At 47.1% G+C, this 116165-nt stretch overlaps 4 protein-coding genes, 1 long non-coding RNA gene and 1 pseudogene across 8 annotated transcripts in view; 4 read left to right on the forward strand and 2 right to left on the reverse strand.

The window, feature by feature from the left end:
* The window catches only part of SRSF6 (serine and arginine rich splicing factor 6), a 3900-nt gene extending 2677 nt beyond the window's left edge, over positions 1 to 1223 (forward strand). The window contains exons 5-6 of the mRNA XM_065922028.1: positions 1 to 73; positions 178 to 1223. The exon at positions 1 to 73 is cut by the window's left edge and continues 11 nt beyond it. Coding sequence (XP_065778100.1) covers positions 1 to 73; positions 178 to 541 — 437 coding nt within the window. The 3' untranslated portion in view covers positions 542 to 1223. The remainder of the gene's footprint in view (positions 74 to 177) is intronic.
* A 15348-nt stretch (positions 1224 to 16571) lies between these two features.
* L3MBTL1 (L3MBTL histone methyl-lysine binding protein 1) lies at positions 16572 to 40546 on the forward strand. Its single transcript, XM_065922029.1, has 19 exons — positions 16572 to 16692; positions 17026 to 17167; positions 17465 to 17615; positions 17777 to 17909; positions 18500 to 18584; positions 22347 to 22435; positions 22915 to 23019; positions 23860 to 23995; positions 24338 to 24429; positions 25869 to 26020; positions 26635 to 26711; positions 27570 to 27655; positions 27841 to 27951; positions 28673 to 28787; positions 29564 to 29663; positions 29836 to 30173; positions 33755 to 33912; positions 34340 to 34402; positions 37911 to 40546. The coding sequence occupies exons 2-19, from the start codon at positions 17056 to 17058 to the stop codon at positions 38007 to 38009; spliced, it is 2202 nt and encodes a 733-aa protein (XP_065778101.1). The 5' UTR covers positions 16572 to 16692; positions 17026 to 17055; the 3' UTR covers positions 38010 to 40546.
* Positions 40547 to 49617: 9071 nt separating this feature from the next.
* SGK2 (serum/glucocorticoid regulated kinase 2) lies at positions 49618 to 74801 on the forward strand. Of its 4 annotated transcripts, none has more exons than XM_065922032.1 (14): positions 49618 to 53202; positions 54765 to 55008; positions 56330 to 56389; positions 56936 to 56985; positions 57446 to 57503; positions 57712 to 57795; positions 58883 to 59014; positions 60071 to 60165; positions 60341 to 60377; positions 61354 to 61440; positions 68601 to 68696; positions 69434 to 69589; positions 72377 to 72466; positions 74637 to 74801. In XM_065922032.1, exons 3-14 carry the CDS (start codon positions 56354 to 56356, stop codon positions 74799 to 74801), a joined length of 1086 nt encoding a protein of 361 aa, XP_065778104.1. In that variant the 5' UTR covers positions 49618 to 53202; positions 54765 to 55008; positions 56330 to 56353. The 4 variants fall into 4 exon arrangements, with proteins under 4 accessions (XP_065778104.1, XP_065778103.1, XP_065778102.1 ...); XM_065922031.1 differs by having other exon boundaries at positions 58886 to 59014; positions 60053 to 60165; XM_065922030.1 differs by having other exon boundaries at positions 49620 to 53202; positions 60053 to 60165.
* LOC136157998 (craniofacial development protein 2-like) lies at positions 65485 to 66366 on the reverse strand (annotated as a pseudogene).
* On the reverse strand, positions 73388 to 79696 carry LOC136159612 (uncharacterized). The gene is made up of 2 exons (XR_010661485.1): positions 78759 to 79696; positions 73388 to 74841 (listed from the first exon to the last, which is right to left on the reverse strand). It is a non-coding gene; the product is annotated as an uncharacterized lncRNA (long non-coding RNA).
* Positions 79697 to 79794: 98 nt separating this feature from the next.
* On the forward strand, positions 79795 to 108331 carry IFT52 (intraflagellar transport 52). Its single transcript, XM_065922034.1, is given in 15 exon segments — positions 79795 to 79945; positions 82074 to 82201; positions 82817 to 82904; positions 83851 to 83980; positions 84274 to 84349; positions 85417 to 85488; positions 89255 to 89381; positions 92661 to 92747; positions 93900 to 93968; positions 97250 to 97404; positions 102069 to 102156; positions 103288 to 103396; positions 106182 to 106327; positions 108077 to 108089; positions 108092 to 108331. Coding segments are annotated over 14 exon segments (1305 nt in total). The 5' UTR covers positions 79795 to 79945; positions 82074 to 82082; the 3' UTR covers positions 108118 to 108331.
* The last annotated feature ends 7834 nt before the right edge of the window (positions 108332 to 116165 follow it).

The following is a 116165-nucleotide window of genomic DNA, read 5'->3' on the forward strand; positions in this document are numbered from 1 at the left end:
GAAGACGGTCACGATCTAGAAGTCGTAGGAGCAGCCGCAGTAGATCTCGAAGTATCTCAAAAAGTCGTTCCCGGTAAGTGTGTTCTTGAGTGTTTTTTTGAATAACTTACTTTGTTTATAGAGTGCTTGTGTGTTCTGGCAAGGTACTGAAAGAAAAATCTGACTTTTCTTGTCTAGATCCAGGTCTCGGAGCAAAGGTCGGTCACGGTCTCGTTCCAAAGGCAGGAAATCTAGATCAAAAAGCAAATCTAAACCCAAGTCCGATCGGGGCTCCCGTTCGCGCTCTCGGAGCAGATCGAAGGATGAGTATGAGAAATCTCGAAGCAGGTCTCGTTCTCGATCTCGTTCCCCCAAAGAAAATGGAAAAGGTGATATAAAGTCCAAATCTAGATCAAGGAGCCAATCCCGTTCCAATTCACCCCTACCTGCTCCACCCTCAAAGGCCCGTTCTGTGTCCCCTGCACCAAAAAGAGCTTCAAGATCCCATTCTAGATCTCGTTCAAAGTCAAGGTCACGATCCAGATCAAGTTCCAGAGATTAACCCAGAACTCTCCATTCTTTGCACACTATTACAGAACACTTTCCTACTTGCTTAGTCAGTTACTCTTTCATGTTTCTACTTGGCCTCTTCTGCAAGAAGAAACCTCCCAAATGGGCACACAGAAATTGGATTTGTAGCCAAATTTGATGAAAAAGATGAGGTTCTAAAGAAATGGCATGAAGTCAAAGATCCTCTCCCTTCTTTGTAGAATTAAGATAACTTTGATTTTATAGCTTTTGAGCTAAAATAACTTTTGTAAAGATTAAGCTCATTTAGATTTTTTTTTTTAAGTATTTCAGCAGGATCTGCTGGAGGGGTTTTGTTACTGTTATATTTGTTTGCTTAATTTTAAATTAACTGTTTCAGGCTTTGAATACTTAAGGCTTTAGAGGGAGAACCCAATTTTCAATTATGTTGGCTTTTTATAAAGCTTGAGTTATGTAAGATTTCAATAAAAGTTTGCTACCAAGATGATTGCCTTACTTGAATAGGTCACTCTTATAAATTCCTTGAGATACTGATAATCTGTGGAAACAATGTAAACTCTACTTAAGTGTAAAACAAGGCAAGTCTCAGATGCAATAAGTTTGGATACGTTATTTTGTGCTGTTAATCAAATTTGCCAAAGTCATTTTGGCCCCTTAAACAGGTTTAAGTTAAAAATAAAAGATTTTGTAGTGGACCTGTTAGACAGTTTTGCCTAAGTTAATAGCTTTTTAAAATGTTCTTTAAACTTAAATTGGTTGAACTCAAAAAGATAGTTCTAATACTTGGGATCTCATCTAGCCTGGTAATCCCACTTTCTGAAAGTGATCATTGTAATTAGTGTTTTGTAAGAGTAAGGTTCCGTGATCTTTACTGTTTGTTATGTAAAAATAGAAGTAACCTTTCTTTGATCAGAAATTTAGTATGTTATCCACAATGGAAAAGAAAATACTGTGTTTTCTACTGGAAAATCCTTAATATTAACAGGCACTTAACAGATCATTTGGTAAATCAATTACCATTTAAAGCAGAATTCTGCCTAACAGTCATCCTTTTGTAGTTAGTGGGATTCTGTGATAATGGTTAGATCATCCTTATGAACTTTATGTGGTTGGCTTGGAAAAAACTTAAATGGGTTAAACCCTAGTACTTCATCATAAAGTGTAATAAATACTGTAGAAACCAAATTATAATCTGCAAATTGATAGGAGTTACTGGGGTATAATTAGTTCTTATGTCCGTAAGCCTAGTTAGTCTAAATTGCAGTTTGAGAAATGAATTGCCTTATAGCTCTCTGTTCAGGTTCGTTAAGGTAATTTCATTTTAAAAACCATTCATTAATCTTAGTCTGAAATTGGGCTGTAGGTTGTTTGGCTCAGCTTTAACATCTTTCTAGGAGCTGTCAGTGTATAAGATGTCATGGGCTGGGTAGTGTTAGGGTACAGTGTGATGGATACCGTCATTTTGAAAAATTTCTGGGCTTCCTGTTTTGAAATCTTAAAGAGTCTAATCTTAGGAACATAGTGCCCCAAAAGGTTGATGCTTCTTTGACGACCTTATTTTCTTAAGTGCTTTTGATATTTTTTTAGATATTCATAAGAAATATGGTTTGTTTTTGTTTCCCCATATAGACCTTGGATTTTGAGAGAAAAAACTGGTATCTGTAATTATAGTTTATTGTTCTGCCTGTTTCAAAGAAAAAGAGTTGCGACTGTTGCATAAAGAGGCAAGTCTCCACTGCCTTTCAAAATGTGTTTAAGGACAAGTTACTTTTAAGAATTGGCCTTGACCAAAGTTCTCTTGTTTTCAGGGAAAGAACAAAAGCTTTTAAAACCACAGCCTTTTAAAGTGAAGGAGGGGGGAATACTACAATATACAATATGACTTTCTAAAAGTATGCAGCATCCTTCAACTGGGCTTTCTTATGACATCACGTGGTAATAGGCAGGTTTTCTATCCTCCTTAGCTGCCACCCCTGCAGGTGGGTAATTGTATAGGTTAATGCCTGCACCCATAAGAATTTAATAGCAAAGACCAGTTTATTAAAACTCTAGTTCCTATTCCACGCCTGTGGACCCCCATCATTGGACATGCTAAACCACTGTTTATATATAAACACTGGCCCACTTAGAGTTGACCAATAAAATGTTTAGTTCCTTGCTAACTTAAGTAGAATCTGAGTCTCTGCAGCTTGCCACGTTTTTACCTGTGGCTAGATGGGAGTGTTAAACTGGTAGAGAGCAGAATAGAAGTGTGATAACCTGGATCCCCCGTTCTTTTACCTGATAGTGTGTTAACATGCCATAGTGCCTTTATGGCCAGTTCGAGTCTTTCCTGCCCTGTGACTTAACGTTCCACTCCTGTGTTGTTACCGTCTTTTCTCTTGGTATCTTCTTTCTCCCACTTTGTTAACCTATTTTGTGCTTTATTGCCTCAATAAAATGTTCACTGAGGGAAAGACTTGATTTGAGTTTCTTGTGTATTCCCACTTAGCATCAGATATTTGGCAAATATTTGATATTTGGCGTTCTTTGAATCGGAGTTGCCATTATCAAGTTTGTTTCTTTCCTGACTTGAATATAAGAAAAGGACTTTTCAGCTCCTCAGAAACATATGAGGTTAGGACCAACATGGTATTAATAGATGGTTTATCATGGGCTTCCCTTGTGACTCAGCTGGTAAAGAGAATCCGCCTGCAATGCAGGAGACCTGGGTTCAACAATACCTGGGTTGGGAAGATCCCCTGGAGACGGGAAAGGCTACCCACTCCAGTATTCTGGCCTGGAAAAGTCCATGAGGTCGCAGTCGGACACGACTAAGTGACTTTGATCATCCGTCACCATATCTGGGGCAAGCCATTAACCTTCGTGCTTCAGTGTCACCCACAGTGGTAGGGATAACCCCTCATGGGTTATGAGGAGAAAAGTTTAATACATGAAAAGTACTTAGATTAGCACCATAATAATTGCTGTTATGAAGGGCTAAACATGCTAATTTTTTGTATTCAACTAAGTCTTTAGATTTCACATAAAATTTATCTCCTTTTATCTTGTAGCAGTTTGAACATTTTCTGTGATAATTACCCAGATAAACTAGGAAACTCAGTCATCTTTCCCCAAGTCCTCAACCTAATTTCACTCTTGCTTACCTTGCTTTCAGAAAATGTTTTCTGACTTCAGTTTTTGTGGTTGTGTGCAATTTTAGTCTTGTGAAAATGGAATGTCTTGTATCTCTCTTCTAGCATCCACTTACTAAGGTAGCCTCCCAAGTGGCGCAAGTGGTAAAGAGCCTGCCTGTCAATGCAGGAGACATGAGAGACAAGGGTTTGATCCCCTGGGTCAGGAAGATCCGCTGGAGTAGGGCATGGTTATCCACTCCAGTATTTTTGCTTGGAGAATCCCTTGAACAGAGGAGCCTGGCAGGCTACAGACTGTAGGGTCACAAAGAGTCAGACACAACTGAAGCAACTTAGCATGCATGCACTAAGGTAGCTGCTTCTAACACTGTGTTTACCCAGGCTAATCCATCTGTAATGCCTGTGTTCTTCAATAAGCAGTTCATACCATGAGTGTCTGCAGCTCACTTTTACTTAGAGTAGTACAGAGATCTGCCACTCTAAATGGTGCACTACCATGAAATATAAGAATTTTTTCAGTGCCAACTTTTTTAAGGAAGTAATTTTTTGGTTTATATAACCAATAGTCCTTCATAAAATATGTATTTTAGAGCTCTTAAAACATTTTAGCACTTGGTAATTACCAGTTTATACTTAAGTTTTTCTTTTTTTGTAAAGCTGTGCAGCTTGAGGATCTCAGTTCCCCAGCCAGGGATAAAACCCAAACCCTTGGCACTAAAAGTATGAAATCCTAACCACTGAGCTGCCTGGGGATTCTCAAAATTTTGAGCTTTTTGAAGCAGCAACCATATCTTAAACTTCGTGTGCCTAAAACCATGTATGCTTCCATTAATTGAAAGGATGAGTAGGTGCAGTTGTGTTTTGTAGTTGGTAGATCCTAAGTAGCTTGCTTAGATTTGCCTGTTTTACAGCAACTTCACAGATGGGCCCCAGGGTAGTGATTAGTAGAGTGATTAACTTAAAGTGAATAGAAAGAAATGATTCAGAAATCAGAAAGTGATACAAACGGGTAATAAACAGTAAGTTCCATCCTTGACCCCTTGAAGGAAGTCAGGATTTTTTGAGATCATTACTAGTTTTTTGAAATCATTACTGTGGAAATTATGATATTTGTATGGGAATTTGTTAACAGGCAGGATTTAAATCCTGGTTCAGTTCCTAACAGCCTTAAAGAGAGTTTTTTGCTCGGGCCTGGTGCACTGGGAGGACACAGAGGAGTCGGGTGGAGAGGGAGGTGGGAGGGGGGATCGGGATGGGGAATACGTGTAACTCAATGGCTGATTCGTGTCAATGTATGACAAAACCCACTGAAATGTTGTGAAGTAATTGGCCTCCAACTAATAAAATAAAATTAAAAAAAAAAAAAAAAAACAAAAAAAAAAATAAAAAATAAAAAAAAAAAATAAAAAAAAAACATGCCTATTTCAGATACTCAGTTCCTCTTCGTGAAAAGCACGGAAGAAACCTGAATGAGCAGGCTTCTTTTACAGTTGTTTAGACAGTTTCAAAATTAGGGAAAATTTGCACTGTAGTACAAAAAGTTATATCCCCTTTGCCATTTACCAATAATATTTCATTTTACTTACACTGTTCCTGAGCCATCTGAAAGGTAAGTTAAACACATCTGTTTTATTCTTAAAACTTTGTGTATTAACTATAGTTAATACTATAGTGTTTACTTAACAAAACCAGGAAATTAGCTTTGATATAATCTTGTCTTTTCCACTGTTTTGTCAGTTGTCCAATAACATCCTTTATATATATTTCCACTGACCCTAGGATCACTTACTCCTTTTTGTTGTCATGACTTTAGTTTCCTTTAAACTGGAACGGGTCCTCAACCTTTCTTGACCTCAACCATTTTTGAAGAGTAAAGGACGATTTCGTAGAAGTTTTCTCAATTTGGGTTTGTCTGATGTCTCCTCATGATTGCATTTTTGGCAGGAATACCACCCAAGAATGAGATTGTCTTCAGTATATCATATCTAGTGGCATCTTCTAATAATAACCTGAGTCACTTATATAAAGTCACTTTTTCCCTTTATAATCAGTAATTTGTGGGAGGTAACTAGAGCCTATTAAACATCCAGTTCCTTTCAAACTGTCACCCACTGTTAACATTTGTTGATTTTCTAAGTTCTGTTCATTGGCATTTCACTAAGGTGGTGCTTTCTGTGTGGGGTAGCCTTAAATAAAGGTCAGGAGAAAAGAAGGGGTGTTTGGTTTTTAAGAGGAAATGGAATCATTTTGGAGCCTGAGAAGGTTACTGAAGAGAGCTTCAACTACATCAGTTTGTATTTAATAGCTGTGAAAGTAGGACAGTGGTTCTTCTGGCCAAGGGCCAAAAGGAGCCGGAGGTAACTCACATAGATGAGAGGAATGTGCAATAGAAAGCAAGCTGTGTCCTTAGCTATAAAACTGTCTTCTAATACTGTAGACAAGTAAATGCTCTTTTCAGAGCATTTGGCACAATCACTTGTGAAATAGTAGCTGCTTTTATCATAAAACATTCCAGGGACTTTGCTGGGGGTCCAGTGATTGAAAATCCATCCATCTTCCAATGCAAGGGACGTGGGTTTTATCCTTGGTCAGGGAACTAGGATCCCACAGGCCGTTGGACCCACAAGTCACAATTAGAGGCCCAGCTCAACCAACAGTGGTTAGGACACTGCTTTCACTGCCAAGTGATGAAAAATCATACAACTAGGAATGCCCAGTGAGGGATCATTTAAATGTGAAGGAGAGGGACTTCTGGTTGTCCAGTGGTAAGAATCTGCCTGCCAACGCAAGGGACACGGGTTTGATCTCTGGTCCAGGAAGGTTCCACGTGCTGTAAGGCAGCAAAGCCAGCACACCTCGACAAGAGGAGCCACTGCAGTAAGAAAGGTGTGCACCACGATGGAGAGCAGCCCCTCAGCACAGCTAGAGAAGTCCCACAGGCAGCAGTGCCAACCTAGCACGACCCAAATGACAGCCAAGAAGTAAATTTGAAGGAAAAATAAAAGAGTTCAGCATCACCGTTTTGGATTTCTGACTTCCAGAACTAAAAGATAATAAATTTGTATTTTAAGCCACTTTGTGGTATTTGTTCTGCAGCAGTTAAAAACTAATAAGCTTAATTTAGAAGTTATTTTCCCCCTTTGGGTTTTCGGCAGCCGCATGAGACATGAATTCTATCAAATGTGTTGAGAACAAAAGTCAGATATTTAGCAGGGTTGGAGTAACTGAAATAGCTGAGGCTCTGACCCACACAGACAAATTTTCCTAGTGCTTGGAAATAGAAGCTTCAGTTACAAAGCTAAAATATAAATTTTGTCAGTCTCGAGTCTGGAAAGCATACACCCATACGCGTATGTCCAGGGGAAAGCAGGACCTGAAGCTAATTATATTTGGAAACTTGGGCCTCCCCTGCCTTTTCCACTGTGGGGCCCCCAACTATATAGTCTGGCGGTCAGGGCTGTCCAGTCTTTATACAAGGGATTCAGTTTCAACTCCCAGTACTGCACGGACCCAAGATCCCATCTCCCATCAATAGTGTGTGATGAAGCCCAAATCCGTGTCCAGTAACCACCTCCAGGATGAGAGGTGTCAGGCCACCCCCTGGTTCCTCTGTTTCCATCTTTGTTTCTGGCTCCTGCTGATTTCTCTTGCAAATTCAGCCATAAATTTACTCTTTTTTTCCTTCTTGGCTTTTCTGCGACCTTCTTGTAATATTTTATCCAGGATTTGGGCGTGTTTATGCTAGAAAGTGCTCTGTATTAGCAAAATGTGCCATACCGCTGGAACCAGAAGTGTTTTCCTATTATAAAAAGGGTGCATTTTCCTAAAATACATGCACTATCCCACTGGTGAATTAAAATTTATAGGAACAGAAAGGTGTGGGCTGCTCACTAGCAGTAGTTTCCTCTCTGCTTCTGTTCACCAGTATTTCAAAAAATTCGAGGTCCGTCCACTCTTGACTACAGACTTTCAACCCTAAATATTCACTGGAAGGACTGATCCTGAAGCTCCATTACTTTGGCCATCTGATGCGAAGGGCCAACATTGAAAAAGACACTAATGCTGGGAAAGATTGAGGGTAAGAGGGAGAAGAGGGCAACAGAGGATGAGATGATTGGATGGCATCACCAACTCAACAGACATCAGTTTGAGCAAACTCCAGAAGGTAGTGAAGGACAGGGCAACCTGGCATGCTGCAGTCCATGGGGTTGTAAAGAGTCATAGATGACTTGGCAACTGAACAACAGTCCACTCTTGAGTAGGGAGTTAACTTGAAAAAACTGAAGGCTATTAAAACTTGTAGAAAATGGGGTTGTCACTTGAGGGAAGAATAGGACTTCATCACTTTTGAGGGCAGACTGGACCAGCAGAGCAAGCTGTGGTTACATTAGAGGTAGGACCTTCCCCAAACACATCTACTTGGAGGAACTCTCCATCCCTGAATGTGTTCAAGGAAGCAAGACCACCAAAATACTGCTAAGGAGCAGAAAATATATCGTCAACTCGGACCTGCATTCTTTGTTTATTCCTGCATCCCACTGGCCCTGATTCCGTTAGTCTAAAAGATACATTCCTTATTGAGAAGCTAAGTGTGTGGCCCAGTCACTTTCTTTCAAACTTCTGAATACCTAAAATAAACCTTTTGGAATCTAGAACAAGCACAGTCTGGGTAAAGATGAAAGAAAAGAGTGGATGGGGGTGTATGTTGGTGTATATAAAGAGACTTCTATTGTTATGGCAACCAGCATCCTCAACTGATGCAATCCTGTTCCCAATAATACGAGTTTTAATTAAAATTTGACACTGCAGTGAGGAAGAACACATGTAATTCGTTGGTGTAGCAACCGGAATAAAGTCTGCATAAATTTAAACCTGAGGATCACAACAGTTTGTGGGATTTGCCTACAATTAATTAGGAACCCTTTTCTCCTCTGCACTGGAGGTTGAACCTGGTGGCCTGACCTTTGACCGTGACCTTAGGCCAGATGGACCTCAATATCCTGTTCTGTAAAGTAAGAGATTAAGTCACTATGAGGGAGTGGACACAATTCCAGACTCTACCAGGATCCTTGTTTTCCTCTGCATGCAGTCCATCAGTCAACAGACAGTTATTGAGCACCCACCGAGTGTCCAGCTCTGTACTAGGTACTAGGGATACACCTAGATTATCGTGTTTCCTTCCCTTTTAGAGCTTGCAGTCTCTCAACCTCTCAATTACACAAATGTATGTGAAGTCATAGCTGCCGTATGTTTTAAGAGGTGTTTTGTACTACAAGAACCAATAATGGAGATTTTATTAGTTAGATGAGCTAAGTAAACTGAAGCACTGAGAAGCAACAATTTGCGCAAGACAACTCCATCACAGTAACCCATTCAAAAAACAACAAAAACCCTTTGCGGTGAAGTAGGTGATAGTCTACAAACAGAAGAATGGAGGACCAGGAGGATTAAGTGAGGCACACCACCAGCCAACAGCAATGGGGTCAGGTCATCCAAAGTCAGGCGCCGCTGATGCTTTCCTTTAGGCTATGAGGGTCAGGAAGGGAACCGCATCTCACAGGGGGGCTCCTTTCTTCTGGTGGCACGGCCCTCCTTTCACCCTCCCTGAGATGGTTTTCCGATGTTCCCTGGCTCGCCTACCTCAGGTGAGGAGCAGGAGCCGAGGAAAGGCGTTGGACAGCGAAGCGACCCAGCTGGGGTGCGCGCGGGGAGCGCAATCTCGCTTTTTGTCACTGACCACTCCGTTCAGGGCCCACCAGGCTCTCCCGGCTCCGTGGTCCCCATTGCGTGCTGTAAGGTAAGGAGTTGGGGACGGGAAGAATCTCGACCCGCCTCGCCCGCGCAGCAATCCAACCCCGGGGCTAAAGGACACTAGGCCCACGCAGCCGTGGCCAGGTCAGAGGGCCCCCGGCCCGCGCTCCCCAAACCTGCTCTGCGCGCGGTTTGCGCCCCGCGTCCTGCGGGAAGGCGGGCCCGCCCCCCTGTGCGCGCAGGCGCGCGCCGCGCGGGGCTCGGACCGCAGCTCGGCGCTGGGCGGCCGCACGCGGGCCTTGCAGGTAGGGACCCGGGGGTACGAGGCTCCGCGGCGCCCGGCCCCGCCCCGCACGGCAGTGCTGGGGCTTGGGGGCCCCGGGCATTGCTCCTCCCGAGGGTGAGGCGGGGTGCACGGGTCCAGAAGGAGGCTCGGGGAGCTGGCGTGCAAGGGGACCTGGGCGGTCGCGGGGCTCGAGGGCGAGGCGAGCGCGTCCACTGTGCTGCCGCTGGAGGCGATCCAGAGGGTGGAGAGGGAGGCGGCTTGGTTTTTAGAGAAATGCAATCAATTAAGAGTTGTTCATTAATAAAGAGAGGGCGTGGAGGGCGGGGGTTTGGTTTTCTTAGGAAATGGGTCATTTGGCAAACTTTCTCTTTCCTACCATTAATTTCCAATTTTTATAACGGAAAATTGAATTATTATTATTATTTTGCCATAAAGGGAAAGAATAAAAAAGAATTCCGCCATTTTGGCGTTTTAAAAAGTAACCGTTCTGCGGGGCTGGCGGATCGGTGACCGCCCCGCCCGCCGCCGTCTACACCAGTCCCGGGAGGACTCGGAAGGCGGGCGGCTGTCCCAACCCTGGAGCCCGCATCCATCCCTCCCGCGTTCCAGCCGCAGCTGCAGCGGGGAGGCAGGGGGGGCGGGGCCGAGGCCCCAAGTTTGAGGCGCTCAGTGTTGCTGGGGCTCTGAGTGTGTGTCAGGGGTGATCTGTCTGGGGCGATAGCGCCCCACCTTCCACACCTAGAGGGAGAGTATTTATTGAGCGTCTGTTGTATACGAGGCCTTGATGGGCAAGAGGTAGGGGAAATCTTGGCAGACAGACCAAGAGAAAATAAACACGGACACATTCACTCAATAAATATTTATTGAACACCTGCTATGTGTCAGACACCAATTTGGGTTGGGGGTCCAACAACTGTTTCAGGCCGGGTTCTCTGGAAACAAGACTCTGAGGTTTGAGTGTAGATGTATTAGGGTGCCCTTGGTGTTATCCACCTGCAGGAGAGTTGGGTGGACGACGTTCAACTGCTGATGTAGTCTTAACAGAGACCTCCGCCAGTCCCAAAGGAAGTTCTGGAGGGGAGATGGCTCTGCTGAAATGCCCCAGATGGAGGCAAGGGGGCGAGGCCTTTATACCTCGGGTCCAGGAGAGGGCACTTGGGCGAGGCAGCTCCCCTGGCTGAGGGCAATTCAGAAAGGAGATGATAGCTGAAGGCTGCCAGTGACAACGTTCACTGTATCCCCTCCTCTTCTAGCCTCTTAGAGACACAGAGGAGGAAATAGTACTCTAGCCCCTAGGGCAAGAATGTCTAAGCCATTTATGGGTTTCAGAAATTTGTGTTTCTTATGTTATTGACCACTCTTTACTCCAACCTCTTTTTCTTTCTTTTTAAAAATATTTATTTTTTCGGTTGCACCGGGTTTTAGTTACGGCAGGCAGGCTCTTTAGCTGGGGCATGTGAACTCTTTAGCTGCAGCTGTGTGGGATCTAGTTCCCTGACCAGGGCTCAAACCCCGGCCTCCTGCATTGGGAGCATGGAGTCTTAGCCACTGGGCCATCAGGGAAGTCCCCCCATCTCTCATTCATTCATTCACTGACTATTTGTGAGTGCAGTCTCTGGATCAGGCTCTTCAATGCTTTGTTCTGTCTCGTGGAAGAGAGACATGTCAATGCATAGATGGACTGTGATGAAGTAGAGCAGAGCAGAGAGAGCTGTGTGTTAACTTTGGGGGGGACATGGATTCTGGGCCTTTCAGAAAAGAGGTATCACTCAAGCTGGGTCTTGAAGGATCATCAAGAATTTTCCAGACATAGGGATGTGAAAATGGACCAAGCAGAAGAATCAGCATGTGCAGAGGCCACAAAAGTGGTGCTCTGAAGGTGTGACCAGACTGCAGCGGGAGAGTGGATGGATTCCTGGTATCTGGCTCAGGCCTGGGAGCCATGTCAGATTGGTGGTGCTGCTTTGTGGACCTAGTGGGACAAAGCTTATGAAAATGCTGTGTGAACTGCAAATTTGGGGGTTGGCAGTGGTAGAGGATGGAGAAGGCAATGGCACCCCACTCCAGTACTCCTGCCTGGAAAATCCCGTGGACGGAGGAGCCTGGTAGGCTGCAGTCCATCGGGTCACTACGAGTCGGACATGACTGAGCGACTTCACTTTCACTTTTCACTTTCACACATTGGAGAAGGAAATGGCAACCCACTCCAGTGTTCTTGCCTGGAGAATCCCAGGGACGGGGGAGCCTGGTGGGCTGCCGTCTATGGTGTCGCACAGAGTCGGACACAACTGAAGTGACTTAGCAGCAGCAGTGGTAGAGAAGAAGTGCATTCAAATCACAGAGAAAGTAGTTCCCAGGTCTCAGGAAAAGCTAACGGTCTAGCTGGGGAAAAGCACAGTTGGTGCTGCTAGCCAGGAACCCAGAGCCACATGCAGTGGGTCTCAAACATCACAGGTGCCCTGGAGCCTCTCCCCTCCTGTGTTGTCAAGGACTTATCTTCTAGAATTATTCTTTTTCCCCTGCTCTGTCAGTTTCTCCCTCTATAGACTTATTTCCATCAGTTACAAACAGGCTGCATAGCATCTTCTATTTAAAAAAAGCAAAATGGGGGACTTCCCAGGTAGTCCAGTGGGTAAGACTCCGAGCTCCCAATGCAGGGGACCTGGGTTCGATTCCTGGTCAGGGAACTAGATCCCACATGCTGCAACTAAGACTGAAGATCCCATATGCCACAACTTAGACCTGGCACAGTCAAATAAATTAATTAAAATTTTTAAAAATAGTCTTAAAAAAGCAAGATGGAGACTTCCCTGGTGATCCCAATGCTGGGGACCTGGGTTCCATCTCTGGTCAGGGAACTAGATCCCACATGCTGCAACTAAGATTGAAGATCCTGCATGCCACAACTTAGACCTGGTACAGTCAAATAAATAAATTAATTAAAATTTTAAAAAATAGTCTTAAAAAGGAAAAATGGAGACTTCCCTGGTCCCAATGCAGGGGACCTGGGTTCCATCTCTGGTCAGGGAACTAGATCCCACATGCTGCAACTAAATAAATAAATATTAAAAAGCAAAACAGGGCTTCCCTGGTGGCTCAGTGGTAAAGAATCTGCCTGCCAATGCAGAAGACAAGGGTTTGATCCCTGGTCTGGAAAGATCCCACATGCTGCAGGGCAACTAAACCTGTGTACCATAAATACTGAGCCTGTGCTCTGGAGCCCCAAAGCCACAACTACTGAAGCTCCCAGAACTAGAGTCTGCGCTCTGCAGTGAGAGAAGAGAAGGGAAGTGGCAGCGCAGACCCCCAACACTGCAATGAGAAGCCCGGACACCGTGCCTAGAGTAGCTCCCACTCGTCATAACTAGAGAAAAGTCCGAAGCAACAAAGCCCAAGCCCAGCAATAAATAAGTAAATAAAACTTTAAAATAAATACATAAATAAAAAGCAAAACCAACATCCCTTCCTTGAGAACTCATCACTCTCTAAATATTATCCCCCACATCAATGTTCTTTGTATCACAACTCCTGGAAAGAGCTGTTAGTCTCCACTTCCTTTTCTCCCATCCCCCGACAAGGACCAGTTCTTACTGTCAGTTTCCCCACTAGCATGCAGACTCTATAACAGAGGCCTTTGTGTCTTCTGTTCACTACAAATTGCATAGAAAAGTACTTGATACATATTAGATGCTCAATAAATACTGAACTAATTGATGATTTCTCTCTGGAACCCACTCTGATCGGGTTTTTATGTCCACAGCTCCTCTGAAATGGTGCTTGTCAAGATTTCTCATGATCGCCTTATTGCTAAAATGGTCAGCTCTCTGCCCTCATCTGACTTGATCTGCTAGTGGTATTAACACCATTGAGCAGCCCCACTTTCTAGAAACTTTCCTCCAGAAGCTCAGATGCTTCTGGATATTCTTTCATCTCATTGCAGGCTCTTTCTCAGTCTCTGGCTAGATCTTCCTCTTCCCAACCTATTTTGATGAGCTCCAAGGCCCCCACCATTTTCTTTATACTCAGTTTTATGATTTTTCCCTGCCATCTGGACAGGATGGTTTTTAAATTTACATCTCCAGCCTCCACTTTATCCCTTACTTCTAGAATATAGGCTCCATAAGAGGACTTTCTCTTGTTTGAGACTATTCCCACAGCACAAAAGGAGGATGCTGACTCCCAGTTGGTCCACCAGTGTCTGCTGGGAAAAGGACAGAAACCTGAACAGAAGGGAAGTTCTCTCAACCACCTTCCCTTAAAGACCTTGAGACAGAATGGAATTCTTTCAGGAGTAACCACATTCACTCCTAATGACTGCCAATGTTTTGAATAAAAAGATTGTTTAAAAGAACTTAAAATGGTACAACTATGTCAGCTGTGCAAAGCAAAATAATTTTAATTTAGAGAATGCTATTTTATAATTTTTTAAAGGGGAAGTAGTAGGGAGAACAAACCATGTGTGTGTGTGTGCGCGCGCGCATGCATGCATGCAGACACACTCAATGGTGTCCAACTCTTTGGGACCCCACAGACTGCAGCCCACCAGGCTCCTCTGTCCATGGGATTTCCCAGGCAAAAATACTGGAGTGGGTTGCCATTTCCTCCTCCAGGGGATCCTCCTGACCCAGGAATTGAACCCATGTCTTCTGCCTATTTCTCCTGCATTGGCAAGCAGGTGCTTTACCACTTGAGCCACTTGAGAAGGGGGGAACAAACCTTGGGTTTTTGTTTGTTTGTGCCACGCTGAGCAGCTTGTGGATCTTAACTCCCTGACCAGAGATTGAACCTGGGCCCATGGCAGTGAAAGCACTGAGTTCTAACTGCTGGACCACCAGGGAAGTCCCCAAACTTTGGTTTGAATGTTGCTTTAATTAATCAGGTTATATCTCTAAGCCTTTGCCTACTTGAATATTCACTCTATATATACTATATGGGGTGTCTTGCGTATTTTATTTTAGGGAGGAAAAGCTGAAAGATATATCAGTGACAAGAATGAATGGAGGGAGGAGTGGAGGGTGGAAAAGACAGCAACCATTACAAGCTGATTTTCCCATTTTTACTGGAGCTGCCAAGCTCTTCAAAATTTCTGTTCAGAGGGAATGAGTTGGTTTTTGTTGAAGGCCTGCTAGTATCAAGACTTTACATATTTTTTCCACTTAATCTTCATCAGAGCCCTTTAAGGTAAATACCATTATCCCCTTCATTTTACACATGAGGAAACTGAGGCTCAATGACAGAAAGCTACTTACTCAGAATCACAGGCATTTAAGGGGGGATCTGAGATTCAAACTGACTTAAGTCTAACTTAAGCCTGTACCTATGTTCTTTCCTTTAACATATATGCCAGAAGCCATTGTCAAGCCCTACTGACATCTTAAAGCAACCAAATATCACTTACTCATACACTGCTTTTTTTTTTTTTTTGACTATGCCTCGCAGCGTGCAGAATCTTAGTTCCACAACCAGGGATCGAACACGGGTCCCCAGCAGTGGAAGCATAGGGAATTCCCTATACTGTTTTTTATTAACAAGTTCAAATTAGTGAAATCCAACACAGCACCTGCTGCATGCCAGCATATTTAAGGAGTTAAGTAAATGATAGATATTAAGTATATTTGTTATGTCACTAGGTCTTTTTTCCCATATATGTATGTGTTTGACCCTTTATTAAAGGGTCTGCCTTTGCTTTATTAAAGCAAAATCCTGCACTGCCTGCATTCTCATATATTACCTCTTTGCTCTTCAGATGATGGGGTTTTTATGTTTTTTGTTTTGTTTTTGTATGTGTGTGTTTGGCTGGGTTTTTTTTTTTTTTTGCATGTGGGATCTTAGTTCCCCCAACCAAGGATCAAACCTGTGCCCCCTGCAGTGGAAACTTGGAGTCCTAACCACTGGGCCACCAGAGAAGTCCCCTCAACAGATGTTTGAGTGCCCACTCTTTGCTTGGGGTTGGAGGGAGTGGTGGGCAGGAGGCATAAAAGAACACCACCAGGAAAGATCATCTCCCAGGAAAATGACCTGTATGATTGAAGGAGAATCTGGTACTTGAGGGTTCTGAATCCCCAGAGGGAGGAGGGAGTGATTCTACTGGGGATGGAGGTGGAGGTTGAGAAAGAGGGGAGTTTGGACTTGGCCTGGGCTGTGCCATGAGATAGCTGACCAGGTAGAACCTCGGCCGGAGACACTCCCCGAGACTCCCTAGAGAGTGCACAGCAGTTTACAAAGCATCTTCACACATGCCCATCTTACAGGGACTGGGGGGAGGAGCAGGGTCTGGCCAGAGCTCTCACCTGGGTGACCTGGATAGAGCCAGGAGCCAAACTTTATGCTGGGTTCCTAAAACACCTTACTCCCCTCATGGCTGAGGCTTTTCTCTGAGGGTGGGCAGCTCCTCCTCATGGAGGCCCCCTACCTCCCTGATCCCCTTGGGGGCTGTGTTCCATTTGTAGGCCTACCAGGATGGAGGGGCATGCTGAAATGGAGATGCTGAGGACACTGAAGGGACCTTCCACAGGGGAGGTCAGCGTGCACCTGGTGGCCAGAGATAACCCAGGCTCCGGCTCTCACCTGCCCACTGCTGCCTTTATCATTCCAGGTGGGCCAAGCCAGGGGTCTGGGGGAACAGGAGCATCCACATCCGTGCCCAAGCAGATGTGGGTCCTGGGGAGGAGATGATACTTTTCACCTGCCTCCACACTTGCATGGCAGGGTCGGGGCAGGGTCGTCAGGCTCACCTGTGTCACGTCTGTCGTGTATCTGTTCGCAGCCAGCTCGGCCGCCCTGGGCCTGCCCAGCAGTGCCCTGGATGTGTCCTGCTTTCCGCGGGAGCCGATCCACGTGGGCACCCCGGAGCGAGCGGCCGGCAGCGTACCTGTCACAGCCACGGTTCTCCCGCAGTTGAGCACGGGGCCAGCGGCCAGCCCCAGCGCCAGCACAGTGCGGCTCCTGGAGTGGACCGAAGCCGCGGCCCCGCCTTCGGGGGGTGGCCTGCGGGTCAGTAGCTGTGGGGATTGGCGGGGTCCCGCGAGCCGCCGCTGTGGGGCGGGGCCTGCGGGCCCGGAGGCGGGGCCAGAGGCGGAAGGTGGGGAAGCAGGCCGAGAGGGAGGATTCTGGGGGCGGGGCTTAAGGTGAGGGACTCTGGGGGCGGAGCTTGAAGTGCTGCGCTCCCAAGACGAGACAGCTGGGAGGTTCTAGAGCCTGTCTTACGGTGAATGAGCCTTGGAGGCGTGGCTTGCAGTGTGGGGGCGGGAGAGGGGACCATGCTGACTGGGGTTGGGTCAAGGGCCAGTCCAGGAGTTGTACCCCTCTGACCCTCCCGCGCTACAGTTCCGGATAAGCGAGTACGCGCCGCCGAACATGGTGGGAGCAGAGCAACCCCCAAGCCCAGAGCTGCGGCGGGAAGGCGTGGCCGAGTACGAAGATGGCGAGGCGCCGGCGAGGGGTGGCGGCGCGGACCCGCAACAGCCGGGTAGGAGCCTCAGGCCCGCAGCTGGCCCCTTGCGGAGGCTGGGAGAGTCCCGAACTCGCAGGGGAGCCGAAGCCAGAGGCGTGGCCCGAAGGGGCGTGGCCCGGGTCCCAGCGGGTGTGCCCGGGCCGGCGTGTTGGTCTTGGGGCGGAGAAGGCTCTGGCGAGGGAGGCAGGGTTGTCCAGGGGGGAAAGTGGGGAACAGGACCGAGGTGGAGGCCCAGAGTGGGCTCCGAGATGGGCGGAGCCTGAGTGTGGATGTGTTGGGTGGGCGTTCTGAGGTGCCTTTGGTCTCCCGCAGCGGGCCTCCCCCAGGACCCTCCAGAAGGTCCGCCTCAAGACCCACCAGAGGATGATGGCACCTGCCCGTGCCAGGCTTGTGGGCCTCAGCAAGGCGCTGGTCCAGATCCTAGTTCCTGCAATGATGGCTGCCCTCAGCGCTTCCAGGAGCGGTAAGCCGGAAGGAATTAAGCCCCACTTCTCTGCCTTCTCCCGCCCCAAAGCCCCTTTGGGGCTTCTCTGGCCCCAAGGCCCCTGCTCCTGTTCTGAGCTTTGAAGGGAGGTGGATGGTGCAGGGTGGGTGGTTCCTTCCCTCAGGCTGCCCGTCCCTCAGGTCAGTCATAGTGGAGAACTCCTCAGGCCAGAACAACTGCACCAGCGCTTCTGAGCTCCTCAAACCCGTGAAGAAGAGGAAGCGCAGGGAATATCAGAGCCCATCCGAGGAGGAGTCTGAGCCAGAGGCCATGGTAGGAGGCGGACAGCTGGGAGGGCAGGGGAGGCTGGAGGCTATACCTCAATTCTCACCAGCCCCTCCATTAATCCAGATGGTGGGGCTGGGCCACAGAAGACATAGTAATTCACTCATCATACTTTGGGGTCCTATCTGGAGTCAGATCCTGGACTTGGTTCCAGGGAAATAAATAAACCCCTTTCCTGTTTTTCTAGAGCCCCCACCTCAGTCTAGTGGCGGGGCTGTCACGTTGACATGAACCAGCACCCAAGCAGGTGTGCAGGCAAATGGACAGATTCCTCAGTGGGGCCCCAGCTCTGGGCTAGAGGCCATGGAGCACAGGGCAGGTATTCATGTCCTCAGTTTCCCCACCTGGGAATGAGGAGAACTGTAATCAGGCTGTGTAAACTAGGGGGTATGAGACTGTGCCCATGTGGTAAAGGGTTGTCTACCAGAGCTGTGTTCCTGCTGGTAGCCTGGAAGAATATCCACCTGTTGGGAGCAGAACACCATGTGACCAGAGAGCTAGGCCTGGATCAGGAATAGAGATAGGGGATTCACGCCAACTCACAAAGACAGGAAACTGGGATCTGTTGCCTTCTACAGGAGAAGCAAGAAGAAGGAAAGGATCCAGAGGGACAAGCTACTACTAACACCCCAGAAAGTGAGGAATGGAACAGCAGCCAGCCTGGTATGATAGCCTGTGTATATATATTCATGAGCCGTGTGTGTAAGCCTTTGGAGGTGTGAGTCTGGGAGTGCAGGTTACCATTGAGATGGTGTATTGTACATATATAGATGACCATAAGTTAGTATGTATGTGTGCGTGTGTGACAGAGCATGTGTGTTTTTGGTTTGTGCCATGGTATATGTATCTTCTTGAGGCTTATATCATGTGTTTGTTTATCCTCTATTATCCAGTGACTTAGCAGCAACAGCAGCAGCATCCAGTTGTGAGTAGTCCTCATAATATCCAAAGACTTGAGCAGACTTTAATGGCACCACATGGTATTGCTTCCCTGTGATGGTGTGGGCAAGTCCATACTGGTCATTGGTCTGACCTTGCTATTTGGGCCTCCATTCTAATCCTTTGGTTCCAAGAAAAATGGAACAAAGATCATTAATAGCCAGCTGTGGCCCTCAGACCTTCTGCATTACCATCTCCACTTTCCGTGACAGCAGCCAATTGGAGCCAAGTAGAGTTTATCAAACTCACCCAGAGACTGAAGCAATGTCTCGCTGCCTCCCTCAAAACTGAATCTCTTCTACTAGTCATTTTATCCCTGGTCCTTAGCCCAGAGGCTTGTGTGGAGTACACTCTCAATAAATGTTTGTTCAGTGGATGAATAAATGAGTTGTATGTCAGTGCTTCCTCTTGGACCATGGGTTAGTTGCATGAGTTACTGTCTTTCCTGTTCCTTAGAGAGCCAGAGAGTGAGGTCAGTTTTAGGACATCTTTCTCCCTTATGAACCCATTGGCAGTCAGAGGAGCCTGTGTCCAGAGCTTCATACTCTGTAGTACCTATTCTATATTCTGCCTGTCTTAGCCAAATCATATTTTCATGGCTGTCTTTCTCACCCAAGGCTGTCACATCAGAAGTCAAAGTCTTAGCGTTCATTAGTTTTTGTCCTCTTTTAATTAATTAATTAATTATTTGGCTGTACCAGGTCTTTGTTGTGGCACGAAGGATCTTTGATCTTCATTGTGGCATGTGGGCTCTTTAGTTGAGGCATGCAAATTCTTAGTTAAGGCATGTGGGGTCTAGTTCCCTCCCCAGGGATCAAACCCAGGCCCCCTGCTTTGGGAGAATGGAGTCTTAGTCACTGGACCACCAGGAAAGTTCTGGTTTATGTCCTCTTAAGTCTTAAATGGAGGCTGCTCCTGTTGCTGCGTCACTTCAGTTGTGTCCAACTCTGTGCGACCCCATAGATGGCAGCCCATCGGGCTCCCCCGTCCCTGGGATTCTCCAGGCAAGTACACTGGGGTGGGTTGCCATTTTCTTCTCCAATGCATGAAAGTGAAAAGTGAAAGTGAGGTCGCTCAGTCGTGTCTGACTCTTAGCAACCGCATGGACTGCAGCTTACCAGGCTCCTCCATCCATGGGATTTTCCAGGCAAGAGTACTGGAGTGGGGTGCCATTGCCTTCTCCGTAAATAGAGGCAGGAGTTAATATATCTAACTGTATTGTGTATATCTAACTATAGATATATAGATATATTGGCTCCACTGCTCTGTCTTTCTTAAGAAAGTACATTCTTAAACAAAGCATTTTTTCTGCTGGGTCCTGTTGACCAGGTTGAAGTTATCTTTTGATTTGTACATTTCACCATCTCAACTGTGAAGATTAATTAATGTGTGGCATTAGTTTCTGGATATTTTCTCCTTTCTGCCTTTTTTCAAGGGAAGAAACTTTGTCAGTAGACAGAAGTTTGCTCTTATGGCTAAATCTTTTCCCACTCATTTTGGGGATCTTTTGACAGAAGAATCTGGGAGTAGGAATGGGCATGGCAGGGCTGCTCATGTGTCCTATGTGTGCAGAAAATCTGTGTCTAACATATCCATTTTTTTCTACAGTTAATGCTTTATACATGTTTTTGTAAGAAATAGCTTTCTAATAGTTTTATTGAGTTATAATTCACAAAACATGCAATCTACTCATTTGAGGTATACAATTCAGTGGTTTTTGGTCTATTCATGGAATTGTATGAACATCACCACAATCAATTTTAGAACATTTTCATCACTCTAAAAAGAAACCCTATACCCATTAATTGAAATTCCCCCCAAACCACGAATTCCCCTCCAGCCTTAGTCAACCACCAATCTACTTTCTGTATATATGGATTTGCCTATTTAGACATTTCATATAAATGAGATCATATAGCATGTGGTCCTTTGTGACTGGCTTCTTGCACTTAGCACAGTGTTTTCATAGTTTATCCATGTTGTACCATGTATCAGTATTTCATCCATTTTTATTGCTGAATAATATTCCATCATAGGAAATATCACACTTTATCAATTAATGGGTATGTGTGTTCTTTCCACTTTGAGGCTGTTATGAATAACACTGATATGATATCTGTGCACAAATTTTGTCTGGCCATAAGTGTTCATTTCTCTTGGGTATGTACATAGGAGTGGAGTTGCTGGTTGCTGTGGTAACCATATGCTTAGCCTCTTAAGGAACTGCTAGAATGTTTTCCAAAGTGGCCACACCACCGTATATTCCCACCAATAGCGTATGAAAGTTCCAATTTATCCACATTCTCACCAAGGCTTGTTATAATTTGTCTTTTTTATTTTTAAAAAGGATTTATTTAGCTGTCCTGACTTTTAATTGCAGCATATGGGATCTAGTTCCCTGTCCAGGGATCGAACCCAGGTGCCCTGCATTGGGGGCACAGAGTCTTAGACACTAGACCACCAGAGAAGGCCCTCTGTCTTTTATATTATAACCATCCTAGTGGGTATGAAGTCATAGCTCTTTGAGGGGGGTTTTTGACTGTCCTGGGTCTGTTGGCTTTCTTTGGTTGCTGCGAGCAGGGGCTACTCTTCTTTGCAGTGCCTGGGCTTCTCATTGCGGTGGTTTCTTGTTTCACAGCACAGGCTCTGGGCACTAAGACTTCAGTAATTGCAGCCTTCTAGCTCTAGAGGGTATAGGCTTCAGTAGTTGTGGCCCGCAGGCTTAGTTGTTCTGGGATGTGTAGAATCTCCCCAGACCAGGAATCTAACCTGTGTCCCCTGCATTAGCGGGTGGGCTCTTAACCACTACCCCACCAGGGAAACCCTCTGTGTGGTCTCTTCTGTTCTTCCTCCTTGCATATTTCCCTCTCTTTTTTTTCTCTTTTTCCTCTTCTTTCCCAGTGAGCTTAGGTGGTGCTGTGATTCAGTCCTCTGGCTCAGGACTTATCACACAGCTTTGGCCTTCTGTGGTTGAGACTTTGTAACCTCTGTTAGTGGGCCCATAATCCAGAGTGCCTTTGCTGACAATGGTCTAGGAGTGGGGGCTGGGCAGGGTGGGCAGAATTCGGTGCAGCCTTACCTGAGACTGAGTCTCACCTGGGCCCTGCGTGTCCGGCACCCTTGTGGCTAAGTGGGATCAGAAGACAGCATGTGATCACAGACAGATGTTTGTTTTGGAGGTTAAGGTAGAGTTGGGTTGGGGGAACTGAGGAAGGTCGTATTTAAAAAGCAACCTAGGACTTTCCTGGTGGCTCTGTTGGTAAAGAATCTTCCTGCAATGCAGGAGACGTGGTTCGATCCCCAGATCGGGAAGATCCCCAGGAGGAGGAAATGGCAACCCACTCCAGTATTCTTGCCTGGAGAATTCCAGGGACAAAGGAGCCTGGTGGGCTGCAGCCCATGGGGTTGCAAGAGTCAGCATAGGACTTAGCGAGTAAACCACCAACCACCACCTGAGGGATCAGCCTGTCTGCCTCCTCCCTACAGCCTCAGAGGAGAAGAAACCAGGCTGGTCGTGGGAATCCTACCTTGAGGAGCAGAAGGCCGTCGCTGCCCCCATCAGCCTCTTCCAGGACGTGAGTTGTGTACTTCTGCGTTAGAAAGGGCTTATCTCCCAGTCCAGGGACTCACCTTCAGACTCAGGCCTTCTGCCGCTTTCTCTGTCTGACATGCCTCAAAGGACTGGCAGGATGGAAGGGGGACAGACTGATTAGGGACCCAGAGTAGAAAAGGGCTCACTATAAGGGGCTTCCTGGGTGGGAAGAAACAGGTGGGACTGGCTTACCCATCACTGGGCCTGCAGACTTTTGAATTCTGTTGCCTTTTACTTAATTCTACACACTGACTTGGGTAAGATGAAGCCCTAAAGTCCACTTTTCAAGGGACCTGGAGGCTAGCCTGTCCTTTGGATCCCTGTAGTAAAGTTCCCCAAATAAGTTACCTCTATGGTAGTGCTGAGCAGGTGGGCCCCAAAGGTAGTTCCTTTGCCTCCAGCCCACTAGGCTAGGATAATGCCAGAGGGGAGCTGGATCCTCTCCTATCTGTGCGTTAACAGTACCAGACGGTCACTCATAACAAGAACGGCTTCAGACCGGGCATGAAGTTGGAAGGCATCGACCCTCAGCACCCGAGCATGTACTTCATCCTCACCGTGGCCGAGGTGAGCTGAGGCTGGCACCCCCATCCTGATGACTCCCCTCAGGATGGACTGAAGGAGTCAGCCAAGGACACGGAAGGCCTGGATTCAGACAGCATCCAACCTAATAGGGGGTTGAGGCAGAATGTGCAGAACACTGAAATACAAACAAAAAGCAGGAAAAGGGTTGAGATGGTGAGGTTACTGAGGAGCAGCACTCCCAGGGGCAGGGATGGTGGCATGAGTCCAACAAGGTCCTTATCCTCTTAGGAGCTCACAGTTGTGTGGGCATCAGCCACATAAAGAGTGATACCCCCCAGGGGTGATGACTGTTGTGTGCAGGGGGCCACTGAAGGGGCAAGAACAGCTTCAGGGGGAAGAGCCCCCTTTGCTGAGTCTCGAGAGGTGAGTAGTGTGTCCCAGGCACAAGAGGCAAAGTGAGAAAAAGGCACTGGGCCACGGAACAACACGTTCAAGGGCACCATGTTCAAGGAACCGCCTCTGGCAGGCTGAGGTCTGAGCAGTGAGAGAAGGTAGCGGAAGGAAGGGTCCTTGGGGCCCTGAGCTTTGGTCATTGCCTTTGGAATCTGTCCAGGGCTCAAAGGGGCCAGAGGGTGTCTGAGAATATCCTGTCTCGTGCCCAGAGCTCAGGCTCATTAGCACATGAGCTGTGCTCCTTGTAGGATGGGAGGGTGTATGGCAAAGTTCAGGATGCCGGGAAATCTGGGAGGCAGGAGGGGTGAAGGCGGGAACCTTGTAGCAACAGACCCCTGAGACTACCGGGCTGGCCAAGGAGCGGTGCGGGAAGGGGAACAGGGTGTCTGCTGGCATTGGAGTCCCCGTGCTTCCCCCTTACGGGGTCAGGTGTGTGGCTCCCGCCTGCGTCTGCACTTTGATGGGTATTCCGAGTGCCATGACTTCTGGGTCAATGCCAATTCCCCTGACATTCATCCGGCTGGCTGGTTCGAGAAGACGGGGCACAAGCTGCAGCCCCCCAAAGGTAAGGCCTGGCTGGGTTGGTCCCTGTGAGGCAGTGAGCCCCCAGACCTTCCCTCACCCCTTCCCTGTGGTCCCCCCTTCCCTGTTCCCATTGCACAGCCAGCCTTTCTGCGTCTCATCCTGCTATGACTGCTAAGCCTTAGGGCTTCTGCTTTGCCCTTGCCCTTTGAGAGAAACCCACCCAAGGCTGCGTCCTGCATTGGCAGGGGGGTCCCTGGGCAGGTTCCTGAGGGTTGTGGGGTCCTCAGGCCTGCCTGATTCTGCTGCTTCCGTGTGGGGTGCCCTCGCCACAGCCCAGCCTCTGTCTGCACGGCGCTCTGTTCATCCCCCCCGAGGGGCCTAGGTTACAAGGAGGAGGAGTTCAGCTGGAGCCAGTACCTGCGCAGCACCAGAGCCCAGGCTGCCCCCAAGCACCTGTTTGTGAGCCAGAGCCACGTGAGTGCCCCCAGGACAGTCACTGCAGCCGGCCAGGGCACCTGAGTCGGCAGATGAGCGCTCACCTATGGGTGCTCTCAGCTCAGCTCTGGTCCTCACCGGACGGGAGGGGCCCCTGGGCAGCTCCAGGGCCAGAGAGGAAAGCAGTTCCGGGTTTCCTCCAGTCCTCCCCCACCCCCAACTGCTGAAATCCTCTCCTCCACACATCCCCTCTGAGCCTGGACACAGAGGTGTCCTTTCTTGCTTGGGTTTCCCTGCAATTCTTGTTGTCAGGTCCAAATCTTTATTCTGGGAGCGGCTTTTTCCATCCATTTGAGCAACATTGAGGCTCTCCCATGTGGTCCCAGCGCCCTTCTCTTGTCCTTCTCTCTGTTTGAGGCAACTGGCAACTTTATCCCACAGTTAAAGCATCTCCTAATCCCAAACCAGAGGCCTGAGAGATCTAGGGAACTCCCAGTAAACATGTTACTGTTGTCGCTAAATCGTGTCATGACTGACTCTGCGACTGCATAGACTGTAGCCCACCAGGCTCCTCTGTTCATGGGATGTCCCAGGCAAGAATACTGGAGTGGGTTGCCATTTCTTTCTCCAGAGGACCGTCCTGACCCAGGGCTCGAACCCGAGTCTCCTGTGTCTCCTGCATTAGCAGGTGGATTCTTTCACCACTGAACCACCAGGGAAGCCCAGTAAACATGTGACCATCTGGAAAGTCCCGGGTCCCCGTGGGCCAGGGCCTGCCCCATATTGTTCAGGCATGGACAGGTACCACCCACCCCGGTCCTGCCCCAGAGACCATACTTACAGGTGACTGGGGGGCTTCTACCAGCTCTTGTGACAGGGAATGCAGATTTTAAGTCAAACTGTTCAAGTCCCGGCCCCACCATTGACCAGCTTTGTGGTCCTGGGCAAGTCACTTAACTTATAAAAATGGAGACGATGATACCCATCTCCCTAGGGTTGTTGTAAAGACTGAGCGAGGTGATGGCTTTTGGAGTTTCTGTCCACCACATGGCAGGTGCCTCCTTGCTGCCTCTCCCCACCCCCTGCCTCACATGTCAGCTCGTCTTTCCCCGCCACCCCGTGGTGGACCCAGCCCCCTCAGCTCAAGCTGGGCCAGGGTTGTCTGGGGAGGGGAGGCTTGTGCTCAGCCTGGCAGGCTCTTTGGGTGAGTGAGTGGCCTCCTGTCAGTGACGCTTCCACGGTGAGGCTTCCTCTGAGCATCCCTCGGAGGCCAAAAGTGCCTGAGGGCTCAGGTCTGGGGGTTCTGATTCTGCCCTGGAGAGACCCTCTTCCTCAGCCTCTTTCTCCCACCCTCTCCCCGTGCCCACCCAGCAGAAACACAACCCCAGGGAAACTATTCCTCTTCCTTTGCCAGTGGGTCCTGGGCCAGCGCAAGCCAGCCTGGGCCTGGCCGTGGCAGCACCTCTTCTTGCCCCCAGAGTCCCCCACCCCTGGGCTTCCAGGTGGGCATGAAGCTGGAGGCTGTGGACCGCATGAACCCGTCCCTCGTGTGCGTGGCCAGTGTGACCGACGTGGTGGACGGCCGCTTCCTGGTTCACTTTGACAACTGGGATGACACTTACGACTACTGGTAGTGGGAGGGCCCAGACCTGGCCCCAGGGGGTGGGGGAAGGGGAAGGGGAGGGATGGTGGGCATGGGATGGGCCAGGTAGCTGGCTCAGCCCTGATATTCATATTGCTCAGGGGACAATTGAGTGCCCTGTGGATCTGATCTACAGGGTCCCAGCCTTTTTGGCACCAGGGACCAGTTTCGTGGAAAACAATATTTTCAAGGACTGGAGGTGGGGGGTGGTTTTGGGATCATTCAAGCACATTACATTTATTGTGCACTTTATTTCTGTTATATTACATCAGCTCCACATCAGATCAGCAGGCATTAGATCCCGGAGGTTGGGGACTCCAATCTGCATCAGTTAGTAATTATGATGACAATTAAATGTTTCATCTCAAAGTACCAAGGTTAAGATAAACAGATCCCTGTGACCCATGATTTTCTCTGAGATATTAAGGCGGTGTTAGAATTTTTAGTTACCGTTGGAATTTTCTGACTCCCTCACCAGTCACCAGTCTGACTCTCCCTCAGAAGCGACATGAGGGTGGGCCCTGTCGCCATGATGTCACAGGACAGCGGGCTCCAGGCCTCGAAGTCTCACCTTGAGACAGTGAAGAATTCTTGGGTTTCAGGTGTGATTCCAGCAGCCCCTACATCCACCCGGTGGGCTGGTGCCAGAAGCAAGGAAAGCCCCTCACCCCTCCGCAAGGTGACCCTGCAGCCTGAGCCACCCCACCTCCCTGGCCCCTTACCAGTGCCTCATTAGCCGGGTCTCTAAGGGCAGGCCGAGGGCGCACGTGTAGCCTGGAGCCTTCACTTCTTTGCCTGGGAGCTGAGAACCCTTTGATCTTAGGAGAGTCCTGTTCAACCCTGACTCTGTTGAGGCTGAAGGGAAATTCCTGGTCCAGGGGTTAGGACTCTGCCCTTTCACTGCCAAGGACATGGGTTCAGTCCCTGGTCAGGGAACTAAGATCTCACAGGCAAAAAAAAAAAAAAAACAACGAAAGTTAGATAAGCCCTCTCGGTAAGGAAACAGGAACCCAGAGTGAAGAAAGCGTATCCTTCCCTGTCAGGGTATTACACTGGCGCTAGGGGTAAAGACCCTGCCTGCCAATGCAGGAGACGTCAGAGAGGCAAGTTTGATCCCTGGGTCAGGAAGATACCCTGGAGGAAGGCATGGCAAACCCCTCCAGTATTCTTGCCTGGAGAATTCCATGGGCAGAGAAGCCTGATGGGCTTCAGTCCATAGGATCGCAAAGAGCCAGACACAACTAAAGCGATTTAGCACTCAGAACATACATTAGGGGTTCAGATGGGACTGGGGCTGGAGTGAGGCAATAGAGCCAAGGAGAGGACTAGAAGCCAGGGTTCCCAGATAACCAAATAAACTGCTTGCTTCTGTCCGGCACCCCTCCCCTTCAGGAGCCCCCTGCAAGGAGCAGGCTGTGACACAGGGGGATTTCTGTCCACGAGCTCCTGTCCTTTCCACGCCCCCGGTCCTGCTTGGAGGGGAGGAGCTCCCCGCTACACCCAGGTGCCTAGACATTGCTCTCATCCTCTCCTCCAGACTACCCAGACCCTGACAGCTTCTGTTGGGAGAAATATCTGGAAGAAACCGGGGCCTCTCCTGTGCCCACCTGGGCCTTCAAGGTGGTGAGTTGGCTTTCTCTGCCCCCAGAGCTGAGTTCAGGAAAGCACAGAGACCTTGGTCAGGCAGGATGGAGCCCTGGCCTCCCCCTTTGGCCACAGTTTCCCCAAGCACAGCACCTGGGCATCCCTCTTGGGGCCTCAGCTCTGCTGAGCAGGGCCTTGGCCTGAAGACCCCTCTCCCCCTGAAGCGACCCCCACACAGCTTCCTGGTCAACATGAAGCTGGAAGCCGTGGACCGCAGGAACCCAGCCCTAATTCGTGTGGCCAGCGTGGAGGATGTGGAGGATCATCGGATAAAGGTGGCTCTGGGCCCCTCGGGTTGTGGGAGTGGACAGGCCAACGGGGCAGGACTTCCGTAGACAGTGCTGAGGTCAAGCAAGGGTATGGCATGAACCAGACTGCAGGGAAGCTGCATGTTGCAGGGAAGGGAGCTCTAAACTTGAGGCCGAAGATCTTGGGTCTCAGTCAGGTCTCATCTGCCACTTAACCTTTGTGAGTCAGGACAAGTCCTGTCCCTTCTTTGAGCCTATCAGATGGGCCCACGAATCCTTGTCCTACCCAAGGACTGATGGGAGATACCAGTTAACTTCAGGGCTTCCCTGGTGGCTCAGCAGTAAAGAATCCGCCTGCAGTACAGGAGCCACAGGAGACACGGATTGTATCCCTGGGTCGGGAAGATCCCCTGGAGGAGGGATGGCAGCCCACTCCAGTATTCTTGCCTGGAGAATTCCCGTAGACAGAGAAGCCTGGTTGGTAGACTACAGTTCATGGGGTCCCAAAGAGTTGGACACGACTGAAGAAACTTGGCATTCATGCATGCCAGTAGCTTCATAGGTGGAACCCTTGGGAAGTGTGGTGTCGAGATGGATTATTGTGAGGTTGGCCCGTTGGTCCTTCCAATTCAGGATCTTGCTTCTGACAGGCCCCAGGGATGGGGAGAGCCTCCTGGAGCCTGGAGGACCTCCTGGCTGAACTGGGCTCCACAAGGAACACCTGACCTCTTGGGCCTTTCCTCCCCAGCTCCACTTTGATGGCTGGAGTCACGCCTATGACTTCTGGATTGATGCTGACCACCCTGACATCCACCCGGCGGGCTGGTGCTCCAAGACGGGGCATCCCCTGCAGCCCCCTCTCCGTGTGTACCCCTGGGGTGCTCTGACCCTTTCGTCCTGATGTCCGGCCCTGCCCCTGAGCCCTGGCACACCCCTTTCTACAGCATGCCCACAGTAAACTCTGGGGTGACTCATCCTCCCCACCCTGGGGACGGTCTCTGCCACACTGAGCAGTGCTTCTGGCCTCCCCAGTTGCTAGGTGGGGGACCTGGAGGTGTGAAGGGCCAAGTTCACTTGGGAGCAAATGCTTAGGAGGTAGCTGTGCCCTGAGGAGTCCTCTCAGCATCCAGCAGAGCCATGCGCGGTGCTTGCTAAGGCAGTGCGGCTCCCTGCATCAGATCCTGCTCCCCACTGCCGGCAGGGCTTGGAGGTCACCCACATCTGTTTCACATGGGGCGTGGATCCTTCTCAACTGTTCTCCAAGCATAGGCAGAGACTAAAAAATATAATCCCCAAAGTCTTGGGGTTGAAACTGAAAAACAAGAATAACATGAATCTGCCTGTTATAGCTTTTGGGTGCAGCTGTGTCCACACCAGCCCCAAGCTGATCGAGGGCACTCCTCTTTCCAGAGGCAGAGGATATGGCCTGCAGGTTTCCACAGTGTATATGAGAGCCAAGCCCCCGTTCCTCCAGGATGGGCTGATGTCCATTAGCAGGAAGTGGTGTCCCAGCCTGGCTCAGGACCCCTGTACCTGGGAACTGGTTCCTAGCGCTGACCTTCCCTACCTCCATACCTTCCCCCAGGCCCACCTCCACCCCCAAGACCCCGCGCTGACCCTTTTCCGCCTGCCCCTCCAGAACCCAGAGAGCCCAGCACTGCCTCCCCCACGGGCTGTCCGCCTCTCAGCTATCGGAGCCCGCCACACAGCAGGAGCTCCAAGTACAGCTTTCACCACCGGTGAGTGAAGGGCTCCTGCGCAGGGAGCCTCAGGCGCTACTCAGAGGGGTCTGTCTCGTACCCACCATGGGTGGCCAATCAGGGTCCACCCGACCGCTCTCCCAGTGGGGCCGGGGTTGGGAAGAGCCAAGTGGGACCAAGCAGCTTCATCTCAAACCTTCTTCTGCTCCAGGAAGTGCCCCACTCCTGGTTGTGATGGCTCTGGCCACGTCACCGGCAAGTTCACAGCTCACCACTGCCTCTCGGGCTGCCCCCTGGCCGAGAGGAACCAGAGCCGGCTGAAGGCAGAGCTGTCGGACACGGAGGCCTCAGCCCGCAAGAGGAGCCTCTCAGGCTTCTCCCTAAGGAAGAAGCCTCGCCATCACGGCCGGTGCGGAGGGCAAGGGTGTGGGGCCTCAAGTCCTCCGAGGCCAGAGCAGGCACTGAGTCCCTGCCACGGGCCCAGCTCCTCTCTCTCCAGGATCGGGCGCCCTCCAAAGTACCGGAAGATCCCACAGGAAGATTTTCCGAGTGAGTCCTGGGTCATTTGTTCCCTGTGTCCTCCCCCGTGTTCACCGTGGCAGCTTGGTGTTTGGTGGGAGGACTCACCAGCATCTCACAGGGTGGGAGAGGCTGGGAGGCAGTTGTCGCAATACTTGGGGGTACAGAGCAGTGTTGAGACATGGCGTGGGGCCTCGAACAACCTCACATGCTATCCCCTTTGTACCTCAGGCATTGCTGTGAGTCTGCCGGCAAGATGCAGAGCCTCTGTGGGCTCCTGGTCACTCGCTTTGAGGCGGGATGATGCCCCCAGCTCTGCTTTTCTCAGTCTTGGCTTCCTGGGAGGGAAGTCACGGCCGTTACTTTCTAGCTGTGTGACCTTGAGCAAGTCACATCTCTGAGCTTCAGTGTTCTTATTTGAAAACATGAATAATACCTGCTTTTCAGGTGTCAGTTACCTGAAATAATAGTGGCTGCTACACTATCAAACACCTGCTATAGGCCAAGCACCATTTCAGGTGCTTTATCTATACCATCTCGCTGACTCTCACAAGTGGTCTGCAACATGGATGTGGTACACCTGGTCAGCTTCCATTGTAAGGCTGTGTTCTGACTGCCAGAGGGCGCTTGCCTGCTGTCTTCATTCCAGAATTATCCTGAGAACTTTCGAAGTCTTTCCATGGACGAGGCTGTGTGCCAGATTGGACTGGGAAGGACTCACCCGAGTCCTGAGACACTTCAGGGACAGGGCGGGGGACAGCGCCCAGGCCTTTGACCTCTGAGCAGGGCTCCCCTGTTCCATCAGCTGGCTCTTGCATAGGGGACACTGGTCCCTCTGGGTTTTGTTCCGGAGACTTCTCACGTATCCGTAGGTAGGCCTGCTCAGCGTGGGTCTGCTGGAAAACAGCTCCCTGGGAAAGCTGCCTGCCTGGAGAGCTCAGGACTTGGCTGTGCTCACGGTGCTCATGGGGCCCTCCAGGGCCCGTGAGTGTCAGCTCTTAGAAAGAACGAGGAAACCACCATGATTTCCTTACACAACCGCTTTATCTTTTTATTTCTTCTTAAAATTTATTTGGCTGCACCGGGTCTTAGTGGCAGCATGTGAACTCTTAGTTGTGGCATGTGGGATCTAGTTCCCTGACCAGGAATCGAACTTGGGCCCCCTGCATTGAGAGCTCATAGTCTTAAATCCTGGACCACCAGAGAAGTCCCCTCAACCAGTTCATTTTCAAATGGGGAAACTGAGGCCCATGTTACATGAGGTGCCTGGCATTAAAAAAACAAGTTAGACCAAAAAAAATTAAAAAAAAAAAAACAAGTTAGTAAGGAACTGATTCCAAGTCCAATTTGTGTTTTCTATTATACTGCATTCCCCCTCTTCCCTGCCCTCACCTTCCCACAGTGCCTATTCAGCACATAGTTGCTAACTTCCAATAATAATACTCTGGACTGAACATTTGTAACCCCCTAAACGCATCTGTTGAAACTTAGTCCTCAATGTCAGGGTATTTGGAGTGGGGCCTTTGGGAGGTGATTAGGTCATGAGGATGGACCCCTCATGAATGGAATTAGTGCCCTCCTAAGAGACCCCTTGCCCCTTCTGCCATGTGAGGTCACAGTGAGGAGATGGCAGCCTGGGAGTCAGGAAGTGGGCGTTCAATATATACCCAGTCTGCTGGTGCCTTGATCTGAGACTTCCAGCTTCTAGTACTATGAGAAACATATTTCTATTGTTTTTAAGCAAAAGAGAAAAAAAAGAAGAGGAGCTATAATAGATATTTAGCAGTTAGATAAGATCCCACCCTAGAGGTCTGGCGGGCTGCAGTCCATAGGGTCTCAGAAAGTCAGATAAGACTGAGCAACTAACACACACACACACACACGCACACACACACACACACACACACACACACTCACACACTATAGATGTTTTGCAGTTAGATAAGATACTACGGGCTGCCTACAAATGCTTCTGTCCTGTGCTCTGGAGAAGATAAGGAGCTCAGCCCCCAGACTCCTTGCCAGGATACACGGAGCACCAGATAGCGGACTTCAAAGAGGGACATGGCGGGGACAGGAGGCCAAGTGCTGGTGGCGGCAGCTGTCATGGGAGATCCAGGCTGTACCCTAAGCAGGTCCTGCAAGATCTGACTGGGCTGTGCAGCGGTTACAAGCTCCGGGGTTGTCCTGAAGGCTGGGGCTCTTCAGGGTGTGGATGGGAGCCTGGGTTTGGACCAATGAGCAGACAGACAGGGGGTGGGCAGTTAGAGAAGAACAATCAATGAGGCTGGAACCAGGATCCCAGAGGCTCTGAGGATGATTGTGAGGTCCAAGGAGTCAGGGCAAAAGGCTGAAGTGAAGGGGAGGGATGGAAGGACACGGTAATAAGCAAGGTGGGCCTTGGAGAAGAGGGCAGCAGGGGGCCACGTGCATGAGAGTCTGGAATTAGCACCAAGTGCATAGGACAGAGCCAGCTCTCTTGGACTCTGGACAGGGGCAGGGCAAGCCCCCTGGGACAGTGGCCACATGGCCCAAGGCCAGCCAAGGCAGGTAAGGTAGGCAGAGGCCAGGTTTGCCAGAGTCCCCAGAAGTAGATGAAGTCCAAGCACACAGCTGCCAAGCCCAGCCGAGGAGGAAGCCAGGTAGAGCATGGTCACTCACCAGATGGTAGAGCCGCTTGGAGGCTGGAGGTTGGGAGCCAGGGGTTCCAGGAGCAGATGAAGCAAAGGGACAGGCAGTGTGGGTGGGTGAGTGGGTCAGGGATCACCCTGAAGGTGCCAGAGTAGGCGGGGGGCTGGCACGCAGGGGATGAACCAGACCCTGCTGGGGACATAATGGGAGGAGAGGCGCTTAAGGCAGTGGCATTGGCCGGGGGCTTCCCTTCAGACAGGGCAGGCTGGTTCTCCCCCCACCCCCACCACCCTTCCATGGCATGCAAGGATCTTAGTTCCCTGACCAGGGATCAAACTTGTGCCTCCTGTCGTGGAAGCGTGGCATCTCAGCCACTGGACTGCCAGGGAAGTCTCCTGGGAAAACTGACTCTGCTTCTCAAACAGAATCCCCCTGAGGCTGCAACAGTCAGGGCCTAAAAGAACTTAGCAAATGGAGGGCAAACAGAATGGGCTTTTGATGTCCAGGCTGAGGGTACAGCAACCCACTCCAGTATCCTTCCCTGGAGAATCCCATGGACAGAGGAGCCTGGCAGGTTCCGGTCCATAGGGTCGCAGAGTCGGACACGACTGAAGTGACCAAGCACACGGCACACTGAGGTGGCTTGGATATCGGGGGCCATGTGGATGCAGGGTCTCCAGAGAGTGGTGTTTCCAATGCTGCCACAGCTCCAGGAGAAAAGAGCATCCTTGGGGGCCCAGGTGCTATAGCCTGGGGGAGGGTGGGGTCTTCCTACATGGTCTGTAACATGAGGGACAAGTGCTGGGTGATGAGTTGCGGGATCGGCCCACCCCATTGGCTCTGCAGGACTGTCTGAAAGGGGCCACGGTCTGGCGCCCTCTGCCAGCCAGTCTCCCAGGTGGCCTGAGGATGAGCAGGCTTTGGAGGGAGACAGGTTGGTCCTCGGCCCTGGCCAGCCAGCCTCTGCCTCTGTCTTGCAGCGCTGACCACCGACATCACGCACCAGTCCCTCTTCATGTCGGCCCTGTCGGCCCACCCCGACCGGTCACTGTCTGTGTGCTGGGAGCAGCACTGCAAGCTCCTGCCCGGCGTGGCGGGCATCTCGGCCTCGACAGTCGCCAAGTGGACCATTGATGAGGTGAGGGGAGGGGACCCTCCCTCTTCCTCTGCCTCCTCTTTGCTCTCACCATGCCCCGGCGGGAGGGCTAGGAAGGGGCCCCGTCAGGCGGAAGCCCCATACCGCTCCTGACTCATCATCCCTCCGTCCACAGCCTCTCCCAGCTGCCCAGTGGGGGCTGCCTGAGCACCATTTGATAGGCCTGTCCTGGGGGGTGGGGAGGGGGACATGCCGCCCATCCAGCAGGAGAGACCGGCTCAGCCCAGGGCCTTGGGAGCAAGTGGCCTCACCTTGGGCCCCCAGCGACACAGAGAATCAGGATCCTCTGGGGCTGCTAAGAAAAATTACACTCTCAGAGCCCAGGAGGCACCAACGCCATGCAGGGGCACCTTCTCCCTCCTCTCCCGAGCTCCATCCCCTTGGCAACACGTCTCCTTTGGTTTCCAAGGTCTTCGGCTTCGTTCAGACCCTGACAGGGTGTGAGGACCAAGCACGGCTCTTCAGGGATGAGGTGGGTGCTCGGTGCAGGGTGGGAACCGAGCAGGATCACGGTTGTTGAGATGGCAGGGCGTGGGCACCCTCCCCAGCACTGCCCCCAGCTAGGGAGGACCTCTGTTGTCCCACCTGAGGTCGGGGGGACCAGTCACAGTGACCCACGTCTTTGGGAAAAACCCAGTACAGATGACCACGGCCCAGCTTGGGAACCCAACCCTCTGTGTTCATACTGTCAGCAGGAAGGGAAACCGTCCCGGAAACACAATTCCGTTCACTCCTTTGCTCACTGTCCAAACTTAGCGTCCCTAATGGCAGCCAATTAAAATGTATTTTGACTGACACGACTATGGCTGTTTACTGCAAGGATGCTAACACACACATAAAATTAAGACCCAAAAGCTTACCGAAGATGAGAAGCAGTGAGTTGTAGGTGAAAAACCACTAGCCTCGTGGGCAGGTGGGTGTGAATTCTGGTTCTGCCTGTTAGGTGTCTTTTGAGTCTGCATCTCCTCATCTGTAAAATAGAGATAGATGAGTATAGTGATGACTACCTTGCAGCGCCACATGAGCACTGGAGTTGATGAGTGGGTCCTGGTACCAGAATGTCTAATGTAACTATGTCACTGGTGTCTCTATATAGCCACAGGCCCGATACAGGGAGGGCTTAACCAATAGTGGTTCTGGCTTTCACTGTGTAGTTGTCCTTAAATAAAGAGCTTTATCATGACTTCCCTAATTTGTAGAGTTTGAAATCAGATGAGACCTTTTGAGTTTATTTAGGAATTCCTTCCAAAGACTACACGTACCCTCTTCACCTAAAAGAGTGTATTCTCAGCTCCCCAAAGATGCCACCTACAGGTGCCCAAGAGAAAGAACTCTACTCTTTCCCAGGAAGCATCTCTTTATCCAGGCTCAACATGGCCAGTTTCTTCATCGACCCTTGGGTGGTGGCCCTCCCAAGCTCCTTTCCTTCTTGGTTCGTGATCTTCTTGTCGGACTGTCTGCAGAGCCCTGTGTTTCAGATGCCCTCTGACCAACACAGAACACACTGGGCTGCTGATCCTCTGGGTGTTCGTTCCTTTTGTTTTTAAAAAGACTTTATATGTTTTTAGAGCAGTTTTAGGTTCACAGCAAAATTGAGAGGAAGGTGCAGAGAGTTTCCATGTATCCCCTGCCCCATTATCAGCATCCCCCATGAGAGTGGTCCCCAAGAGAGTGGCTACACCTGATGAACTGACACCTAGGTTTTTTAAATGGAGGTAAAATATGTATGGAGTGAAATGTACACACACATATATAACTATACTTCTCAAAAGTATAATTCTACAGGTTTTGTGAAATGTGTACACCCTGAACCCAATATGTCAATCAGGTATGAAACATCCATCATACCAGAAAGTTCTTTTTTGACCCCTATTGTGAGCTCCCATAGACAACCGCTGTTCTGATTTCTAGCTCCATAGATTAGTTTATCTGTTCTTGAACTTCATGTCAGTGGAATCACACAGCACACAGTCTTCTGCATTTGTCTCTTCAGTGTAGTGTTTGGAGGTTCATCCGCGTTACGTGTAACTGGTATTCAGCTCCTTTTTATCGTGAGCAGTGCTCTGTGTTATGAATATACCACAGTTCTCCTGTTAACGGGCCTTTGGGTAGTTTTCTCCTTCTCCAGATTTGAGCCCTGTATTTTTGTTGGCAGAAGTTCACATGAGCTTTATTATAGCCACGTCACACCAGCTTGGAGTTCATGAAAGTCCCCAAGTTGCCCCTTCTATCAATTGTCTACTATAGTCTCACTAAATCTTCCAGTGTGTTATTAGTACCACTGGAGGTTTTTTGGTATTAGCCTTAATGTAAAACTTTACATGTATCCCTTTTAAATGATCTCTTGCTGGTTTCATGGTCTCATTGTTTTAAAGCTTGATTCTGTCATGTCTAATATTAATAAGGCTTCCCATCCTTATACAACTTGTCCTAAGCCTTCTGTCTTGCACCAAGTCTTCTCTGCACGTGTTTAATGAGACAGAGCAAAAGATGTAGCATCCATTAGAGATCTTCCTTTGGGTGGTGACAGGTTGTAAATCAATGCTCTTTGAGTTCAGGGGCTTAGCCAGCCACGGAATCACCCCGGAGTTTGGTCCTTGGGCTTTCTCCCCTTTTTAGGAGAAGAGCAGTCTCTCTCTTGAGCATCTGCTGTGTATTTCAGTCCAGCATGATCTGAAATACAAGAAAGCATTTTCTTGTGATACAAGAAAGCAATGCCAAAGGGGGACAGTGTGCTGGTGGCCCACCGACATCTAGTAGAGTCTACCCAGGGTAGAGGGGGACCTTTACAAGGTCTGAGGTTTGCCTTCTCCAGGGTCTGGTCTACATCATCTGTCATCCCCAGGGAGGATGCTACTCCAAGGAATGGGCTTTCTCTGGCTGAAGTGATGCTTTGTGGGACATGAGTCAGGATTCGTTCCAGCTGGGACAGACCAGTCATTAGAGGAATGCTTCAAGAGTGAGAAATTGGATCTGCTCCAATTTGGGATCAGTGTTCTGATGGGTAGCCTGTCCAGTCTGGTGATGAGCACACATCTCTTAAAAACTAAAGTCTTTCTCTGCATAACCACCACCTTGTTATCCCACCGAACAAATGGGCAATAGCTGCTTTATATCACCTGTGTTCTGCTGTATTCAGATTTCCCTGCTTGTGCCTGGGATATCTTTTGCAGTTGGTATTTTTGAGCCAGGACCCAAGCAAGGTTCACACAGTTGATCTGGGTCATCACATCTCTCAGGTATCTTCTGTTCTAGAATAGTTGCCCTCTGTTTGTTTCTTGTTTCACAACACTGAAAACAGTCTTGGTGAATGTGAACTTGTAGACTTGTCTCATTGCTTCCTCGAAGTGTCATTTAACTAATTCACTCTCCCCTGTGTTTCTTATAAATTGGACATCGGGTGCAGAGGCTTGGTTAGATTCAGGTTAAGTCTCTCTCTCTTTTCCTTTCTTCCTTCCCCACCCTGCTTTTTCTTCTCAAAAGGAGCTCACGGGTAACATCGTAGAGCTTAGCCCACATCCCGTGGGATTGCCCGCGGTGTCTGCTGGTTTACTATTCACGGCACTGACGTAGACTCGTGGGTTTATATGAGGACAGCAACAGCAGGTTCTTAGAAAACCCCTGTCAGTGAGGAGGCAGAGTGTTTTGCAAACACGCTCTGAAATCCACACCAGCCAGCCGGAAGAGAGAGAGAGACTGTGTGTGTGTGGACACGGGGAGACCAGTGGATGTCTTTCTTTCCTTCTCTGTCCCCATCGCTGTCTTCCTTTTTTCCTCCCTCCCTTCCTTGTCCTTTCTCCTTTTTCCTTCCTCTCCCCACCTTCCGCCGCCCCTCCCCACACCTGTCCTTCACGCCCATCTTCTTTCTCCCTCCCCACCCCCCACGCATATCCCTACCCTCCTCCTTCCCCTCTCCACTTTCCACCTCCCTCCCGACCCCTCAGATGATTGACGGCGAGGCCTTCCTTTTGCTGACACAGGCGGACATTGTGAAGATCATGAGCGTCAAGCTGGGCCCAGCCTTGAAGATCTATAACGCCATTCTCATGTTCAAAAACGCCGACGACACCTTAAAGTGACTGCCTCAGGGCTGGGCCCTCCCTCCGCAGCTGAAGCTTCTTCCCCACTTGAGTTCCTCCCATCCCACCTGAGCCCCGCCCCCGCTCCCCCCACCCTCTGGCCCTTAACCAGGGTGGTCCTTCTCTCCGGGGCCACTTCCTGCAAGGTACAGGGGAGCACAGGAGCCCTGGGGAGGATGGAGTCCTAGCCCCCCGAGTCCTGGAGCTCATCCACCACCAGGCACACCAGTGAGGGTGCGAGCGGGCCTCAGGAGCGTTACTGATGGCGAAAGTTGAAGGTGCCCCACCCACAAAGGGTCTTTCTCTCAGCAGTTGAAAAAGAATCTGGTAGAATGGGAGTCCTTCAACCTGAAGCCCTTCTGTCTTTGGCATCTCTCTGTGCTTTTCCCCCATCTCCTTTCCTCCTTCCAGGAAGCCACCCTGCCGCAAACACATTTATTCAAAAAAGCACCTCCCCTGTTTCTGTCTGCCGGTTTTGTCGCCCTCATTCTGCTGTCTGATTTTCCCAGACATTCCCAGAGGTATGTCTTCATAGCATCCATTGAGGGCTGTGGATGCCTTTCTGTCTCTTGCCCGGAAGTGGGGAATTCTGAGCCAGGATCCCTTCTTCAGCGTGCCCAGCTCTGGACCGCTCGGTATTTAGTGTCGCCCATGCCCAGTCTTGTTCTCAGCAGAGGGGTGGTTAGAACCTGTTTGGCTTCTGCAGCAGAGGCTAAGTTTCCCCAGATGTTCCCACACACCCCTCCTGTGTCAACTGTGGAGAGGAGGCAGGCTGGCCGGCTAGGTAGCCAAGGCCAACCCCCTGGGTACATCAGATAATTCCGGGCCATGGGCCTGCAGGGTGGTCGGCAGACATGACGGCTGTCAAAGCAGAGCAGAGCATCCTTCCCTGCTGCCATGGGTCTCAGCCAGCGTGTTTCCCAGGAGGTAAGGGCCCATGCCTGGCAGGCCTTTTGCCATGGGAATGCCTGCCTGGGATGCACTCTGCCTGGCATGCACCTCCCCCCCATGGCGTCACATTCAACCTGTCTCTTAGATGTCTTGGTTTTGGGAAGTCTTACAAAGACTCTTAAAAGGTGGGGGTTGGGAAGAAGGTGAATTCCTCTAGGTTTGAATTCTCCATGTCCCTTAAGCTTCTTACCACCCTCCATCTGTCTTGCATTGCCAGCCAGGTACCTGCCGTGGCTCTGGGATTTTGACCTTTCTGTCCAAGTGTGGCCTCCACTGAGCCACTGCCAAACCTGCCTCCCAGCTGACAGGGGCAGGGGGCAGAGGCCCTGGTAGGACCCGGCCGCACCCATGGAGGTGAGGTGCCACCGCCAAGCTCCTGTGGAGCCAGGGGCCTCCCCCGGGCCCCTTGTCTCTGCCACGTGATACATACATGCAGATGTGTGTCGGGTACTCTGAGGTGTGCTTGTCAGGGTGCAGAGGTGAGGTTCGGTGTGGGAAAATGTCAAGGGCTATTGTGAAAATATGAAGCTTTATCTTTGGGAAACCCAAAGCTCTGTTCAGTTCCTGCCCTGGCCCAGGAGAGGACCCCCTCTCATGGAGGCCCAGGTAGCTGGGGCAGCCGTTCAGCCCCCTGCTGCACTGCCGCAGGGCTGCGGACAGACCTCAAGAGACACCACCTTCCCGGGAAGGCTTGGCCCGGCCCTGCCCTGGGCAGGGGTCTGGGTTTACCGAGGTTGCATGGGCATCCCCTTGCCCAGGAGGAAGGAGGAGCCCGTCTGAGCCTCTGTCCTGGTTGCTCGGGTGGCACTGAAACCCACCAGCTCCATGGCCTCATCTGCTCCCCGATGAGACCGAGAGATCTCGCTGGTTCTGGCGTGAGAAAACAGCAGGCACACACAGCCGTGCTATGGGGCCTCTCCATGTCTAAGGAGCACAGCTGGGACGGCTGAGCCACGTGGGTCTGCCTTCCGCTGTCCTAACCCTTGTCTACAGGAAGGACAAGATGGACCAAGCGCCCCCGAACTGGGAGCCTCAGCACTGTCTTGCACCAATGTCAAACTCTGAAAAGAAACCAAATCATAAAAATAAAGGGGGGGATGAGAAATCTGCCTTCTGTCCACCCCACTGGCCCTTCACTCCCTCCCTTCCCCAGATGAGATCGTTACACCATGAGCTGGGCACACAGTGAGGGATGAAGGGAGGGAGTTGGCATCCTTGCCCTGTGCCCTCTGACCTGCTCTCCAGCAGCAAGAACCGCCTATACTTTGGCCCTGGCAGCCTCTCCCAGCCCTTGCCCTGGGTTAGGACAGCAAGACGCTTTCTGTTTAATTTCTGAAGCAGAGAGAATGAGCCTAGAGTTGGAAAATGAAGCCTGTTTGCACTTTCATTCACACGCACTTTGATGGAGTTATGTTTTTTCGTACTTGCCTTGTGAGAGTGTGCCTGTGTGTGTATGTGTGTGTGTGTTCATGCATGCACGCACACGTGCGTGTTCTTTATGAGAATCTTCTGGTTAAAGATAAAGTCACTCTTGAGAGAGAAAAATTTACAAACAAAATGTGGTGTATTTTGTCAGTGTATTGAAACTACATAAATAAACTTGAAGAACAGGATGGTTTGCTGTCAGAGTCTGTTTCTATTTTCATGGTCAGAGATCCAGAAAGCACAAAATGAATTACCGTTCCATTAATGGAGAGAATAAAGCATTCTTTATTGTAACATAATAAAGCTGTTAGAGATCCTAAAGCATCTGATTTTTATTCTAAAGATAAGAAATAAAGGATAAAGATAGATGGCTACATAATAGTCATATTAGTCAACATAATGTAAACAATGGGAACCCTCTGAGAATAGTGTGAAAATGACCTGATCCTTGACAGTTCATAAATGGTCAAGAGTGGAAAAATTCCATGAAGCCTCTAGGTTTTCTGGGTTGTTGTGTTTTTTTTTTCGTTTTTGTTTTGTTTTTGTTTTGCTGCACTGGGTCTTCGTTGCTGTGCTTGGGTTTTCTCCAGTTGCAGCAAGCAGGGGCTACTCTCTAGTTGTGGTGCATGGGGTTCCCATTGCAGTGGTTCCTCCTGTTGCAGACCACGAGCCCTGGAGCGCACGAGCTTCTGTAGCTGTGGCTCGCGGATTTAGTCGCTCCGCGGCTTGTGGGATCCTTCCAGACCAGTGACGGGGTGCGTGTACCCTGCAGTGGCAGGCAGATTCTCATCCACTGTACCACCAGGGAAGTCCCTCCAGGTTTTTTAAATGACCTCAAATTGAGGGATGGGGAAATGTCAAGATGAACAGTTGGAATTTGTTAAGGTTCCCAGAGATGGTGTGAACAGATGCGGAAGTGGCAGAAATAGTCCATCACATCAACACCAGCAACACCCTTAATTCCTGGGCTCTGCTGCTCTTCCAGACTGCTGGGCTAGAAGAATGCCAGCCATGGAGCTGCCTAAAAGCCCATCTTTCCCACACTGTAACCAGGAATTTATCTTACTGAGCAGGTTGGAACCATGGTGGACTGATGTTCTTTGGCTTCAACCCTTACGGCTGCCCAGGAAGCAGCTGGAATTTGGGGTGGGGGGGGATTAACTCTGACTTCCCTTTACCTTGCTCCTCAAACCAACTACCCCGTTACCTTTCACTCTGTCTCAGTAAATGTCCTCACCATCTATGTCACAGAGAAAATGGAGGTCATCAGAGGGAATACCCCACCTTCCTGCCACCTTATCCTGCATCCATCCTTCCTTCTTTCCTACCTATCACAGTGGAAGAACTGATTCTTCCCTTTGTCCGAAGTTAACCATCTATCAGCCATGACTGCTATAAAAGGAAAAGAAATGGTATTGAGAGACAAATAAGGACTTTTGGAAATTTCAAATGTGATTGCAGAGATAATTCAGCACAAGGGTTGAAAGATTAAGTTGATATTGTCCCCAAAGTAGAATTAAAAAAGAGATGAAAATTAGGAGGAGAAGAGGATGACAGAGGGTGAGATGGTTGAATGGCATCACTGACTCAATGGACATGAATTTGAGTAAGCCCGGGAGTTGGTGATAGACAGGGTAGCCTGGCATGCTGCAGTCCATGGGGTCTCAAAGAGTAGGACACGACTGAAAGACTGAACTGAACTGAACTGAACTGAAGAAAATTAGAGAACTAACTAGAAATCCAATATACAACTAATAGAAATGCCATTGAGAGAACAAATAAATTATTATAATAAAAAGGAACTAAAAATAAAAAAGGAAATTTCACAGAGAGACAGATGGAAAGATCCCACTGCATGCCCAGGCCAGTGGATGTAAAAGGAATGATACCAAGCTATATTATTGTGAGATGTCAGAATAATGAGAACAAAGAGGAGATCTAAAAACTCCCAGAGGGAATAAAACAGGTCACATCCAAAGGAACATGAAGTACAATAGCATTGACCTTCTCTACAGCTATGCTGGAAGCAAGAGAAAAGAGCAATGTCTTCACAGTTTCAAAGAAAAATTCTGTACCCAGTCAAGCTGTCAATCAAATATGAATGCAGAACATTTTCAAATCAAGGTTTCAAACTTTTACCTCCCATGCACCTTTCCTCAGAAAGTCACTGGACAGTGTGTTCCATCAAAATGAAAAGAGTATATCAAAAAAGAGAAAAATCCCAGGAATTCGAAGATACGTCTTTTCAACATAATAAAATCAATCTATATAATATTCCACTTTACTGGAATGAATGGGAAAGCGTATCATCATCTCGATTGATATATTAACAGAAAGGGCATTTGACAAAAATCCAACACCTTTTCACAATAAAAACTGTCAGAAAACTAGAAATAGAAAGAAAATTCCTCAACATGACAAATAAACGGCAAGACAATATTCATGGGTAGGAAGACAACATTGTTAAACCATCAATACTTGCACGCAATGATCTATAGAGTCAGTGTAAACTCTAACAAAATTCCAGTGCACTTTTTTGCAATATATAAGCTGATTCTCATATTTGTATGAAATTGCAAGTGGCAAAATCTTGAAAAAGAACAAAGTTGGAGGGGAGGACTCAGACTTCCTAGTTTCAAAACTTACTACAAAGGTAATGTAATCAAAATGGATGATACTGGCATAAGGGCAGACATAAAGAAGAACTGAATAGAACTGAGAGTCCAGAAATAAATCCATACATTCATGGCCAATTGATTTTTTTAAATCTTTCAGCAGTACTGCTCGGCATATGGGATCCTATTTCCCCTATACCAGCAATTGGTGGAACTGGTACCCGCTGTATTGGAAGTATGGCATCTTAATAACTGAACCTCCAGGGACATCCCAGCGGCCAAATGATTTTCTTAAATTTTTTTTAAAGCCAACTGATTTTTGATAAGAACGTCAAGTCCATTCAATGGGGAAGGAACAGAACACCGAGATTTCCACTTGTGAAAAAGTGAGGTTGGATACCTATCTTACACTCTATAAAAAATGAACTCCAAATGGATCAATGACCCAAATAGCAGTTAAAACCATAAAACCCTTATAAGAAAACATAGAGGTAAATCTTTATGACCTTGGAATTGACAGTGGATTCTAGATGTGACACCAAAAGTGCAAGCAACAAAAGAAAAATCAGACAACTTGTACTTCATCAAGATTAAAACCTTCTGTACATTGAATGAAAAGGTTGAAACAACAGCCTACAGAATGGGAAAGAATATGTGCAAATTATGTATCCGACCAGAGTTTAATATCTAAAATATATAAATAATTCCTAAAACTAAACAACAAAAAGACAATAAAAAAAAAGAAAATCCCAGAAGACTTGACTGAACATTTCTCCAAAGATACACAAATGGCTAGAACACACAGAGATGTTCAACATCATTAGTATCAGAAAAATGCAAATCAAAACCACAATGAGCTACCATGTCACACCTACCAGGATCGCTATAATAAAATAAAGGAAAATAATAATTGTTGGAAAGGATGTGAAGAATCTGCTGGTTGGAATGTAAAATGGTGCAGCCACTGTGAAAAGTCTGGCACAGTTTGGCTCCTCAAAAAGCTAAATATTTAATTACCATACTACCCAGTGAACTTTCCAGGTGGCGCTAGTGGTAAAGAACCCACCTGCCAATGCACAAGACATAAGAGACAGGGGTTTGATCCCTGGGTCGGGAAGATCCCCTGGAGGAGGGCATGGCAACCCACTCCAGTATTCTTGCCTGGAGAATCCCATGGACAGAGGAGCCTGGCCAGCCACAGTTCATGGAGTCTCAAAGAGTCGGACATGACTGAAGCTACTTAGTACACACACAGCACATATTACCCAGCAATTTTACTCCTAAGTATATATCTAAAATGGAGAAGGAAATGGCAACCCACTCCAGTACTCTTGCCTGGAAAATTCCATGGATGGAGGAGCCCAGTAAGCTACAGTCCATGGGGTCGCAAAGAGTCGGACATGACTGAGCAACTTCACTTTCACTTTTCATATATCTAAAAGATTTGAAGACAGATTATTTATATGCCAGTGTTCACTGAAGTATTATTCACCATGGTCAAAAGGTCAAAAGCCCATTAATAGATGAATAGGTAGACAAAATATAGATGAATAGATAGACGTGTGTGCGTGCTAAGTCATTTTAGTCATGTCTGACTCTTTGCGACCCTATGGACTCTAGCTCACCAGGCTCCTCTGTCCATGGGGATTCTCCAGGCAAGAATACTGGAATGGGTTGCCATGCCCTCTTCCAGGGGATCTTCCCTGCCCAGGGATTGAACCCACATCTCTTATGTCTCCTGCATTGACTGGCACCACCTGGGAATCCTCGAATAGATAGAGAAAGTGTGGTATATCTATCCATACAGTGGAATATTATTCAACCACAAAATGGACTAAGCAACATGAATGAATCTTGAAAATATTACACTAAGTGAAATAAGCCAGGCACAAAAAGACAAATATTGTATGATTCTACTTACGTGAAATATCTAGAATAGGCACATTTATAGAGGCAGAAAGTAGACTGGAGGTTACCAGGTGCTGGGTGAAGAGGGAATTGGGAGTTATTGCTTAATGGCCACACAGTTGTTCTTAGGGGTGATGAAAAAGTTTTGGAAAGAGCTAATGATGATGCTTGCACAACACTGTGAATACTTAATGACACTGAATTGCCCACTTCTTAATGGTTAAAATGGCAAATTTTATTTGCATAGATTTAACCACAGTTTTAACAGTTAAGTAAAAAAGAGGACACCCATAGGATCCAGGAAATAGTACATCCAACAAGGAGAGGGACAAAGAAAGGGCTTCTCTGGTTCAGTGGTTAAGATTCCACGTTTCCCCTGCAGGGGGCATGGTTTCATCTAAATCATGCTATTTAGACACGTGGAAGTATTAATAAGACTCTGCATGCCACATGGCACACTCAAAAAAATTTTTTTAATTGTTTTAAAAAAGAGAAAGACAAAGGGAATTTCCAGAGTGATGGAAAAAGAAGGGCCAGGCTGACAACTGAGCAGTTGTCCAGGTGAAAAGAGAAGGATGAAAATCTCCAGGAAGGATGAGAAAAAAAAAACAACCAAACAAACTCAGATTAATTCATTGGGTTGGCCAAAAAGTTCATTCAGGTTTTTCCCTAAGATATTACAGAAAAACTTGATTGAATTTTTTAGGCTAACCCAATATTATTGTATTAGGAGGCTATTTTCAGCTCTATCAGAGCATTTGAGAATTATTTGCATGTGTGTTTGTACAGGTATGCAATATATGCAGAGGTATACATTGAATATTTCAAACAATCAAATGAGACAATGACCAATTAATTTTAGGAAACGCAGAGGTGAATGTTTGGATGGGCGAGATGGAATTATTGTAAGGAAACCACTTGAGAATTTCTAAAAAGTGACAGATGGAGGGAATCTCAGTATAATCATGCTATTTAGACATGTGGAAGTATTAATAAATACCAAAGAAGCTCTGTGACAACCTAGAGGGGTGGGATGGTGTGGGAGGTGGGAGGGAGGCTCCAGAGGGAGGGGACATATGTATACCTGTGGCTGATTCATGTTGATGTGTGGCAGAAACCAACACAGTATTGTAAAGCAACTATCCTTCAATTAAAACGAAATACATTTTTAAAAAAATACCAAAGGAAGCAGCTAAAGCGCATTCCTTGTCCGTAAGGAAGGAGACGGGGAACAGACCTTTCTCATTATCTGCCTCATAGTCCAGCTCCATTTTTAAAATGCTGTACATTTATCACTTTCTGAAAATCTTTTTCTTCTAAAAGAAAAGTAAGTGGGGGGTGGGGGGCTCATCTCCAACCTGTGTGTGAACTCTGTTGACCCAAAGGTCTTACACTCAATCCACATGGATAACAGGCTTCTCAGTCCTGACCCCTGATCTCCCTCTGCCTATGGATGAATCTGCAGGTGTGAGAGGGTATGTGTAGGTGGGGGTATTGGCAGGAGTAGGGATGGGGCGGGACAGATAAAGCAGGGGAAAGTGGGCCGAGGGATGCCAAAGTGGAGGGAGTATTCACAGTGGTGGACTCCCACTGGTTCAGTATTGTTCCCCCTTCTTATCCCTGAGAACAAATCTTTGACCATCACATCCAAGCTACAGAAGCCAGCCAGCTGAAAGAGAGGATACAGGGAGATTGAGAGGGAAAAGAAAAAGGAAAATTAAGGGGGGAAGGGTGAATGCCTTACTGCCGTGGCCTCAGGGAAGGAGTGGCCTTGGCCATTTTCTTCAGCATCTTTGAGAGGAAAGGGCAAGTTTAAGCACCACCAGTGATAGCATGTCAGTTGGTACAACTTCTTAGAGTAACTTGGTAGGTAGGTCAAATGAACCCAGAACTCCCATTTGCAGGAGTTTACCAGAGAGAAACACTTGCCAAGGTCGCACGATATTAACACAGAGATATTCTCTGCAGCCTCATTAGAATTACTGCGATTTTGGTTAACAGTCTGAGTGTCTATCAGCAAAGGAACGGAGGATGGAAAATAGTAGTGGGGAAATTAATCTCACATTAGGAATGTGATACAGCGAGGCATGCGGGACCTTTAGTTCCCTGACAAACCCATGCTCCCTGCAGAAGTGTGGAGTCCCTGATACAGATGTCTTTAAAATGCTGTATGTGTTGACACAGGCTTCCCAGGTGGCGCTAGTGGTAAAGAACCCACCTGCCAATGCAGGTAGACTTAGGAGAGTTCCATTCCTGGGTGGGTGAAGATCTCCTAGAGAAGGGCATGGCAACCCACTCCAGTATTCTTTCCTGGGGAATCCCACGGACAGAGGAGCCTGGCAGGCTGCAATCTGTGGGGTCACACAGAATTGGACGTGACTGAAGTGACTTAGCATGCAGCATGTACACGTATGTTGACATGGAGAGTTGTGTCTGAGGGGAGAAAGCGAGCTGCTGAACAATATGTACAGTATGGTCCATTTTTCAGTGGGATGGGGGGGATGGATGAGATATGCAGATGAAGGTGTAGGCAAAAGTCTGGAAGAAAAGTCACCTTTGAGTTAATAGCAGTTATCTCTGGAAATGAGGTTGAAGATAGGCTGGAGGAGAATTTTCACTTTTTTTTTTTTTTTTTTTTTTAATATTATTTTATTAGTTGGAGGCCAATCACTTTACAACATTTCAGTGGGTTTTGTCATACATTGACATGAATCAGCCATATAGTTACATGTATTCCCCATCCCGATCCCCCCTCCCACCTCCCTCCCCAAAATTTTCACTTTTTATTTCAAGGTCTTCAGTGTGTTGGAATGCTTCCATACTGTTTATGCAATACCATCTTGTGGGGTTTTTTTCAAACTGGCTGGAAGAGAGGAGGAGGTTGGCAGAGGAGCAGCTCAGACCAGGAAAGAGGGAGGACCCTGGGCTCTGCCCTGATTTGCTCGGTGCCCTGGAGTCAGCCGCTGCCCCTCTCTGGGCCAAAGCCAGGCAACTGCTGCTGTGTGTGCTGGCGGAAGAGTGAGGCAGGCAGAGCTGTCCAGAGCACATCACCAGTTTCTAAGGCCCTGGAATGACTGGGAAGTTGTTGACATTTTTAAAATTTTATTTTTGGGTGCACTGGGTCTTTGTAGCTGCGCGTGGGTTTCTCTTGTGGAGCACAGGCTCTAGGCATTTGGGCTTAGTAGTTATGGCAAAGGACTTAGTTGCCCCAAAGCATGTGGGATCTTCCCAGACCAGGAATCAAACCAATGTCCCCTGCATTGGCAGAGAAGGGGGACACGGGGCAAAGCTTTGCTCACCTGTCTAGCAATCCAGGCTCCACCCCTGCCCTGAGTTAGAATGCTCAGTCTGGGCAGCTTCAGATCAAACAGGACAAAGCCTGGGGCGAGCTGAGCCCTGATTCCTGAGTCTCAGTTCTCCAGAAGGCAAAGTGGGGCATGGGTCTCCATTCAGACAGGGTGCTCCTCCCAGGTCGGTGCCCAGGCAGTGCTGGGGCAGGTGAGCTCTGGGCCCAGAATTTGGCTCAACACAAGAGAGTTCCAGGGGTATCAGGTGGCCGGGCTGGCACAGCGGGCAAATGAGCTGCTCTCCCCCAGATGGATCCACGTTTGGGCTAATCAAAGAGGCTGGGGGTCCCCATTAGGGAGAACCGAGCAAAACAAGTGCCTTCTTTGGTCAATTTCTCAGGCTCTAAGTGGAAGGGATAGTGACTCTGCTAATGGAATCAGGGAAGGCTACGTAGAAAGAGTCAGCATTTGAGCAGGGCTTGGAGGTGGGGTTGGAGGGGGCAAGATTTCAGAGAATGAAATGTGACAATGTTAAAGGGACTTCAGAGCCCCTCCCTGCTGGGCAGCATCACAGATTCACACGAGGTTCTGGGAGCTGGAGTCACTTGCCCAAGGTCACACAACGTAAGTTGTGCTGTATCTTTTAAAAGACGGTCCCCAGGGCAGGGCCCGGTGGAGGAGCCAGTGGACACGGCCAGCATTGTGATTCAGGTCCAGCGGTTAATTAGTAACCGGAAAGCCCGGGAGCCAGCGCCCGGCCAGCAGGGCTGAAGGTTGAACTTCAGCTGGTTTGGGAGCCTGAGCGAGTGGGTGACAGGTCGCTCCTGCCTGGGAAGGTTGTTCGGCCAGTCAGGATCGGGTTGTGGGTCAGAGGGACCATGCAGAGAACCTGGAAGGCAGAGCTGGGTACAGGGCCGGAGCCCAGAACCTGAGCGGGACCTAGTTTTTTTCAGGTGAGTGACTCCACCGTGAGCAGGACACCTGCCTGCCAAGGTGTCTGTCTGCCAACACGGGAAACTGGTTACCTAGCTAATTTCCTTCCTAACTCCCGTATTGACTTCCCTTCCTTTTTGACACCCTCCTCCCTAACTCCTTTCCTTCATTTTTTGCTTCCTATCACTTCCCTCCCTTTCTTCTTCCCTTCTTTCCTTCCTTCCCTCTCAGCTAATTCTCTACCTGTGCTGCCTAATTTTCTTCCTTCCTAACGAATCCATTTCATCCTTGCTTCCTTCCCACTAACTTCATTCCTTCCTTTTTTGAATTTAAAAAAAAATGGTAAATGTTTGTTTAATTTCTTGGCAGTGCCACGCAACATGTGGGAACTTAGTTCCCCAACCAGAGCTTGAACCTACACCCCTTGCCTAGGAAGCGCAGAGTCTTAACCACTAGATCACCAGGGAAGTCCCCCTTCCTTCCTTTTCTAAATTCCTAACTTCTCCCTGAAATTCCAGGCCATGGGCTTTGGCGTCAGATTGGCTGGTTTCAAATCCCAGTTATATCGTTTACTACCTAGATGTCTGAGTCACATAACTTCACCTCTCTGTGCCTGTTTCCTCCTTTTCAAAACAAGAATGATGATAGTTCTTAACCCATGGCACTGCGGAAACAAAATAAGACCGAAGCGGTACGTAATGTCACTGGCATGTCATTGCTAGGCACTGGGCAAGCAGGCTTGTAAATGGATAAACAGCAATAGAGTGAAGACGTAGCGACAGCAGTGGGCACAAGGAAGGAAGGGTTCGTGGGATTGGGGGTGGTCTGGTGAAGCTTATGGGAAAGGCTGGTGAGGACAGATGCAAAGGGTTAGCGGAGCAGACCTGATTGGTTGAGAGGGTGTTCCAAAAAGAGGGAACTGAGTGACCACCCCCGCCCCCCGCATTCCCACTGCATCCAACAGGTCCAGAAGACGCGGGCAGGAACATGGAGTGATGGGGCAGAAGGGTGCACGTCTAGGCTGGGGCAAGTTAGAGGAAGGAACAGGCCTGAGGGCTCTCAGAGGAACTTGGACCACCTCCCGAGAGTTTGCAGGGGTCTCTGTAGGTCTAAAGAACTGGGAGAAAATGCTGATGCTCATTCAACCTCTAGCCAGAAAATCAGAAGGCAGTAGTGCAGGAGAGAAAGATGCTGAGAACTACTCAGGTGTGGGCGTCACAGTCAAGGTGATGGGAGAGTGTGGTGGTGGGCAATGAGCCTGTCAGAGTTCCCACCAGGACTTAGTACCCAAGTAGTAAATGAACAGCAACACCTTGAGAATTTTTACATAATGGTACAAAGATAAAAAGATAACTAAGGTAACCCAACTCCACTGTCACCTTGGGTCGTGTCCCTCCAGCCATTTTTTGGTGGTTATGTGCATTACATCTTTATTTTCCTAACAAAGTCACCTACCATTGCTCACCTACCATTTGGAAACCTGCTTTTTTTGCCTTGACATTGTATTACATATATGTTCCCATTTCTGTTTACATAGGCCAATATGTCATTTTTTAACTGGGTGATTTTCCAAATTATAGATATACTCTAATTTATCTTATCAATTCATTCCTCGATTTATTAGTCACATATGTACTGTGCTCCAACCCGATCCCAGGCTCTGATCTGGATGATAGAGATTCAGAGTGAATAAGAGAAGTCTTTGCCCTTGCAGAGCCAATGTTCAAGTTCAAGACAAAAAATAAACAATCAAAGCATTGTAAGATAAGGTGTCAGAGAGTGATGTAGAGTAAAGTTGTAAAGTATTGTTGTTGTAAAGTAAAATATAAAGCAAAAAAATGTGCATGGGGAACAGGTGGGACTGGTATTGCAGAGTGTTCAACCATCCTGGTTTGCCCAGGATTGCACTGGTTGAAACACTGAAAGTCTCACATCCCAGGAAACCCCTAACCAGGACAATTTAGTCGTGGAAAGGGCCTCTCTGGGAGGTGACGTTTGAGCAGAGACCTCTGTGATGTGAGTTGAAGGCAATCACGCAGATGTCTGGAGGAAGAGTATTCTAAGCACAGGGAAATGTAAGGGCAAGAGGCAGGAGGTCAGAGGGTGCTCCGTGTGTTTGAGGGACAGCAAAGAAGCCAGGCTGGAGCGTAGTGAAAGGGAGAGCCTGGAGACCAAGGAGGAAAGGGAGACAGGAGCCAGGTCACGTGGAATCTCGTAGACTGTTGGTAAAGACTGGATTTTAATCCTAAATTTGGTGGCAAGTACACTGGAGGTTTTGAGCAACAAAGTCACATGATCTGATGTCCAGTTATAAAGAGTCACTCTGGTTTTTGGTGAAGAAAGATTGTAGAGGGTCAAGTAAGAAATAGGAACACAGTGGAGAAGTGAGTGCAATAATCCATGCAAGTGATGATGGTGGCTCAGGGCCGGGTGGTTGCAGCAGTGGAGTCTGGATAGATTTAGTTTAATTAATTTATTTATTTAGCATATAACTGCTTTATAGTGTTGTGTTAGTTTCTGCTGTATGATGAAGTGAGTCAGCCGTATGCGTACATATATCCCTTCCCTCTTGGACTCCCTCCTACCTACCCCCATCCCACCCACCTGAGTCATCACAGAGCAGCAAGCTGAGCTTCCTGTGTTTTTTTATAGCACGTTCCCACTAGTTTTCTGTTTTACACATGGTAGTGTATATATGTCAATCCCAATCTTCCAATTCATCTCACCATCCCCTCCCCCCACTGTGTCCACATGTCCATTTTCTACATCTGTGTCTCTATTCCTGCCCTGCAAATAGGCTCATCTGTACCATTTTTCTAGATCCCACATATATGTGGGATTTTGAAGGTAAAGTCTAAGGTGATTTTATGGTGTAGTGGTGGAAGCAGGGTGAAGGTGCACAGTTTCTAGGATGAATTTCTAGTTGCTGGTTAGAACTTTTGAGTAGGTGGTAGTACCATTACAGAGATAGTAATGGTCAGTAGAGGAGCAGGCTGGGGAGAGTGGAAAGAATGAAAATTAGGACTTTAGTTTTGGACATGTTAAGAGTGATGTGCCTCTAGACATTTAACTGGTGAAGTGTCAGATAATCCAGAGTCAGGAGTGTATCAGAGTTAGAGAGATGAGTTTGGGAATTGTGGGGTTTAGTCAACACTTAAAACCATTAAACTGGTTGCTATCAACTGGGGAACAAGTGTAGAGAAAGGCCGGGCCAGTGTTTCTGGGGGAAAAGAGGGAATCCATTAGAAAAGATGGAGAAAAAGCAGTTGGCAAAGTAGGAGGAAAACCAGCAGATCCTAACGCCAAGTGGGAAAAGGGGGTCATATCCTCAGAGACACAGAATGACATGAGAACAAAGAATTCTTCACTGGCTCTGGCACATGGAGGTTACTGGTCTATTCTTCCGGGGGCATGTTGGGATAACAGCCTCTTTGGAATAGCTCTAAGAGAGAGGAAAGGAAGAAGGAGTAGGAACTGAGTCCAGACAACTATTTCAAGGAGTTTAACTGAAAAGGGAACATAGAAAATGGGACAGTCTCTCAAGATGTAAGTCCCAGAGAGGAAACTATTACGGTCAGTGAGTATTCTGATGGGCCCTACACTTGGACCTTGAGGTTACTATTATTTTCATTATTGATTTCCTGTTCTAAGCAGTGCTCCTAAATGAAGGCTGCATCAGGGTCTTGTCATTGAAAAGAATGACCTTGTTCTGGGTGTTATGTTTTGTCAACATAATATCCTACCCATCTGTATGTTGGCTCAACATTTCCATTTTCTTAAAAAACGAAAGGCTCTGATACTGTTCACTCGGGTTTTCCTTGGATGACTCCCCCCACCTACATCAAAGCCCACAGAGGACCTCCCCCAAGGCCACTGGGCTCAGGTGCCTTTCTGATGAGCGCCCTTGGCCCCAGCTCCACAATTGCCCACACTGTGGTGAATTACAGAGGTCTGAGTGTGGCATGTGGTAGCCACACAGAAAGTTCCAGAAGAGCAGGGGCCGTGTCAGGCCCTGTCAACTCCTTCATTCCCCAGAACACCCCATATAACCTCCTGGAAAGAGGAAGATACGCTGTGAGTACCTGATTATTGCACTAAGCCATCATGCACTAGGTTGCCGCGGGGACCCTGCTTCCTGGTGATACCAACCAGGGTTCTTGACCTTCATAATGAATAGAAATTGACCAGAGACCAGGCAAGAAATTCAGGCAGGATTTTCTGGGGTCCCTGTTGCAGCAGGGTGAGTGAGAACAAATAAAAGATCCTTTTGCTTGCTCATTCCCTAAGCGGGGGACAAGCTTGTTCCTTATATGGGTGAGAGTAGGGGTGTGTCCAGGGCTTTCATGGTAGCTAAGCTGGTAAAGAATACTCCTGCAATGCAGGAGACCCCGATTCGATTCCTGGGTTGGCCAGATCCCCTGAAGAAGGGACAGACTACCCACTGCAGTATTCTTGGGCTTCCCTGGTGGCTCGGACGGTAAAGAATCTGCCTGCAATGCAGGAGACCTGGATTTGATCCCTTGGTTGGGAAGATCCCCTGGAGGAGGGCATGGCAACCCACTCCAGTATTCTTGCCTGGAGAGTCCCCATGGACAGAGGAGCCTGGTGGGCTACAGTCCATGGAGTCACAAAGAATCAGATGTGACGGGGCAAGTAAACACAGCACAGGGGTGTGTCCAGGGGTGGGGGGGCGGGGGAGGGTAACTTTAGGTATCTTGCCCCCACCCTTAAGTGGTAGTGAGTGAAGGAGGCATGCACAGTACCCTGCATTTGCTTCAGGCTCCTCAAAAGTGGATTTTTTGGTCTCTTTGTATCCTTTGGGTTCAGAAATTTGCCCCATCTGCCCACACATGCAGTTATTTTTAGCCCCACACAGTTTCTTTGTATTTTGTTGCTAGAGGAGAGGTGTGTCCAGGTGCAGGCATTTCAGCGCTGCAGCAGAGTGCTAGGTCCCAGTCCTGCTCTGGAGACAATGGTCAGAACCTGGAGGGCCATTGGGAAGGACCCCAAAGTCCAAGTGTTCAGCAAAGACCAAGGCCAGGCTGATTGAACCAGACACCCAGGCCCTGAAACACCTGCAGGTTCTTGGGAGCCAAAGTGCTCCCAGGGCTCTGAGCTTCATCTTTAGCCCCAGATGGTCTGCAGCGGGCCTGGGTAGGCCCCGGGGAACATGTCTCCTCCCAGACAGGCCCCCTACACACACACACAGACACACACACAGACACAAACACACAGATTTATGGATAAACACCGATATGAACACAGACCCACAAAGACCACTGTCACACATGTGTATTCATAGACACACACACATGCACACAACACGTTAACACGTATAGAGGTACACACTGCCGTGTCCACACACTCTACTACACGGAGACTCACTGAAGCACATCGACACACAGGCCAGTCACTGATGTACGGCAAAATCACACAAACATGGTCACACTGATGCACAAATACCCTGACACACGGGGACACACTGATACACCAGATAGACAGACAGACACACATCTCTGCACGAAACACCTGCACACACACCCCCACCCCCACACTCACGTGCATTCCAACAAGCCCCAGCATCGCCCCAGCTCTCCCGCAGCTGTCGCTCACGCCCTTCTACCCACACCCCCCAGGGGGAGGCGATGTCCCCGAGGGAACAGAGGACTTCGGTCCCTTCTTAAGCTCTGCTGGCTCCCGCGTGACATCAACAGCTCCCTCGCCGCGGCCGGGAGTTCCGAGCTGGGTGCCGGGGCCGGGCCGGCGCCAGGCACAGACACTTCGGCCCTTGTTGGGAGAACAGAGAGGGCTTCTTGTCCACTGTCCACCCTCCAGCTCCCACCGCGGCTTCTCCCAGCGGCCTCTCCGCAGGCTGTGCAGGTACGTGGGGCAGGGGAGGCAAGGGTCTGGCAGAGGGGCTGCCAGGGCCGGGCCAGGAGGGATGTGGGCTGCGGGAGTGTGGGCTCGGGGCACTGGCTGAAGCCAGGGTGCACTCCGTATTTGGGCAGCTCTGCGGCTCACCTTCTCAGGGCTGGGCTGGGCCTCCCGGAGTAGCCTGGACAAGGGAAATTCCCTCGCTTCCCCTGTGGCCACTTTCTCAGCTCCCGAGAAGACCAGGGCCCCCTTGTAAAAATGGGTGCTCTCTACGGCAGCCCAGGCCCCAGCACAGGCCAAAGCTGTGGTCTCAGGAGGCGCAGTACCCTGCAGTCCCTGAGAGCAATCTGAGTTCCTGGACTTGATCTTCCAGTCTAGGGTGGAGCTGTGGGGTCCTGGGCTTGCAGAGCCAGGGCCTGGACATATAAGCATCCTCCACCATGCAGGCTCGGGGGCAGGGAAGACATATGCTCCTGGCTGCATAGACCGCAGTTCACACTCTGCACTGTTTCATCTCAAACAGACAGCCAGGGGCTTCCCAGCCGGCGTTAATGGTAAAGAACCCGCCTGCCAGTGCAGGAGATGTGAGAGGTGCGAGTTCGATCCCCGGGTCAGGAAGATCCCCTGGAGGAGGGTATGGCAACCCACTCAGTATTCTTGCCTGGAGATTTCCATGGACAGAGGAGCCTGGAGGGCTACAGTCCATAGGGTCACAAAGAGCCGGACACAACTGAAGTGTCAGCTCGCTTGCTCGTGGGTCTGTTTGTGATTCTGGCCCAAGATCCCCAGGGCAGCTGCCCCTCCAGGGACATTAGGCGGAAGTCCTTGTGGCTGAGACATAAAAGTCAACACAGCACCCAGCCCAGGGCTATCTCTAGGGGTGCAGGGTGGCAACATGTCTGTATGGGATCCAGGGGAGCCCAGCCTACCCCTCACAAGCTGTGGGACCCTAGGCAAGTCCTTTCGAGGCCTCAGGCTCCCCACCTCTAAAATGGGAGGAAGAGTCCAGACTTTATGCCCTGCAAGAGTCCTTCCAGCCTTGGCCTTCCCAGACATCAGAGCTGCCCTGGCCATCCCCAGTGCTTGAAAACACTCAGCCTGGGAAGGGCCACCCCTGACCATTCTCCCTCCTTCCCTCCTGAGATGTCTGACTGGAGAAGCTGGGCCCAGAGGACATCATTTCTTGTCCCAGACTGGGGTTGTTGGCCTAGGGCAGGTGCAGGGCATCAGGCAGGGGCGGACAGAGCAGCGGTGCCTAACACCCTAGACAGGCAACACTAATTCCCCAGCGGCACCTCCCTCATCCTGCTCCTCCTTGCATCCCCAGAGCGTACCTGATCATTGCTACAGCATGGACTCGAGCCCAGCTGGCACCCCCAGTCCGCAGGTAGGTGGGTCTTGGTTCCCCCACCCACCACCAGGGGGGGTCCCTTCCTCCCAAGGTCAAGGAAACCCAGGGAGGTCCTCATCAGCCAGGTGGACGGTTCTAGGATTGGGGCGCCCACCAGGATCACTGTGAGCTCATGGAATCGGGCCATTTGCAGGGTAAAGAGAAAAGACACTTAGGCAAGGGCTTCAAGAAGTAAGTGAGGTGAGAAAATTATGGGATTGGCTCCGAGGTCACCTGTATTCTCATGCCGGTGGGGCTGCCTGTAAGTCCTCCAACAGCTCTTCTCTGGGTCTCAGTTTCCTCACCCTCACATTTGGTACAACAGCTTCCCAAGGCTATCGTGAGAAGCAGGTGAGATGTGGATGGTTGGGTGGGTTGGTAGATGGAGGGAAAGGAGGAAGGGAGAAAGGGATGCATGAAAGAGGGCAGGCAAGCTAGTAGAGATATTAGAAAAGGGAGCAGGGCTTGGGCCAGGGGGGAGGGAGGAGGCCAATGAGTCAGGACCCTCTGATCTTAATCGCCTCTTTCTTTAAATGTCTTTAGCTCCTGAGGGCCAATGGGAATATCAACCTGGGGCCTTCTGCCAACCCAAAGTGAGTTCCAGTCTCTCAATCGCTTTCTTCCCTGGCTCCCCTCACCTTGGGAATACAACCCAAGTTCTCTGATTCAGCGTCAAGGACCTCTACCATCTGAGCCCAGGACCGGCCCCCAGCTTTATCTCCCACTCATTCCCCACCCTCTTCTCATGCTGAGCCCTATGGTTGGAATATCCCCCCAAAGCCTGCATTATTAGCAGCCCCTCACCCTCCAGGCCCTTCTCTGTCTTTGGAGGCCAGATTCGTTGCCTTCTGTGGTTGTGTTTGGTTTTCTCCCCTTCTTGCCTGTTGTTTACTCCATTGTGAGATCCCCAGAGGCAGGGGCCAGTCTGAGAAGACCCTCTTGGATGGAAAAACATGGCCTTCTCCAGCTTCAAAGAGAAGCCCTGATTTGAACTAATGTACCCGGTTTCCCAAGCTGGCAAATGCTGACCTGTGTTCCTTCCTCCTGCCCCAGTGCCCGGCCCACGGACTTTGACTTCCTCAAAGTCATTGGCAAAGGAAACTATGGGAAGGTGAGTGACCTAGGAGCATGGGAGACCTGGGTTTCCCCCCTTTCCAGCCCCTTCCATCCCCTACTGTCACTCACGTGTGCAAAGTGGGAGCTTACAACCTGCAGAATCATGGACGCGGGGCTGGAACTGGAGGTCTGCACCACCATTGAGAAACCCAAAGCTCAGAGGAGTAGTCACCTGTGGGTTCTGCATTTGTCCTCCTGCTCAGGTCCTACTGGCCAAGCACAAGTCCGACGGGATGTTCTACGCAGTGAAGGTGCTGCAGAAAAAGTCCATCTTAAAGAAGAAGGAGGTACCAGGACTTGGGCTCAGGCATCTCCTCTCCTGCTTCTTGACCCCCAGCCTCAGGTGGCTTCTAATGATGGGTCCAACTCTGGGCATAGAGGCAGTCCAGTGCAGGGGGGCTGGGTGTTCTGCTGGCCCTTCTCCAGGAAGGCAGGCTAACCGCCTCACCTGGAGGGCCTGCAGGTGACCCTGTCCCGGCCCTCTGCTTTCCCTTAAAGACCCAGGGCTCCATGGCGAACCAGTCTTCTGCCCTGTCAACTGCCAGCCTCCCTACCTGTGCAATGTGGGGGTCACACTTCAGGCTCGCCAAAGGCTCTTCAGGCCACAGTCATCCAGGGATTCTAGATGCTTCCACTGACTTGAGTCTCTTTAGTGCCAACTCTATAAGAAGGACAGAGCAGACCCCGAGGAAGGACTGAATGTCAAGACAGAGGACTCAGGAGAGGGAACTGATGTTAAAAAGGAGCTCACGGGGCAGATCTTGCTGAAGGAGGTAGCCTTGAAGATAGGTTTTTGATGATCTGAAAAGAGGACGTCTAGGCAGGGGAACAGGATCAGAGGCCTGGATATGCATAGTGCCTGCCTTCTTTTCTCTGAGAGCTTGTCCTTGGAACTCATCTATTCAGTCATCTCATGGCTTTGTTGAGGCTTCCCTGGTGGCTCAGATGGTAAAGAGTCTGCCTGCAATGCAGGAGACCTGGATTTGATCCCTTGGTTGGGAAGATCCCCTGGAGAAGGGAATGGCAACCCACTCCTATATTCTTGCCTGGAGAATTCCATGGACAGAGGCATCTGAGGGGGCTATAGTCCATAGGGTCCGCGAAAGAGTTAGACATGATTGAGTGACTAACACTTTCACTGGGTTGGGGGAGGCAAGGAATTTAGACCCAGGGCTGGAGCTGCACCCAGCTGTACTGGTGGGGGATGAGGTGGACCGTGCAGAGCCCTGAATGCCAGGCAAGGCCCCCGGGCTTGGCTCTGAGGGCAGTGAGGAGCCACGGAGGGTATTTGAGCAGTGTGGCCACGTGGGTGGTAATGCGACCTATGTGTGTGTGTGTGCATGCGTGTGTGCGTGTGTGTGCGTGACTCCGCAGCAGAGCCACATCATGGCCGAGCGCAGCGTGCTCCTGAAGAACGTGCGCCACCCCTTCCTCGTGGGCCTGCGCTACTCCTTCCAGACCCCCGAGAAGCTCTACTTCGTGCTGGACTATGTCAACGGGGGAGAGGTGGGTGACCTGGAGCTCTCCATCCCATGTGCCCACGGTGCACCAGCTTCTGGAATGATCTCCCCTCATCCTTACCCCCGACCCATTTTGCAGCTGAAAAGACTGAGGCTCGGGGAGGTAACTCACTGACTCAAGGCTACCCTGCATGCAATTGGCAGAGCCAGGATTTGAAGACAGGTCTGTCTGACTCCCAGCCATTTTCATTTCTTGACTCCCACGCAAAGCTGCCCAGAATCCCATCAGCGAACCTGGGAAAGGTCAAAGTTAGAGGAACTCTGTGTTCAGTAGTTCCAATTTTACCCATTTTACACCATAGACCACAGCATGGGAGTGAGCAGTCCCTGCGGTTGTGATCTGGGGCCACCTGGTGACCCAGAAGCACAGCTGGGGAAAGCTGGGCTCGCTCCTCTGTCTCTCTGAGCAAGATGGCCCTTCTCAGTGACCTCAGATTTAACCTGTGTGACCTCATGCTCTGTAGCCTGATGCCAAGAGGGAAGTTTTGTGTCCTCCATCCCTAAATTCCCTGGTGGAGGTGACGGACTTTTCTTTGCCAGTAAAATAGACAGAAGCAACTGACCCAGGGACAGATCTAACCTGGACTCAGTTTGACCATCATAATCATTTTATCACGTGGGTTAGAGGAAAAGCACATGTCTGACCCACCCAGTTTCAAATCATGGTTCTGCCAGTTATAGTCCGTGACCTTGGGCAAGTCACCTGGCTGCTCTGACACTTCCAGTTTAATTTTCCGTGAAACTGGCCTCCTACTTGAAACCTGGAAGGTAGTCAGGAGGATAAAAGAAAAGTAGAGATATATTAGGGTGTGACTGGAGCCTGGCACACAGTAGGGGCTCCATTCTTGTTGATTCCCCTCTGCTGCTGACACTTCGCCAGCTCTGTAGGGCGGGGGCTGGCATGCTTCCTTGTATGAGGGCATTGGAGCCTAGAGAAGGGGTGACTTGCCCAGCTGCCTCCAACCCTGCGTCTGAGGAGCAGGAACCCCCCAGGATCCCGCTCACACGGCTCCTCCCCCTCCAGCTCTTCTTCCACCTGCAGCGGGAGCGCCGGTTCCTAGAGCCCCGGGCCCGGTTCTACGCCGCCGAGGTGGCCAGCGCCATTGGCTACCTCCACTCCCTCAACATCATTTACAGGTGAGGCCTGCCTGTGGCGCAGAGCCAGGCCTGGCCCTTCCGCCCCAACAGCCCGGGGGGGGGGCGTGGATCCCTAGATCCCGATGAGATCCCCCGGTGAACTTGGTCCTCTGTCTGAGGAGGAGGGGCGGCGTGGCTTCGATATCACAGCACCCTTTCCTTTCAATGTCTGCAGGGACCTGAAACCAGAAAACATTCTCTTGGACTGCCAGGTTAGTGTGTGTGTGTATGTGCGTGTGCGTGCACATAGCTGCACATGTATACTGTGTGCCCAAGAATATGTGTATGTGCATGCATTGTGCATGTGTGCCTATGACTGTGTACACACATGTACATGTTTGTTGTGTGTACATGGAGGTACATGTACTTGTGTGTGTGCACGTGTGTATATGAGGCCTGTGCTGGGGCAGGGGTAGTGTTACACAGAGGCTGGATGATTTTGTAGTGCTTCCATGTCTTAGAATGAGTTCCTTGGAAATAGACTCTGAAACGGAGTATAGGGTGCCGAAGATTATTGGGGAACACATTTAAGCGGTGATGGGCAGGTTTGAGCAGAGGAAGAAGTACACCTGCACTCTGGTTGCAAGTGAGACCTCAGCTGATCTTTCAGGGTGGGGTGCACCCAAGCTGGGATGGTTCTCTAGAACTCTTCCAAAGTGAGGCAAGGATGCGGGCATCTGTGCCACTGTACTGGCCAGTCATCAGATGGGGATTGCCCCTTGAGAGGGGCATGACTTTGGATGAAGGCAATGGCCCAGCATAGGGGGTGGGCAGGACAGCTCCTAAAGAGGGGATCTGGGCAGAGCCCGGCAGGATCCACTCACATCACGACCTCCACCAGCCACCCTCTCACCCAGCCACAAAGTGTGTTCACCCTCTTGGACCCCGTCCTCCGTTAACGGGGCTGCTGCCACCAGGCCCCTCCAGCAAGGACATTCTGGAACTGCTGGGTGTGGACGGGAGTCTGTGATGAGCTGGGGGCAGACAGCGCGATGCCATCTCCCCACCCCTGTGCTGTTCTTGGTGTCCAGGTCAGAAGCACAGAGTGAGTGGAGCCTCCAGCTCGGGCTTGTGCCGGGGACACAGAGCCCATGGCCATGACCCGCATGTGGCATCTGTGCTTTAGGGTTAGACCTGGCCATCCCTTTGGCTCAGATCACCCTCCCACCCTGCCCTCCCTCTCTCCAGGGACACGTGGTGCTGACAGACTTTGGCCTCTGCAAGGAGGGTGTAGAACCCGAGGAGACCACATCCACGTTTTGTGGTACCCCCGAGGTAAGCTAAACCCCCTGGGAGGGGTGAGGCAGGAAGTGGGTGAAGCCACGGCTCCCGACTAGAGCCACCAGATCACAGCAGAGGGGCTCACTCCTTCCCCCGCACTTGCCCTGAGCTGACTGCGTGCAGAGCCTGGCTTTCCTCGTCTGTGTCGTGGGCAGACCAGCTCTGGGGGCTTCTGGGACCTGGCTTGTGAGCCTCTGCAGCAGTGCTGTCCAACGGAAATAGAAACAGAAATGCAAATCATACATGCAATTTTTAAATTTCCAGCAATCCACACTCAAAAAGAAAAAGATGAAATCAATTTTAATAATACATTTTATTTAACCCAACATATGCAAAATAGTGGGTTTCCCAGGGGCTCAGTGGTAAAGAATCCACCTGCCAATGCAGGAGATGCAGGTTCGAACCCTGGGTCGGGAAGATTCCCCTGGAGGAGGAAATGGAAACCCACTCCAGTATTCTTGCCTGGGATATCCCATGGACAGAGGACCCTGGTGGGCTACAGTCTATGGGATAGAAAGAGTCAGACACAATATTGTAGAGCAATTGTCCTCCAATAACTGTATTTTGTTCTATATTTCTCAATATTGTACAGTTGTAATCTTTGATAATTAAAACGAAAAAAACCAGCGTGTGGGACTTCCCCAGTGGTCCAATGGCTAAGACTCTGGGCTCCCAATACAGTGGATGTGGGTTCGATCCCTGGTTAGGGAACTAGATCCCTTAGGGAACTAAGACCCAGTGCAGCCAAAAAAAAAAAAAATGCAGCATGTAAAAAAAAAAGTCAGACATGACTTAGCGACTAAACAACAGCAATACAAAATAGTATCATGTCAATATACAGTCAATATAAAATTGCTGAAATACTTTGTTTTATTTTTTCTAAGTCTTTGATCCTGTGTGCGTTTTACACTTCCTGTCCCTCTCAGCTTAGCTCAGCCACATTTCAAATGTTCGGTGGTCACACGTAGCTAGTGGTTACTGTGTTAGATAACACTGCCCTGCAGGGTGAGGTCCATGTGCAATAGGAGGCCCTGGCCTGACCTGACAGTTAAGATCAAATGTAAAGATACCAATCTCCCTCCTTCTTCCAGCCACAAAGAGCCTGGAGGGTTAAAATTTGTGAATCTCAGCAATCATTCATACATGCCTCTTTGTCCTGCCAAGGCCTCCCTGCAACTTTGGAGTTAAAAACCTTTCCTTAAACTTCTACCAGTGTTGAACCTTGGACCTTGAACCCAAAGGGGTTTCCAGCTGCTTGGACGGATGTCTGGGGCGGGGATGGAGGTCTGAGGCTGCAGGGCTGGCAAGTCCTCTTGAGCTGGCATGGCCCAAGACTTTTTAGCTTTTGGTTTTCTCCATATGCTTGAGTATCTGGGTCTCAGATTTCAGCTGAGCCTCCTCTGTTTACTTTTAGGAGAGCCAGTGGACAGATAACCACTCTAACCAGGAGTAGTTGTCTGCGTTTGGGTCTGGAAGGGTGTTCTCTGGACAGAGCTAGCCTCCCAAAGCCCTGCCAGCCCAACCATCCCTTCTTTGGCTACTGCCAGGAGCAGATGGACCGTGTAGGAGACATGTGGCTCTGACAGGTCATCTCTTGCATGACTCGGGCACTGCCAGGGTGCCGGGGAGCACAGACAAGAGGTATCACCATTGCTCGGTCGTTCACAGTTGTTCAAGGGCCAACACATATATTAGCTTGTGTCTTTTTTATGTGTGTGTGGCTGCACTGGCTCTTTGTTGCAGCATATGGGCTTTTTCTAGTTGCAGTGAGGGGGCTTCTCTTGCTGCAGCGTGCAGGTTCAGATGCCCTGCAGCATGTAGGATCTTAGTTCCCCCACCAGGGATCAAACCCGCGTCCTCTGCATTGGAAGGAGAACTCTTAGCCACTGGACCACCAAGAAAGTTCCTCATCTGTGTCCTTAACACAGCCCCTAGGGAGAGATTCTGCAGTTCCATTATGTGGGATCAGTTCAGTTCAGTTTAGTCACTCAGTCATGTCCGACTCTTTGTGACCCCATGAACCGCAGCATGCCAAGCCTCCCTGTCCATCACCAACTCCCAGAGTCTACCCAAACCCATGTCCATCAAGTTGGTGATGCCATCCAACCATCTCATCCTCTGTCGTCCCCCTCTCCTCCTGCCCTCACTCTTTCCCAGCATCAGGGTCTTTTCAAATGAGTCAGCTCTTCTCATCAGGTGGCCAAAGTATTGGAGTTTCAGCTTCAACATCAGTCCTTCCAATGAACACGCAGGACTGATCTCCTTTAGGATGGACTGGTTGGATCTCCTTGCAGTCCAAGGGACTCTCAAGAGTCTTCTCCAACAACACATTTCAAAAGCATCAATTCTTCGGTGCTCAGCCTTCTTTATAGTCCAACTCTCATGTCCATACACAACCACTGGAAAAACCATAGCCTTGACCAGACGGACCTTTGTTGGCAAAGTGATGTCTCTGCTTTTTAATATGCTGTCTAGTTTGGTCATAATTTTCCTCCCAAGGAACAAGCATCTTTTAATTTCATGGCTGCAATCACCATCTGCAGTGATCTTGGAACCCAGAAAAATAAAGTCAGCCACTGTGTCCACTGTTTCCTCATCTATTTGCCATGAAGTGATGGGACCGAATGCCATGATCTTAGTTTTCTGAATGTTAAGCTTTAAGACAACTTTTTCACTCTCCTCTTTAACTTTCATCAAGAGGCTTTTTAGTTCCTCTTCACTTTCTGCCATAAGGGTGGTGTCATCTGGATATCTAAGGTTATTGATATTTCTCCTGGCAAACTTGATTCCAGCTTGTGCTTCTTCCAGCCCAGCGTTTCTCATGATGTCCTCTGCATATAAGTTAAATAAGTAGGGTGACAATATACAGCCTTGACGTACTCCTTTTCCTATTTGGAACCAGTCTGGTGTTCCATGTCCAGTTCTAACGGTTGCTTCCTGACCTGCATATAGGTTTCTCAAGAGGCAGGTCAGGTGGTCTGATATTCCCATCTCTTTCAGAATTTTCCAGTTTATTATGATCCACACAGTCAAAGGCTTTGGCATAGTCAATAAAGCAGAAATAGATGTTTTTCTGGAACTCTCCTGCTTTTTCAATGACGAAGCGGATGTTGGCAATTTGATCTCTGGTTCCTCTGCCTTTTCTAAAACCAGCTTGAACATCTGGAAGTTCACAGTTCACATATTGCTGAAACCTGGCTTGGAGAATTTTAAGCATTATTTTACTAGCGTGTGAGATAAGTGCAATTTTGTGGTAGTTTGAGCATTCTTTGGCATTGCCTTTCTTAGGGATTGAAATGAAAATGGACCTTTTCCAGTCCTGTGGTCACTGCTGAGTTTTCCAAATTTGCTGGCATATAGAATGCAGCACTTTCACAGCATCATCTTTCAGGATTTGAAATAGCTCAACTGGAATTCCATCACCTCCACTAGCTTTGTTCATAGTGATGCTTTCTAAGGCCCACTTGACTTCACATTCCAGGATGTCTGGCTCTAGGTAAGTGATCACACCATCGTGATTATCTGGGTCCTGAAGATTTGTTTTGAACAGTTCTTCTGTGTATTCTTGCCACCTCTTCTTAATATCTTCTGCTTCTGTTAGGTCCCTACCATTTCTGTCCTTTATGGAAGCCATCTTTGCATGAAATATTCCCTTGGTATCTCTAATTTTCTTGAAGAGATCTCTAGTCTTTCCCATTCTATTGTTTCCCTCTATTTCTTTGCATTGATCGCTGAGGAAGGCTTTCTTATCTCTCCTGACTATTCTTCGGAACTGTGCATTCAAATGGGTATATCTTTCCTTTTCTCCTTTGCTTTTCGCTTCCCTTCTTTTCACAGCTATTTGTAAGGCCTCCTCAGACAGCCATTTTGCTTTTTTGCATTTCTTTTTCTTGGGGATGGTCTTGATTCCTGTCTCTTGTACAATGTCATGAACCTCCATCCATAGTTCATCAGGCAGTCTGTCAGACCTAGTCCTTTAAATCTTTTTCTCACTTCCACTGTATAGTCGTAAGGGTTTTAATTTAGGTCATACCTGAATGGTCTAGTGGTTTTCTCCACTTTCCTCAATTTCAGTCTGAATTTAGCAATAAGGAGTTCATGATCTGAGTCACAGTCAGCTCCTGGTCTTGTTTTTGCTGACTGTATAGAGCTTCCCCATCTTTGGCTGCAAAGAATATAATCAATCTGATTTCGGTTTGACCGTCTGGTGATGTCCATGTGTAGAGTCTTCTCTTGTGTGGTTGGAAGAGAGTGTTTGCTCTGACCAGTGCGTTCTCTTGGCAGAACTCTATTAGCCTTTTCCTGCTTCATTCTGTACTCCAAGGCCAAATTTGCCTGTTACTCCAGGTGTTTCTTGACTTCCTACTTTTGCATTCCAGTCCCCTATAATAAAAAGGACATTTTTGGGGGTGTTAGTTCTAGAAGGTCTTGTAGGTCTTCATAGAACTGTTCAACTTCAGCTTCTTCAGCGTTACTGGTTGGGGCATAGACTTGGATCACTGTGATATTGAATGGTTTGCCTTGGAAATGAACAGAGCTCATTCTGTCATTTTTGAGATTGCATCCAAGTACTGCATTTTGGACTCTTTTGTTGACTATGATGGCTACTCCATTTCTTCTAAGGGATTCCTGCCCACAGTAGTATACATAATGGTTATCTGAGTTAAATTCACCCATTCCAGTCCATCTTAGTTCACTGATTCCTAGAAGGTCGATGTTCACTCTTGCCATCTCCTGTTTGACCACTTCCAATTTGCCTTGATTCATGGACCTAACATTCCAGGTTCCTATGCAATATTGCTGTTTACAGCATCGAGCCTTGCTTCCATCACCAGTCCCATTCACAACTGGGTGTTGTTTTTGCTTTGGCTCCATCCCTTCATTCTTTCTGGAGTTACTTGTCCACTGATCTCCAGTAGCATATTGGGCACCTACTGAACTGGGGAGTTCTTCTTTCAGTGTCCTATATTTTCGCCTTTTCATACTGTTCATGGGGTTCTCAAGGCAAGAATACTGAAATGGTTTGCCATTCCCTTCTCCAGTGGACCACATTCTGTCAGACCTCTCCACCATGACCCAGCCATCTTGGGTGGCCCCACACAGCATCACTTAGTTTCATTGAGTTAGACAAGGCTGTGGTCCACGTGATCAAGTTGGCTAGTTGTCTGTGATTGTAGTTTCAGTCTGTCTGCCCTCTGATCCTCTCTATGTGGGATAAGGACACCAAAATTCTTGGAGGTTCAATGACCTGCTTGGGACCACACATTCAGTGGGACTCAGTTCAGTTCAATTCAGTTGCTCAGTCGTGTCCGACTCTTTGCAACCCTATGAACCGCAGCACGCCAGGCCTCCCTGTCCGTCACCAACTCCTGGAGTCCACCCAAACCCATGTCCATTGCGTCAGTGATGCCATCCAACAATCCCATCCTCTGTCATCCCCTTCTCCTCCTGCCCTCAGTCTTTCCCAGCATCAGGGTCTTTTCCAATGAGTCAGTTCTTCACATCAGGTGGCCAAAGTATTGGAGTTTCAGCTTCAACATCAGTCCTTCCAATGAACACCCAGGACTGTTCTCCTTTAGGATGGACTGGTTGGATCTCCTTGCAGTTCAAGGGACTCTCAAGAGTCTTTTCCAACACCACAGTTCAAAAGCATCAATTCTTCAGCACTCAGCCTTCTTTACAGTCCAACTCTAACATCCATACATGACTTCTGGAAAAACCATAGCCTTGACTAGATGGACCTTTGTTGACAAAGTAATGTCTCTGCTTTTCAATATGCTGTCTAGGTTGCTCATCACTTTCCTTCTAAGGAGTAAGCATCTTTTCATTTCACAGGACTAGTCCTGGTAACTCCCTGCCCCTCTCCACACCCATGCAGTCTCTCAGCGTGGCTTAGTCTGTTGCTGAGGGCTCTTTCCTTGGTGGTAGAGACCCCAGTCTAAGAGGTTCCCAAGCCTTCAGGTCTGCAGGAAGCACAATTCTTCCTCAGGTTCTCCACCTAAGCGAGGTGCAGATACATAGCACACATTCAGCTGTCAGTAGGAGTTCAAATGCCACCTCCTCTTTCCCGACTTCTTTCCATCCCTCTATTACTAAGGTTACCCGTGCAAAGATGGGCCACACTGACTTACACTTCATCTGTGAGTCTTCCCACTGCCCTGTGAGTATCCCCAGGGCTCTCCTCATTCCAAGACATCACTTGGATGCTTTCGAGCAAATTAAAGGCACTCCCTTTGGGCAGACTAATTAGAACATGTTTTCCATTTATTTATATTGTATTTTATTTTATTTCTGGCTGCTGCTCATTACTGGGCATGGGTTTTCTCTAGTTGCAGCAAGCAGGGGCTACTCTTCATTGTGGTGCTTGGGCTTCTCATTGGGGTGATTTCTCTTGTTGCAGAGCCCTGGCCCTAGGGCACATGGGCTCAGTAGTTGTGGCATATAGTCTTAGTTGTCCTGTGGCATGTAGGATCTTAGTTCCTGGACCAGGGATTGAACCTGTGTCCTCTGTACTGGCAGGTGAATTCTTAACCACTGGACCATCAGGGAAGCCCCAAGTTTTCCCTTTAAACATATGTGAGTTGCTGGATGGGGATTCCTAAGTGCAGCTAGTGGTAAAGAACTTGCCTGCCAATGCAGGAGACATAAGAGATGCGGTTTGATCCCTCGGTCAGGAAGATCTCCTGGAGGCGATCATGGTAACCCACTCCAGTATTCTTGCCTGGAGAATCCCCTGGACAGAGGAGCCTGGTGGGCTCCAGTCCATTGCAAAGAGTCAGACATGATTGAAGCAACTTAGCACACATGCTCACAAGTTGCCAGAGACGGTCTTGTACTAGGGTTATGGTTTGGTGAGTTGATCACAGCCAGGCTTGCAGCCCTCTTTACCCCTTTGGTTGGTGCTTTTGCGTAGTGCACAACATATACAGCCATACAGAGCAGTCCAGCCAGATTTCCTCTACGTCCTCAGCACACTGGCAAAGGGTCCTGCACAAAGCTGGTCTTTGATGAACTGATGCTGAATGAACACATGCACAACTAAGTAAATATCACAGCAGAATTAGCTTCTGCTGATCTTTCCTCCAAGTACCTTGTTTACAAATGGGGAGATGGAAGCTGAGTGTCTTTCAAATAAGTGTGTTTTCTCTCAACAGTACTTGGCTCCGGAAGTGCTCCGTAAGGAGCCTTATGATCGGGCAGTGGATTGGTGGTGCTTGGGAGCCGTGCTCTACGAGATGCTACACGGCCTGGTGAGTGGGGTAGAGCTGATTCTGGAAGAGATGGGGAGTGGATCTCTTCCTTGTGTGGCCTCCTCAGGCTCCTCAAGGAATTGAATGAGCCACCTCTTCTCTACAAGCTCAAAAAGGGTGATGCAAACATGGATACAAGGATTAAGTATATATTTTTCAATAAAGTCAGTTCCACACTTTATAATATATTATCTCATGTGTTACTCCTTTGGTGCCTCAAAACAGCCTTTGGATGCGGGCACTGCAAGAAATGGGGTTGTTCTTACTTTACTAAGAGGGAAACTAAGGCTCAAAAAGGTCACAGTCCTGGGAGGTGGTAGAACTAGCTCCTGGATTCAATCTTAGACTGCCTACGCTTCTCGTCTGAAAAATGACAACATGTCTCATAACCATCATATGAGGCTGGAATAAAATGATGATGGGAAACTGTTAACTTTGCAAAGTGCTAAGTTGGTGCACAAGCTTTATTAAGAGACGTGGGATAGAGGGGCACCTGGAGAGGTCCACAAGCCTTCTGCTGGAGTGGAGAGACTTCTCGGCCTTCCCAGCAGCCTCTCCACTGTGCTGGAGGCCCAGAGGTCTCTGTCTGCCTCCAGTCTGCCACGTGACCCATCGCACAAGACACAGGTCTAGCTGAATCCTCCCAGCTGCTCCCCCGCTTTGCTCCAAGTGTCTCTGAGAACTGTGCCCACTTTAGCATGGGTGATCCTCCCATCTCTCTGCCTGTCTCTCACCAGCCGCCCTTCTACAGCCAAGACGTGTCACAGATGTATGAGAACATTCTGCACCAGCCGCTACGGATTCCCGGGGGCCGGACGGTGGCCGCCTGCGACCTCCTGCAAGCCCTGCTCCACAAAGACCAGAGGCAGCGGCTGGGCTCCAAAACAGACTTTGTAGGTCCCCTGCCAGCGGGGCGCTGGGCTCTCAGCCTCCTGCAGAGGCAGCCTAGCAGTCACGCTTCCAGCTGTTCCCTAAAGCCAGGCACTGCTAATTCTCCCGTTCAGAGATTCACAGCTGCTGCTGTTTATTTCTTTCAATCTAACGCTTCTAGTCAACCAATATTTATGGAGCACCTACTATGTGCTGGGCTTTGAGTTAAATGCTAGGGACTTGTTAGATTGGGTCTCTGCCCTTAAGTTTATGAGGGAAAGGCAGACAAACAAACATAAATTATTACAGAGTGTGACTATGCTGAGGCCAGACGGGAATTCAGGCAAGGCTTTATTGGGACTTGTGAGGTAGCATGAGGGAGCAGAAATAAGTCATAGGTGCCCTGTTGGCTCTCTGAGGAGGGGAGACTGATTCATTATGTGGGGTGAGGGTAAGGGCAGATCTGGGGGTCAGGCAGGAGAGGTGGCTTAGGTGGTCTGCCCACCTCCTTGGCGGTGTTGTGTGCAGGGTTCACGCACAGTACCCTGCTTTTTCTTCCAGCATCCCAGAAGGGGCAGTTGGTTTTTGGTCTTTTTGTATCTTATGGCTCATAATTTGTCCCAGCTGCGCTTGGGTGCAGTTCTTTTTCTTCCCTTATAGTTTCTTTGTATTCTGTTGCTGGATGAGACATTTCTCTGGGTGTCTGTCTAAGTGCAAGTGCAAACACTCCGGTAAAGGGTCCCACATTCCAGCCTGTTTCAGAAAGACATGAACAATGAACAGAGATAGACAATAATGGGGGAAATTCACACTGGCGTGGTCAGGGCGGGCCTCTGTGAGGAGGTGACAATTGAGCAGAGATTTGAAGGATGGGAAAGAACTGGGAGGAGGCATCCCAGACACTGGACACAGTGTGTGCAAAAGTCCTACAGTAGGAGCAAGGCAGAGAGAGATAATTAGATGATTGATTAATCAGTATATGCTGAGCAGGAGAGTGGAGGCCCCAGGTTAAGTTTTGACAAATTCCTCTGGCTTCTGTACAGAGAGCAAACTAAATTGCTTTTCACAAATATCTGAGCACTTCCCTCTTGCCAGGACCTAGGCTGGACATCTGAATAGAGAGATGAAGAATTCACAATCTGTTCTCCAAACAAGTTCATGGCTTAAAAAAAAAAATTAAAGCAAAATTTAAAAAATAATCATACTTTCTCCACTCAACAAAAGATCATTTGGATTTATAAGAAGACCTCAGTACTTTTCTCCATAGAAGTTTGTTCTTCTAGCGTAGAAGCTAAGACTGCATGAACTGTGAGACAGACTGCCTGGATTCAGATCCTTTCTCCACCAATGACTAGGTGCAGGGTAAATGGCGTAACCTCTCTTTGTTGTTGTTTAGTTGGTAAGTCACATTCAAGTCTTTTGCGACTCCAGAGAAAGTAGCCTGCCAGGCTCCTCTGTCTGGAATTTCCCAAGCAAGAATACTGGAGTGGGTTGCCATTCCCTTCTCCAGGGGATCTCCCACGTCTCCTCCTTGGCAGGCAGATTCTTTACGGTTTGAGGCCCCTGGGAAGCCCCTGCTTTAACGTTTCTTCCCATCTGTAATAACAGCACCCAGTTCATAGCTCTTATGAAGGTCAAGTAATATAAGCAAACACTTAGGCTAGTGCCTGCCACGTAGTAAGTGCTTTTTGAGTGTCCAAACTATCCTATATTCCAGATACTGTGAAGTTTAACAACATTTAAGGCTTTTGCCTACCCATCCCTGAACAGTTTAAAAGAAAAGGCTTTCATGAAGACACGTCCCTCCTTCCCAGAGGAAATTTGCTTTGTAAAAAAAAAAAAAAATGTGATTTTTTAAAATAAAGTATACTTTCCCATAGATCAAGATTCAAAGGATATTCAGAAAAAGTCCCTTCAGCTACCTAGTTTTTTTAATTTGGAGGCAACAACTGTTACCAGTTTTGTGGGTATTCCTCTGGAAATAGTTTGAATCTGGCTTGTTAATTCCCTAGGGGGTTCAGACACACAGAGTTAAGAATCATTCTTTGAGAGACATAGAGAGAGGGAGGGCTCTGCTGGAAAAGGCGGAAGTTTTTGTCAACATTAGTTTGGATTAGTAAAGAAGCGATGAATCATGCCCAAGGCTGAATCCTTAATTCTGGATCTTTGCGAAACTGCAGCTTTTCTTGGGGCTTTATTTCTCAAATCTTCCTTAGTGAGTTGACTTGGTTTGTCGAGAATTCTGGAAGAGGGATCTCCCTTTTGGCCCAGTGGTTGGGACTTCCTCTTCCAATGCAGGGAATGTGGGTTCAGTCTCTGGTTGGGGAGCTGAAATCCCACATGCCTTGCAGCCAAAAAACCAAAACATAAAACAGAAGCAATATTGTAACAAATTCAATGAAGACGTTTAAGAAAGAGTGTATTTTTAAAAAAAGAATTCTGGAAGAGTCAGGATGCACTGAGAGAGTGGAGTAAGAGTCCCCAGGACCCTCCAAGAGCAGGTTCTGCTGTCTTGTTCACTGACATACCTCTACAGCCTAGTATAGTACAGGGTAGGTGCTCAATAAATAGCTGTGGCATAAACAGATGTTACAGGGAAGAGATCTGGGTTTGAGATAACGGCTAAGGGGAGAGGTCTTATGGCAGACACTCCTTTGTTCCAGGAAACCAGCTATGATGGCAAGTTACCTTCCTAGTAAAGATTTTAGGGCTAGACAACCAGTTGCCAACAGAATTGGAGCTCTGAGGCATGTGGGGTGGGGTGGGCATGCCAATGGAGAGGACTGCGACTGATCACCTTCTTCCCACAGCTTGAGATAAAGAGCCACGTATTCTTCAGCCCCATAAACTGGGATGACTTGTACCACAAGAGGCTGACTCCACCCTTCAACCCAAATGTGGTAAGAGGCCATCACGTTCCAGCTTCTGGGTTCCCAGGACTGGTGGAAGCTTGGAGGGTACCTGGGGAGGGTATCCTGGCCTGGCCTCTTCCTAGAGATGGGAGAACCGAGGGTCCAAGAAGCTCAGTGATTTGTTCAAAGCTATCCTGTATGCTAGAGGCAGAACTGAGTCTGGAATCCAGATGTCCTAACTGCCAGTTCAGCTCTGTATGAGGAGCCAGGTTGCCTCCCCTTCACTTTCAATACCAATAACCCTCATCGCAAAGCACTTTACAGCCTTTAAAGTGTTCTGTGTCATGGAGCACACCCAGACAGAGCCCAGTCCTGTAACGATTTTTTGTTTCTAGGTTTAGCTTTCTTCCTGGTAATAAAAATGACATATATTTATTGTAGAAAGTGTGTAAAACAGAGACATTGAAATCATCACGGAGAGGGACTTCCTTGGCAGTCTACTGGTTAAGACTTTGAGCTTCCGCTGCAGCAGGGGCAGGTCTGATCCCTGGTCAGGGAACTTAAGATCCTGCGTCCTACACAGCATGACCAAGAAATAAATATAAAGCATCAAGGAGAAAAAGCGTATTATCTCACCACCCAAGAGAAAGCACGCACCACTGGCATGTTTCTTTCAGATCTTTTTTTCTGTTTTTTCTGTAGGTCATAGTTCATACATAGACACATATATCATCTCCCCCAACATAGATCATAATTCATGTATATAGATAGATCTCATCTCCTCCCTCTTTTTGCTAAAACTATGTCGTCATTTTCCTAAGTCACATAAGACTATGACTTTAAGTGGCTGTATAATATTTCAACCCTATGTTGGTAACATAATTTATTCCACCATGTTCCTTATGGTGCATTTTAGGTTAGTACCATTTTTTCTTTATCATAATGGATTAATGAATGTCTTTACGTTCACGTCTTTGTCATTTTTTAATTAAATTTTTAATTGGAGTATAGTTGATTTACAATGTTAGGCTAGTTTCTGCTGTAAAGAGAAACAGTCACACAAACATAGATCCACACTCTTCCAGACTCCATTCCCATGGAGTCATGACAGAGCACCGAATAAAGTTCCCTGGGCTATACAGCAGGTTCTTACTAGTACTCTTTCATATAATAGTGTGTATATATCAATCCCAGTCTCCTAATTTATCCCTCCCCTGTTCCCCGTGGTAATCATGTTTGTTTTCTATGTCTGTGAGTCTGTTTTGTAAATAAGCTCATTTCTATCATTTCTTTAGATCCCACATAGAAGCGATACCATATATTTGTCTTTCTGTCTGACTTCACTCAGTATGACAATCTCTAGGTCCATCCATGTTGCTGCAAATTGTCCAGAGTTCTGATTATTTCAAGACGGATTCCAGATGGGGGATTACCAAGTCAAAGAATGTGAATATATTTTATTTTTTATTGTTGAGGTATAGTTAGTTGGGGCTTCCCTCATAGCTTGGTCGGTAAAGAATCTGCCTGCAATGCAGGAATCCCAGGTTCGATTCCTGGGTTGGGAAGATCTCCTGAAGAAGGAAATGGCAACCCACTCCAGTATTCTTGTCTGGAGAATCCCATGGACAGAGGAGCCTGGCGGGCTGCAGTCCGTGGGGTCGCAAGAGTGGGACACGACTTGGCGACGAAACCACCAGCACCACAGTTAGTTGACTTACAGTATGATTGTAGTTTCAAGTGTACAGCAGAGTAATTCGATATATGTACAGATTATACTCCACACAGAGTTACTATAAACTACTGACTATGTTCCCCATGCTGTCCATTACATCCTTGTAACTTTATACCTAGTGGTTTGTATGTCTTAATCCCCTTCACCTATTCTGCCCTTCCTCCAGCCCCTCTCCCCTCTGGTAACCACTCATTTGTTCTCTGAATCTTGTGCACATTTTTGAGGTTCTTGATTCATACTTTCTTCATGTCACAATCTACCAGCAGCATATGGAGGGTTGATGTAGAGCCGGCAGGGGGCCAGGTGGGTAGAGGAATTGGTAAATGGTTAATGGACCTTGTGGAATATGATGACTAGTGTAAATGCATGAAAAAGTGATGCCCCTGGGGCACTCAGAGGGGACATCTGACAGCTCTCTCAGGGCTCTGGGCTCCTCTGGCAGCTCTGACCCAATGTTCCTTTCTCATCATTGGCTTACATTCACAGGCAGGACCTGCTGACTTGAAACACTTTGACCCAGAGTTCACGCAGGAAGCTGTGTCAAAGTCCATTGGCTGCACTCCTGACACCATGGCGAGCAGCTCTGGGGCCTCAAGTGCCTTCCTGGGGTTCTCCTATGCGCCGGAGGATGATGCCATCTTGGATTGCTAGAAGAGAAGCTCCCGTAACACCACCAAAGCCAGCTTGAAATCTGTAAGGAATTACCTTCAACTGTTAGTCACAGAAGCCCAAAGTAACAATGGCTTAAATAAGATTCCCTCCCTGCCCCAGCACATGGAAGAAGGATGGTGTTAGGTGATCCAGGGCTGGTACCACAGGTCATCAGAGGCTTTCTGTATTTCTGCTCTGTCATTCTTGGCAAGTGGCTTCTACTATTAGGATTAGTATATTATCCTAAAATGGTACTGGAGCCCTAGCCACTGTTTCTGGGTCCTGGGCAGGAAAAAAAGGAGGAAAGAGCAAAAGGGCACCTTTACAGAGCTTCCCGAGAAGCCCCACCCAATGACTTCTGCTTGCATCTCACTAGCCAGCCACCTTACCTGCGTTGGAGGATGGGATCTATGTCCAATTAACTGGGCACATGACTCCCCACAATAACGCAGGGGTTCTGACACTAAGGAAGAAGGGAAAATTTTGGGTAGGCAATGAGCATTTCTTAACCAGAGGATCTCTTGGTGTTTGAATTTTGATCTCAATGTGTAAAATGACCAAGGTGTAACAAGCCTATAAGGTATCACCCAACATCCACTTTTTTTCCTATATCAATGATGCCTTTCTTTGGCTGGGTGGTATTGCACATTTATTAGGTTTGTCTGCCTGGCATCTGAACCCCAGCCTATAGTCAGGGAATCTCTTATTTTATGAGCCATGATGGGAGGTAGTTCACTACCTCCACTTAACTGTAGCTGACAATGCCAAACACTAACTTTCCCAGCCTCCCCTGGAGCTCGGGCCAGGCATGTGGCCTCAGGATGCACCTGTTATCAGATTTTTGGCTCAAGGAAGGAACTGGGAGCTCTCTTTCATGTGGTTGCTGTGGTAACAAAACCCACAAAACTGAGTTCCTGGTGTACAAGTGGCAACGATGCTCTTACTGGCAGCACCAGATCTTTTGCTCTTTCCTCCTTTTTTTCCTGCCCAGGACCCAGAAACAGTGGCTAGAGCTCCAGTACCATCTTAGGATAATATAATAATCCTAATAGTAGAAGTCACTTGCCAAGAATGACAGAGATCACATCCTGGTGCTTACTGGCAAACACCAGAGATCACATCCATGCTGCAGTGTCATGCCTTGGAATCCTGGATTCTCCCTCTCTAGTTTTCCCAATGATTTTGAGAGCTTCTGTTAATCACTCCTTTTTTGCTTCACCCATCTGCTTCACGTCTTGACCACAGACGTGTTAGTGTGTCTTCTGTCACCTGCATGTTATTAACAGGAGATGTATCAGTATCACTTACAAAACAAATCACCGGCCACAGGTGTCAGTTTCTGCAAAAATCCTGTGGTGTATAGAGTTAACTGGTCAAAGTCAGCTTCAGAACACCTGCCTACTCTGATCCAGTTTCTGTGCTAGACTTTTTCATGTCTGTTACCAGTTTTCATCCAAACAACCCTAAGGGAGGAATCTCCTTTTCACCAATGAAGAAACACAGAGAAGCTGTACCTTTCCTAGAGGTCACAGAGCTAATAAGGGCCAGAGTTGGGACTTGGAGCCATATAAACTGACTCTGGGGCTCTCACATGTAACCTCTGTGCTGGTCTCCTGCTCACTCTGGCTGTTAGGTCCAAGCAGAGTAACTGTCAAAATCCCTAAGCAGAGCCAAGCCAGGAACTGTCTGGAACAAGCCAGGTAATGGGAAATGGGGTGTTTCAAGAGGAGGCTCAATTGGATGCTCACGGTCTGCGCCTGGCTGCCAAGTTAATTCTGTTCCCTTTTCTGGATGGAAAAGAATCTGCCTGCAGTGGGGGAGACCTGGGTTTGATCCCTGGGTTGGGAAGATCCTCTGGAGAAGGGAATGGCTACCCACTCCAGTATTCTTGCCTGGAGAATTCCATGGACAGAGGAGCCTAGCAGGTACAATCCATCGGGGTGCAAAGAGTCAGGCAGGCTGGAGCACCTAACACTTTTTACATACCTTTACCTCATATACTTCTGTATGCTTGTCAAGTCTAGGGCCATAAGAAGCCAAGGCAGGGTCTGTACCGGCCTGGTGATTAGCCATTTCTAAAAGCAATTCTGACCTGACAAAATGTGAGCATATAACACACATGAGTTCAGGACACCCCTCACTTGTCTGATGGATTTTATACTGCCTTATTTCAGTGAAGAAATCTTTTCACTGTAGTTCATCACCTACTTCAGGGTGGTCTTATTAGCTGGGGACAAGAGGAGAACTTTCATTCTTTTCAACATCAACGTGTGCTAGTGATTTTATCAGCTTTTCCTTTTAACTCAGTCCCACTCTTTGCCTTACATTTTTGTTTGCCCAGCGCCCTGCCCCAGGAATTATTGAGGATGAAGCTGGAAGACCATGGAAAACACATCGATGACACCACAATGACCTACTGAGGATCAAATCTGGGTCAAGGAAAACTAGTTACCCTTTGACATGTGCTGAGAATTCTGAAAGAAACATTCTGATTTGATTTCCATCTTAATAGTGTCTGCTAAGAGACAAGTGTGGAACGTGATGAGAGGCAAAAATTCCCCCAACTTCCCAGAGCAAAAAGTGAGAGCACTAAGCATCAGAAATGGAAATAGTACTGTCAAAGTACACAACTTGCTATGAGTTATGAAACATGCAAAGGTTCTATCTGTTCTAAGACTGTAAAATCACAAAATGTTCACCAGGAGAAAAAATAAAAATGAAAAATTATGAATATTCATTAAAAATGAATATCTGTTTAATATCAGATTTGTTCACGCCTGTTTATTGAGCACATTTAGAGCTTCATATGCATTATCAACCATATGTATTATACCAGCATTTAGAAATTATTAATCTTACTTTACAGATAAACACTTACTCAGAGATAGTAAGCGACTTGCCCACGGTCACCTAGCTGTACAAGGCACAGCCAGGAACTGGGACTTTGTAGCAGCTGATTCTCAGGTCCTTGCTCTCTCTACAGTCTCCAGTAATGGGCACAGTTCTCTGGGCAGGTACTTTTTTGGTTTTCTAGCAAACACTGACTGCAAACAGGATTTATGGAATTTTGTACCAAAAGACAGCATCCTCAGGAAGAGAAATCAGAAGCACCCTCTTATCTACTCTTTAATTTTGCAGGGACAATAGCTGTGAAAAGGCAACAAGAGAGAGTGTATGTCTATGTGTGTGTTTTAAGACCCTAAACCTCTGTACCTGCTGAGGACGGTAACAAAAATCTTTAAGTCTCTGCATTCATCAGTTTGAGCCAGAGAGGCAGGTGCATTGCACACACATCCATGCTCCCTCAGGGCAGCCACTAAGTGCTCCCCTGGGGAGAAGCGTGGCCTGTTTGTGGTTACCACCCGCTATTTTTTTCGATGGCTCTTTCCAAACGCAATTTCTTCTGCTCAAAAGCCCTTCTCCAGCCCTGGCCTTAATGATCTATTCTTTTTTCTCTTCTCTGCTCAACGAGGATGCCTGTCTACCCAGCTCCAGCCCCTCACAGCTCCCTCAAAACGGTCTATATTTTTTATTAAAAATTTTTTTTTGGCTGCAGAGGGTCTTCGTTTCCGCCAGTGGGGATCTTTCATTGCGGCTTGCGGGCTCAGTTGCTGCCTGGCATGTGCGAGCTTAGCTCCCCTACCAGGGATCAAACCAGGGATCAAAGCCCCCACTCCCTTGCAAGGAGAATTCTTAACCAATGGATCACTAGAGAAGTCCTATATATATATATTTTTTGGTTGGATTGACAAGGTCCAACGTCCCTAAAGGATCACCGCCCCATCCAGAGCCTGGCACTGTGGCGCTCATAGATGCGGGGCTTATCAAACAGAAAGAAGTAAGTCGTATTCCCGTTCTCACCACTAAACCTGCACCTGGATGCCCTCTCTGGTCTCCCAAGAGGCCGAAACTCTCCCATAACGCAGCGCCGACCCTCCAGTCCGGCGTTCCCAGTACCGTTACTGAAGATCGCTGGCGCAAACCTCCCTCCGGCAGGCCGCCGCTCTGCGCCTGCGCCCCTGGGATCCGGGCTCGGCGTTCCGCACTCCCCGCCGGAAGCCTCCATTAGACTCGTCCCTCCGGGTGGAGCGAAGTTTCGGCCCTTGGTGGGGCGGGAGGGGGGGTGGTCTCATTTTTCAATTTAGTTCAGTCGCTCCGTCTTGTCCGACTCTTTGCAACCATGGACTGCAGCACGCCAGGCCTCCCTGTCCATCACCAACTCCCGGAGTTCACTCAAACTTGTGTCCATTGAGTCAGTGATGCCATCCAACCATCTCATCCTCTGTCGTCCCCTTGTCCTCCCAACCTTCAATCTTTCCCAGCATCAGGGTCTTTTCAAATCAGTCAGTTCTTCGCATCTGGTGGCCAACGTATTGGAGTTTCAGCTTCAGCATCAGTCCTTCCAATGAACATTCAGGACTGATTTCCTTTAGGATGGACTGTTTGGATCTCCTTGCAGTCCAAGGGACTCTCAACAGTCTTCTTCAGCACTACAGTTCAAAAGCATCAATTCTTCGGCGCTCAGCTTCCTTTATGGTCCAACTCTCACATCCATACATGACTACTGGAAAAACCATAGTCTTGACTAGACGGACCTTTGTTGGCAAAGTGATGTCTCTGCTTTTTAATATGCTGGCTAGGTTGGTCATAACTTTCTTTCCAAGGAGCAAGCGTCTTTTAATTTCATGGCTGCAGCCACCATCTGCAGTGATTTTGGAGCCCCCCAAAATTAAGTCTGTCACTGTTTCCACTGTTTGCCCATCTATTTGCCAAGAAGTGATGGAACCAGATGCCATGATCTTAGTCGTTTCTATCAGCCCTTAATGAAACTAGACATTAATGGAGAAAATCCGATGAGTTTGCTTTTGGCCTAAAGTTATTCCACATTCTGTCTGGATTTACCCCCTATCCAAAATAATGGTACAGTCCCGCATAAGCCCCGCCCCTGTCCACCCGGACTCCGCCTCCTAGAAGAGTTAGGCTTGGCGGCGTCTTCCGCCAGGTCGTCGGCACGTCGTTCCGGAGGTGGGGCCACGCCCCGGTCACCGCCCGGGCAGTTTCCCAACCACCGTTGCTAAGCGGCCGTTATCTGGCCGCGCGGTCCTGGGCGGCGGCGGTTGCAGACGGTGGTCACCGGGCCGCAGGTAAGGCGGATTCCTGCTGCGGTGGGCCGGCCAGGGCGCTGAGGCGGCCTGGGAGTTGGCGAGGGCCTCGGCCAGGTGTCCTGGAGGATGCTGGGCATATCCTAGGGAAAATTGAGGTCCACTAAGGTAAAGTAAACAAGGAGCGCAGATAGAGGCCCGGATCCCAGACCTCAGACGGGGCTCGGATCTGACTTGCCTTCTGCTGGAAGGTCTTTGATCAAGTGGGAAGGAGCATTGACATGAAACTGTAACGTAACATCCTAGTCCTATCCCCTTTTCCCAGGTATCCTGCTCTTAGGAATTTGTTCTAGGACAAAAATAGTGACAGAAGCAGAAATATGTAAATTGCAGTAGGCCAGAAATAGAAAAGATGCTTATGAATATTGGGTTTATTATGGCACCCATGCAGGTTACTAAGGTAATCAGAAGGCAGGATATAATGTTTGTACACTCTGAAAATAAGCATGGGCGTGGATAAATAGAACATGAAAAGATCATGGGGGGATTTTTTTTTTTAACCTGTCAAAATCATTTTAAAGTTCAGCTTGAAGAATGAAGATATGGGACTAGCCAGGAAAATTCTAAAAATTCTGAGTAATAGAGGGACTAGCTTTTTATCAGCAACACCAAATATTATAATATACCTATAGGAATTAAAATAGGTGAGACTGAGCAGAAGCTTACAGGCAGATAGATTATATAGAATATATAATAAAATTCAGTTTTTAGGGATTTACTATATAGGCAAGGTGATATTTTAAATCAGCATTGAAAAGATAGATTAGTGTCAGGCAGCTTTCTAGTAATTAAAACAGTAACAAAAATAATTTTAAACACCAAAATAAATTCCAAGTGGACTAAAATTTAAACCTTAAAAATTATAACATCATAAAAATACTAGAAGAAAGCATTGTGAGATGTATTTATAACCTTAGCATGGCAAAAACTCTTCTAAATACACCATGCAATTCAGAAGCCAAAAAGGAAAATGTTAATACTTTTGATTCTATTAAATGTAAAACTGTCCCTATAGCCTGCAAAATTCATCCAAACGAAACCAAAAAAACTACCAGTAACTTAAGTCTAAAAACAAACTTCTGCAAATATTTGTTTCATGATCAACTAAAAAGTATTAAGCCTAATAGAAAAATGATCCGAGTATATGAACAAGAAAATCAGAAGAAATACAAGTGGCTAATATATCCAATGAAAGATGGTCTTCTTATAATTTCAGAGTGCAGATTAAAACAATAAGGGTTTTTTTGCCTATCTTATTTGCAAAGACGAAAAAGTTAAAAAGAGTGGTGTGGAAACAAATGTATTAGTGTTAGTGAAAGTAAAAATTAGTACAGTTTTTTGTAGGGCAATTTAGAAATAATTTAGTTAGCCATTCAACAGGAATTTATTCTGAAGATCTGCAAAGTATGCCAAAATGTCATGTTCAATGATGTTCGTAGTACTGTTTTACTAGCAAAAAATTGGGGGAAAAAACAGATGTCCATTGGTATATGACTGATGACATACATTTTGGTACATCCATAAAATGAAATATTGTGCAGCACTTAAAAAAATAGTGGTATATAGTGACATGGAAAGATGTGAAAGATACAGGTTAAATGAAAAAAGTGTGTTGCAGAGTAGTGCATATGGTCCTATTTTGTAAATAAAACTTCAACTGTATGTGTAAAAAGAATTTAGAAAATTTTACCCCACATTTAAGAGTAGTTAAGGGTAAGGAATCAGGTTGGAAACATGGTTCCCCATGTGGCAGGGTGATGGCAGAGCAGGGCCATGAGAGTGAGCTGGTAGGAAACCCAGGGTCTGCCTTGGGTTTCTGCAGCCATGATTATTTATTTCACTTTCAGCCTTTGGGAATTGTAGGTAAGTTGCAGCTGTGCTCCTTTTCTTTTTTTTTTTTTTTTTTTTTTTTTTTTAAATATTATTTTATTAGTTGGAGGCCAATCACTTTACAACATTTCAGTGGGTTTTGTCATACATTGACATGAATCAGCCAATGTGCTCCTTTTCTTAAAGAATTATAGGAAATAGACTATTTATTCCTTTTAGGGTCTTTCTTTTTGGAATATTATTTATTGTTTCCCTTTTTCTGATTCCTTTTTCCCATAAGGAGGTGACCATGGAAAAAGAGCTTCGGAGCACCATTCTTTTCAGTGCATACAAAAAGGAAGTCTTTACCACCAGCAATGGCTATAAATCCATGCAGAAAAGACTTCGGAGTCATTGGAAAATTCAGAGGTGACTGAGTATACTCTTTTTGCTTCCAAGCAGTAAAAACAGCTTGCTGTTGAGGTGGGAGGGGTTCCACTAAACATTGTTCAGAAGTAAATTATTAAACCATCTTGTTTGAAAATTGTCAATTAGCATATTATTAAGTTGTCCCCCCAAATTACAAGTCAAAAAATGATTCTAATTATACATATATGAGTTTTTCAGAGGTTAAAACCTTTCTCCATATTTTAACTCAGGTCAGTACTTCAGTTTAGGGAAAGGAAAAACTGAAAATATCTCTTGAGTGTGTATGTATGGTTTTTCTTAATTGATAAGGATATGTAGTCATGTGAGCTAATGGTAGAGCTGATTGAATTAGTAGTTGGGGGACTTCTTTATGCTCTAGTGTGGTCTCATGGGACATCTTGTCTTATAGGTATATTTGAACAGAGGCTGATGACTCTGGGGCAGGCCTATTAGAGAGGAGTCTCACTTTTGATAGAGAAGCTAGACTAGGTACCTCTAAATCCTTCATCTCTGGGCCTCTGTAGCCTCTGATTCTATACAGTCTAGATGCTAAAATAACTCATAAATTGGTTTAAATCATGGACCTAACACTTGCTTTTAAAATCATATTTCTAGCTTAAAAGATGAAATCTCACCTGAGAAGCTCATTGGGGTGAAACTATGGATTACAGCTGGGCCGAGGGAAAAATTTACTGCAGCTGAGGTAAGAAATATTCATAAAGACATGTAGTAAGATAGCTAGGAAAATGGGCTCTGAAATCTTGACTGTAAATTCCTCTTCACCACTTACCTATGAGGGCTCAGTGGTCACTTCATCTCTCTCTTCATCATGGAGTTGTTGTGATGACTCCTGGAGCACGACAGCTCTGGTATGGTATGGCTGTGGTGTGGCTGAGTTATTGCATGAAAGTGCCAGACACACAGTGCAGGCGAGTTCAGTATCAGCCATACCTCTTTGCCATATTTTTGCTTTAAAAATAGGAAATTCCATTTAAAATTAAGCTATTTTTAAACTCTGTTTCATGGCTAGACAAAGAATGAGAAATGTGAAACCCAAACATAAATGACAAGTGAAGATGTGAAGAAATCGGACCCCTTATGTACCATTGGTGGAGAGGTGAAGTGGTGCAGCCACTATGGAAAACAGGATGGTGGTTCCTACAAAAATGACAAACAGTCCCGTGATTCAGCAATCCCACTTCTGGGATATATGCAGAGAATTGAAAGCAGGATCTCAAAGAGGTGTTTGTACACCCATGTTCACTGAGAGCACCATTCCCAGCAGCCAAAAGGCAGAAGCAACCTAGGTGTCCACCAACAGTTGAATGGATAGACAATATGGGATCTATATGACAGTGACTTGTGATCTTCCTTTAGCTAGTAGTTTTCCACTTTTGCTGTCCAGTCAGTCAATTGGGAAGATGTCATTTCAGTTTGAGTATTTTGGAGCTTTATGCTAATGACAAATATGGAAATCCTATTAATACATAGAGAGTAAATTTTATGTTTTCTTAATATAAAGTTATATTTAAGTGCCTTTACAGATTGGAAGTGTTTCTTTTTCAGCTAGTTAAGATCTTATTCACAGTAGTTTTGACAAAGATCTTTGGCATAAATTTATAGATTGTTTTTTTTTTTTCTTTGTGTAGTTTGAAGTCCTAAAGAAATACCTTGAAGGTGGTGGAGACATCCTTGTGATGCTAGGAGAGGGTGGGGAATCCAGATTTGATACCAACATTAACTTTCTCCTAGAAGAATATGGAATCATGGTTAATAATGGTAATTATTATTATTATTTTATTAGAGGCAATAACTTCCTATTTATTATTTATATCGTAGTCCTCTGGGCCTAATAGTACAATGGAGAAAGCCCTGGGCTGTGAGGGTGCTTGGTCCTGCATTCTGACCTCCCCAACAGTCTCACATTTTTGGTGCTTAGCTTCTTCCATGTATGAAATGAGAGCAATTGGAATACAGTTCCAGGATTCCTTTCAGATCAAAATTTGTACCTGTCTGTAATATCAAACTTACTTCTCATCTAAGATGCACCTTCTTCTCTTTTCTGCCTAAAGATGCTGTGGTTAGAAATGTGTATTATAAGTATTTCCATCCTAAAGAAGCTCTAGTTTCCAATGGAGTCTTGAATAGGTAAGCATATCAAAAGTGGAAATGACTTTGCCGATGACTCTCCTCTTTGCTCTGTGACTCTTCCCCTCTGTCTTCTCAACATTGTTTTCTCCAGCCCTTTTCCTTTCTTGCCTTTTTGTTTTATTTTATTAAATGATAGTTTATTGTATTATATCACTTCTTATCCATCAAATAATATTACTTCCATCTTTTGAAACCTGACTTCACATCACCTTTTGACAGAATATATTCAATTTCAAGTAACAGAAAACCCTGTTCAAATGGGATTAAGCAACAGGGATATTTTATTGATTCATGTAATTGAAAAGCCTAGAAGTTGGACGGGCTTTGGATATGGACTGACAGAAAGACTCCTGATGTCATCAGGGCTCCAGTCCCATTTCCCTGCCATTCTCTTGGCTCTGCCCTCCTGTGTGTGTGGACTGAATCGTTCTAACAGCTCCCAAATTGGTATCTTCATGCTCCATGAGTTAGGGCAAGAGTTCAGGCCTTGGTTCCAACCTGCTCAGCAAAAGTAGACCTGAGGTGTGGTTTCTTTGAGCTGACCTAGACCACGGGCTCATCATGAACTGATCGCTGTGGCAGAGGGCATGGAAGGCCCTGGGTCATATTCACCCCTGGAACCAAAGGTGAAACTCGTTTTTTCTCATCCATTGGATCCTAAACTGTAAGAGCTTTGAGAAAGGAACTGAGTGTATCAGGGGCCATATCAAGGACCCTCTGGTCCCTGTATCCAGAACGATTCATTCCACACTTCAGCTTGCCAGGTACGTAGGGTCTGAAGATCCAGAGTCTAGAATACAAGGCGAGAATGTGGGTCTAACACATATTTGAGTCCTATCCTCAGGACTCAAGAAAGAACAACTAACTCTTACATTTTCATATTAACTTTTGCAAACTTCCCAGAAGAGATAGAAGTGTATAGGAGTACCTTTATTTAATTTTTTTAAGAACCGTATTTTGAACAAGTCTGCACAGTCCTTGTATCTGACAGTTAATGAATGGATTGTGAAATCCCTAAATTTTGTTGTTGTTGTTAACTGGATTTTAATTCGTTTTTCTTCAAGGGAGATTAGCCGAGCTGCAGGGAAGGCCGTGCCTGGGATCCTAGATGAGGAGAGCAGTGGAAATAATGCCCAGTGAGTGTGTTCCCCGAGGCCACCTGAAGAGGGCGGAGTTGTCATTTGAAGAGTTTTCTTTTTCAAAGTGAAAAGGTTTTCATTCTTGATTACAAAAGTAGTTCTCATCAAAAAACCAGTTTGATCAGTTCAAAAGGAAGAAAATAGAAGTCCTCCACTCTTAATCCATGCCCTTCTCCCCAACGATAATCCTTCCAAACAACATTTAGATTTAAAAATCTTTTTTTTTTCATATATAAGAATAGGGATAGGTACTTTATCCTTCCCTGGTGGCACAGAGGTTAAGGCATCTGCCTGCAATGCGGGAGACCCAGGTTCAATCCCTGGGTCAGGAAGATCCCTTGGAGAAGGAAATGGCAACCCACTGCAGTGTTCTTGCCTGGAGAATCCCATGGAGGGAGGAGCCTGGTAGGCTACCATCCACAGGGTCACAAAGAGACTGACAGGACTGAGCCACTTCACTTCACTTCACTTTATCCTTTTAATAATGACTGGATTAAGTTGGATGTATGCTAACCTAACCAGTCTCCTCTTACTGAACATTTAGGTAATTTTATAATATTTTGCATTAATAATACCACCTAACATTTAATGAGCACTTACTATGTTGTAGGCATGGCATGTATTATTACTTCAGTTAATCTTCACAGCAGCCTCTAAGGTTATTGACGAATTAACAGAGGGTGTAGTTGCCCAGGCTCACTTGACTAGTGTCAGAACTGAGTTTCGGTGCTGGGCAGTCTGCTCCAAGGCCTGTACTCTTAACTTCTTTTCCTTATTTTTATTATACACAGTTTAATGATGTTGTTCAGTCACCAAGTTGTGTCCGACTCTTTGCGACCCCATGGACTGCAGCATGCCTCCCTGTCTTCCACCGTTTTATATTAATTGTCATAAATAACAAAGCACAAAGTGAACATCTTTGTAGGTACAGTTTTTGAGCACTTATGCTGGTATCTTAGTAGGCCAGATTCTTGGCGTTTAAATTTCAAGGTCACAGATCTTCCAGGTGATGCATTGCCAAGTGTGGTGCATTAACGTCACCCTCCAGGCATGTGTAATGTTTACAGTTCCTACGAACATGCCCCTTTCCTCTCTTGCCAGCACAGAATATTCTATTGAAAAATGATACCACTTTATTTTCAGGTGTAGTTCTTTGATTATTATGATTGGGATGGCTTTTAAAGTTTATTGACTGATTGTGTTTATCCTGTGAATTTCCTATTCACTGTTTTTGGTCTGTTTTTCTGTTGATGGTATATCTTATTCATTTAGAAGACCTCCATGTGTTGCAGGTATTTTCCAAGTTTATCATTTTACTTTGGGATATTTTGCCCCATAAAAGTTGAATGTCTTTATAGTATTAATGCATTTTACAAACCTCTAGTAGTTAAAATACTGTGATACTAATTCCAAACTACTGAAAAATAAAAAATTAGACCCAAAATATATGGAAGATAAGGGTTATTTTATAGTAAAAGTGACATATCAGATTATTGGGGAATGAATGGTATAATTTTGGCTAGAATGTTTTTCACTTGGAAAAACATTTCTATTTTCATGCCACATCTCAAAATGTATTTCAAATAGGTTAAATTTTTAAATATTAAAAATCAGACCACAACAGTACTGAAAGAAACTCTAAGTGAATGTTTTATAATCTTAAAGTAAAAAAACTTTCTTAGTATGAAACCACAGTAGTCATAAAGAGTAAAAATATGTAGCAACATATAAGTTAATGTTTTTGGACATTCAAGAATCACAATCTGATTCTTGGTGAAGAAGTGAAAGAACTGTGGACTTGGATATAGAAGGATTTAGAAGTTCCCGATTTCACACCTTACTTGCAGGGTGGCCCAGGGCAAAGTAACTCTTAGCTTTAGTTGCTCTATCTGTGTAATGGGGATGATATGAATCTTAGAGAGTTGTTGGGAAACTCCAGTGAGGCAGTACTTGTGGGAGCGCTTGTAAGGTATGAGGCATTGTACCTTCCCTGCTGTCACATTCTCACTTACTCAGTCATTGTACTGAAGGGCAGATGGCAGGTTGTTTGTTTCCTGGGTTATCTCAGAAGCAGAACTGTGTCTTGAGAGGCTCTGAGGTTTGGATAAGCAGCCCTGCTTCGTGCTTTGAAATCTCTTAGCTGTTGGAGTCTCAGGCTCTCATTTAGCCCCGTGATTTTTATCATGTCTTTTTTCCTTCTCTTACTCTGCTGTAGCCACACTGACTTTATTTGAATTCCTTAAGTGTGCTAAGCTCTCTCTCACCTTCGGACCTTTACATGCTTCCTCTTCCAGGATACTTTCCCAGCTAATCTTACTCATTCACATGTGTTAGGAGAAGTCCTGTTTTGGGGGTGCGTGTTTAGCTTTAACACTTAAAGTTCCATCAAAATGTCAATCTGATTGATTTCTTAGTAATAATAAAAGAAATGAAGTATAAATAGCTTGACAGTTTTCATCGTATAACCGACCATTCTCTGCTTTCTTAAGAATTATCTCCCTTGAGTGCACTTGGGAAACTGTGGGAAAGGATTAGCCCTGACATCCACATAACTGTTTCTCCCTTTTCTTCCTCCTTGGCAACTGCTCACTCCCTTCTGCTCCTGCTCTGGAAATCGTGGGCTGCAGCCCCCTTACTGGGATACTGTTAGGGGTAGAAGGAAGAGAATGGGCAAGGTGGGTCAGGTACCTCTTTTCAACCGTGATGAGACATAGAAGTCATAGCTGTAGATGAGACTTTACTGAAGGGACAGGGAAAACTGACACAGGAAGGACATAATGGAAAACTTAAGCTAAAAAAATTAGTCTGAAGCTAAAAAGAATGGTCTAAGAGAAAGAAAAATTAAAATCTTCATAGGGAACTCTTCCTGGGTATTCCCTCTGCCCGTTCCTCCCACCTCCTGCCCCAGTTTCTAATTTTATGCTTTGCTTTTAAGACTCCTGTTTCTCTCCATTCTGAGAACAGTTCTTTCAAACCAATACTTTGGAGAGCTTCTTTTTTCTTTATGGCTGCAAAGCTCCTTTTGTTTTTTTGGTCACATCAGAAGCAAGATCCTAGTTCCCCAACCAGGGATGGAACCCGCACCCTCTGAATTAGAAGCGCAGAATCTTAACCACTGGACCACCAGGGAAATCCCTCCATTTTTCTTTCACTGAAACCCTAGCTCCTCCTGCAGGGCCTGGCCTCACCCAGGTGTGCACCCCACCCTTAGCTGCTCAGTTTTCCAGGAGTACATTTCCAGGATTACATTGCCCAACTAGTGATTCACTCTGGGTACTCATAGTCTTTGCCAGAACAGTGTGGAGTAGAGGGGGTACTCCAGGATTGGTCTGTGTAGAAGTCTCCAGCGTGGGATAAATATACATCTGTATTCGTATAACCCTTCAGCCGCTCCACACCCTTCCAGTGGCAGACTTCGTACTTAGTGATAACACCAGTCAGGTTTATGAGGGGGAGAAAACTGTCCTGTGGTTCTGGTTCAGTTCTTAGATGAAGCCGCCTCCTCTTTTACTTCTTCCATAGGGACTACTTTATTTCTTTCTGTTACAATCATTTACACATACGATTGTACATTTTTCATTTATATTCATATTTCTTAAAATGCTTCATTAAACTTAGAGCTAGAGTTAAACAGATTTTGAGTTAACAAACCAAAGCTTATAGATTTTCTGTTTGATCGTAACTTGCTCAGGAAACACTGAGATTATCTTCAAAAACTTTTTTATTCGTTAAAAACCTTGAGTGTTTCTTTTCTTTCTTTCAGGGCTCTCACCTTTGTCTATCCTTTTGGTGCCACGTTGAGTGTCACGAAACCTGCAGTGGCTGTTCTGTCCACAGGCTCTGTCTGTTTTCCGCTTAACAGACCCATTTTGGCTTTCTATCACTCGAAGGTACAGCCTTTCTTAGATACGGGTGGATATGTAATTTTTATTACTGAAATTGTGAGAACTACTTCACTGTTTCTGTAGGGGTTTCATATATTGTCTCTTTCTTTTTTAGCGGGGGAGGGCTGCACCATTATGCGGGATCTGAGTTCCCCAACCAGGGATTGAACCCGCATCCCCTGCAGTGGTTAGAAGTGTGGGGTTCTAACCACTGGTCCACCAGGAAATGCCTGTATTTTCTCATTGGTTTTCACAATAGTCCTGTGAAGTAGAATTTCAATGAGTTACATTTTACTTATGGGGAAACAGTGGTCACTGATGGAGTCAAGACCTACACCTAGCTCTTACTATAAATCCAAAGCTTGTCCAGTGCAGTGTGAGACTGCCTATAGTACAGCTGCCTCTGACTACCAGCCCTCACCCTCAGTGTAAGAGGATCCATTTAGAGGAAGGTTGATTTAGCAAACTATACCACAGAATTGTGCTGCTTGTATTTTAGTGCATTCCAGGAGAACATTCCAGGAGACTATAGTTGTTCAGTTCTCATCCTGGAGTACCTGCAAGATACCGGTTCAGGTGGCTCGAGAGGGCATCATCGTCCTCCTCATCACCCCATGCATCCACTGCCTTTTAATTCATGTCTGTTGAACCCACCTTCATCTGTCTACCAAGATGTGGAATTCACCAGTGACCTCCCAGTTTTTGTCCAGAGACCCACATATCTCTAGTTCAGCAGGATCCTATTTTTCTTTATGGGACCTAGGTACTACTTTTCCTTCTTAACACTTAAAATTTCTGACATCATTTTATTAGGAAGTAAGTAAATGTCTATGCTTGCTTGAAAGATGATTTTAGACAAAATTGGTATAGCTATGATGGCAGTTAGTCTCGTCTAATCAGAAAGAAATACTGTTTTAGAAGTAAAGTGTTATTAAATGATTCAAGATGTAAAAATGACCAGTTTACATGAAGTGTCTGTTCAGAGGCACAAAAGTCATGAGACACCATCTTAAGGAGCCTCTGGTATTGTGTGTAATACCAGAGCTTTGATTTTTTTTAACCAGGCACAGAGATGTTACCTGGCTTAATCAGTGGACTTTATGGAGTATCTGGTGGGTATTCCATTCTGTGCTAAGTGTGGCGTTTCCTCTGGAACTCATGAGATTATCATCTGTTCATTGCCTAGCTATTTAAAGCCCATTTTCTCCTCCTAATAGGCTTTCAGTCCTGCCTTGTAAACAGTCTTTCAGAGAGGTTGCTGCCTGTCACTCTTGTTGGTGAGATGAGGCAGTGATCCCCGGGAGGAGTTCCACCTGGTCCCATGAGCAGGGTCAGGCCAGCACTGGAGGGTTCTGCCTCCTTGCCCAGGGCCGTTGCCTTCACTGGGCTCATCACGAGCCTTTCTAGGTCTTCAGTTTACTGGTACAGACTCATTAACACTGGAGGAGCAAATGGTCCTTGAGTTAAGCATATGCCTATTTAATTGGAACAAGTTACAGACAGATGCTGGCAAAGGCCACTGAACACAATGGTATAATCTGTCAGGATAGAATAAAAGGATTAAAGGACACTCTACAGTCTATTTGAAATAAATGAAGTAGGAAAAAGAAAATACAGTCGACCCTTGAACAGTGTAGGGGTTAGAGGTGCCGACCATCTGCGTGGTGGAAAGTCATGTGATAGAGCCGGGCCTCCATCTGCGCAGTCTGCTTCTGTGAACCCAGTCGGCCTGGACTGTGTGGTACAGTAGTACTTACTGTTGAAAAAGTCCACTTGTAAGTGAAACCATGCAGTTGAAACCCATGTTCATTCAAAGGTCAACTGTGTATTGAGGAAAAGATAAATCTGTAAATAGAGTTTTATCTATTTACTTAGCCTGTGGGGATTCAAATCACAACCCAGTTCATCCTGTCATTTCCCCATTCTTTCTGTAGAATTCCACCCAATTAATTTCCTATTCTCAGTAACTGATCTGTTTGCAGTGGTTATGGTGTAGAAATAATTTATTTTTCCTATGAAGCATTTGCTTTTCATGTGGGACCTTTTAGAGTTTGTTTTGCAAATTTTGTTTTATTTACAGAATCTGTATAGTGGCTTAGGTGTCATTCTTTTTCAGTACCATTACAACTGTGTCTTCCCTGTATGTGACATTGCTAGAAAATCTGATTTCATTTTGTATTTTTAATTCTGTACTCTTTTTTTCTTATGACAATATAATATATACTCGGTATTTTAAAATACAGCTATGGAAGGATTTCCCTCATGGTTCAGTGGTTAAGAATCTGCCTTCCAGTGCAAGGGATGTGGGTTTGATCCCTGGTGAGGGAACTAAGATCCCACATGCTATGGGGCAATGAAGCCCGCCCAATCTAGAGCTCATGCGCCACATGGAAGACCCAGCACAGCCACAAAATACAGAGACGGAGGGAAAGCATGCGGCCTCCTGCACTGTTCTGAGGCCGGCCAGGCGGACATTGTGGTCATTTTCTCCTACTTCTGCTTGTGCTGCATTTTTGTTTATTTGTCTCACAGGCTTTAAACTCTCTACAACTGATGGTATACTTTTTTTTTAACCTAATGTTATGGCAGAAGCATTTTCCCAAGTTACTGAAAACCCTTTCTAATATACGATTTAACAGCTGGGGGAAGTTCCATTGTTCTTAACCGTATTTCTGGGTGAATGTTTGGATTATTTCTAATCTTTTGTGATTATTACTGTAAAGGTGTGCAGAGTGTTTGGTGTATTTCATACTGCTTTGTTGCTTTTGTTGGCAGTTTCAGCAGTTTCCTGCTTATTAATCTGATAGGGAAAAATACTTTATTTTTTAATTACTAATCTCAAAGTTTTTTATTATTAGCTAGTCATTTCTTTTGTGAATTTTTCATGCTTGTGGCTTAGTTTTCTGTCTCTTTAAACACTTTTTTTGTACTCAAAATGTCTAAATCTTTACAGATTGTTTTTGGATTTGTCTTTTTTTTTTCCTTTAAGATTATGATTTTCATTTATAATTTCACTAACAATGGGAAAATACTGTCGAACCAATTTACTTTACTTTACATTACTTTCTGTTAAAGTTGAATAGAAGAGTATAGAAGTGTCTAAATTGAGAGGCAGGTTGGAATATAGTTGTTGTCATAATTGACATTTCTAGACCATTAAAATGCCCATGTGAATAGACCCATGTTAGTATGTAGAAGACATTTGCTCACATGATTGTTTGGTGACTAGGATGCACGTGGTCCATTTGGGGATCTGAATCGCTGACCCTGCTTTGTCATCAACAGAGCCAAGGTGGGAAACTGGCAGTGCTTGGCTCATGTCACATGTTCAGTGACCAATATTTGGATAAAGAAGAAAACAGCAAAATCATGGTAAGCTCTTTTCTTTTGTCATACTAATGAATATTGTATATGATTTTCATGTCATTTAAGAAACATACTGCTGAGTTCATCTATTCATTTAAAACCAGCTCTTCAGAGCCCATCCTCTTCCAGGCAGTGAGGACTCAAAGGTGAGTCAGGGATAGTCTCTGCTCTGAAGAAGGATATAGGACATTGAGAGAGAGAGTGAGAGATGAACGGTCAGTGCAGAGGGATGTGGTGAGTGTCTAAGCATGCCACCCGGCTGCAAGCCTCCCTGGGGAAGCAGCGGGGAGCAAGCCCAGCCAGGGCCTCGTGTGTAGAGCCTTGGAACTCAGACTCTCTTTGAAAAGCCACGGTGAGCCCCTGTAGAGTGTCTGGCAGCCTTGGGCTTAGTCAGATCTTTGGGTGTGGGAGGGGGAACAGAGAGGGAAACACATAGCCAGTTAGGCTGGCTGGCTCAGCTAGGCAAGGAGGGACAAGGACCTGAATGAAGGCAGGGACGGGGCGAGTGGGGGAGAGACTGGCCAGCACAAGGAGACTGTGATGGGACTGGCTGCTGATCGAGGCGGGGAATGAGGGAAAGGCATGGCAGGTGTGAAGGGAGCATGTCCTGGGAAGGACGGCAGGGTGCTGGCCAGAGCTGGACTTTGGCGTGATGACGCTGGTGACTCACTCACCAAGGGGAGAAGGTCCTTCTGAGCTTTCTCATTAGTGAAAGATGTTCCTTCAGCCTTAAGGATTGTTGTTGTATTGAGATTGATTGAAGATCTTGTTTCTGTAGAATCCACGTGAAGTTCCATTGTCTTTAGTCACATTCTGGGGGCATCTTGCTGTATTCTGCATTTTAAGTCCAGACTGTCATCAGCACGCTATACAGGGATTGTTTCAGAATTCTTAACACATTTTAATAAATTTGGGCTTGTGGTTAAAGACTTGAGTGCCCTAAGATAGATGGTAAATTTTTAAGAATAAAAATGGCACTAGAGTGAGAAAGACTTTTTTAATATGATTTCACCAAGACAGGCGTGACTGCCCTTTTTCAAATCACTGCTGAATAGTCTCTTTCCTGTCATCATTTTTCTTGATTAAATTATCTAGTCCTGCCTACAGCTTTCTCAGATACCCAGTGTGTAATTCTGTGTTTATTTTTTTTTAATTTAGGATGTTGTTTTCCGGTGGCTCACGACAGAAGACATCCACCTAAACCAGATTGATGCTGAGGACCCAGAGGTAGGTAGGGGGTTGTGAATTACTTAAAAACTTTGAAATGAAAAATAGGTCCAGCTTCTCAGCACCACTTCCAACAGTTCCAAAAACATAGCTGTCTCTTACCTTATCTGTAAGATACCAAGCAATGATGCTTTTTGGCAAGATGAAGCCTATGCTGTAAAAAAAAAGATCAGTAAATTATGTTGTTAGTCATAGAACTCAGCAGGGTGGGAGCCTCTCTCTGTATATGTTATAACTGGAACTTAACATATGCTCTCTGGCTGAAACATTCAGAATCAGTATCTGTAGAGAAATACGTCTTCAAAACTATGAAGGATATAAAAGTACTTTTTCATAAAGAAACAAAGACCATCAGAATTTAAGTTTTAAACTCCAGTTTGGTTGCCTTTAGGAAGAACAGTCCTAAAGGCATCATGATAATACTTCATCAGACATGGGAGAGTGCTAAGACCAGCGCTGGAGGGGCTTCCCTGGTGATCCCTGGTGAAGGCCGTGCTCCCATCGCAGGGGACCTGGGTTCAGTCCATGGCCGGGGAACTAGATCCCACTTGGCACAATTGAAGTTTCCTCAGGCGGCAACTAAGACCCAGTAGAGCCAAGTAAATAAATATTTTTTAAAAAAATAAAAGACCAGCACTGGACTGGGAACCAGTAACTACATTCTTGGTCCCACTCCACCATGAGCCTTGAAACCTTAAGCAGGTTATTTCTGACCTTTTTTCATATTCATTTTCTCATTAGTTTTGGGGCTACTAGTACCTGTCTCATAGGGTAATTATGAGGCTTAAGTGAATCAACATAAATTTACTTGTTAAACTAAAGTGTGTAAAAGGGCTACACATCTATCAAGACTTTTTAAAAAAACCTCATGTATTTGTTATATATTAATACCAGGCCCTGTATATCATATACTTCCACGTAAATCATTCTATTTAAACCTCACTACAGCTCTGGGAAGTAGATGGTTTTATTCTCTTTTTATCAATGAAACTGAAATTCTGCAAGACTGCAATATGCCCAAAGTACCAGCATTTACAGAGCCGGGAAACAAACCCAGGACTCTTGACTCAAAAGTCTACTCCTTCTTCATTTACCTCTGTGTTTCTTAACTGCTGACATGTCAGGAAAATTCTTTTTTGGCTATGGGTAGCACAAGGCGGCCAGAGACCATCAGAACTGGCTGCCCACAGACGGCCTGTGCCCTCGGCTGAGGCCTGACTTGGCTGGGAAACCTCGGGCTGATCAGGTTCGGAAACATGAAAGCCTCACGTCTAAAACATTCCGTCACGTGGAAACACGAAGTGTGGGGCTGTTGTGCTTAAACTCCTCCTGAAAAGTGATGTAAGCCCCAAAACCAAAGAATTGGGGTACAACCAGGAATTGGCTTTTCAGGTTTCAAAGGACCCAACTCTGAGTGGATGGTGTGTTTGGCAGCCACCAACCCTAGTTAGAGTGCTGTGTGTCAAGGGAAGTAATGCTAAGAGCTGTTGCGTTTGCTCCGGTTCTGTGTGGCCACCTTGCTCTTGCTCAGTTTCTGTCATTCCTGTTTTCTAACTGAGGAAACTGAAGTAAGTAAATTCTTCAAGGTTCCCACTTAGATTAATCCCTGGCTGAGCCATTGTTCCTGGGTCAGGAAGATATTGTGCAGAAGGGAATGGCAATCCAATCCAGTATTCTTGCCTGGAGAATTCCATGGACAGAGGAGCCTGGCGGGCTACAGTCCATGGGGTTGCAGAGTCGGACACGACTGAAGCGACCTTTGGGGTGTCTCGGCCTGCACTCATCCCCATGCCATGTGCTCGTATATGTCCTGCTCTCACCGTCATCTCTTCCCTGTTAGAGGAAGCCTCTGCATCAGCAGATCATGCTAGGAAGGGCGTTACAGATGCTTCCCCCTTGTTTCTGGTCTAAAAAGTTTAAGGATTGGGGATGAAAGTTTAAGGATGCGTGGGGTGTAGAAAAAAGTGCACCTGTTTGACCAGAGTCTCACTGTCATCAAGCTCAGCTGCATCTCCCCAAGCACTGGCGGTGGAGAATGTGTAGCCGTTTGTTGTGAGTGAGTTTAGAGATCAGTTTTTAAAACTGTTAGCAAGTTAGCCTTGTTAGAAGTCCAGGATAAACGCAGTTCAAAGGGAAATTAGGAACACACAAACTTCGGGCTGCCAGCATGCATTCATTTAAACTTAAATGTATCGCCTGGCTAGGTGATGTCTTCCCGTCGTTTGGAATTCAAGACCAGGCACACTGAAGGCTCTCCCTCCTGCCTTTGCCCAGCCACCTGGTTCTGCTCCCCGGTGACAGCAGTCTTAGCAGTCTCTCATATGTTATTCCAGAGATAGTTTATACAGAGATAAGCAAACGTGTGTGTGTTTGTGTGTGTATACTCTCCTTCCCCCTTGTTTTACCCAGATGGTGCTATATGTATGGTATGTATATATACTGCCTAGCACCTCACTTTTTAAATATCATGTCTGGGAGATTTTCCCATATTGTTCATAAAAAGCTTTCTTTTGATTGTTTTTTGGAGGCTGTACTGTCCATTGTTTGTACTGCGGTGTACTGACTGTGGTATACCTATTGGCGGACATAGGATTTCCTGGTCTTTTACTGTAACCAAGGTGTCATCATTCAAGGTTCTCAGCAGGGCTGCAGGCATGTCCTCGGCTAGGCAAGAAGAATTAGGGTCTAGTGTCCAGGAAGGGGTTGTCTGTGCCGGGGTCACACGTGGTTCATATATAGGACAGGAGAGAAAGCAGAGTATACAGCCCGGATGCTGGTGGCTGGAGAGAGGACAGACTTTGAAATGGGAGCTTGTGGATTTTCTTTTATGGTTGCTTCTGTTTTCTCACTGAACTAGAAAATAAGGTCACCAACTAAAATTAAGAACGGGAAAATCATTTTAGTCGGTTTAAGTGGCAGACAGAACTGCCTAGGAGAATGGGAACAGGGAATGAACTGGAGAATTGAGTTGATGGCTGAGCCTTCAAGATCACAAAAGGGAGAAGGAGGGCCATCAGCAGGGGTTATGCATTTCTCCATCTGTGTCCAGCTGTGTGCCACCAGCCTGCACCATGGATTTCGCCAGCGCTGGGGTTTACTCAGGTGACCTTGGTCCTTCTTTCCACAGAAATTGGCATATTGAAGGTTTGGTTGTCAGTGTAATCAGTGAGATGTCTTAGCAAGAGAAGAGAAATATTGCAGATTCAGACCTGAGGCATTGGAGACCAGACAGTAAATCCTAGCCCCTGCTCTGCTAAAAGGAACCGTCTTGTCACTTTCAGATTTCTGACTACATGATGCTGCCTGACACAGCCGCCCTGTCCGAGCGGCTGCGAGTGTGTCTCCAGGAGGGCGATGAGAACCCGCGGGACTTCACCAGCCTCTTCGACCTGTCCCTTTACCAGCTGGATACCACCTCCCTCCCGAAGGTCATCAAGTCAGTACCGCGGCTCTCCACTCCAATCTGAGTGTTCAGTCTGCAGACACGGGTCTGGGGACAGGAGATAGGGTCACAATAAGTGTGATGGACAAAACGTGTTCTCAGATCTGTGATGAGGTTGACCAGGACAACCGGGGGATTGGGGCGGGACTTGATGCAGAGGAAACTGCCCGCAGTTATCAGCCTCTGCTGTGTTCCAGGCTTTGTATCAGACATTTAGAGGAACCAGCTTGGCCTGGTTTGCCCGAGACTTTCCTGGTCTTAGCACAGAGAGCCCCACGCGCCAGGGACCCACTCAGTAAATCAAGATGGTTAGTCACCTGTAAGCACGCCGTGTTGTGCCTCCATTTAATGCTTTCAGTGGTCCTCTGAGTTACCTGCCTTATTTTTGGTCAAGGAGTCTGAGGTTTCTTGGGGAAGGATTCTTCCACGTTGGGAGCAGGAATTTCAAGCCAGGCCCAAGTGACCTTCAGTGTCATTGCCTGCTCTGTTGTGGTTTTTTGCCTGCTCTGTTGCATCCCTAAGGACAGAGGCAGGGACTAACATTTTTGAGCATCTTGGGCCTGGCACAGGATCTATTAACACATCTCTAATAATAAACCAAAGGCTGAACGCACAGCTACAATGACTGTTTAATGTCCTGTCCCCTGTATTTATGTACAAGGTCACCAAGTACTCCTAGAGCTCCAACTGTGCTGAGCATTGTACCTAAAGTGTAGGGTTTTATGGAGGGGACGGACAGAAGCTGTGATGAAAGGTCATAAATCTAAGGCAAAGTATGAAATGTAAAACTAGAGGCTGTGGCATAATGAGGCAAGAGAAGTCCATTCTGACTGGGGTTGCCAGGAAGGCTTTAAGAAAGAGGGGCCCTTTGAGCCAGCCATTGATGATTTCCAAAAACATTTTTTGGTGACCTGGGTCTGCCTGGCCCTGTACTGGATGCTGCACTTTACAGGGTGAGAGGATTTCAGGAGAGGGTTGGGGGTGCTGGAAGAGAGCCTTCTGCAGGAAGGTCACCATGAGCAAAGGCAGGGTGTGTCCAGGCAAGGCAGGTTATCCCTAGTTGCTGTCCGAACTGCATTTAGCCTTGACTTTTAACAAGAACCATGTTAAGGTTTCTGTGTACGTTGCTCTATCATGTAAAATCAGAGTGCGGTTCATTCTCCTTGTTGCACGTGTGAGACACTGAGGCACAGGGAAGCTAAGAGGCTAGTTTTCAGTGGGGCCTGAATTTGAATCCAGCCAGTCTTAATGCTGAACCTGGGAAGAAATTATCTGGGGATTTGTTAGGAGACTAGATTGTTTCTCAGAAAGCAAAACAGTCATCCAGTGGTTAAGACTGCACTTCCACTGCAGAGGGCACAGGTTCAGTCCCTGGTCAGGGAACTAAAATCTCACAGGCCATGCGGTGTGACCAAAACCAAAACAGCAACAGCAACAGAACCCCGCACCAACGTTCCCAGAGCTGCCCGGGCGTGTCTGCGCCCCTCGCCGCCTGCAGCTGACAGCCAGGTCGTAAATTCTGGCTGCACATCTGGCTCTCTGCTTGCTTGGTTTTGTGCCCGTGTTTGCTTTCTCAGTCAGGGCTTCTCCTAGAAGAAAAGTTCATCATCCTGCTTCAGTGGCTGCTTCCAGTCCATCCGGCTTCTGCTGTTTTGAGCTGCTTTTGTCCTGATGCGGGGAGGGCTGGGCCATCACAGCCACTCCTCAGCGTTGGATGAGGGGTTCACTGGAACCGTCTGCAGTTTTAGTGTCTGCAGGGTTGGGGGGTGGGTGTTTCCGAGGCCTGGACAGCTCTTTTCATCGTGTTTGTCTTTCACACCGCAGCAGAGGGCAGGCATTCCTGGTTTCCGGTTTCTCTGTGGAGCTCGTAGGTATTTTCATTCACACGTAACAACTTGAATGCAGCTTCTCTTTTTGAGTAACAGTTCCATTAGTTAAATATTTATGTTAACTGTAAGTATTACTCTGAGGTGACTTCATTTGTCCTTCTGGTCTTGTTTTATTAGATTATCCCTTTTTTTTTTAATTGAAGGATGATTGCTTTGCAGAATTTTGTGGTTTTCTGTCATACATCAACAAGAATCAGACATAGGCACACCCATGTCCTCTCCCTCCCATCTCCCTCCCCCTCCTATGCTTCTAGACTGTCACAGAGCCCCTGTTTGAGTTCCCTGAGTCATAGAGCAAACTCCCATTGGCTGTCTGTTTTACATATGGTCATGTAAATGTCTATGTTACTCTGTTCATACATCTCCCCTTCTCCCTCCTCTCCTCCCACCATGTCCATAGGTCTGTACTCTTGTCTGTTTCTCCATTGCTGCCCTGAAAATAAATTCATCAGTGCCATCTCTTTAGATTCCATATATATGCGACAGTATACGATACTTCTATTTCTGTTTCTGACTTACTTCACTCTGTATAATAGGCTCTAGTTTCGTCCACCTCATTAGAACGGATTAAAATATGTTCCTTTCTGTGGCTGAGTTGTACTCCATTGTATATATGTACCACAGCTGCTTTATCCATTCATCTCTTGATGTCCTTCTGGTCTTTATTGATGCCTGTGGGGTGTGAGATGAGCGACGGCGTGGCCTGCCTGCCCCCACTGTTCATGCTGGGGTGGGGAGTGAGACGGGGGCAGTGAAAATGCAATGCCAAAGGTCAGGCCAGAGTATTCTGGAATATGGAGCAGCCCCATTTCACAGATTTGTGTATAGTGATGGCATTTATTCTTCCCCTTTTCCCATATTGATCATCTTTCTCTTTTTTAAAAATGTGTTTGGTGGTACCAGGTCTTAGTTGTGGCACACACGATCTTTAGTTGCAGCCTGTGGGATCTAGTCCAGTTACCAGGATGGAACCTGGGCCCCCTGCACTGGGAGCTTGGAGTCTCAGACCCTGGACCACCAGGGCAGTCCCTGATCACCTTCCTGAATTAGGTTTTGCTTGGTTTTAAGATGAGCTTCTCCACCAACCACACACCCCCATCCGGTACATGTTGGCTCCTTGTAGGAGGAAGATTTGGGCAGGTGGTGAGCTTAGTGGAGAAAGGGAAGACTTAGCAGAACTTGTTTTATTAGTCATACAGGGCTTTAGTAGTCAGCTCTGTCTGGGGACGGAAAACAGAATGTCATGGCTCGGACGACCAAGGCGAGGACTGGTAGCAGCAGGGTTCTTTGTGTGTGGATAGTAGGACTTTTATCTTAGAACTGCCTTTCATTTTGCCTTCTGGGTAGACTGAGTCATGGGGCTTCTGATTAGCAGGGATTGGCCATATCTGAGTTCTAATCATGCCTCTTAATCTTGTGACCTTGGGAAGCTACTTCTTCTCTGTACCTCTGTGTCCTCTTCCTGTAAGATTACACCCACTGCCCAGGATTGTTTTTGAGGATTCAATGAAATCAGTGCCTCACCCAGGGTCAGGCACAGTGCATGGTATGCAGTAGATGCTCGAGAATCCTTATTTCTCTTCTCTCTGTGGGGCTCTTCTGCTCACTGCTAGGAAAGAGGCTTCCCGAACACCCGGGACTAGTAGAGGAGGTGACAGCAGTAAGCTCAGCTAAGCTCCTTTCTGCAGTCACAGATCGGTGTCCTTTCTGCAAGCACCCGTGCAGAGAAACAGGCATGAACTTTGTCCACACTTGTTGGCGTTTGCTTGTTTAGATGAATTTTGAAAGGCTACACATGAGCTTACAGTTTCAGTTGGGTGAGTATATTTTAATTTGCCTCATTTCCAGAGGAGGTCAGCAGTTGGCAGCCTGTACACGATGCAAAAGGTCAACTGAATGTTCGAGAGAAGGGAGGGAAAGGGGAAGTGCAGTGAAAAAAAAAAACGATCTCAGAGGAAGGTCAGCACGTGACTCCATAAACCCCTTCCTCCTGCTCTCCTTGCACTTGCAGCCTCACTGGCTGCCCTGTGTTCTCTGAAAATGTCGCACCCCCGTCCCCCCTTCTCCTTACTGACCTCTGCCCAGGACACCTCTGAGGTGGCTGCACGCCGGCCCTGCCTTCACTGGGGGCAGCTCGGACCAGCTGCACTCCCACCCCTGCCCTGTCTCTGTCCTTCCCTCCTGATCTGCTTTTCTTCCTAATGCTTATTAATCCCTGGCATCATAGCTTCTGTTTATGGGGTGTCTCTCTTCCGCTAGAATGTCAGTCCCCTGAGGGCCTGCCTTGGTCTCTCTTTTTTTGTCCCCTGCTGCTGGACTCCTGGTGGATAAAACTGACTGGCACACAGCAGGTGTTCAGTAAATGTTTATGGAGTGAATGGACACACAGAAGTGCATATCCTGTGGCTCTATTCAGACTTCAGGTTTGACTCCGGTCTCTTAATGGTGAAAACAAATAAGGAAACACAGTGAGTTGCAGAATTCAGTGTCCGGTGGGTAAGAATTAGAAGCCTATTCAGAAGCCTGATAGGAAACTTGACAGAACTTTCCCTTTTAATTCTCGATAAAGTCACACTGTCTACTACAATAGAGGAGATGTCGGAAAGGCTCATTCCATTGTATGTAACAGCGCATTTTGTGTGATTTTAATTTTTTTTGCCAAGATGCTACACTGCCTGATTCAGTGGAGAAGAGCACCGTGTGATCAATTAGATGTGCTTTGCCTTGGTGTCTCATCTTGATTCCCACATTTTTATCTTCTCTACACAGGGCTTATAAACAGCTCAACGTGAAACACGAACCTCTCCAGCTCATCCAGCCTCAGTTTGAGACGCCGCTGCCAGCCCTTCAGCCAGCAGTGAGTAGGTGTGCGTGGAGCATCTGGCTGCAGAGCCTCAATGTCTGCCCCTCCCTTGCCAGCTGGCCTCACGTGGAACAGGCCTCCTCGTGGGGTCACGTGTGTCTGGCTCTAAATATGCAGAGACCAAGCCTGTTAGTATTCTACAGGTACTTCCATTTGACGTGGTTCTCAACTGAGGAATCAAGGGCGTGGACCTCTTTGGCTGCTAAACATTTCCCATCCTGTTGTGTTGAGGGCATATATGAGAATTCCTGGGTGAAAAGGAGGAAGAGCTTTGTGCTAGAAAGCTTTGAGCTTTCCAGGCAGCAGGCACAGATTCACAGCACAGTTCTCATAGGCCAGGGGCCAACCATGTGTCTACAGGTTATTTTTCAACATTCCAGTTCAACATGAGCTACACTTGCCTTTGGAACTGTCTTATGCTGAACTTTTCCCTGGTGGTCTAGTGGCTAAGACTCCACGCTCCCAATGCAGGGGGCCCAGGTTTGATCCCTGGTCAGGGAACTAGATTCCACATGCTGCAAATAAAGATCCGACAACTAACACCCAGTGCAGCTAAATAAATAAGTGAATATTTAAAAAATTTGTTTTATCCTTCTATATTCTGGAATGTTACAATGCAGTTAACTGGCTACAGCTTGGTAGCTTGAAAATTGGCCATGGTGGAGGTGTTTATAGAACAGAAAATGACAAATGCTACAGATCATGCCTCTTGTTTTAAGTGATAGCTCAGCATTTAGCAGCACACTGCTGGTTCATACCTGTGAACTCTGGCTCTTAAGTTCAGCACTTTCTATATTAATCTACATCCGTTGCCCTAATTTCTGTCATGATTAGATGAGAAACAAAAAATTCAACACAAATAAAAGCCTGAGAAGCGCCAAGCTTTGTGTCCTTGAACAAGTTAATGGGCGCTGGGACCCCGCTTGGTCAGTTCGGCGGTGTGGCTGGAGCTGGTTCTGCTGGGTTGCCTCCACTGTGCTGCCATCTTGCTTGCTATGGCCTCATGGGTTAGGGCGGAGGGGTGATGGGCGCTGGGTGTTTCATCCTCTTGTTTTCCTTCTGTCTCATTCCTGTCAGTTACGGCTCTGGATATGCTCTTTCATAAAAGACCTCATTGCCTTTTAGGTTTTCCCTCCTACTTTCAGGGAATTACCACCTCCTCCGCTGGAGCTATTTGACTTAGATGAGACGTTCTCCTCTGAGAAGGCCCGGCTTGCTCAGATTACCAATAAGTGTGAGTTTGGTCAAATTTTTGTTTTCTTTTGTGAGTTTTAGTAAATTGTGAATTTCTGAGATTTGCCATGGGAGAAAGCTTAGTTTGTTTATGGAGAAGAAAATAGGAATGGGAGTATATAAAATGACAGTTTTGCTTATTTCATGTAAATGATGTTGACTGTAAGAGCCAGTTAGCTCAGTGAGTTAGAGGGCAGTGCCAAGCGGAGGCCAGAATCTCAGCTTTAATTCCTGTGAGTCTTTATCTCTGACCTGTTGAGTGACCCCAGGATGAATCCTGACCTTGGCTGCCACATAGCAAATCTAGGCCAGTGGTCATAGGAGCACTTGAATAAGAAGATTCAGTTAGGTCCAAGAGAATTACAGAGACTTCAGACTGGAAGGGACCCTAGAGTCCAGTGTGCCCACCCTGACCCATGGGTGAGGAAAGGTCCCGGGCTTGACAGCTGCTCAGGGGGTGGTGCTTCCGACTCTCAGCCCAGGGCTGCTCCTGACGTGCCCTGCCCCCAGCACAGCACGTGGGCCTGCACACGTGTGCTCAGAGACATAAAAGCAACCATCCATTCTGAGGCAGTGACCCCACTCCTGGGAATCTACCCTAGGGAGACAAATTAAGGTATACAGATGAGACTACTACATTATTTATTTAAATACAGTTGGGAATAGCCTTAGTGTTCAGTCACAGGGGAATGGTAGTAAACTGTGTTGTATTCAGTCAGTGGGATAAAACGTAGTCATTATAAAAGAGCTTTACAAAGCCCAGGGGGGAACACTGAGTGAACTGGAGATTCCTAAATGAAGAAAGCAAAATAGAAAATTGTACCTGTGGTCGGATCTCAACTATGCAAACATCTGTATATGCTCAGAGACGAGAGAGGAGTATGCAAAAGTGAACACAGTTCAGTGTCAGACATTGCATTTCTGTTCCGTTCCAGATATTGTGGTAGGTGCTGCGCAATCAGATATTAGTAAGACCCAGTAATTACCCTGTAGGAATAATAGACCTGTGAAGGATAAGATGCTTTGCCCCAGCATTTCTGATTCTAGCAGTCTATCTTCCAGAATTTCTTGTAGAAATGCAAAACAAAAAGGTACAGCTATAGAGCTATTAATTGTATCATTCAAAAAATTGACAACAGTCTAACAGCCTATCAGTAGGAAGACTGGTTTAAAAACAATATGAAACAAACTGTTGAAAGATGAGCATAGGCTTTGACATGGAATGTCCATGTTACACCATTAAATGATAAAGACAACTTACAGAACTATTGTAGTCTGATCCCTACACATGTAGGGATTTTTTTTTACACATGTAGACATGCAGGCATACATAGCAGTATTTATCCTAGATAGTATTGGTGGGGATTAGAGTGAGATATCATTTCTACCATAACTTTAAAAATGCAAGTCAGACTGAGATCCCACATGCCTTGGAGCAGCTAAGCCCCCACACTACAACTAAGACCCAATGTAGCCGAATAAATATTTTTTAAAAAGCAACAACAAAAAATAAACAGACTAAGAAGTGGGAACGGTGGTCTAGGTCAAGTCGTCCAAGGCAGCAAGTGAGGATGACGGGGACTTCAGGGGCTGGGCCAAGGGGACAGTCCGAAACCTGCTGAACCCATGTCCTGTGCACAGATTTTGAAGCCGAAAAATCTGGATTTTTTTTTTTAAGTTGACACTGGGCAGTCTGAGTCAGAGAGGCCTGGAGTGGCTCCCTGGGCTCACGGAGCACTGCTGGGGAGCTGGGCAGGGCCTCGTGGCTGGACCGTGGTGACTGAAGCAGGCCGATCAAGGAGGGTCCAGGACACCACCCACAGCCATGGGACTGAACGCTCCTGCCCGTGGACCTCTCTGGAGATCCGAGCAAAACCCGGCATATTGTCTGATGGGCACAGGATCAGACCGCCGGCTGGAGCTCTGCAGACGGGTCCAGGTCCTGGCCTGGTTCTAGCAGAGCCAGGCAGGCCCGGTGACTCCGGCCTGCCTGGCCTGGGTGCCTCTGCGGGGTTATGGGCCTCCAAGCCAGAGATTGAGCAAGTCCCAGGTCCACACCCCCTCCTCGGGCTCATGGTGGTGGGTGAGCCCGCCTGGCCTCTCTGGTGGTCGGTACACACAGGGGGTCCCCTTGGCGCCCCCCGTCCTGATGAGAAGTTGCTTCTCAGGGCTGGACGCCTAGTTTGTGTCAGATGCCTCATCTTCATCTTTTCATAAATACATACTTTTATTCCTTGTTTTAAAAAAAAAAAAAAAAAAAAAAAAATGCAAGTCAGAGGGTAAAAAGAAGTTACAGTCTAGTGTAAGAAGGGCAGTAATGACCATCCATTCTTGATATAGAGCTGGAAATTGTTTCAGAGAATTATGGGTGATTTTTTCTTTCATTCCTTTTCTATAACATTGCTATAATAAATGCTCTTTAAAATATCCATATGTCCTTCTCATAATGGTCCCTGTGGCATTCAGAGAATGGTAATTTCATTTCCTGCTGGGTGCTCCTCCTCTTTGTAATGTAGGAATGCCGGATCTGGGAATAGTGAGCCAGAACCAGTGCTGCTTTATTCTATCTAGGAGTGTCACGCTTCTGGCCTACTAATTTACAAAAACAGCACATTAGAGATGTCTACAGTCCATCACTGTTTGAGTCCTTTGGTCACATTACCCAAGGGAGAGGTGAGTGACCTTGAGAGATGTAGGAACCCTACCGGGATATCCAGATCACAGTAAGTCTGTACTTGGGGCAGGGCAGAATCAAGGATGAATCTAACCAGCCCAACTGTGCTCAGGTACTGAAGAAGACCTGGAATTCTATGTCAGGAAGTGTGGCGACATCCTCGGAGTCACCAATAAGCTCCCAAAGGACCGGCAAGATGCCAAACATATCCTTGAGCACATCTTCTTCCAAGTGGTGGAGTTCAAGAAGTTGAACCAGGTACAGAGCCCAGAAGGCCCACTCAAGTGGTCAAGTGGGGATATCATCCATATACTGGACTTCTCATGTTATATGCCATTCATTCATTCTGTCGGTATTTCACTGTCTACTAGGTGGACAAAACAGGTGACGATTTCTGCCCTTATGGACTGTGTATTCTAGCTGGAGGAGACAGACAGTAAACAATCAACATAGTATCTTAAGTATTAAATCACACAGGATGCCAGGAGATGAAACGTGGTATAAAAACAGAGCAGGGGCAGAGGGATTAGTGTACTGAATGTGGCAAGATTCAGGGGTGGTCAGGGTGGGCCACACACACTCCAGAGCTGGCATGGGAGCCAGGACTTGCAGGTGTTCGGGGGCTGGCCATGGAGATAGCTGGGAGATGAGTGTCCTGGGCAGAGAGAAGACCTGTGCAGAGTCCCTAAGCCTGGACTCTGCTTGGCTCGTTTGAGGAACAGCAGTGATGCCTGTGTGGCAGAAGAGAACTTAGCCAAGGACAGAGCAGCTGGATATGAGGACAGAAATCATCTTGCCCTGGACTGAGGACTTAAAATTTATTATGCCAGGCCTTCATCTTGTCTGTCCTTGGACAGGATTTCTCAAATTAAATGCCCAACCACTGCTGGTAAATGGATATTCATTTATATACTACTGATTGGAGAATAAGCTGGTTCCATTTTTATGGAGATATTTTTTAGGATATTCAGAAGCCCTGAAATACATGGAATACCTCTGACCCAGCGATTTTAATCTTCAGAATTTGTCTTAATAATACAATCCTGGGACTTCCCTGGCAGTTCAGTGGTTAAGACTCCACACTTCCACTGCAGGGGGCACAGGTTCAATCTCTGGTCAGGGAACTAATATCCCAAGTACCACACCACACAGCCAAAAAATAAAAATAAAGAAATAATATAATCCTGAATACATGTCGATTTACCAGTCAGAATGCTCAGCAAAGTATTGTTTTCATAGAAGAAAGCCATCAGTAGGGAACTAGTTAAGTACCTAGGGTGCATACATAAGATGAAGAACGTTTAGAAGGATGTTCAAGCACTTGGGAAGACATTCATGATACAGCAGTGGGATGGGGGAAAGGGCTATAAAACAGTATGAAGAGAATCCATTTTTCACACACATACACACACACAGATTCTAGATGCTGAAGAGAAAGACTAATTAGGATCTGAGCCACCGCTGGTGGGCACTGGCACTGCTGGGTATTCATGCTGTAGGCCTCGTGTGCTAGCATGGTGCTGGGTGTCAGGGTTACGGCAGTGAACGCAGTCCTTGCTGTCTGAGCTCCATGCAGTGGGCAAGGCAGGAATATATGGGCATTTACGGTGCTCTTCAGCTAAGTGCCAGGAAGGCACCTCCGAGGCAAGGTGTTGATAACCTGCTCAGCACTGACATGCGGGAGAGGGGGCCAAGTAAATGCCCAGCAGTCCTTACACTGCTGACGAGGCAGGGTCAGGCCCCCGGGGCCAAGGTAAGAAGTCTGCTGTAGTGTTTGCATCAGTACCTTCAACTGTGTTTGCTCCGCACTCATCATGGTGGGTGGTGGGTTGTGGTCAGAGCCCTATTCTGGTCATGAAAACTTGATCCTTGGGTTGGATGTAGCCTTAAAGCCAGAGATTACCTATGTGTCCCAATTAGAATCACTCATCAAAGTCCAAAACAACAGAGTTCACATTTTAGGTTTTGAACTGAAATACTAACATTCTGTCTTATTCCCTCCTCCAGGAACATGACATTGACACACGGCATTCCAGAACAACTTCTGAGGACCAAGCCTCTTGAAGCATCTTCTGCCTCCCGATTCTTTGTAAACTTTTTGAATTATCTCTCAGTTTTTTATGAAAACTGTCTGTACAGTTTTTCCTCTCTGACCTGTGGGAAGGTCTGTGCATCTTCTGTAGTGCCCAGAGAGGGACAACATTTCTTATGTAAGATATGTTCTGTTTTTTAAATTAAATGTTTGAATCTGTATTTTGATAATTGATGCATCAGTCTTTCATTGAAATCTTTCCTTTCCAGTTTTAGATGTGATTCTCTTTTATCAAAAGCATAAAAAAAAACTTAACCCACAGTCTATTTGCCCCACTATGCCCATGAATAGGCCTCCCAGGTGGCACTGGTGGAAGGTAAAATAGTTGGTAGGTATCTTCTTCACATAGATCACTCACTCCTTCACCTCCCAGCTGCCCACAGGCTCAACCATTTGGAGGCTGTTGTCTTAGCCCACAGTTTGTCCCCCTCCTTTGAGCTCCTGAACCACCTAGTTTTATCATTTTAGGTTAGAATATAGGACAAAAGGTGATCATCTGTCCCAAGAACAATGGGAGAGATTGTACTTGCTTGAGTGTGACAGTCAATATGGAAGTGCACAATGTACTGGATACACTAGGAACCAGCTTTAGGGAAAGCCTGAAAGACAAAGATTGCAGATCCACCATGTATGTAAGGGATGTGGTTCAATCGGAGTAGCTTAACTGGTGGGTTCTGTAAAGGTAGGAAGCATGGAAGGAAGGCCCTTGGGGGCGTCATGTAACCCCAAGAGGAAATAACAAGGGCAGGGATTTAAGATGCTGTTGTAGGGACTTTCCTGGCAGTTCAGTGATTAAGACTCCACTTCCAATGCAGGGGGCACAGGTTTGATCCCTGGTCAGTAAGCTAAGATCCCACATGCCGTGGTGGTACAGCCAAAATATTTGAAGGAAAAAAAAAAAAGGTTCCTAAGATGCTATTGTAAGAAACCTGGCATTCTGAAATAGATTTGGTCTGGGTGTGGAAGGTCAGGTTGACAACATCTTGAGCCTGATTGCCTGGAACAGTGGTGAAGCTAATGGAAGACAGGGATTCTACAGGGTGAACTCGTTTGGAGCATAAGAACCAACTGAGACAATGTCAATTCATGGAAGTGGTAATAACCAGTCAATAGCTAGAAGTCCCTAAATGAGGCTTAAAAAAGATGTCCAGTCTTAATACCTTAGTTTTTCACATGGAGTTGATCACTGAAGCCAGAATACACTGTCAAGGAATGAACTTTTTTTTTTAAATTTAAAACCTTGGGAAGAAAGACTCAAGTCACATCCTGAATTCCAAAAGACTTATTTATTCATGTTAAAGCTGTGTTTGTAGGCTTCCATTTTCTCACACACTCAAGCCTGAGTGCAGGGTTTCTTCATTGAATGCTGGGGACGGGGGAGACCACTTTGATGAAAGGGCAGAATCCGAGGGCCCACTGGGGACAAGCAGCTATGGAACGGCATAGAGTGTTGTGGAAATATATTTGGAATACATTCCAAAAACGTGCTCAAAAATTACCTCCCAACCCATGTGCTCTTATACACTCTGGGTCTGGTGCTCCTGCCATTGAGAGGTGAGGTCTGTGATCCGTGCCTCTGATTGTGGCACCATGGAAGTGACACTGACTTCTGAGGCTAGGTCATAAAAGGCTATACAGCTTCTGCCTGGTTCTCTTGGGATACTCATCGTTACAGTCACAAGCCTCCATGCAAGAAGTCTGAGGTTACGTGGATGGCTAGGTGGATAGGCCATGAATAGATGTTATGTTCTGGCCAACAGCCAACCTATACAAGCACTGCCTGCTAAACTCGTGAGTGAAGAGGCCTCCAAATGCTTCCTGCCCCTGATACGAAGTCATCCCGCGCCTTCCAATTGTCTTAGCTGAGGTCCCAGATGCTATGGAGCAAACTGCCCCTGCTCTGACCTTTGTGAATTCCTGACCCACACAATCTATAAACGTAATAAAATAGCAGTTGAAGCCACTGATTTGGAGCGATTTGTTAAGCAGCAATAGATAATTACAATTTTATTATTTTTTGAGGTAACCTTGGTTTGCAAGTTTCATGTGTACACGCCTACTTCTTTATTTCCTAGTGTTTCCCCCCTGCCCCCAGTCCCTTCCTCTCTGGTAACCACGACTCTGTTCTTTGTACCTATATGCTCATATCTACAGTTTTAGAAGGAACTTTTTAGATCTAATCCAAATTCACTTTCCAGTGGAGACACAGGGGCCTTGTAGACAGGGGCAGAGGAGCAGTGACTACCTGCCTACTTGCTAACCTGGAGCTTCTCCCATCACACTCCTGACTCAGGAATTCTTGTTTCCTTGGAAGGGGCAATGCCTGTCTTGCCATGAACTGGCTTTTCCCCTTCATCTATGGATGACTTGTGGCAATGAGGTATGCTTTCCCCCAACTTCTTATGAAAAAATTGAAATACAGAAAAGTGGAAAGAGAAGTACAATAAACCTACTTTTCAAAAGTTAGTATATTGCCATATATACTAAATGTATGTGTGTATAATTTTCCTTGCTGAATATTTAAAATTAAATTTAAGTCTTTTATAACACTTGACCCCTTAATATACATCACTGTGTAACTACAGTATGCCATTATCATATCTAGTATTTAATACTTATTCAGATGTTTCCCATTTGCCCCCAAAATGTGTTTTATATCTTTTCAAGCTAGGATCCAGTCACATATTGGATTTCATTGTCTCTAGTCTCATGAAATCTCTCCCTACCTCGTGTTCCTTTTTCTTTCCCCTTTTTTTTTTTAACTGACATTGTTTTTTTTTTTTTGGTCATGCCTCACGGCATACAGAACTGCCCCAACCAGTGGAAGTGCAGTCTTAAGCACTGGACCATCAGGATTGCCCCCACATTGAATTTTTGAAGAGATTAAACTAGGTGTCACACATTCTAGAAATCTGATGGCTTCATCATGGTGTCTATGGTCCCTTTATCTCCTTTATTTCCTGCAAGCTGGAAATCAGGCATAGAGGCTAACTTTGAACAAAATATTTTTGGTGAGGATACTTCACAGGTGATGCTATGTATAATGTCAGATAGGTCCACTATTGGTGAAATTAAATTTAATCAACTGGTTAACAGAGTGAGTAGCGGTGTTTTTAAATTCAAACATGAGCCCTTAAACACATGCAAAGGGGCTCAACATGCTCATCATTAGAGAAAATGCAAATCAAAGCTACAATGAGGTATCATCTCACAGCAGTTATAATGGCCGTCATCAAAAAATCTACAAACACTGGAGAGGATGTGGAGAAAAGGGAACCCTCTTACACAGTTGATGGGAATGCAAATTGTTACAGCCACTGTGGAGAACAGTATGGAGGTAACATTTAAAACACAGGAATAAAACTACCATATGACCCAGCAAACACGAGCCCTTTATCCCCGTTGCTGTTCACCTACGTACACAAACTTTTTCTGGCACATAAGGCACTTGAGATGAAAAAGTTAACTTGAATAAGTGTTGTTTCACACTTAAAAAAAACAAAGCAACCACAAAAAAGTGATAGAACTTGGCCTAGTAGGTAATAACAACAAAAAATTGTTGGAGATTTTATTTAATAACTCAATACATCTCTGACAAGAGAAACGTTTGTGTCAAAACAAAAAGGAGTTAACATAGTGAGAAAGATACATATGGGGGACAAAAGGTCTCTCCCTCCCAAAGAGCAAGGAAGAAAATTTGTGCTACCTTATGATAGATCATAGATCTACTATGCGGCTTTTGCTAAGTTACTGTTTACTTATAAAATCAAGTAAGAGAGGTTTTCAGACTCTTCCGTAAAAAGTCCTAGAAGACTATTTATGTCTCAATGAAACCTAAAGATGTTGGAGAGAATTTCAACCTCTTTAGCCATTCAGCTCACCTTTCTACAACCAATGCTATTAATTTCTTCCGCTGCCTTCAAGAGACAGGAAGAAATATATACACTTTAAAAAGAATAAAAAATCTTGCTCATACCAAATTTCAACATGAAGCCTATTAACGTTTCATCCTAGGGCTGTGCTCCTGTAGCTCACAATGTAAACGGTAAAAGAAACTAATTTCTCACGTGGCAAACGATGACAAACAGCACGAAGGAAACCTGCAGCGTTAGGGGCTCGTCCGGGGCTGCTGAGCCACAGAAGGGGGTCAACCGGACTCCTGGCCGTGACCGCCACGGCGTCGGGGGCCGGCGATGTACCTGCCTTGCTCCCTCTCCCTCCTGAGCATTCCTGTCATCGTCCTCCCACGATCCGAAACGCCAGGCTCCCAGCGGGCACGGCTCTAGAGGGGCAGGACCGGAGGGATCAGCGGGCGACCACGAAAGCGGGGAAAAGATGCCGGAGACCCACAACCCAGCAGCAGGAATCCACGCCGCCCCCGAGCGCCCGCGCCCTTTAGTGACGTCAGGCGGCGCGACTCCCGCCATGCCTCGCGCGGCGCCGGATCCGGGGCGCGTGCCTGAAAGTGGGCGGGCTTAGACTCAGGCGCCGGCTGTGAGGTTTACGCTGCCTGGCACCTTCCGCCTTTGTTTACTAGGTGGGGCGCTTCAAAGCAGGTTACGTTTCTAGTTCCCGTCACTCTCGGAGACCAGGGACCGCCAGGTGGACTCCAAGGCCTGATTTTCCCTGTCTTCACAGAGAAGAGCGATGTTGCCTCCAAGTGCGGCCCCGGATCCTGGCAGAGCTAGGCGGTGCGGGTGGTTTCCACCCGCCTCTGGACAAGGCCTTGGTGTTCGTCGTCTGCTCCCTCCCGGACTGTGTGCCCTAGCTCCGTAGTCCGTGACTTCTTCCTGCTTGATTGCTGAACTACAAGTGGCCACGTTACAAAAGGAAGAACTAAGTGTTTGCGAAAGCTGGTGCCCCAGAAGGCGCAGGGTAAGAGATCAGAGGTGTGGGCTGGACTTGGTGTGTATATAAAAGCAGCCCAGGTCCTAGCACTCGTCTCAGAGTCTCATCCTTCTCGTCAGGCATGCAAGAGATTTGCAGTAGATGGTTTCTAAGAGACCAAATTCTCACCGTTGGGACCTGCTATATAGCACATGAAACTCTGCTCAGTGTTATGTGGCAGCTTGGGTGGGAGGGGAGTTTGGGGGAGAATGGATGCATGTATATGTATGGCTGAAACTGCCGCAACATCGTTTGTTGATCAGCTATACCCCAGTACAAAAAGTGTTTGTTTTTTTTTAAGTAACAAATTCTCACCCTTTGCAATAGCATATGTGAGGACACAGCTAGACCTGGCATGAATCTGGACAAACCCAGGCAGGATTGATTGTTCTGTGGTAGTGACCCCACATTTTCCCCAGTGATTGAAGAGGGACCCCTAGAGTCACCCCGATGGAACATATCCATCGCTCCCCCAAAACTTCTTCGTGTCCTTTTGTTATCCCTTCTCTACAATCGTTGTCACCTTAGATTGGTTCTGTCACTACTGATTGGTTTGCAGTTTCTAGAGTTGTGCCTAAATGGAATCAGAGAGTGTGTACTCTTCTTTCAGCATAATTATTTTGAGATGCATATTGTGTGAGTAACCCCCTTTTATGGTCAGAGTGGATATATTTGTTTTGTGTCTCTAATTTGTTTATCCAGTTACCAGTTGGTGGGCACTAAGGTGATTTCTAGTTTGGGGCTGTTACAAATAAAACTATGTCAAAGGCTGTGTGTGGACATGTGCATTAACTTTTCTTGGCTCCATATGGCATTAACAGGTGTGTATGTTTTTAAGAAACTGCTGAGCTGTTTCTAAAGTGATTGTACAATTTCATATTCCACCAACAGTATTTGAGATATCTGATGACTCCCCATCTTCACCGACATTTGGCGTGATTAGTCTTTTTAGTCAGCGATTCTACTAGGTGTGTAAATCTCATTGTAGTTTTAATTTGCATTTCCCTAATGAAATAGTATTGAGCATCTTTTCACGTGCTTTGCCACTTCATATATTTTGAAGGTGAAGTTGGAGGGGAGAGCCAATAGGATTTGCAGGTAGATCAGATAAGTGATGTGAGAGAAGAGTCAAAAATATCTTCAACTCTGGTCAGTCCCTGAGTCCTTCCTAATAGTTCTGTCCCTAACATGCACTGGCTGTTCCTGCAGACCACCTTGCAAATTCCTAAATCACTCAGCTTTGAAGAGCCTTCAGTGACATGTTTGTTTGGTACCCACAGCCCTTGCCTTTATTTTCACCCTTAGAGATCTAATTTTCTGTTTACTCATTGTCTCCCCTGTCAACTGGTGAGCTTCTGGAGAAGATGGATGGTTGGATTGTCTCCAGATGACTAGCCCCTGGTGCAGCCTTGCCCAATCATTTTGGCATATTTTCACAAACGGTACTCTTCAAATTTGCATGTCAAAGTATGGGTGCTTTGCTTCAAGCTACGTGTCCACTAGCTGCGTGATCACGGCATCTTAACAGCTCTGTGCCTCAGTTTCCTCATCTTTAAATGTTGATTGATACCCGCTTCTCATAGTGATGAGTATTAAATGCAAAATGAATGCAAAACCTTTACTATGTTGCCTGGCCCACCCCAGTAAAATCTAGCTTTTCTTTTCTGACCTAAATATTTTGCCAGTCCTTTTCTAGAACTTAAATATAGATGGTTTGCAAATAGATTACTGTAAAATCTCAATCATTTGAAAAGTGGATGGGGAAATTTCGCTATTGACATTTGATTTCTTGAATCAGATAATTGAATTGCTTCCCTGCGTTGAAATGGGAAAGTTTCCCATTTCCAGTGCTGGTCCTGGACCTCTCATGCCTCTGGCCACCTGTTACCATGATCTACAGTGATACCCTTAGGGGTGAGGCAGAAGTATTTTTTTCTTTTTTAGCCATGCCTCAAGGCTTTCGGGGATCTTACTTTCCCGACCAGGGATTGAATGCTGATCCTTGGCCTTGAGAGCACAGAGTCCTAACCACTGGACACAGTCAGAATTCCATGGGCAGAAGTATCTGAAAAACATACCTTTGTTTCAAAATCTCTTTTGATGGCCCTTATAAGATACAATTCAAACGCTAACATTCCAAGTTCCCCTAATTCTGTTCTGTGCCTTCCTGACAATTCTCCAGCCCAAATATTAGCTTTAATATTTCACTCATTCATTCAATTAAAAACGTGTAAAAGCCCTTCTGTGAGTACCTGCCAAGAGCCAAACATTATGGTCAACCTCCGAAGCTAAAAAAGTGAATGTGGGGACTTTCCCAGTGGTCAGTGGTTAAGACTGAGCTTCCACTGCAGAGGGTGCACTTTTGATCCCTGGTCCGGGAACTAAGACTGCACAGGTATGCTGTGCAGCCAAAAAGAATGTGAATATGGGGTTGTCCCTCATCTTAAAAGAGCAGTAAAATCATGGGCAGAGGAAGTATGGGTGGGAGGACAAGGATGATAAGGAGGTGCTCAGTGGATAGTCCCTAGGATCGCAAAGAGTCGGACACGACTGAGGCAATTTAGCACACACACAGTAGATGGAGGGGAGACACCTGGCAAAGGGACTGTGATCCTACTTATCATTTGTGACCCCGTGGACTGTAGCCCACCGGGTTCCTCCAACCATGGAATTCTCCAGGCAAGAATACTGGAGTGAGTTTTCAGAGGATCTTTCTGACTCAGAGATCGAACCCAAGTCTCCTGCACTGCAGGCAGATTCTTTACCATCTAAGCCACCAGGGAAGCCCACTTATTGACATGTTATCAGTCAGTGTTTGCTTTGTGTCCAGCCTGATGCTGTACCCGGAGCATTTAATAAGTAGATTTGATGCTGTCTTCCCAAGCAGGGGCAAGCTCTGGGTCTGGAGCCTGACCTGGGGCAGATTGTGAAATGACCAAATGACTGAAGCCGCCCTGTTCAAAGAGGCATGTGCAGAAAAAACTTCCCGGTAGAGTGTAATCTGTATGTTATCAGTCCTGGGCCCAGGGACCACTCCCAGCTGTGGCTGCACCCAGGACACTCAGAATCCTCTCTCCAGGGGTGTCTGTTGGCCTGATGATAACTGGAAAAGACACA

Source organism: Muntiacus reevesi, chromosome 2, assembly GCF_963930625.1.
Source record: "Muntiacus reevesi chromosome 2, mMunRee1.1, whole genome shotgun sequence".
Classification (NCBI taxonomy): domain Eukaryota; kingdom Metazoa; phylum Chordata; class Mammalia; order Artiodactyla; family Cervidae; genus Muntiacus; species Muntiacus reevesi.

Excerpts from the sequence above, each read along its gene's own strand:
- SGK2 (XM_065922030.1), top strand. The coding sequence starts at position 56,354 with ATGGACTCGAGCCCAGCTGGCACCCCCAGTCCGCAG. Across the intron at positions 68,697-69,433 it reads ACGAGATGCTACACGGCCTG|CCGCCCTTCTACAGCCAAGA; the intron begins GTGAGTGGGGTA and ends GTCTCTCACCAG. Across the intron at positions 72,467-74,636 it reads CACCCTTCAACCCAAATGTG|GCAGGACCTGCTGACTTGAA; the intron begins GTAAGAGGCCAT and ends TTACATTCACAG.
- L3MBTL1 (XM_065922029.1), top strand. The coding sequence starts at position 17,056 with ATGGTGGGAGCAGAGCAACCCCCAAGCCCAGAGCTGCGGCGGGAAGGC. Across the intron at positions 22,436-22,914 it reads CCATCAGCCTCTTCCAGGAC|TACCAGACGGTCACTCATAA; the intron begins GTGAGTTGTGTA and ends GTGCGTTAACAG. Across the intron at positions 28,788-29,563 it reads TCCCCTGCAGCCCCCTCTCC|AACCCAGAGAGCCCAGCACT; the intron begins GTGTGTACCCCT and ends CTGCCCCTCCAG.